The 123,856-nt window shown below is 36.7% G+C and overlaps 4 protein-coding genes across 5 annotated transcripts; 1 reads left to right on the top strand and 3 right to left on the bottom strand.

Annotated features, from left to right (window-relative positions):
* Positions 1 to 11,411: 11,411 nt before the first annotated feature.
* Positions 11,412 to 62,195, bottom strand: LOC149954470 (ATP-binding cassette sub-family C member 1-like). 2 transcript variants are annotated; one of them, XM_090169078.1, is made up of 19 exons: positions 62,079 to 62,195; positions 58,603 to 58,777; positions 54,496 to 54,750; positions 53,980 to 54,183; positions 43,184 to 43,330; positions 43,027 to 43,123; positions 40,606 to 40,793; positions 39,701 to 39,877; positions 38,609 to 38,776; positions 37,938 to 38,164; positions 31,537 to 31,615; positions 29,266 to 29,799; positions 23,818 to 24,017; positions 22,785 to 22,911; positions 19,065 to 19,166; positions 17,282 to 17,428; positions 16,448 to 16,773; positions 13,284 to 13,478; positions 11,412 to 11,774 (listed from the first exon to the last, which is right to left on the bottom strand). In XM_090169078.1, the coding sequence occupies exons 1-19, from the start codon at positions 62,120 to 62,122 to the stop codon at positions 11,654 to 11,656; spliced, it is 3,513 nt and encodes a 1,170-aa protein (XP_090025204.1). In that variant the 5' UTR covers positions 62,123 to 62,195; the 3' UTR covers positions 11,412 to 11,653. The 2 variants fall into 2 exon arrangements, with proteins under 2 accessions (XP_090025204.1, XP_090025205.1); XM_090169079.1 differs by lacking the exon at positions 43,184 to 43,330 and having other exon boundaries at positions 11,414 to 11,774.
* LOC149954468 (ATP-binding cassette sub-family C member 3-like) lies at positions 62,149 to 97,303 on the bottom strand. Its single transcript, XM_090169080.1, has 8 exons — positions 97,236 to 97,303; positions 92,483 to 92,659; positions 90,311 to 90,424; positions 80,695 to 80,832; positions 72,440 to 72,580; positions 71,605 to 71,666; positions 71,032 to 71,172; positions 62,149 to 62,225 (listed from the first exon to the last, which is right to left on the bottom strand). Exons 1-8 carry the CDS (start codon positions 97,281 to 97,283, stop codon positions 62,204 to 62,206), a joined length of 843 nt encoding a protein of 280 aa, XP_090025206.1. The 5' UTR covers positions 97,284 to 97,303; the 3' UTR covers positions 62,149 to 62,203.
* On the top strand, positions 94,075 to 94,834 carry LOC149954469 (uncharacterized). The gene is made up of 2 exons (XM_090170347.1): positions 94,075 to 94,307; positions 94,368 to 94,834. The coding sequence occupies exons 1-2, from the start codon at positions 94,119 to 94,121 to the stop codon at positions 94,536 to 94,538; spliced, it is 360 nt and encodes a 119-aa protein (XP_090026473.1). The 5' UTR covers positions 94,075 to 94,118; the 3' UTR covers positions 94,539 to 94,834.
* A 16,925-nt stretch (positions 97,304 to 114,228) lies between the features above and the next one.
* LOC149954467 (uncharacterized) lies at positions 114,229 to 115,691 on the bottom strand. Its single transcript, XM_090169915.1, has 2 exons — positions 114,601 to 115,691; positions 114,229 to 114,445 (listed from the first exon to the last, which is right to left on the bottom strand). Exons 1-2 carry the CDS (start codon positions 115,689 to 115,691, stop codon positions 114,229 to 114,231), a joined length of 1,308 nt encoding a protein of 435 aa, XP_090026041.1.
* Positions 115,692 to 123,856: the final 8,165 nt, after the last annotated feature.

Genomic DNA, 123,856 nt, shown 5'->3' with positions numbered 1-123,856 from the left:
ATTGAATAACGATCAAATAATTATTTCGGTTCAACTGCAGAGATTCTGCGAAGCAAAGACTTCTCGTTAGAAGAAATTTTTATATCCTTAGCGTTAGCGCTATATACCATAAAGCAAATCTACAGTGAACTCCCTAATATCTATATAATTATATAGTGGATGAATGGTTTTAATTTAGCAAAGCATTCCTAACTAAATTTATATCCACCACTGATTGCCAAACAGTTTTATTCTTGGTAGGCAGCCCATTCACTATAATAAATAATTGATGATCAGTAGGTAAATGTTTAGGAGTCATTTCCACATTTTCAGTTAAGGGAAGAGGAATCCAGAATGGTTAACAATATTTTCCCCCAATAGTGTATGTAGTATAAAATAATAGTTTGTAACATTTTTAATTTCTGTATAAGCATTTTTTCAATAAAAATTAATTTAGAAATATCATTTGGCACGGGATCTACTTGAGGGCCATTAAGAAAACATTGCGGCGGTGTTTTACCCGATTTAAGATATTGCGTACATAACACGCATAATCGCTTTTCGTCAAACATAAAACGAACTCTGCAATATTAACCTTCAAAATATCTGCCGCTGTAATTTGAGGCTCTTTGAATTGCCAGGCAGAAATTAAAAGCATTAAGCCTTCATTGCTATCTAAATTATGTGTGTAAAACAATTTCCCACAGATTTGAGCTTATTATTATTATTAAAGCTTTTCACAACTATCGCAAGGCGAATCATGAAACTCGTACATCTCTTTATAGAAACTTACTAGCGGCTTGCCATACTTAGATAGCAGATCAGAATCGTCTAATGAAGGTTGCACTACGTCAGAGTCAGATTCAATATTCGCTTTCCGTAAACTTACCTTGAACGCCGCAATGTACACTCTGTTCAAAAAGTCTTTGCCCGTGGGAGATTTCGAATATTTTCGCCCGTCATTTCTTGTATAGTTGCATCAAGTCGAAGCGGACATCGGTAATAGATAAATAAAATGTTTAGCTACAAATTGGCCAAAATCATTTTCTCTATAGACTTATAATTTGGCCTATTTCGGCCTAAAAGAGGGGGTGTCATTTTTTTTAATTTTGATCTCAGGTCATTTTAAACCCAATTGTCGTGTTCTCCGGGGTTGATTTATATTTAGAAAGTGTTGGAATTATTCAAATCGACGCATTGGTTCAAAAGATATTCACCAAAGAAAATTTCACATAAATTAAGAAATATCTAAACATCTCACCAAGCCATTTAAAATAATAAATGTTGACGGGTTTTGTCGCCATCTATAGTTCCTAGAAGTAATCTTTTTGTTTAATTCTAAATATGTAACAAATTGAAGGTTAACATAAATATTTTCATGTGCTCATTTGAGAAACGAACAGGGGCGACGCCAGAAAATATTTAGGTGTAGGCAAAGATTTTTTAAAAGTGTGCTCCTTGTTAATCAAAAACTTAAAAATTAAATTTTTAGAAGTTTTTTTTATTTATGGAAAATAGTTAAATTTATTTTACAAGTGTTAACTAACTTTAAAATATAAATTTTAAATATAGTGTTTATTTTAGTTACAAATTTGAAAAGTCGGGAAATTTTATAATTTTTTTTATAATGTTGCGGTTTTTAAACTTTTACAATTTTAATTTTAACTAATGTCACAGCAGCGCGTGAAAGCATCTTAAGACGACGAAAACAAATCTCCGCGCTACACCCTGAAAAGTGAGAGGCGCTTAAGGTTATAGGTTAAAATCGAAATAGATAATTGAAGGTAGTATCGTCTGCTATGCAATTTCGTCGCCCTAGTCATTTTATGCGTAGGCGTAAGTCCGATTAACGAAAACTGAATTTGGTGCCACGTTGGAATAAGGCTATGGGCATTTACACGAAGTTAACTAGAGATCGCCACGGGCGGCTCCAGACTAATTTTATGGGGGAGGGGGCACAGTATTGGTTGAAGCTGAGATCGCGTTACACTGGTTATTTTAAAAGTCAATTGAAGGTCCACACCGAGTAGCGACTTTCGATAGCTCCTTTAAATCCATACACATTCACCCTGCTTGAAATAATATGCCACGATCCTAGCTCTTCTAAATGCATATACCCTGGTCGTAATGTTTCGGTATAAAATGATTTCGATTCAGCTGAATCACTTACTTAAACTTCAAGGTTCGCGCTGAATCGAAATCATTTTATACCGGAAAATTACGAAGAGCTAGGATCGTGGCATAATAATTCAAGCAGGGTAAATGTGTATGGATTTAAAGGAGCTATTGAAAGTCGCTACTCGGTGTGGACCTTTCATTGACTTTTAAAATTACAGTCTAACGCGATCTTAGCTTCAGCCTAGCAAATATCTATACGGTCCTATATTAGTACTAACGATAACGTATACGTATTAAACACATATAAAGTTAAGTGTTTACTAACATACGTAAATAAACTTTTCAAGTCGTCCGTAGGCCTCGTTAGGCGTAATTTTCAGATTTTTGTAATTGGTGTTTGCTACATTTTGCTGATTTCTCGGGGTGGCATCGGGGGGGGGGGGGGGCAAATAATTAATATATACCACACGGGATTCTAGGTTTTTATTTCTTTACTTTTTTCAATAAAAAACCAATACGGTGCCCCCCCCCCCCCCCCCATAAAATTAGTCTGGAGCCGCCCGTGGCGATCTCTAGTTAACTTCGTGTAAATGCCCATAGCCTTATTCCAACGTGGCACCAAATTCAGTTTGCGTTAATCGGACTTACGCCTACGCATAAAATTACTAGGGCGACGAAATTGCATAGCAGACGATACTACCTTCAATTATCTATTTCGATTTTAACCTGTTACCTTAAGCGCCTCTCACTTTTCAGGGTGTAGCGCGGAGATTTGTTTTCGTCGTCTTAAGATGCTTTCACGCGCTGCTGTGACATTAGTTAAAATTGTAAAAGTTTAAAAACCGCAACATTATAAAACAAATTGTAAAATTTCCGACTTTTCAAATTTGTAACTAAAATAAACACTATATTTAAAATTTATATTTTAAAGTTAGTTAACACATATTTAGAATTTAACAAAAAAGATTACTTCTAGGAACTATAGTTGGCGACAAAACCCGTCAACATTTATTATTTTAAATGGCTTGGTGAGATGTTTAGATATTTCTCAATTTCTGTGAAAACATCTTTGGTGAATATCTTTTGAACAAATGCGTCGATTTGAATATGTCCAACACTTTCTAAATATAAATCAACCCCAGGGAACACGAAAATCGTGTTTAAAATGACCTGATATCAAAATTAAAAAAGTTGACACCCCCTCTTTTAGGCCAAAATAGGCCAAATTATAAGACTATCCAGAAAATGATTTTGGCCAATTTGTAGCTAAACATTTTATTAATCTATTACCGATGTCCGCTTCGACTTGATGCAACTATACAAGAAATGACGGGCGAAAATATTCGAAATCTCCCACGGGCAAAGACTTTTTGAACAGAGTGTACTTTATTCGACACGGTAGATTATCAAAATTACCTATTTTAAAGGTCAGACCAAGCTTTAACCTTGTAAATATGTTTTAGAAGAATACGGCGCGCACTAAAATGTGGGGCTAATTCCCTCAGAGTTCTCAAATAACTCGTACATTTCTTAGAATCAAGGCAGTGACCCATTCTAACTTGGTGAGAACCAGCACACTTGTCAATAGTGCTAAATATTTAAAGCCAAACATCCTTTTTGGAATTACCTATTGTCTTGAAAATTTCTACAATTCTTTCAACAGACATAAGCCTAATATAACTAAAAGCGCCACAATTCCAAGAACGTTTGTTCTCTTTTAGTTTTTCACCATTCACTTCATCAGCATGCATTTACAATAAGAGGACACTGACCACACTAAATCGATAATTAATTTTCTAAAGTCAGTTTCTTTTTTTAAGGTATGGAAGGTTAATTTTTACCTCTCCGAGGGGACAAAGTCCCCTAGGAGGGGTTATACAACCACCGTGTCTGTCCGTGGGTCCGTGGGTCTGTGGGTCTGTCAGGCCTGCGAACGCGTTCGCATTTTCGGTGCAAAGTGTAATCACTGCGTACGCAGTTTCTCGAGATCTCTGCGTTCACAGTTTCTCGAAGGGTTGGCAAAACCACCGTGTGACGGTGAGCGTTAACGGATTCATTTGCGGTTTGGTTTGGATGGTGTTTTTTCGCTCACCGTCGTGACGGTTTGGTGTATTACGTTTTTGTAATGTTTATGCGTTGTGAGTGTTGAATTTGTTGTGTTTGTGTTCTGATGGTTGTGCATGTTGAGTCTGTTGTGTTTATATGGGCGTTTTCTCTCGAACTTCTTCTTAATGACTTTAGGACGGACCGAGTGCTGAGTGTAATGCTACCTCTCAACGTCCAATGGCAGGGTTTCCACCAGTTGTACACGGTATTCGTCTTAGTATCAATTTGCGATCGCATCGGGTGGGATTTGAACCCGAGACCTCCTGCTTGACAGGCGGACGTTCTACCACAGAACCACCGACACTTATTACGCCTTATTGAAAATTAGACCTTCAGCTTTATCGGAAGCGTATTTAATAGAGTACGAAATTTTGGTTTAATTGAAATAGAATTGAAATTGAAATTATTACATCGAAGAAATTCTAATTTAGCGTTTCTCTATTGATTAAAAACAAATGCGCCACCCAGGTTTCGAACCCAGACCATTCGGCTTAGCAATCGAGCGCTCTACCACAGAACCACCGATAGCTGCTTAGTTTCACTGAAATTAAGACACGCATCGTAAGCATAATAGGTAATAAAGTCTTTTTTATTAATGCATTTATGAAGGCCTAATCTGGTTTTTTTACGAATGAAATTTTAAAGGTTAAATCTTGATTTAGCGCAGTCAGCCGAGATAAGAGGGTTAAAGGGTAGACCCTGTGGGTGGTCCACTTTGTTAGTTTTTTTATTATTTATTTACGGGTATTCTTAACGACCTATATATAGTTGTGTTAATTCAAAGGAGTTAATTTAACGTTAATTGCTTTAAGAGCTGGCGGTTAGTCAAGTGGCTCTCTGTGCTTTGTTGATGGTAAGGTTTTTGCTTCTTGTAAATATATTTGGTGTGGATATTTGGATATCTACGATTTCTAACGCAGTCAATGATTTCCTGGGTGTGCGAGTCATTATATGATATTGGAAATTGGACGGCATTGGTCTTTTTCATGCGGTATGTGTCACAACGTCAACTGGAAGTCTACGAGCGTTGAAATAAAATGAGCGTTAAAGATGCGGCAAGTATTTCGTAAGCGAGAAAAATACAAATACCATCTGTAGATATTTCTTTCATTAAAATTTGCTTAGTATTATATTCAGCTGATAAACATGTACTGTAAAAAAGGTTAAATTCAATTGTGCATTGTTTTAGTAAGTCTTACTCGCTGTTGTAACTACTTAATTTGTAATATTCTGAATAAATTAAACTCGATTGTTTCGTCTCAATTATTTAAATTAAAATTAAAATTTTATACCGGGCAGGGTTTGAACCGAGAATACGTTTGTCGTAAATAACTCTGAATTGCGGAGATATCTTTGGGGGTCGTGTCGAGAAATTAATACCACTAGGGACCATTCTTCCGAGGAGAGGTATATTTTGGCTTGCCAACTTGTTTATGTATGTTTTCTTTTCATTAGTTAAATTTGTTGCTGAACAAATTAACGTCATTGGTTCATTGTATTACCACTAGAATTCCCATTATTATTATAATAATCAGAATTTAAACTACTGAGGTCATTCCTCGTATGACTATCAATATTATATCTCTGACCACCAGTGTGGTTATTTCTTTTACCACCAGTGTGGTTATTTATCGTACCACCAGTGTTATTTTCAAAACTATCATTTTCAAAAATATTTAAATCTAAATATTTAAAAACTAAGTGGCAAATTATTGAATTTAGGGTTTTAACGCTATAAAAGATGTCGCTATACCGTAACTACTACTAAATTAGGCGGATACTAAAAAAAAACATTATATTTTCAATAGGGAATGTATCATAGGTACAGGGATGACATTCGGGTGGGGCAAGGAGGGCATTGGTACCTCTGATTTTTACCAGTTAAAAAAATTAATAAATATGCATTTAACTGCATTAGAAATGCTCCTGGCCCATTCAACAGAATTCCATTCAATCGATTCCCGTGGGATCGAAAAACTCGCCAAATTGGCCAGATTTCATTTTATACTTTGTGTTACGTAAACAATAAAATTGGGCGAAGTAAAACTGACGAAGAGCTATTATATTAGTTCAATATGTACTTATAAAAAATTTCGTAGGAGGGATAAAAACCGGGGCTTTGGGTGGAGAACAAAAGCAGTCTATAACCAGGAACCCCCTGTCACCTTACCTAACCTAACCTAACCTAACCTTAGGGTTCGGCAAACGGGTAAGAGTTATTTAACGTATTAAAATTTTTTAATTTTTCGAAATTAATTTATTCAATACCACAATGTAGTATCGTTAATTTATGGACTGTTAATTTTTTACACCCGTTAATCGGTTAACGGCTAATTTTAACAACATGTTGTTACACTGTGTTTAAATAAATTTATAATACAACAATGGATTAACGTTAACATTTTAAACTCTACCCTAAAAAATGAAATCAAAATAACCAATTATTTTGTTATCATAATTCTATAATTTAAGGGAAGCAAAATAATATCAGAAAAAAAACTACCAAATATATTTTAGATAAAAAACATCCCAGTTTCTTTATAATCGTTAAAATGTACAGATGTATAGGTAGGTAAATAATTTATTTATCGGTTATTTTTATTTTTTTGTGATATACAAATTTAGACTTTGAGTAATGGTATATTACATCGATTAATTACTAAAATTTTAAACAAGTTAATGTTAACCGAATCTATCGCGTACATTAGTCGGTTGTCGAAGAGGTTTTCATTTACAAGCTAGCGTTGATAGTTCATAAATTTAAAGAGTAATATGATGGCGCAAGGTCCAGCTCCAGGACTCGTGGAGAAAACAACCCGTAGCTTTGTGTGGGACCATTTCAAGATTGATTTGCAATTATTGTGAAAAGTAGCTAAACCCAATTCCATTATGATTGTCATTACAGACTTTATTGAACCATATAAGGTCGATATTCCCTATGGACATTTTCCCGCGTTACGTCGTTGTTCATGCTAGCCTACGTTCTGTTTTCGTCCTTTACCAACTCGCCGCTCAGTGGCATTAGCTAAGCGAATAAATTGCGCTTTTTACTTAACGTGTATATTTGGGTTTATGTCTATATGCAAGCTTGCTTTTATACCAATTACGAAAATCCTCGCGACCTCAGTGTGCTTTCATCCTTTTTGATAAACAAGTAGACCAAAAAAAAAAGGTAAAAGGTAGTTTGGAAATGTTGGTTTTGTTTAAGCGAATATTTATAGTTTTCGACATGCGCAGTAAAATGTTACGTATTTTCTAACTTTGATAGATTTTAAAGTCACAGAATAGGATCCCTAATCGTGGCACACTCTGGGCCTGTTGCAAAATCCCTAGCCAAAGGGCTAGCCTATTGAATTTAACATGTGCGATTCTAGCAGAGCACACTTTAGCCACGGGCCCTAAAGCCGCATCCACCCTGATACCTTCGGGGACATGACGAGCGATCAGGACTTCAACATTTGGAGCGGTGAGCGTGACCGTTTGAACAGAGCGGGTTGACATCATGGCCTGACGGGCTTACGAGTATCACGTGATCATCATATCACATTCAAAACCAAACGAGTTAACCACGGGATTTTCAATTGGTACATATCCATGTAAAGCTTGTTTCCCACTATCGCGCGTCATAATGTAATTATCTTTACGCGCGTAAATAGCAAGTATCCGTCGTTGATTTTAATTTTAGTTTATACATCGAGACCATGGTCACAAAATTTTATTTATACGATTATAAAGGATGTGGCAAATTTTCTTATCGAAGCCGTCTGTGGTCAGAAGTAATATGTCACTCAAATTCAAGGTTTATCATCAATTTATGATTGTCTGCTAGCTGCTTAAATGAAATACGGGCACGAAATAACATTATCGCCTCTTTAGCGGACTTGTTTTGCCAGTTATCGGAATTCGAAAAACCATTCACTTCAGCGCTGCCAAGTGAGAAGTTTTAGAACGTATGTCTACGGGTGATTAGATAAAACCGAGTAAATCCCGCCAGAGGCCCAGGCTTCAGAATAAAGTTAAAATTTTGCAAGTACTCGGTCAACTTCTAGGCTATGAGACTTGCTCTCAGAAAATATTTTGAAGGACGCAAAGCTAGAATTGACACACTTTTGGCCCCGTTACGTCTGATTGCATTACCGTTTCTTTGATTCTTTAAATGGTTGAACATCAAAACGCTAAAAAACGTTTACAATTTATTATCAATATGGCGGCTGAATAAAATCTTCTGCAATAAAGACTAAACCGTTTAAAACGTATCGGAAAAATGTCGTCGATTAAGTTAATTCAAACGCCACACCTCGAACAACTGCTGTACAATTGGAAAAAAAAAGAGATCCCTCACGAATTAGTCGTTTCAGTAGGGGCCAGGGTGAGAAGCCCATGAACTGCTGGTTTTTTTTTTTCAAATTTCTTCTTTAAAATCTGTGGTTGGGACTATTAAGTCCCTTCCGTCCAGTGTTGTCAGAATATGTAGAATAAAGTATTACGTCCACTTTTAAAAACTCTACCCTTTTTGCGAAAACTAAAGACGGATTAGCGAACGATTGATAGGCTTATTTTCATGGCCGCCCAAAGCTTTTCTGAGGCCCGGGGAAAATTGTATAGCCAAGGACCCTTTCAATTTCCACCCCCCCCCCGGTCAAGGCCTTTTCTTGGATGGAAAATATGACAACGGCTACAATAGAGTAGTAACAAAAGAGCAAACCACAGACATGATATCCAGGCTTAAGGTCTGATAACCTAGTCAGTTATTTCATCTTTGGTTTTTTTTTCGCGAAGGCAACCATTCTGGGGGTAAATTTCGCCTACAATGAACCGTAAACATCGCGGTGTTACGTGAATAATTGTATAGGGAACAGATAAGGTAAAAAACAGCAGATGGTTTTTTCGGGTTCCAGCCGTTATTAAAAATCAGGGGTAAAATTGAGGAAATATCATTCTTTAGGCGGCAGCAATGTATTCTAAAGCTAAGGCTTAGTGACGAAGTGCCAGATAAAACTAGAGTATGTGTTGTATAAATAGTAGACAAAACGATAAAAATTATATATACATTACTTGGTTTCTAGGCAAACCTTCTAAGCTCCTTGATAAAACTAATCCTGATTGGTTACCCCATGAAAGTGTCAATGACACTGTCGGTGATGATAGTGTTCTTAAACGTTATGAAAGAAGAGAAAAGCGTTCAAAACAGAAACCTTTAGCTACATATACCGCTTCTGGTAAACCAAGAGCGCTGCTAAATAGCTTGAATGATTCGGCACTTGGAATGTCTTCAGAGTTAGATAACAGTGTCCTACAAGTAAACGAGCAATGGTCGTTTAACGATACACCATCATCGATAGAAGAATATTGCTCAACAGAAAATTCACGGGTGATTAAGATAATTGAATGTAACATCCAAATTGAGCCGTATTTCAACAGTTCTTCCATAGAGACTCAAACTAGTTTTGAAATATCGAACGCTTGCGTACAAACTGAATTTCAATCACAAGGTTTCGGTTTTCAGACTGGCCTGCATTGAAAGATTTAACAGTATTTTCCGCACTAACAATTCTAAGAGTTTGCGCTACATCTGAACTAGAAGCAATTGAGAAGATACAAATATCAAGATAAATAATTATGTGGAGGAAATCAACAAGCTAAAGATAGAACTAGAAAAAAAGATGAAGAGTTGAACAATTTTAAATTCTGTAATTCATACTTTCGTGATGACTGCGAAAAAGTTTGGTTTTTTACGGGGTTGACCTCTTTTGAGTATCTAGAAGATCTTGTAGAGGAAATACAGGCATACATCTTTTAAAATTCGAAGTTAAGTCCCTTTCAACTATTTATTTTAACTGTTACAAAACTGAGACTGGCTTCATCCAACCAGGCCCGTACACGGGGGGGGGGGGGCGCCAGGGGATGCTTAGCGCCCCCAAATGAGTACTTTAGCATCCCCAATCCGACTGACCCAAAAAAATCGATTGCTCAATTACCGAAAGATATGATCTAAAATATTTGTATATTAATCAAAAAGGAAAATTACTTTTACTAGCGAGCTAGTATCAGTAGATATTTGAAACCATTTTACTATAGTTCATGAAAATTGCTTTCGCACTTCTCACTGCAACAGAAAAACTTTTCAATTGTAGAAATATTAAACCAGCTTATCAAAAATGTTTCGACGGATATTTTAGGGCTACAACCGGATTAGTATATTTATTAATTCCATAGGTGGGGAGATAAAAATTACTCAAGGTATTGGCACCCCCAAAAAGAATTTGAGCACCCCCGAGTTTTGGCGGCTGTGTACGGGCCTGCATCCAACAAAGAATTAAGTTATCGATTCAGAATATCAAAAATCATCCGTTGGTCGCATTTTTTATCACTGTCTAAATGCATTATATCAGAGGTTGCATTTTTTCATAAAATGGCCAGAGAGGGACGAACTACAGGCGACTATGCCATTATGTTTTCGTGAACAGTTTGGTAAAAAATGCTCTGTGATTATTGATTGTTTCGAAATATTTTCTGACAAACCATTTAGCATGAAATTGCGAGCTGAAACCTGGTCCAGATACAAACACAACAACACTGTTAATTTTCTTATTGGTGTCACACCACAGGGTTCAATTAGTTTTATTTCAAAACTAACTGAATGTTTTTACTTATATTGTATTTTTAATTCACTAGTGTAAGGTGTTTTTAACTTATTTCATGTGTAAAGTGTTCAGGATTTTTTGATAAGTCCAAGGTTCGAGCTTTCTCTGTTTCTCGGTCAGATCGAAATACATATTGATAATCTGATATTTTTAAGCGCATGAGTTAAGTCAATTAAAAATAATGTATCAAACATTTTGGGCAATAAACGACATTAATGAAATTGGTTGGTATGGTTTTAGAATCTCCTTTTTTAGAATTGGGAGAATAACAGTGTTTTTTAGCTTTTCTGGGTACTTCCAATTATGGATCACTACTATTTCATACATCGATCTCTCCAAGTTGGAGACAACAAAATAACAGATTTTCAAATGAAGTATGATCTTAGAACGCTCATTTCTTGACAAAGACTTAGTAAAAGAACAGTACTAATAAAATCTTCTTACAGAATTTCCAATGTATTTCATTCCCACAGTTTTAGAATAAAATGTCCGCTACTTATAATTTTAATTGGTTTTAAAAATGAGTACATAAGCATGCTACATGATTCTCAAAGGAATATTATCCGTTAGAATCTAAGGCAGTTGTTAAGAATACTTTAGAAGGTATCTTGGATGAATATTTAATAAAAACAACTCAAATGATATTCTAAATTGATTCTTAAGATGATACATATTTCGAGGAATATTTTATTGAGGTTTCGATAATTAGATTTAATTAGACAAATAACATTATCTATAACACCCAATTATTATAGCGCTGGATATTAAAAATAGCTTTAGTGATACAGTTTTCTAGACTTTTCCATTTAGCTGTTGCTTTGAAGTTCCGCATATTTATATAGTTCAGAAAACCTGGACTTGCTGTCTCTTTTAAGATCATGAGGAGCGCCAAATTCGGCGATTTTCCCTTGAGAGAGAACTAACACCCTGAAAGTAAATTCATATTTCATTCAAAGTTTAAAATATAAATAGAGAACATACAAATGTCTGAAAAGCCGAGTTGACCCTTTTTTTTTTATAGAGAACGTAGTGGTTTCAGTTTTTGGAATAATTTTTATTCCCCCAACTCTACCTCCAACAGAAAGTAACAACTGAATATTTTTTTTATTATTTTACTCTAAAAATGCAAGATTTAACTGTAAAATGAATTTCTAACAATTAAATAGTCGGATATTATAACAAAATAACACTCTGATTTGGATTTCTAATTTTAATTAATATTGGCCTACGATTCACGGATGGAGCGGGTGAAATTATTTCATTTGTTTTATTATTCATTTTTTATTCATTTTGTATGGTACAAATATTTATTTTGGCCTTTAATTAGTGAAATTGAAAATTACTTAAACGTGTATGGTTTCAAAACATTGCCTATGTGTCTTGCAGTTCATGTGATTAATATGTTCGAATCGTTAATTTTTCAGATAACGGAGCGACAGTCTAAAAATCTAAAAATTAAATTTTCAATATTTATTTATCGAATCATGCCTGATCGTTTTTCGATTATATAATTTCTAACAAATTCAAACCTTATATTTTAAATTTCATAGATTGTAAAAGTACTTTAAAAGACGTGTTAAAACATATTTATATTTCTCTGAAATATCACAAATTTGAACCATAAAATTTGGATATACTTAATATTTGAACCCCTCAAAAATGAAATGAGCCCTTTTGGGGTAAGTAACCAGCACTTAGCCAGATGATGCAAAACTAAATAGCTATCGGTTGCAAGGGATAGTCGCAGTTAAAACCATTATATCGTCTTATGCGCTGGAGGAAAGCTCATTCCTAATAGTTTTATTTACCAAGGTGGTAATTTATTTGTCAAAGAATGTCTCCAAGTTACTACAGAAAATGGATTTGAGCAGATTGTGTAAATACTAAAAGCGCGTTGCCCTGTGGTAAGACTTTTGCCTTCTCGCAAAATGCGGGTGAACTGCAGGTTTTGGAAATACATTATATCATTACGAAGTGGGTTCCTCAAACCGCTGGAGAATCTTCGCCCTAGTATCAGTATTGCCAGCACCCGACACATTTGGCTATAGCCGTGCTTTAACTGGAGCCGCTTGACCATGGCGTGCATTCAGCGAACCAATATCAGCATTTAGTCAACCCGACCAACTGCGATTAAGGCAATAAACGTTGCTGGGTGAGTTTGGCCTAGGGTGGTGCCTTGAGTAGTAACAAAGCTGATGATGATTATTATTAGTTAGGGTAGATGGTTTGGCGATATGATAATTTTAATTCCTTCATATAGGCGGAGAGGGAACTCGTTGTTATGAGATGCTGTGAAATCCCTATTGCTAATTCAAGGTGCCGAGCGGCAATATGTATTAGAAATCTTTGAGATTGTAATTCTTGAAATAAATGGTCTGTCTTTGTTTTTAGGTTATTCGAAGACGATAAAAATAAGTCAGTTGCGAGTATTTTTACCTGTCGTAGTCCATGATGGTTTTTATTCTATGCGCAATTGTGATTATTGTACAAGATTCAAATTGGTCGCGTATTGTGGCTTGAATCAGATCGTCCGTTTCCATGTCCACCGAAGCCGTCGCTTCATCCATCACCAGAATCTTCGTCTTCCTTAAAAGCGCTCTTGCCAAACAGACCAGTTGACGCTGGCCAACGCTAAACAAATAAATACAACTATCTTTATAAATTGTTCTAATTTCGTTATTCCCAATATAGCTTACCAATCATTCATACAAGAAATTATAATTTCATGACGTTATGCATCATGTAACAAAAAAATTTCATTAAATGAGAGAGACAGAAGACTTTATTACGATTTTTATAAAATAAAATTTAAATCAACTGTGTATAATAGCCACACCAACTAAGCCTTAAGAGCCAAATTTTATTTCTATAATTTTCTTAAAATTAAGATCAAATACATTGAGTGTTCTGTAAAAACTCTTAGTATTTGAAATAAAATTATTCTTATAAAGTATTTGAAATAAAATTATTCTTATAAAGTATTTGAAATAAAATTATTCTTATAAAGTATTTGAAATAAAATAATTCTAATAAACTAAAATATTTAAAAAACTAATATATTATTTTGAAAATTAATAATAATAGGAATATTAAGTTCACCAACACCAACTTTGCATAGCCTGTACAGTGTGTATATTCTAGGTAAAAAATAACGTATTTAGATAATTTAGTAGTACCAGAAAGAATTTTGTGGAAAGTGAAATTTAGTTTAAAGTTAATTTAGTTTTATCTCTTCCATACGTTTTTTTAACAAGCTGATTTAAAAAATGAATAATTAAATTTTAATTTAGGTGTATCCATCTAGCATTGTGTAAACAATTTTGGGAATTTTAATTACAGTAATGAAGTATGGTAAATATTTGAATAACTTTTCATAACAATGAGCATTCTGGGCATTCAAACTTAATTCTCTATGTAAAGGCGTCTTAATTATTCAGAAGCTTAACAAGTGATTAGACTGAAATTATTGTTATTTGAGGATCAGTTATCATCAGTAGTGTACGAGCCATACCGTTGTAAGGTAGTACAGCCAGAACAGGACTGGAGACTCACCAAGTACTGTTTGCCTTTGTGAATATAAATTACACTTTGCCTCGGTGAATATAAATTACACATGGTTGGTTTTTAATTTGAAAGCTCGGCAGTGTTGGAAACTCTTGATACATGATTGAGATAAAAGTAAACGATTAAAAGCTCTTCACAAATCAGGCTATGCTATCCATAAACACTATCTCATCAAAGGTCTGTTTTTATTGAAAGTTTTACCAAAATTAGCATATGGCACTTGCTTACTAGAACCAGTTATACACCTATTTTCTTGTAATCATCATTATTTCCCAATATTAAGTAAAATATTTAAAATAATATTCAATATATTAAATTACATTCAATAATATTAAATTTCTGTTCAAAATATATTTAAAATTAAACCTATTTATTTTCGAACTTATGTCTTTTATTTTAAATTATTAATTTTAGGAAAAATATGCCCACAGGCAGAGCAAAGAGACAGATATTAAATAAAAAATGCTTTAATCAAAGCAGTTGGAAGGTTGATTTAAGGGGTAGTTGGGATCTATGAAGGCACAGATATTGGAAATGTTTTAGAATTAAAGAGTTATTTTTGGGAATTATTTTAAAAAGCCAAATATATTTCTAAAATGATTTCCGTCGATTTTCCTCACCTTTTATAGATTTTAAAACCCTTTCCATAAATTTGAGACTTGAAACTGTAACAGTAAACTGAGAAAATTTTAAATTGTAAATGATTACGTGTAAAATTACAACATTTAAATTGCTGAAACTCATTATAGAAACTAAACTAGTAAAAAAAGTCATCAATAAAAGGGATTTGCAATAAATTTAATCAAGACTGTTCAAGTTAACAGAGGAAATTTGGATGTAATTATAGCTTCTATTTTCACGAACAACAGATGATAGTCTCTTCCTATAGAGAGAGCATGCAAGTGCAAGGAGAGCCATGTGTCTTGTCCTTTAGCTTAGAAAAGATAAGTCATGAATTTTCTTTTATTAAAAAGACTTCCAAGAGACCCTCTAGTCAATTTTAAATTCGTAATTCAGTTTCCGTACATTGTAAACCCCAAGTTACGACTGAATGACTTATTTCAATTCGACTTGGTCTTTCTTGAAAGTTCCTTTAACATTTCAAAAAGGCTACTGCAGTATAACTGCACACATTTTATCAGTCCTTTCTAGAAATAAATGTGGTCATTTTAATGTAACTCTAAATGCTACTCTTTTTTACTTCCAGCGGGTACTTGACTTGTGAGGATCTTCAGATTTTCATGATGCATGCCAAATTTAAATACTGATGTATAATTCTACTTTAAACTAGAAGTTTAATAATAATAATAAGTGCAGACTTGAATTGATATAATTTAGTACATGTCTGTTTTATAAATTCATTAAGAGAATTAGCTAACATAGAAAGTTGCAAACTCCTTTAGCCGTTTAATTTCTTATGTATTTATCTAAAATTTTAATTTAACATATAAAACAGCATGTTAATTAAGGTTATAATATTTTCCGAGTAGTAGCATGGTAGTAGTTTGAAACACAAAACTGCAGAATCCAGTTACGACAGCATAGCAGACGTCTATACAGGGCTTTTTTGTTTTTTTTTGTTTGAGACTCACACACATCGGTGTCGACCCTAGGCCTTAGACACCAGTACACACACAATAACTGATTAAACAGAGTGAGATATGTGTAACAGCCACGCCACGGCGGGATACGTGGCGATAGGGGTGGGGTAGTTTAATTCTGAACTAAACACGCGTACTCCTTTAAAATTTAAAATTTTCTCAGTTTACTGTTACAGTTTCAAGGCTCAAATTTAAGGAAAGGGTTTTAAAATCTATAAAAGGTGAGGAAAATCGATGGAAATTATTTTAGAAATATATTTTGCTTTTTAAAATAATTCCAAAAAATAACTCTTTAATTCTAAAACATTTCCAATATCTGTGCCTTCATAGATCCCAACTACCCCTTAAATCAAACTTCCAACTGATTTGATTAAGGCATTTTTTATTTAATGGAAATCGGTGTTCACACCATTTTAAATTCTAATAAAATCTGACCTTAAATTTTGTCCACCTTCCATCATTTCGTGATTTAAGCCATTTTTGTACGTCTTCACGAGAGTTTTTAAATGCGCTAATTCTAGAGCTGTCCAGAGTTCGTCGTCACTGTTTAAGTTGAAAGGGTCTAAGTTGAATCTCAGGGTTCCAGAGTAGAGAACTGGATCCTGCGGAATGATGGTGATTCTGGATCTCAGATCGTGTAGACCCAGTTGACTGATATCTTGTCCGTCGATAATGATTTCTCCGTTCGCTGGCTCAATCATCCGAAACAGAGCCAACGCCAAAGAAGATTTTCCAGCGCCTGTTCTTCCTACCACACCAACCTATTTAATTAAAGTATAAATTACTTTGACTATATTGCAAAATACTTACAATCTTCGTAATTTTGATAACAAAGGCCACAACAAAGTAAAAAAAATGTGAAATTATATAGCAAAATATACCATTTATATTTCAATATTATTTTGGGTTAACTTCAATTTTATGTTAATAGTTGCATTTGGTTATAATTAGCAACTACTTATAAAAAGGACCAAAGACAGTTATTTTTTAATGTTTTTAGAATGTTGACGGAAAGTGTTTGTTTCAACAAATATTAATTCAATTATTTCCGGTTTTCAGTGGTTCTGTAGACCATGATGCGCGAGGGGCTGATCACTCCGCGTAATCGGTGTACAGAGCCGTACCTTTGACTGTACAAATGGGATTACGCGTAATCCTTAAAGTCCCTGCCTTTGGCAGTGCTAATCTAAGCGTAATCCGGCGTAATCGGTTAGCCCCTCGATGAATCTTATTTCTGATTAATATTTTTAAAACTACATGATTTCTTACTTTTTCCATAGGATTAATAACGAAAGAGATGTTATTTAAAACCAGGTCCAATCCTTCACGGTAGCGAGTTGAATAATTGCGAAATTTAATTTGACCTTGCTCAGGCCATTTCTTCGGTATATGCACTTCTGGTTTATTCCAATCTGCCTGTTTGGGACAAAGACGTTCATAAAATGATACAGCCATTAATACACTTTGTGACCAGACTAATTCTTTGTTGAGTTCTAAACCTTTCTAACATACATCTTTTTCGACGTTCATGAAATGATACAGCCATTAATACACTTTGTAACGAGACTAACTCTTTGTTGAGTTCTAAGCTTTTCTAACATACACATTTTTCTTTCAATATCACGCGCATTTTAAACATTTATTTTATTTACTAGTACTTTATCTGGATAAAAGTCGATAAATTTATTGAAGACGATGACCGCCTTTTATAATTCAGAATAATATAGAGGAAAATTTCCCGTATAAATTTATCTATTGTCTGTATTAATTTTATGGAATGAAAATAAATGATTAAGAGATCCAAATTGCTATTATCAATCAGTTGGCTAATTTAGTTAAATAACAATTTCCTTCGTTGCAAACACTAGTCTAAATTAAGCATCATTACAGACCCTAGACTTCATTCAGTGTTTTTAGTCGTTCTATTCGTTATATAGCATCATTACGAGCACTAGATATCTAATTTCGTTGCGGGCCTGAGTAATCATCTAATTTGGTCTCGGGCTCTAGAAATGCCATATAATATTGTTAAGGACCCTGCATAAAACTTAGCCTATAATCAGCTAGGCTATTCAAATTGTGGGTCCTAAACATCATATAATTTTGTTACTCTCATGTGTTCTAGATAACATTTAACTCGGAACGTCTCAGGTGTCTAAGCCATCGTGAAGTCTAGTTTGTCATTCTTGTTCATCACAAGGTAATAAAAAATTTGGGGTCAATCAAAAGTGCGAATAGTTCGACTTCTCACAGTACGAGCACCAAAAAAGTTTGCCTTGAAGCAAAGTCTCTTTTCTGGAGGTTCAATTAATTTTCAATTAATAAGACTGAATGTTTTAATGAAACAAAACCTACTAGATTTATATATTAAAATCGTTTTTTCAAAAAAAAATGTTCAAAATAGGCTAGTTCATTAAATGATTAACTTCGGCTCTCTAAACTAAACCTTTTATCACATTTGAAAAAATTTTAGCCGCATAGCTTAATTTACTGCTAATTTCAGAAACTACTTAATTTTGAGATATTTTTCAGAGTCCTGGAATTTTTTAGGAACGTTTTTGAAGTATAAATAAACGTGCTAAATTTGAAATATATACAAAATATCAGAAGAAAATAGGGGGAAGTACGCTTCTATTCAGCTTTGGAAAGGCGTCAAAGGCGGGAAATCGCGGATGAATACATCGTTTAAAATATCAATTTTTAATAAAATTGAACAATTGTAACATATTGTCCTTCACATTCTCTGCTAATTGAGCGTATTTACTTTCGTCGTTTATAGCCGTGTTGAATCCAAACAAAAGTGGAACTACTTTTTCAGTTTGGTTATTTTGCGTAAAAAGGCGTTTTCGTGGGTCACACGACGACTTCTATGGTTCAAAGCTACAGATACGTACTTCCCCTATTTTCTTCTGAAAATATGTAAACCGTACAATAATAACAAAGCGTTATAATTCATATAACATTCGTTTTAGTATAGGAGTAAAAATAACTAAGTACCCTTGGATTATAATTTTACAAAAATTATAATAGTTTCGATATAAATTTCGCTCACTTCAGGATTTAATTTGAAATATTCAAATATCCTCTCCAGATTCACAAAAGAAGCCTCAACAAATGTTCCGTATAATAATATGAGCCACACAAAAGGTGCAATCTGCAAAAGTTGGAAAATTTAACGATTATCAAAAATAACAATGGGAGCTTTACATTAATAGTCTTTCGAAACTTAAATTACAGGATGATCGACATCCAGCTCGCGAAAAGGCAGAAAAAAACAGATAATTATAATTGTGATACTTAATTATAATCGTCATATTTAATTATAATTGTGGTATTTTGAATAGCACTTTTTCAGTTTTCTTTAAGAAATTGAATAGTGCAAGTATAAATCTATTTAGTACATTTATTTCAGAACTGCCTTCTGAAAAATTTGTGAAACGGCTACAAAATCCTATGTGATAAAATGTTTATTTGAGTAATATTAACAAGTGTCCCAGCTGTAATATTTGTTCCACATCGGTCAAATGTATGGGCCTCCAAATGGGCATCAATATCTTGAAAATTGTTTACCTCATGAATCGACGTATCATTCACAAAGGTATGTAGGGAATAGAGCGCTTGACTGAAATAGCGTTAGTTAAAATAGCGTTTTCAAAACCGCGTTTTTCAAAACCGCATTTTGTTGCAACGGCGCTTTGTTAAAATAGCGGTTGTTGAAATAGCGTTTCTCAATACCGCGGTTTGTCGAAAGAGCGTTTTGTTTAGTCAGCGTTTTTTGGTTAAGAGTTTCTCAGTAGAGTGGTTTGTCAAAACAGCTTTTTCCATAAACAGCGTTTCTGAATATACCGTTTCTCAAATTAGCGATTTTGAAACAGCGGTTTTGGTCAAGACAGCGGTTTCTTAAAATTTATATGAATTGACGATGGGAAATGTATAACATATATATGAACTTCAGGGGTTAGGTTAGGTTGGTTAGATTAGGTTAGGTTAGGATGGGTAAGTTTGCAGTACTAACTATCGGCAGAAACCATTAGGTAATGAATTTTTCCGAAATTCCAGGAAAATATGTATTACAATAGGCCTATATTATTAGTGCTTTAGAAAGCAACGCCGTTTTGACAAACGCTGTTTCGAGAAAATACGTTTTTGAGAACCGCCGCTATGACAAAGCGCCGTTTGAACAATTTGATGTTTTGGGAAACGCTGTATAAAGATACGCTGTTATGACAAAGCGCTATTTTGACAAAACCTTGATTTGAAAAACGCTGTTTTGGAAAATGCTGATTAAACAAATGCTGTTTAGGAAAGCGCTGTAGTCCGTAAAAATCATTTACAAATGTGGTCTCAGCGGTTTCCAAGAAATCAATTTCCCAAAATTCATGGCCCCCGAGGGACCCAATTCGTATCGCGATCGAGAATAAATTTAATCACCCATAAATGTACGTACAGTTAACATTTGTAAACTCAGCGGTTTCCGAGAAATCAAAGGCCCAAAATAACGAGCCTCCGAGGGCTCAAACGGGTATCACGTCTCTGAGAGTTTTTCCTTGCCCTTTTCATAGACGTATCTTTAAATTTAAATTAATATTATAATAATAATTATTAACTGGATGGTTTTACATTTAGGGTTTTGGAAACAATTTAGCAAAACGCGAATGCGTTAATTATAATAATTTTTTACTTAAACTGAATTTTTTGAGATACCTGGTTTTTGAAAAAAGGTAGCAATGGCGACCGACACCACCGACACTAACTCGCCGGGGAAGAGGTGCAGTCATTTATAAATGCGTACTTATGGATATTGATTGACCTTGCGCGTTACGTTTCCGGCTATGATAGAGTCGCTGAACATCTTGAAATATAATTTCCAAAAATGTGTTCAAAGTTATCGACAGCGACGATAGTTTTCGATATACCACAGGAGATAAGAAGTGAACCAGACACCAGAGGGAGTTCCAAATCTAAAATAAATATCTATCCGTGACTGTGAGCGTTAGCGTTCCGTCTCGCGCGCGGAGAAACCTGCTGGGGCCCGTTTAAGTTAAAAATATATCCAGTCGGCACTCGCGCCATCTCTAATGTGAAGATAAGAAACGTTATCGGCTTTTTCCCGTTTGGTTTTTTAACAGGTTAAAATGTTAAATGTAAATAAGATATTCTTTTTAATTATTGCTAATCTCGTTTATTATTTTTTAACCTAATATATATATATATATATATATCCGCTCAACTGCGTTTATAGCGGCATTATATTATGTCATACCATCTTGTACAGTATTCACTCTTAATATGATTTAATTAATAAACGTTTGTTATTTTAATTAATGTATTATGACTCGTTACTAGTTTCGTCAGCTTAGTGTAGTGTAGGCTTATCTGTTAACATTGGTGTTTAGAAACTCCAATAATAAGACTACTACTACATTTCAGTCAAAGCAATAGTGCTACTCGATTTATAAAAATATATATCCATTCGAAACTAAAAACTGGCGGTTTTTTTTAAATGGATTCCAAAATAAATTGTATTATAATTATGCAAAAAATGAGTATTGTTTTAAATTATCCCGGCCAGACTTCGGTAGAACTAGACGAGGAAACCTGAAAACCAAATAGATAACAATGTGAACCTGCAAGATGAAAAACCCAAACTCGACCGGGTAAATCAATGGCTGCTCTGTGTTTCATGTGAAATCTTACTCTTTAAATTTGTTTCAATGTATAAGAACAAAGCTTTTGGAAATCAGATAAACTTATAAATTAGATGACCGGGGCCTAAGTTGGTGCTTTGTATATTAGCTTTGTTGATTATTACTTTTATTATTAACTAACTCGCAAAAAATAAAATACTTTAAATGCCCTTGGTTCTTATGCTAAAATATGGCAAATATTCAATTAAGCTCATTGCGCTAACTTGAAATTTTGTTCAATTTACCCCCAAATTTCTAATGAATTATATTTTCATACATAGGAACAAATTAAGCCGGTACGACATCAACATTTAAGAAATTATTAAATAGGGACCCCCTTAATAATTGTAGTCGAAATGTGTTAGGATTTATTTTCACATACTGATTGACGTCACATTTAAGATACTAAAATAATAAAACCAAATATCTGTATATCAAATATCGGGCTTTCTCGGGCAGCCGTAATACCCACCGAGCCTAAAGAACATATTTGCCCAAGAAACCCCTAAAACCTACTTTAGATTTTTACTAGCATCCATTACTCCGTACTGTTACTTAAATAAAAACAACTGTTGTACTTTTGTCGAATTATTCGCGTAGTATCTTAACTTAAAAGCGATTACTTGGCGAAGCCTAGTCCAAACATATAAGGTAATTTACAAAACGTTTAAGTATTCAGAAAATGTTAGGAAATTTTGGTCTTATCAGAAATATTTTACATAAAGTTCAGACAATCTGCAAAAATATCACTTTGGAAAATACTACTTGGATTAATATGCATTTTTTCATATTCCTTAAATAACTATTTTTATTTCTCCCGTTTTGAACATATCTGTAATTGGTATGTCTGAACTAAAGATTTTCCGGCGAATAAGCAATAGGTTTCACCGAAAAATAATTTTACTATAGTAAGCTCGAGTGATGTCCAAAAATGTATTTCAAGTACTTAGGCCTTTTCTTTGAGGTCATGTTCATAAATGTTTTCAATACTTTTTCATTTGACTAGCGAAATAAATTTCCTGAAGGCACCAGGTGAGAAATGAACTGAATACGTTTAACCGAGGTGATGATTAAATAACACAAACCATGTTCAAGTTGTTAAGAATATATCCAACTATTCCAGGTGAGAGGGATTCTTTTGACAGTATTACCCATAGATAAGCAACGAGTAACAGCACACTTAGTAACAAATTTACCCGGAAGGACATCCATCTGAAAATTAAGTTATTGTAGTTTTGGACTTGTTATAAAACAGAGTAATCATAATCTCTAAAACGTATTTGGGATACTTGTGGAAATGTAAACGTAGAATTATGGTGTACGATATGATATCCTAAAAGAGGGCTGGCTTTATATGTAAACCATTCCAGACCCATTAATTCGTTTGGTGTGAATGATGAATTATATATAAAAGGGATATTGCAAAATATAGGCCAAAGATATGGATAAAGTAAGCTTTATTTAGGAAACTAACTTTATATCTAACTAATGTAATTGGACATATGGATAGTTCAAATTTTTGCAATCATTAAACATAAACGGATTTCAAATTAAATACGAAATATCTTTGAGGAATTAAGAAAAAAATTATACATTATTATTATTATTATTATTAGCGTATTAAAAAGAGGAAAAAGATATTTAAAAGATCACTAGTACGTTCACGCAAAATCGCCTGGAAAATAAGTATATCATGGTTTTAAAATGTACCGGATTTTAAAAACCATGACATCTTACTATAATATCAACCAGGATATATCGTGCTGAAAACCATTTCCTATTTGTGTTTCTTTGTTGCGTAAGTGTAGAAATGAATATCAATATTATCGGCAACATTACAAAAGAAATTGAAACGCAAGATCTTTAAACCAGCATTCATGAGCGACTTCGCTGGGCATTACGCAAAACACGAAATTAATTTGAATAATATACTTAACTCTATTGTTGTCCAATTTCAAGCGCCAATAATATAATATTAAATTTATTCAACAAACCAAGAAGATTTATAATAAAAATACCGTAAGTTAAATAAAAATTCTATAAGTAAAATAAATAAAGCAAATTGTACACTAAACGTGATAGCATTTTGTTAAATTTAAATTTATGAAAGTTTCTAACCTCACACTCATTGTACATGAATAATATTTGGCTTCGTTATCCTCAATGAGAGAAAATGCTTTCTCAGTGAATATGTCTGTAGCTTTCAGAGATCTGATGACGCTGGCACCGCCCAAAGTATCGGAAAAATGAGTGAACAGCGGAGAATTTGAGTTGACGAATAGCTTCTTCAACTCTCCATGAGCTTTCGAGTAATACACCTAAAAGCATTAAGTTTCCTCGAAGTTTAGTTATAAAATAAAAAATATTTTAAAACCAGAATATTTATATCCGTTATAATTCTACTATGTATCAAGAATAAAATAATAATTAGCTAGGCTTATACCCAAGGCACCACCAAGTCATCTAGCAATCTTTAATACCTTTATCCCAAGTGACCGGGAGGGTGAAGGCAACGTACGTACCGCTTAGCTTGTTGTAACGTTTTTCATAATTTCGTTTTTTGACATGTTTAGAAGCTATAACTTTTATCCCAAATATAATTTTTTGAAGTATATTCTTTATACGTTATGATACGCAACATTAATATCATATAAAATACACTGAACTAGCCATTTTTGATTCAGGCTTTCAGTACTTAAACTGGAATAACATTGTATTCTGGAATTGGTTAAAGTATATCGTAGGTTTTATCATTACTATAAATTTGTTAGGTCTAAGCTTTTTTGCCCATTTTTATTATGTAATTTTCTAATCGTATATGTTTAATAATTTTGCCATAGTTAATAACTAATTAAATAATAAAAATTTTCCATCGACAGACACTTCATGGTACTATTTTTATTTTTAAAAACGTTTAAAAACTTTTACGCAAGCTTTCGGGCCTTAGCCCCATTTCAAGCGTTTTGTCAATACAAAATTATTTGTATAAATGATTGTTATTATGTAATACATTTTTTCAGGTTTCATTCCTCTTTCCAATATAATATTTTTTTAAAAAACCTTTTTTAGAACATAATTCTTAATTAACAGTTTTTTAAAAGAAATACTACAGTTTTCATTTACAGTTTTTTTTAATTTTTAACTCCCCAAATTTTTTATCGACTAGACGCTTGAAAAGGGACTTAGGCCCGAAAGCTTGTTTAAAAGTTTTTAAATGTTTTTAAAAATAAAAATAGTACCATAAAGTGTCTGTCGATGGAAAAATGTTATTATTAAATTATGTAATTATCTACCTTTCCGCGTAAGGGGTTTATTTAATTTACCGCCTGAATACAAGAAACAAGTAACTTGAACTTTTTGTGGCTTTAAACATATAATTAAATTCCCCAAAGAATTCTGATATCAGTGGTGGAAACAGTAGTCTTTTATCAAAAATATTCGGAAATATATCAATTTTCTATAATGCAAGTGCCTAAACTATCCTAAACTCTTTTAAAAATTTAAAACAATATTTCTCAATATAGCCATAATTTTTTTTACGGTTTTTGTTCGTGGACGATATCGAATAGGTGTTCCTAAAAAATAAAACAATAAAATATAAGAAGTATAAAGTGCTCTTATTCGAGTCAGGAGCACCAATCATTTAAGTGCTATACTTGCATGTTAGTTTTGCACGCGGGTTTCAGAGACCGAAGGGTCTCGCGACTGCAGCACGTGCTCTCTACCTTCAAGAGCTACAGCTTCATGACGTCGACAAAACATTGTCACATGACCTCCCGTATTATTAACAAAAGTTTCGTTTAATAGCAGTTTAAATCAGACTTTCCTTGGTTTGGACTTAACTAAATTAAGTAGTCTGCAGTTCCTTGACGAATTTCTGGCTATACGCTATACTGATTAAGTTGATTAATTTTTTTATCGAAGTTGAAGGATAAATGAACTTCGTAGGTGGTACGAAAATGAAATAGACTCGTTTCTACCTTAAACTCTTTTCAGAGGATGCCCATCAAGATGGTTTAGAAAAGCAAGTTTATTTTACACATATAGCTTATTAGAAAAATTTATGGTTGAATATAAATGGGGTTTGGGTAACAACGATGAAGAAATGACAGTACAGTTATTTGACCACTCCATCAATTTAAATAAGTGTCAACCATAATTACAATCGTATAGAAGTGTGTATTTAAGTGTAAATGGTAAAATAGTCAATTTTTAATAAAACTTAAATTTTTGTTTCCTCATCAACTCCCAAACGGAAAAATAATCTTCATTTAGTATTCTAAAAATCAATGATACCTTAGAAAAAGACCACTCGGGGTGTTTCTCATCCATTTGATTTCAACTCATGTATAATCCACTGCATTTAAGTAACTGCGAATTTATACATTAAATTGAGTAAACTGGTTAAAGTTAAAAACTTAGGTAAAACGAATGAGTAAATTTAAGTTATTTGAAAACTTTAAATTAAGATATACGAATTCATTGAAGTTTCTTTATAGTGAAACCGAAAAAATTCATTTGATTAAAAGTTTGAATCTAAATTTTGGTTTCTGTGAAACGACACACATGCTAAAAGCTCAACTGATTAATTACCATGGCTATAATATGAATATAAAAATGAAAGTGGAGAAACTATCATGGTATAATTTTTTTTAATTGGAGACGTTTCGAGCCGTGGCCCTTTATCAGCCCAATATTTTATTTATTGAGTAAAATTAATAACTTTCATAACTTTAAGGGTCACCAGATTATATATTTCACTGCTTAGCTCAAATTAAACTTAATTCTTTCGATCGTAACCTAAAGTTACTCCTGAAATTGGATAAATTTTTAACAAAGGGTGTCAAGATCTTGTGTCTTCATCAGGATAACCGTCTTCCAGTCTCACCAGGAAGTCACGGAACAACTATGGGAAGTCTCACAAAGACTAAGGGAAGTCTCACAAAAACCATGGGGGTTTTAAGCACACGCGCATGCGTCGTTTCAAAAAACAATTTCACGCACGTGTAAGCGAAGCTTTTGCAAAATTAGACTTTTTTTTTCAAATTTCGCGTCACCTCGCTCGTTCCGCGTCTCAGGTGTGCAGCCGGCTAAAGGCGATTCAAAGATTTACAATTTAAGTTTCAAATGTTTTCGTAAATAAAGTTATCCTGTTTAACTGGACACAAAATATTTATTAAAGTCACCCTTGCATACTTTTATTTACTTAAACTTAAAATAACTAAAATTTATTAATTTTTCTCAAATAAAACACTATTTTATAAATTAACCTTATTTTATTTTATTAATCTTTACTTTTAAACACGCGTTAGCCCAATTTATTTAACTTTTCGCAACTTATTCACCAAACGGAATATACTTAACTCTAACTAGATTACGAAATTTTAAACTATTTAAATTAACAGTAACTTAAATGCAATGCATTAAATTAAAATACATTTGCAATAACCAAATTAACTTGTTGTAACTAATTTCACTTCTATTAACTAAACTTTATTTGATATTTCCTTAGTGTTCTCGAATTTATTTCCATCAACTCTTTTTTTATCTTACATTGCTCGTATTTCCACATCCACAAAGTTAGTCTAAATCATTTGCATCCACGCAGCATTTTTCAACTTACGGTATTTTAATCCCATATATTCCGTGTATTCATATTTGCCTTAAATTAGGTGGTTTCAATTTTCCGAATTCTGGCCAATTTAATTGACATTTAATGTTCAATTTAGTCGCAATTACCTAACTTTACTTGATCGTACAGCATTTCACACGCATTTATCCTAACTAATTCGTATTCACCCGATTAAAGTTAATATAATGGCCTTCTTCCAATTTATACAAATTAAATACCATTTACTGAACTTTACTTATCTTTTCATAATACACTCGCAATAATCTAAATTTATTTATATTTACCGAAAATTAAGCAATTTTACCCGTTTTATTTAACTTAGTCCAATATAATACAATTTACCTCAATGAACTTATACATGTATGTATTTAATTTAATCTTTGCACATTTACTTGAACTTACCTTAATTTATTGTCATTTGCCCAAGTTTGCTCGCAATTAACAAATATTTGAGGAATTATTTTTAAATATAGTTTTTTCAATTTTTATTTTCGTTGAAGTCGCTGATTTCGCATGTTTAATCACAAAGAGAAAGGTTTTTGTGTTTAAAAAATATTGTCCGTTTCACTGGCAAAAAAGGGCCAATTTGAGAATTTTCATTTGAGCTTTTTGTAATTATATTAAAATCTACTGATTAATTGAGTTTTTATCAAATCGGTGAGAAACATCTCGGCTCGTCACATTGTTTGCGTTTGCCTTTTAGCATTAAAGAAACGTTCACCAAAATTCAGTCTTTGGTCAGGAGATGTCGTTACGTTGTACTAACTGCCCTTTGATTGCAAGTTCTCTTCCCACTGGTTAAAAGGGGTTCTCCTTTTCATAAAAGCTTTAAGCGGTTAAAGGTAATAGTGAGTGTAGGGAGCTTTTGGCTCTCATGGCATGAAGGGCTTGTCACCACTCTCCTACGCATTGTAACCCGACCACCTGTTTAAGGCCTTGAGGGTCGCTAGATGACTTGGGCGTAAGGTGTTAACTTGGGCATTAGCCCACGGACTTTTAATCTAAGAGAACCAGAGAGAGGGCGCGTTTTTATCCCCGGGGAAGTGATAAGGGTTCTGTAGGAGATTAAGAGTGGGCCAAGGTCATTGAAGAAAAAAATATGGCACGCGTATATCAGCCAGGAAAAAATGTTGTTGACACTATAGAGAAGATGAAGAAAGATGTTCACAGCGATTATTTTGACGTCGTAAGGTTAATTTTCGATTCTTTTAATGTTTTATAATTAATATGAATAGTTTACTAGATTTAAGAATATTAAATATTTCTAAAATTATTACTAATAAGTTAGGCCTTTGTTCATGTAAATAGTCCGAGGCTTGGCTAACTAGGTGGTATGCCTTTCGGCATTTTAGGAGGCTAAGACTTGCTACGCATTAACTGTAAGGTAAATGTACGTAAAACTTAAAGCTTTAATGAATTTAAATACCTTTAAAGAGTGAAAACTGACAGATAATAGAAATTCCGCCTTATTGCATCGCCGTTTTGAAAACTAATAGACCTTCGCAGACTCCAAAATAACCTCTCGGGCAGATCGAAGTGCGGGGAGAGATAATGTATACAGTGAAAGGCTAGCCCTCGCTTAGATCGATAGTCCGTGATTAGCCTAGCTGTTTATTATTATTAGTATAACTAAGAAGTAACATTGATGTTGATTTTACATTAATTCTTTTCACAAGAGCTGTTGAGCTAAATTAGGTAAGCATCATATTACATTCAACATCAACTTTTACTACAATTAATCCTTTAATTCAGTAAACGCAACCTGATTATAACCAAAGAACTGGTTTACAATATTTACTAATATTCATCGAAACTACATAAAAAACATTAATCAGCTAGGCTAATATACCCAAGGCACCAACAACTACTCTTTTAATGAGGTGAAGGTTACTAATTAAATGTTTTGTACTAATTAGAATAAAATTTGTTCTTACTTTAATAAATATGAAAGGCACAAGGCAAACCACAATCGCCAACCCAAAAATAGGAATTTCAGCCATTACAGATATTAATAAAGAGGTTGTCTGAAATGCATACGCGCTACTCATCAGCAAATTATAGTTCATTCCTTGATCAACTTCCTGGATGTCAGATGTAAAGCGATTAAGTATACGTCCAACTGGAGTGGTGTCGAAGAAGGCTAACGGTGATCGAAGAACTGACTCTAGTAGTTTTCGATTCATTTTAATCGCGGCGTTTAACATAGAAATCAGTAAAAATATTCCTGATAATAAGATAATAGTAATATGTGCCACAATAATGGCTCCAAATATTGAGAGTCCCTTAATGTTTGACATAGTGGCATTGCTCTGATCCGCATATGATGACTGAATATCTGCAGTCCAAAGCACCAACCAGTAATTGGAAACCACAGATAAAGCATAAGCGCATGAAAATCCAAAGAAAATGGCCAAACAGCTCTTTAAACCAATTAGGTTGATATATTTCCATGCCACGGGAACAACTCCCTGAAAAACAAATGGAAAATATAGTTTTTACCTGAAAACGTTGAGATAAAGTTAATATTTTTGTCGTTTTAAACATAAGACAAATTTGATATCTGTAAGATGAAAATAAAAAGCACATTTGCAAAGTTAAAAACTTTATTAATAACGCTAATTACGTTTTCACAGATCACTCGTTTGAGTTGAAACGTTCAAAGCTTTGTTAATAACGATTTAACTTTGCAACGGTGGTCTTACTTTCATCTTATTTATGTATATGAAAAAACTTCGGGAAAATTTTATTTATGGATATATTAAATTTTCTAATAATATAATATATTTTTAATGGTTGTTAAACAACGAAAGGCGAGTATAGGAAAGGTTGAAATATCTTACAAAGTAACTTTAAACTGTAAGATATTCAAAAACAAATGAATAAAATTTTGGAAGGTCCGTTGCGACCAGAACATATAGTGAGTTTTGCCGTTATTTCACTTCGTTAAGTTGGTTTCCAAAGCAACCAGCTACGTACCTCAAACTTCAATAGTTTTCGTTGTAAAAAATGTGCATATGCTAGTTTCAACGTGATATTCACAACCCCAAAATCAATAATATATATTCTTGCGCAACGTCAAACCTCATTAACGTCAAATCTTGTGTAGTATACGATACATTTTATCGATGACCGTATCAATGAGAGTTTACTTAATATCAGTACTTGATAAATCAAAACATTTTTTTGATTAAATGGAGTGACATTTCTAAAAATCATCGACATAGATTCACAGCCAGAAATTTGCTTACACCATTTCAAGTCGATTGTTGATACTGTGTTTCTAATTTATGTATAAGCCAAACAACGTTTATAGATATTCCTTTAACTCCATTATCACGCTCGATAATTGCAATGAAAAACGTCCACATCTTTTGTTGCTACTTACGAGCATGGAAATATTATTTCCAACTAGAACTGTCGAAATGAATCTCGAATTTAGCGTGTATACCAAGAGGATTCTTAAAATATCTGTTTAAAACAAATCGACAGAGAAAATAACAACTTTGGCAACAAAAGCGGAATATAATTATTTTTAACAAGTTATCAGTTCGGTAGAAATAATAAATAAACTCTCGTCCATCCTAAATAAAAAATGTATTTATTTTTGTATTTATCTAAGTTAGGCATCGCCTTTAGGGGACACAGATACATAAACTCGATCAATTATTAATTTCTACTCCTAAGCTCTGAAGTTGTGCCATAAATCAAAGGTAATATAGGCATTGTACCCTAAATTCGAAATTACTGTCATGAGCGAAGTCAACAGCATTTACCCACTTCAGGTCACAATTCCGAAAACTTTAGGTCCATAGTTACCATTGTAAAAAAAATTGAAAGCGCATTACAGCAACCGATGGAGCCCGGTTTTTCGGAGGTCTCAAGCCGGATGTGGATAATCGCTTTGTAAGACAACTCTGTTTTGAATCTAGCGGAACAGTTCTTTTATCTTTGCAGAAATGGAAGATTGACGAATTAGTCTGCGCAATAAGAAGTCTATCAAGTTTATTGTTTCAATAGAGGCTTAACGATTGGCTTCCAGCAAAAATACCTACTAACTAATTAAATTGATTCGTCTACATTAGTCACGCATTCTGCTCAAATATGTTTCAAGATTATTTAAATGTAGCAGAGAACTTCTGAAGTGACGGAAATAAAAAATGTTTAAGATATAAATGATGAGTGAATAATGTTTACAAAATACTTACCCTACTTAGAAAAATTTTTTCCTCTGAAATTATCTTTTTTCCAACGATTTCATCACTATTTTTTTCAAAAGTGGCTTCTCTGAATTTGCAAATAAATTTAATTTTTTTAAAATCAGGTTAGTATAAAATAAATATAAAGCAATTAAAATTATACGTCAGAGCGTATTGTGGTCTACGGATCAAAGTCCTTAATAAATTATCTTTAGTACCCTACCAGTTACCATATGTGCTAATAGTGTTTTCATACCTACGGCGACTAATAAGCTAGTGCATATGAATACAAATGGAAATTATTGTTAACAAAATGGTCTTTTAACACAAGATATTATCAAATATCCCAAAGGTTGGGATACATAACAACAATTGTACTCTATTAAAAGTTCCGTAACAAAAACAGCGACAGTAGGGTCTTCGTGCCGGTTCCACCCAGTGAAAATGGTATTAACCAATTGGAGAACTTAACACCACCATTTGGTATTGGACGGTGATTTGTCAAGGCTGAAGAACCGGGTAGCGAACGAGTAGCCGGTCCCAGCCAGCGCAGTGGAAAGTCACCCCCGGTGGTGAACTACCAAGGCTACACCACAGGGAGGTGCTAGGTGGTGATTACTCAAAGCTTGCAAGCGCGTGGTGCGGAAGCGAATGCGGCACGGGGAGTACCGCGACTGTCTCTAGTCAACTAACGGTCGCGGACGTGAAAATTATTGTCAGTAATAAACATATTGGGTAAACTGTTTAGAAGACTGGGAAATTCGTGCGGCTTTGATAAAAAATCTGGACTACATTTAGAATTAAAAATCTTTACTTTAAAAACCTTTTTAAGTGATGAATTTTGTGAACTCATATTCGCCAGAATAGTCTGTAACGCTAAACATCTTTGGTGAATAAAAACTTGTTAATTTGGGAAAAATGTGTTATTCTTTAAAATGGTTTTCAGATTGCAACATCCTTTTAACGGTCTGATCGCAGGTGCGACTCAGTCTGGGAAATCTTTTTTCCTGGTTAGTCTTATCACCCCACCAGAGATACTTATATGGTTTTATACGGAATATGAACCAAAACTATTTAATTCGGTATTAGATGATAAACCCACAGATAAATTTCACGAAGGATAAGTAGACGTTAAAATTTTGCACCTAAATGTCAAGAATATTGTTATTCTTGATGCCTTTTGCTGTGTTAAATATCAAATAACATGGACGTCACGAATTTGTTTCTAAGAGGTTCCCATCATAAAAACACCTCGGTTTTGGTACCTATGCAAAATTTGTATTTTCCCGTGAAGGAAATGAGAACATTAAATTTAAACGCGCACTATCTGATAATTTTCAAGACACCATGTGACAAATCAGCGAAATTTCATTTGGCTAGACAGATTTCCCCAACTAACAGTAAATACGTCATCGACGCCTTTCACCAAGCAATTCTTAGGGACTTTGGTTATATATGGGTGGATTTGAAATCAAATATGTCGAAGACTACGAACCGAAATATCTAACTACGTGTAATTGGTGTCTGAGAAATTCCGCCCTCGAATATGCGAATAACGACGCGAATAAAGCAATTGTGGGATGTAAATGATCAGAAGAAGCGATTTAAGCGACATTTTAAAAATTTGCGGAAGATATCTAAACCCAATACCGTTGAAAAACGGAAAAAGATTCTTGTACAGAAGGGCGGGTTTTTACTGTTACTCCACTTCTTTCAGTACGTGCGGTTAGAAGTAGAGCTATCAAAAACGGCTAGAAAGATGATCCTAGTTCTTGAAGACGTTTATCGACAACTCAATTTGCAACCGAAACTTGATAAAAACTTGAATACGAAAATGGTTTTATATAATCAGAATCTTAATCAGTCACAAAAAGTGGAGTTGCACCACCATTTATTGCAACGTAACAAAAGGATTAAGTAGGAAAAAAACGTTGAAAAACCAAAAATTGTTATTCGGAAATAGCTATAGCAACCCCAGATTCCTATCTTAAACCCGTCATTGCTTTGTACAAGTGGATTAAAAGAAACAGCCCAATTAAATGGTCTACCAGTGCTCAACTTATTTATAAAGAATGCCCTATAGTTAGATCTAATATCATGGGCATCTTGCACGAAGCAGTTAAAGGATACAGAACCGAAACACGAAATTGTTATATTTGATTATAATTATGAATTCCTTACAAAGAGGAAATACAGAAAATTGGGAACGACCTCGACAACTGTTTGCTTAAAATAGATAAAGTTTTAAGAAAGTGAACTAAACCCGACGGAACGAAAGATCTTCTCGTACGTTAGCGTGGTTAACGTTCAGATTTTGACTCTTATGTGCAAGAAAACCGAGGCGCTATCTACTTCCTCAAATTATGTACACCGATTACAGGGAGTACATCCTTTGGTAGTGAAAAATTTGTATTTGATTACGTAATCACTTTAGTTCAGTCAAAGCTACAGGCTTGTTCACCGATTACGAACAGTGATCAGCCCTCGAAGAAAGCGTAGTACAATCAGTTTCTATATAACGTTACCCTTGGACTTTTCTAAAGGCTATTTCAAGAAAAAAAATAAGAGCAAGTTCAGGAAGTATTTACGAGAACGATTTTAACTTAAGAGAACGTACGAAATTGTACTTGCTGAACGTGGACTAACGTTAACGAAAAATGTTTAGTTCGAATTTGGAACGCTGTAGAAGAACTACATTTGTACACGATACTTTACAGGTGTCCGTTGAAGAACCTATATCCAAGAAGCCTAAAAAAGTACCTAAACAGACAATCAAGAAGACGACAATGAAATTAAACGCGAAACAGGAAAATAAAATATTGATAAAATGGATCTCAAAGATGAAATGCATGATTTAAGCATACTTATACCTCCTGGATATTACGACTCTACCCAAGAATTACTAGAGATTGTGTCACTCGATGATGATGTTCAAAAATTAACTCAAGGGTCAAGTTGTATTACAACAAACCAAGTATACATTCCGTATGAAATCTCCATTATATTAGGATTCACGAGAATTCCAGGCAAAGATGTCACTGTGGTTACTTCCATGACAACACCATTTAGCTGTGATATGGACGCTGGGTTAGATTATATTTTCATTTGATCTGATATATTACAAAGCCGATCGGTTGGAGATTGAGATGTTCCATTATTTCGTATTCTAAATAATAAAGGAAAAGACGGAGACACTGTTGAGAAGGAGTTTTCTAGAGCCCATTATATGCCTATTGCGAATCACAATTTTCAAACTATTGAAATTAATATTATGAGGTAAATGGGTGAGCATGTACATTTTGAAATGGATAAAGTTCACTTCACTATTCATTTTAGACCCCGAAGAACATAGACTTCTCTATAAAATCAGGCGTAAAATCTTTATTCTGCTCATTTGTGGCTAGCGAGTCAAAGGAGAAACATGTATCCACGTAATTTAGATCATGTTTTTGTAAACGAGTGTAAGAACTATTACTTAAATCAAATCGTACACGGATAAATTTCGGTATACCGTGGAGTAGCCGTGCAAAGAGGATATGGTCTTGGAAATATATTGGCCTTGCCATTTCGGTCTGCCTTTTCTCAAAAAGGGAGCTAAAAATTGCTTTTGACGTCTCGAGTGGTGCGGGGGAAGAAACCTTAAGTAGAGCCGTGGAAGCAGTGACTTAGCTGACTGGAAACGGTTGTAAAAGGAAACGTAAAACGTCTCCCATCATTCGGTTCGAACCAGGCAGAAGAAAAATCATTCTATGCTTGAGTCTGATAAGTTATCGTAGTCACCATTGAACAATGTCGCTTGCCCACCCCAGTTCGCGGAACAGCATTAGCTTGGAACTGGATTTATTTCACGTACCTTATACTCAAACTTTTATAATAGGAAGTCAATGGGTTGAATATATTCCAACATCGAACGTAAATTAAAACCAAGCAATTATCTGCAATTTCGCCGGAAACTCAGAGACGTACATTTATCTGAAAAACACCCTACTTCAAATTCAAGTGATAATTGTGAAAGTAGATGGCACTTTACCAAAACCTTTATATTCATAACGATATATCAAAAAATACGCCTGTGGACAAAGTTGGTCCAGAAAATTTGTTTTTATAAAGTCTCTTTGGCGAAGTTCACGATTTGGGTGACAGACAAGCTACGTTATGCCATCAACAGTACCTTTACAAGAGCATGATTCAAACTCTTGAAATTCGGTGGTCCAACCAAGGAAAGTTTCTTAACTGCGTTTCTATTCTATAGAGACAAAGCTGGAAAATTTTCTCGAGAATTTGTCATTGACATGATAGGAGTTGTACGAGCCGATATTTGTCAACAAACACAGTTTATTCCTAACCTGATAGACGTAAATTTCAATACGAATTAATATTCGGAGAACCATTTCCACCTACAGTTATCGTGATTTATTGACAAGAACAGAGCAGTTTTATTCGATCAAAGCTCATAATGGACTCACAACAACTTGTAAAACTACTCAAGAATGCCCATTCACCAGAGATATTTGTACAGAGAAGTTTATCCTCAGGGAAAACTCAGAATAGTTTTCCCTGAGTGAGGAGGAACTTCCCAAGAATGTGAAAACTGAAACGTCCAAAGGGGTAGGAGCACATCGGTGTATCTCTCAAAGTAACTCAATTGTACATTTGGGCTGTTTTTGAACTGGGAAAATGAAATGAATTAGAATAGCAACTCATGTAAGACACATCCTTGAACTTTGTACGCAAACGTTATTTAACTATTTCTTTTGGATAAAAAAAAACGAAAAAATACTGTACATTTCAGTTTCGGAATTTATTTTAAACATTTTATTTTTCCCGCCCAAAAACCGCCCAAATCTTTGCTAGATTTGGGCTATATTAAAGAAATTGTTTTATCATAAATAAACGTCAACGGTGGCCGAACGATTTTTCACCGTATATTACACAGTACTGATGAGCCCCAATAGGTCGAAACCGGTCTTCTGTTGGAATCTCTGGCTAAAATAATTTTGAATTTTGATATAAATATCTTAACGTTGGAATTCAACGGAAGCCCGAGCGTAAAAGATGTCTGCGGAATAGCGACCGCCATGCAATAATTGGTGAAATATTTCACTATAAATTGCAATGGACTGCTCACATATAGGGCACTCTGAATGTTTATTAAATGACTTCTTGTCTAGCCATACTGAAAAGATCTATGAAATTGGCTCGCAACGTTTGCAGTTAAAGCCAGTCAAAGATGGCTACTTTAGTGCATTTTGATATGATTGTCGATTCGTATCTTTATTTTTTTTTAATCGTTCATGAAATTTGAATCATTTATATGTTAAACCTTAACTTTAGTGACAGTATATTTTTTATACATTTAAATAGAAGTATATCGGTGATTTAATTTCTAGGATTAGTTTCATCTAAGACCATTTACACCTGGACTACAATGCCAACGTTATAACTCCGATTTCACAAAACACCATCAAGTGGAGAAAATCCGCGAATGCAATCCACAAACATGCCATCTTTAAGAGGCTAAAGGTTTGCGCTCTCTAACTCTGTCTCGGACTCGGGGCTCGTCTTCATTTCTAGCGGGTGGACGAGTATCTAACACCATGGTAAAAATGATTAAAAACAATTCCTTAAAAAAATTTGAAAATTCATAATTAAACATAACTTCAACAAGTTCTCAAACGTTTTAGGTGGAATTTCAATAAACTTTGATTTGTGGTTTCCACTTAAGCCTTGACGCCGTAAATAACGGGCGAAAATTGGTCATGACTCGCGGGGCGACCGAGTAAAATGTCGGGAGAGGAGGGCGACGCCATTGTCGATGGCGACGCTATGAACGAAAGGAGCCCGAATTCCCTTGTGGACGAGAGTTGCCTCTAAATAACGATGGTGGCGTTGGGGTAGCGGCAACACTAGCCTAACAACAACGCCAACCTTTATTGCAGTCCAGATGTAAATGGTTTTAGGTTTGCAAGTTAAATTTAGTGTCAACATATTTAAACATTAAATATCATTAACATTTCATTCGTTAGTTTTTATCTAAATAATATTAAAATATTTTACTTTGAATAGGACTGATCAGCTACTAATCAAAAAATATATAACAAGTTTAAATGCTTTGTCTAGTTATCTTATAATATGTAAGAATTAAAAATCTTCTTACTTACTAGCATTAAAGCCTTTAAACGAGGTTAAACAATGTGTTGTAGTTTCTTTGCTATAGCGTAGTATTTCATACCCATTGATATATGGTCTGTGCGTTTCTTGATCATCTTCGCTTTGTTTAGTGTTTCTTACAGCATAGAAGCAAATAATTCCGTGAAAAATGTAGCAGAACGCCTACTTATAAGGGAGTTGCTGGAGAACGTTGAAGATCACCGTAGTCTTTTAACTAAAGAATAGAACATTGGAATTACCTTTTTGAAGTATATTTCGTGATGTCTGCTTTCGATTTTTCTTTCTGAACTATCCCTTTGCTTTCAATTCCTTCTTTGCTTAACTCATTTAAGAGATCTTTGAACGGACCCTCTTTCTGTAGCAATTCCTCGTACGTCCCTTTGCCTTCAATTCTACCATTACCCATCACGTAAACAACATCGAAACGCGGAAGAAGAGACAAATTGTGGGTAACCACTATTCTCGTCTAAAACATGTTTTAAAATTGAGTTATTACATGGAAGTTTAAACACTCTTGTTATCATTGAGAAACTAATCATAATTACATTTTACGCAAACATGTTTTGTTTTATTTAGGTGCTGATTAACTTTTTTTGGTATTTTGAAAATACCCCTCTCGTTTGAGGTCGTCGACTATAGTCTTTATTCTGAGCTATAAGAAATTTCATGGGCTAGGGCTAATTTAATGAAAATAACAGTTGCAACAGTTGATTTTCCCTTGAGAAAAAGAGTAAGCATCGACACCCCTGGGAAAAGTAATTTTTTTAGAGCTTACAAAGTTTAATCATGCGGAAAAGTATCACATTATTTCCCCTGAGGTGTATCCGCGTTCCAAAGAAATTCCATGTGTGAACGGTGTCTGCCATATAAGCCTAAACGTTGCGTAAAAACTGAAAAATGTGACACTTACTTTATTTTTAAGTAATCCATTGGATCCAATCACCATCTCGAATAAATGGTTCGCGGTGTGAGTGTCTACCGCGCCTAAAGGATCGTCCAACAAGTAGATGTCTCGGTCCAAGTAAACAGCTCTGGCTAAACTCACTCGTTGCTTTTGACCCCCACTAAGGTTAATTCCCTGCAGAAATATTTAAAGATTAACAATCATTTCAAGCGATTTCTGTAGAGTTAAGCTGTAAGGTTTTGAACATAGTTATTTTACTTGTCAGATATTACCAAAATTCATATACGTAAATTAAAGATATTTTGCCGATATTCTTAGTAAAGTTAGTTATATAATTGATTTTGATAAGCTACAAATTTTGCATTTATATTGAAAAAATATTTCGAAATTCAACACAAAATTTACATTTCATGTTTCTGCACTTAATTTTAAATGATTTGACGGTCGCTGTGAATTAAAAGGTAATACAATATTAAACTAAATGGATTCATTTTTGTTTCAAAGATATAAATTTATACATATACGATTCCTACCAACTCTAAATTCACACCCTATAATGATTGAAATTCGCAAATTTCATCTACAATATTTGAGAAAAATTAATTGATATCCGTGGCGTATATTCAAAGTTTAATTACGCAATGATATAACAAAATTAACTTGATTTTTGCGAATAGTTGGTTAGCTTATTCAACGTTGTATTGTTGGACAAAAAACTTTCTGTAAATTATGATATTAAATTTGAAAGTTGGTAGGCATAACAATGTTATATTTCCACAAATATGTGCGGTATTTTGACAGATAAAATTAGTCTATTATTAATTTGACTAGCCGTCAACTGTCGAGTTAACGTCATCAATATAATTAAATGGAGCACACATATAGAATATATACAAATTATTTATGTTATATGTTCTATTCAAAGGCCGTGGTCAAATTGTTTTGCACAGAAACTCACAGATATGATTGAACGTTATTTCAACTATATCTAAATTTTGATATCGGAAATGATTATTTATTTCGTAATTTTAGTTGATACTTGTCGCTCAACGCAATTTTGAAAAGAATTGTTATAGAACCGAAAAGGAATGAAATTACTTTTTCGCCTATTTCTGTTTCGTCGAAAGCTGGTAGAATGTTGATGTCTTCTTCTAAAGCACACGCCTCGAGAACTCTCTCGTACTTTTCTCGGTCCATTTCGCGGTGGAACAAAATGTTGTTCTTCAAAGATGCATTCTGAATCCAAGCTTGTTGAGGACAATAAGCCACAGTTCCCTTCGGTGATTCAATTCAACCAGTAAATATAAAATCGAAAGGGAAACCCATTATGATCACAAATTTTTACTATTTTAAAGTATTTATCTACTCTAATATATATAAATAGGGTGACAGAGAACTCTTCATGATGATTTAAATGACTGAATTAAAATGTCATATGGATTAACCATTTAAATGTTTCCTTACGGGAGCTCCAAACTAAGTGGTTTAACTTAAATAGCTCAATAACTTAAGCCTTCGTCATGGTAAACCGGCATAGAAACCTTAATTTCATTTTACTCGAGTTCAGTTCTATTTCATATTGCAAATATTTAAATGGTTATTATTTAAAATTTAAAAAAATGTTTTTTAGTTATCTCGTGTTTGCCCCCTAGTAGACTTTGTTTAATTCCATTAAAGGTAAATCACCTTGTGGCTGGGCAAATTAAGAAGCTCTTTTTGCGAGCTTTCCAAGGAAAACGAATCGTAGGAATGTGGCGTTAGTTATGTGCTGAACCCGTACTTAGTATATACCGTTTAACTGACATCAGACTACTTTGGGGCACAATGAAGCAGCTTGTCTATAACCGAAAAACAGGTTATCGCGATCAAATTGCGCCATTGATTGAGGCAGGTAAAATAGAAAGGGCAAGTCATATAATAAAATAACTCTGAATAAAATTTTAAGAGATTGGGTGACACTGTGCATGGCCATGAACCAAATAAGAATCGAATTTTTATCTTACGTTAACTCTGATCTCTCCGCGGCATTTTTCCGTTTCACCAAGAACAGACGACAACAGAGAGGTTTTGCCAGATCCGACCTTTCCCACAACAGCAGCCAAAATTCCTTTTTCAAATTCCAGATTTATTCCAAGGACAACGGGCTCGTCGGAAGAATGCCAAGTGAAATATCCGTCAGTAAATTCAATTGCTTCAAAAGAAAACCGTAAATAGCGCGTAAACATTTCATATTAAATAAAACCCATATACCCAGTAGCACCCTAATAAAAGGAAAATTTGTACAGTAAAAAAAGCTTTTAAATAATAGGCATGCAGTTCCTTTTATATCCTCGAATTAAGGTTAAACGAACAGTTTAATTGATAATAACGATTTTGCAACTAATCAACTTCGAAATAGGGCAAATAGGCAGTGACCAATTTCTTTTAAATATTCTGAAATAAATTTGGTTATAAGTTAACTTAAAGCTTAGGACTAATTTCACTTCATGAGAAACAATTTCATGTCCTTTAAATGCGAGCATATAAATTTCAGAATTTCACTTATTTTTGTATGAACCGTAAAAAAATTCAATCTCTGTGGGAAAAACTGTGTAACCAAGACGGTAATTTCATATATTATTTTTGGTTTTGGCATAATTTTGTATGGAGCCATAATATCATTTAGTTTCTTCTACGAATCGCATCCTCGTTTTGGATGAAGAAGTCGATACTTTTGACTTGGGGCTTTCCTGCTCTATCTTAAGGATATACATCCCCGACTAATAAAAGAAACTGTAGTACCACTTGCTAGTGCCCTTCTTATTATCAACAAACCAATACATTTGTAGTAAATTATGACATACATTTGGAAAACGGTCAATTTCATACCCTTAAGATAAAATCTAACGCCTATCAAGTAGACGAATTAAAACGAAACCGATAAGACTTACTTGCGCAATATGAAAATTTATACATTTTTTATATTCTGAACAATAAAATTATACTATATAATTATAACGTTTGTCCCATTTAATAGCTTTCCCCATAGAATTTTGCTTATTTTTAAGAATAAATCTTTATTATTGCCGTGTAATTGGTTTCGCCGTTTAACTATTGATTTTTTCTTTTTATCAAAACAATGAAATAACCACGTTAAGTTTTAATAAGAAATAATGATGGTATGATTTTTGTTTTTAACCACTTCCTGATTACAAATTATTGTATGTTTTCAAAAGAGCAATCTCTTTGCTTTTTCAAATATTATTCGTACATATTTACATGTACGACTTGAATTACTTTAATCAATAAATTTATTAATTTAGACAAACCTCAAATTTTCATTTTTGGTATTCTTAAAGTTTTGCCTTATAACAGCTGTAGGTAGCTAAAACATTTGTAACTTTACATACTAGAGCGTCACAAAACCCCAACGGGTATTTTTGACAAAAACCTGAGCGGAACGAGCTAGCGACAATATAAATAATTCAACTATGGAACACACATTTAAAGAAATTAAGGTAATAACTTTTATTTTTATGACATACATATCATAGTAGTTTCAGCCTCTCCAGTTATTTTTTTTTGAAAGCTAGCCCGGTCTTACTATTGACTTTCAAAAGTCGTTCTACGTTAAATCCGGGATCGAAAATTATGCCGTCCAATGTTTTTACGCGAATTCGTTGGGTCCGAGATCAACAACTGCTTGCTCAAGTGTAAAGCCCTGGGAACGATGAAAGCTGATTGCGTAAGCAACTTGCAAGTTGCAGTGGGAATTGCTTACGAGTACAACGGTGACTGGTGGGATCGGTATCAGATTGTTGTATAACGACGGACCTGAGTATGTTGGAAAGTTAACAAACATACAAAGTGGCAACTCGTTTAAATACTCGCGAGTATCGGTTGAAATATAGATAATGTCAATGACTTTGCCTATAGTACCAATGCCAGTTTCCCTATCTCTCAATAAAAAAACCCTCGAAGGGATTCCCCTCATCAATTACTGTTTTCGAGATATTGCGAAATTTCTGCGAATTATCAGAGCCCCCATCCCCCTCCACTTCTCTGCAAAATGTTCCCGTACAACTCGCTCCTATCCCCACCGAGCGCCCCCCCCCGTCTACCCTCTCGCGCTCTCTCTCTCTCGCAACCCGTGGCTCATACCATTCCTCTTTCTCTTCCGCCCCCCCCTCCTTTGAAACTTACTAACGGACGACCGTTCCTATCCCCGTCTAGCACCCCCCGTGGCTCATACCATGCCTCTTTATCTTGCGCCCCCCCTCCTTTGAAACATACTAGCGGACGGACGGACGGACAAAACTTTCCCATTGAACTCGCTGCTAAGAGAGCTACGCTCGCTTCGCTCGATTATCTTACTATTATCTGCAACCATGCTAGAATCTCCTGATAGAAAAGCAATTGTTAGTGAAAAATAACAATTATTTTACCAATGTCATTGTTATGTTTTGAATGGCCAGTTTGAACGTATAATTTTATTTCCCTTCCGTTAAGAATTCCGTTAATCCGTTTGAATGAGACCCTTAACTAAAAAAAACCAAATTAATATTTTTAACATAATAATAAGTACTCTAGAATGAGATTTACCATTGATAGTTCATTTATAAAATTTGGCAAACTGAAAGAATTTGCAGTGACTGCCGCTAATATTTGCAAAGTTGTAAACGCGATTGAAGGTGACAAGACATTATCATTATCCAACAAAACGAACATCGCGAAAGATAGAAACGCTCCCTGCAAAATATGTTGTTTACAATTAGACAAAAACAAAACTTTGTAAATAGTTAGATCGTTTTCATTCCAAGTTGCTTAGTTACACCGATAAACATTTATTAACGAATTTTTAGTTTAAACTCCAGTTTTAAATTAAACTATATTACAAAACAAAAGCCCAACCGGGGTTTTCTCTTACAAAAAAGCTGTCCTCAAATATTTATCTAAAATAAGCAATATTAACTAAACCAATAATTAAGAAAGCTCACCGAATTAAATAATGTTGCTAACTCTGTGGGTTACGACCTTAAAAACCGATGAACTCATTAATTTCTGATAATACGGATTCATAACATATTAAAAATGAACTTTAAGTTTTATGTTTTTCAAATATTGTGTTATGATCTTATCTTAACTTTGATCGATCTCGTTTTTCAAACATTATACATGTTTGTGTTTAAGGAGAGATTCATTTATCTTTACGATAGTTTGTGTTTATTCAAGGTGGTCTAATTCATACCTATTTCGATGCTTCCATAGCTAAATTTGTATTAAACTTTCTGTCAATTTTTACTGGAATTGCGGCTAAACTCGAACACTTATGAGTTATATTATATATATAACCAAGAATGTATTTATTTATACTCAGGGAGAATGAATATGTCGAGACTATCGATGGATACGTTGAGGCTCTAACCCCGTCACGCTTAAGGGGGGGGGAGGAGGCGGTCTTTTTTTTTGCGTCCTCGCAGCAGCGTTAATCGCGTCGAAAAACGTAATTTTTAAGAACCAATTAGATTGCAGTATTATTTGATTTTATTAAAGCCGAGGAGCATACCGGGGGTTCCAACGGGTGGAATTGGAGAAACGCTAAAAATAATGTCGACATATTCATTCTCCTTGAGTATAAATAAATAAATACATTCTTGATATAACCTGAAGCTTAAAATTCGCGAGGTCTTCCGCATTAAATGAGTCGTCCACCCAATAGCTACGTCAAAATGTTTTAGCCTATGAACGCCAAGAAATCAAATTATGGGCCAGGTCTTAATTTTTCCACCAGTATACATGTACGTTGTCAGATCAGAAATATGGACAAGTACTACTTGGGACTGTCCATAAATATTGTTAAACAAAGCCCGCTTATCACGCTACTTTACATCAAATATGCTAAACTTTCTGAAGCTGGATTCATAAATGGTTTGTTTAAGACCCATATAAAACTTGACCATATTTATGACTAGACAACGTATACTGGCGGAAAAATTGAGACTTTGCCCAAAATTTGATTTCACGGCGCTCATGCGCTGAAACATGAAGACGAAACATTTCTGTTTTAATGCGGTGGACTTTGCGTATTTTAACTCTAAAGTGATTATGTAAGTCGATTCGAAATACGGCATTCGGTCGTCACTCATTTGAAATGCCAAAACAAAGTTTAAAGATAGATATAATAATTTTTTTAAACGCAATTAAGAAATTGGGTGTTAGAAATGTTTTTTTTTTGTGTTTTGTTATTATCACTTTTTTTTTTAACTTATAACGCAATTTGTGTGTTTTGACGTGGTGGGGAAAAAGAGTTTCTTTATTAAGTAAACGATGATTAGATACTGAGGCTTATCGGATAAGTAATGTTTTGCTCTAGAGCGGTCGGCAAGAACAAGTAAGTAAAAAGAAGATGAAATTGTTTTATTTTTGACAATTTGGCTATCTTTGACTACTGCCCATTATTAGCACATTGATGACAGAGAGATAGTTTCAATAAATGTTTGTCGTGTGCGTGTGGCTTTTCCAGTGGTATCTCACGTGTCTCACTACTATTAGTGAAAACTAGTCACTTTCCCAGCCCTTGCTATGTGGACTATCGTACTCTTTGATATTCATTTGAATCTTCAGAGTCTAAACTACAAACGAATAGACGGTTAAGTAAGATTGGAAGGTTGTTTTAGTGACATCAAATACACGAATCTGTTTACGTCCAGTTAAAATTTCCAATCACTTTTTTTTATTAGGTAGACATACTTATAAGTATCAAACAGAGACATCAACTCAATGGTGTTTTAATTTTGAGCCAAAGCCGTTCTTGAAAGCACGAAATTATTTGGATATATGCTATATAAGCGAAAATTTTTATAAGAAATGTCACGGTGTAAAGAGTAACTTTTTTTTGTGAGAAAACAAGTAAGGCGTTGGATCGTACGCAATCCTTAGACGCCCTGCACCTTGAATAAAGCTTATAGAAGTAAGAGAGAGGACTAGAGAAGGCCTACAGAAATGAGGTGAGAGAGGAACACTGAAAGGGCCCGCAGCAATGCTGGAAGATGCACGTGGGTAAGAGCTTGAGCTAAATGAGAGCCGCTAGGATGAACCGGAAGACAAGTAAGGCAGCGTACTAAAGGGCCGCGGTGAGCCGCAAAGCGGGGACAAGAAAAAATAAAATGTTCCAGGTCGTCGTGTAGTGCACATGCTGAGCAGGATGGGGAAGGCGCACGATCGAAGCGATAAAGCACGGCAGGAGTAGGGAAGCGATCTAACAAGGCCAAGAAGAACGGACGCTCTAAAGAACGCCGCAAGCGGAAGCGCCAAATGGCTGGGTACTGCGGCGTCGGTTGGACCGAATACAGAAAACGTCCGGTAGGTAGCGCAGAGAAATGAAGTGTCCAGGAGGTCATCAATACATCAGAAAGAGTCCTACGGCATTGTAAGGTGTCAGCAGGTGAGAAAATATAAGGTGATACCAGGGAAGCAGTGGCGCCTTTAGCAGCTCTGTCGGCAAACTCGTTACCGGAAATCCCTACGTGCGCTGGAACCCACAGAAGAGAGAAACGGGCAGTAGGACAATCTCGAAGCCGAGAAGCAATTGGGAGTAATAAGGGATCGGTGCCGTCTGTGCGGCTAAGTATCGCAAGAGCAGAGCGGGAGTCCGAGCTAATCGTCGCGTCATCAATGTGATGATCCAGTAGCCAGAGGGCAGCCTGGACAATTGCCGCCAGTTCGACGCGGCAGATGGACAACTTGGAGATGTGCGGAAAGAGCAGGTGCCATCCAGGCTAGGAATATGAAAAGCCAGCCCAGAGTACATATTATTAGGACGACGTGAACCATCGGTAAACACTACACAGTGATCTAATGGATAGAGAGACAATCGGCAAGAAAATTTATCAGCCAACACCATTGGGAGGGAGGATGCTTTCGTCCCCTCAATCCAATCCCCGTCTGGGAAATGGTCCATGGGGCAAAATACGACGCAAGGGGGGCACGAAGGATAGAGCGGTACAGAATGTCGACCTTGTGAATAAGAAAAAGGTGAGCTAGAGCCCCACGAAAGGAAGCTGAAGTGGGATTAGTTGGGGACATCCATTCAGCAAGAAAGTGGGAAAGAGGACAGGTGAAGCAGTGAATCCCGTACCTCAAAAGTTGAATATCGCGATGTAAAGACAGAGGAGGGACAAAGCTTACAACTTCCAGCGCCCCTATAGACGCAGACTTCGGTGCTCCAAGTATCACCCGTAGGCAGGCGAACTGGACGCGATCTAACAGAGCAAGGGAAGTTGCAGTTGCAGTGCGGTAGGCCATCGCTGAGTAATCTATACGAGACCGAATAAGACCCAGGTAAAGCGTGCGGAGATATTTGCTGGGGAGACCCCAGCGAGCCCCGGCCATTGAATGGAGCAAGCCGACTAACCGGAGGCAGCGAGTTCGCAGAGCAACAAGGTGTGAACGCCAGATAAGACGGGTGTCAAAGAGCACTCCAAGGTAACGGGCAGTGCGGGATATTGGAAGGGGGTGACCATCCAAATGGAGGTGAAAAAATGAAGATACATCACGCTTCCTCGAAAAACACATTGCTACACATTTCGCTGGGGAAATGGGAAGGCCACGACAAGAGATGTAACGGGACGCCGCGTCCAGCGCATCTTGCATATGGAGGTTGAGGAGGCTCAAAGAGTGGCCAGTGAGGAAGATATCAATGTCGTCCGCAAACATCGCAAGCTGAACACCGCTGGGAAGAACCGCGGGCAGATCATCTAGGAGGAGACTGAAGAGCAGCGGGCTGAGAACAGCCCCTTGAGGCACACCACGAAGCAGCGGGAAAGAAAAAGAGAGCGAGTTGCACACCCGCACACGAGCGACACGGTCCGTGAGGTAAGACCGGAAGAAGGTTAGGCTAGTACCGAAGCGTCAAATCCCAGCGCTGTTAGTTTGCGAAGGACAAAATCATGATTGGCGTTTCCAAATGCATCCTTGATGTCGAGAAAAACGCCCACACAAGAATTTTGTGTGGAAAGGGCATGCTTAGCAGTCTCGCTGAGATAGACAACATTATCCATACTGCGGCGGGCATGACGGAAAGCCGTCTGAAAAGGCGAGCGAGTACCCAGAGATTCGAGCCACCAATGAATGAGGCGCTCGAAAAGCTTCCCGAGAACAGATAAAAGTGTAATGGGCCTATAAGAAGCTGGATCGTTAGGATCCTTTCCGGGCTTAAGAAAAGCCACAATGATGCCGGATTTCCAGGCGGTAGGCATATAATGCGCTGACCAGCACGCGTTAAAGATCCCAAGAAGAATGTAGAGGGCAGTCATAGGAAGATTTCGGATCAATAGAAGAGAAACCCGATCAGCTCCAGGTGCAGGATTCCTGGTACGGGATAAACCGTAAAAAAGCTCATCCAACGTGAAAGGACGCGAAAGAGCGGAGGGTGCAAAGACAGAGGCCAGGGGACCATGTCTAGTACCCGCCACTGCCGCAGAAGAGAAATGTGAGGCCAAAACGTCAGCGGCCGCTGCAGCCGAGGACACGGGGCCAGAGGCCGATTTCTAAGGGGGAATCGGAGAAGTGGGAGGAGTACCGTCAAACCAGCGAACCTTCCGCCACAGAGAAGGAAGGGGAGCCGCATCAGATAGATGTGAACAAAAAGTACGCCAAGAAGAGGTACGGGACTGTCGGACAAGACACTTAGCACGCGCCGTGAGCCGGCGAGCAGTTTGAAGATCATCAGGGCGTTTAGTCTGATGCGCCCTGCGTCGAACCGCAGCAGCGGCTCCAAGGGCAATGGCAATACGAGTGGACCACCACGGAATAGTACGCAGAGAGGGAGATCCAGGACTAGAGCCATGGACAGGGATGGTAGAATGGGCTGCAGTGACAACATGGGAAGTAAAGGCCTCTACATCGGTATCTACTGAGGGGGAGGAAGTCCAACCTGTAAACAAATGGCCAGCAAGGGAGTGATAGCGATTCCAGTTGGCACGAGCGTAATCCCAATGAGGAGGGGCATCATGTACAGTAGCACCACCTTCGGAGCAGCGAATAAACAAAGGGAAATGGTCACTGCCGGAATCCGGCAGCACAGACCACTGACAAGTAAGAGCCAAGTCAGAGCTGACGAAAGTAAGGTCAATCGAAGAGTCATTCTGAACAGCGTTACCCTTGCGAGTAAACGACCCGTCGTTGAGCAACGTGAATCTGTCCAGGGACTCGTACCAATCGGCCAATAAAACGCCCTGGGCATTAGTGGAAGGTGAACCCCATAAAGGATGATGGGCATTAAAATCACCCATAATTACAAAGGAGTCTCCGAGGCAGCCAGAAAGAAGATCCAAGTCGACACGCGATGCGCAGCCATGAGGGTCATAAACGCTAGCAACCGCCACCCAGCGGTTAGCAATAAAGCAGGTAACTGCAACAACTTCAAGTGTGACAAACTTGGGGAGAGGAGTACGAAACTGGGGAACAGAGGAGGAGACCAGCAGGGCCACACCCCCTCCAGGGCGGCCAGAGCGATCACTACGACCGAAACGTAGATTGAGAGTTGAAGATACCGAAAGACAAGTCTCTTTGAGACCAACAACTGTGGGATAAGTTTGGATTAACAGCTGAGACAGGAAATCTAGGTGGGCCCGAACTCCACAAATATTCCACTGAAGGAAACTATAATCAAGACTCATTGGAAGGATCGGCGACGTCCATAGCGGAAGACTTAGATCGCCTACCAAACTTTCCAAGGTTAGCTAGTTGGGCATTCACGGTATCAGATATATTGCTGAAGTGTGACACAGCCACACTGGTGATCGTGGAAACCAGGCGAGGATCCTGAAGAGAGGAAGTCAGTTCAAGAAGAAAAGGCATAATAATCTCCGCCACAACAGCAGAGACCACAGCGGTACGAGAAGCAGTGGCTGGGGGTCAACGAAGACTTCAGATGAGGCATCCGAGGTGCAGATAAGAGGAGATGGGTGTAAACCCAATGACGGAAGGTAGAGTGGGAACCGGGGGAAAATCCATTACGCCAGCGGTGAAAGGAGGGGTCACAGGGGCAGCTCTGGCCGCGGCAGCATAATTTGCAGTGACTGTGATCCGAGCTTCCGAGAAAGTAATTCCTTTCTCCGCCTGGAATTTCTTAATTTCAACTTCTTTCCCAAAAATAGGACAGAGTCGAGAAAAGCTAGGGTCAGTCTCGGGATGCGTCTCACTACAACGGGAGCAGCGCCACTTGTTTTCAGGTTGACGACATCGCTTTTCAGTGTGCCCGTAGTGCCGACACTGGCGGCAACGCATAGGACGATCTTCAAAAGGTAAGACGTAAGAAAGCTCACCATAAATTTGGACCCTTTCCGGAACGTATGTGGAGAACCCAAGAAGGACTACGCTACTACTAGGACCTAGACGACGGCATTCTACGAGGGAATTGGAGCTGGCCGAGATTTCGACCTTTATTTCAGCATCGGAGTATCCAGTACCTGAATGAACACGAATGATTTTACGGCGGTGGAGAGGTTGGAGATTCGGAGCGTCGACCATTTTGACCGGAATGGAATGGAATTGTTTAATGACTCGAAGCTTGCCAGCAGCGATAGCGTTAATAGGAGTAATGGAAATCCGTCCATTCAGCAATAGGCGAATATCGGAGATATCGGCGCGATCAATATCAGGGGAGGTTATCACGTCCCTGGCCAATAGAGCCAGGGGAGTGTCAGAGTCGGAAGCGACGAAGATTAGTGGAGGAGGATTCGGGACCAATCCTACCTTAGAAGGGGGGTGGATTGGACCGGACGCGCCAGAGTCTGCGGTATGAAACCGTTTACCCATGACGACCGAAGCTGAGACCCACAGAGGGTTAGAAAAAGAGAAACCCGCAAGCGCTAAAAGAATAAATAACGGGAACACAGTGAAAATGGAATTAAAACCAACAAATACCAGTTATCTTCTTGCACCGGCCGTGACTCGATGCAGGGAATAGATAATAAGAACGGCCTAAGCCTAAAGAGAAAAACTTGCCCTAATTGGGAAGGGAAACACACAACTGCGCAAAAGGCTAAGCGAACCCGAAAAGGGGGCGAACCGAAAACACGCAGCGAAAGAAAAAGAACCGACTCGGATGAAAGTTCGAGGCGGACTCCAAAGAGTTAGTTTACTAATAGTTATGCAGTAAGAGTTAATATCCGTAAAATGTGTTTCTTTGACCGTGTTTCTTCTCCGAAATAAATATGCCGGGTACATGAACGCATCTTGTTAATGGTATAAGCAAGAACTAATTTATGTATAAGAACGATCTAGCCATGTTTTCTAGTCGTCAAGTACTAGTTGTTTTTATTTTATCGGCGGAGTTTCGTATTTGGTCTTTCGACATCGCCATCTACTGAGGAGTTATGGCCGCCTTCCACACAGGCATTCTTTACTGAACACGCGATTCTGGCAATCTGAAGATCGTGAGTTCGCGCCCGACTCCGGACGGAACGGTTTTTTACTATAGAGTTTTAAAATTAAATTTTACAAAACTGAAATTTAACTCTTCTAAATAATTCATTTTTATAATTCTCTAAAGTATATAATGTTTAACAATGGTAAATTTGTTTTATAAAATATAAATTAATAAAACTCTATAGTAAAAACTGTTCGGTCGGGAGCCGGGCACCAGCCTACGAAGTAAAAATGGCACCGATCAGTTGTTGTTATTATTATCGCAAAACTCTTTGGAATTTCACTTTTGAGAATTATCTCAACATTACATATATCACCTTTTATAAAAAGAAACGATACAGCCGGAGTTAACAGAATAAAGGATCTACGGATCCCTCCATGTTAAATCTTGTTAAATAGTTTCACAGTGGCTCGGCAGATGGCGGTCTGTACTTAAAATTAAAAAAAGGGATGGAGCTACAACGTACATGAGTGCAGCAGGCTTCAAAGCTACAGTAGATCGTTCTTATACATAAATCAGTTCTTGGTATTAGCTACAATAGGGATATGTGGGATCGCGTGGAATGAATGGCTTGCCACCACCCTCCTACGCATTGTAACTCTGCCACCTGATTTAAGCGCAATAAAAGTCGCTAGGTGACTTGAGTCTAAGATGCATTTCTAAGAGCCCAAATTTTGAAAAAATAATAAATATTCCGTCACAAATAAAATGTACATTTTTATATAAAGGAAATAATGGAGAGTGACGCAGCACCAAAAGGTTGTAGCTGCGACCCCTAGCGTTAAATTACTTTCCCCGAATGGTTTTCGTTGGTGTCATTTGGCAGATGTTAGCGAATTTAGAACGTGGAAAAACATTAACAGTTATAAGTTATTTCAAAGAATAGTTTAAGGGTTGGAAAAAGCCATTTTGGAGCATGTTAACACGCGATTTATTCCGAGAGACGCATGTGGATAACTATATTTTTTTCAAAGTTTATTAGTTAACCTTACAATTAGTCCCTTTAATTATTTTTAAGCCTACCTTCGCAACCTTTGGAGAAAATTGGGATTTAAAATTTGGAGAATATTATCGAAATGGTAGGCTAAAATCGCCATATTTGGCTATAAAATGTATAATCCGGCAATGAAAGGAATGTTTAATAAATTGGGTAAAGCTTATTTACAGATGGAAATTAAAAGTAAATAGAGTTCTCTTTTTTAGAGTAACTTTTTTGGAAAAAGGTTTCAATATGTTTTAACTTAATTAATCTTTTTAATGAATTACTTTTCCTAAAAAAAGAGCGGAAATAAAATAATTTAATTTAGTTTTATAATTTTAAATGTTAAAATTTTATCTTCATCGATAAATATTGGTTTTCGTTCGAAAGGTTTTAAATCAAGTGTCGACTCGACGTGATGTCACTCTTTTTTCAATGGATGTCGCTAGCGTGGAGATCAAAACTTTTAAAAGGCGTTACTTATAAGTACCCCTCGCATTCATTCGATCGTTTGTAAATTGGTCAATAACATAAATAAAATTATTTCTAAATATTCGATTTTACATTTGATAAACATATAATTTAGGTTAAAGTTAATTAAATTAAGTATTGGAAATTAATCTAAAATAGCTCTCTTACGACGTTATGATTTGGCTACTTTGAATTTTAACTTCCTTTGCCACTAATAGATGGCACCACACTCTTCAATAAAAACGCATATAAAAAAATCGGCTAGATTCATGGCCATCTTTAATAACTGAGGCATTTTCATAATACAGGTGGCCACGATGGGGTCGAGAGTTTCTATTATTCACGGTTTTTTAACTGGTATCAGTATTTTGGAGGTGCTAACCAATTCTTTAAATTATGTACACCGATTAGCAAAAGTAAATGAACCGAAGTCATCAGACTTCTATGCTCCCCATGTTGGAGGCGTTTTCCTAATGAAGTTACATTTTGACCTCGAATTTGAAATTTTGCCCGCTCCTAGATTGGAAAAAAATGTTTTTGATTTTATGAAACCATTTTTTATACATAGAAATACCTATACCCACAATTCCCAAGTGCAATTTATCGAGCCAAAATACGGGGAAGGATATTAGCTTTTATTTCACTCGAAGTTATCATCATTTTCGTAAGGAAAACGCCCTCCGATTCTCAGAGCTATTTCGATAACTTCGGTTCATTTACTTCTGCGATTACACAATGCTAATGCTGTAGTCAGTTACGTCATCACTTTAGAACAATCAAAAGCTACAAGTTTGTACACCTATTGCGGGGTGTTATCAGCCTCTCGGTATTTATCTGATACTTAATTTTTTATGTGTTCTAGCGATGACCATACGTTTATGCGATTACTGATAAAAATTTAATAGGATAAAGTTAAAATTGTTCCTTATATAAAAATGTATGCAAATTAGTTTTATCAAGTGGTAACACTAATTTGCGCAATGGTAGGACTATTCTGCTACAAATATTTCTAGCTAAATTTTCGCTTGGAATTTATTCATTTTTAAATTTTAAATCCCAAATTTCTCCAACGGTTGCAAAGGGAAACAAAAAAAATTAATAAAGGGACTAATTGTAACGTTTACTTATAAACTTTGAAAAAAAGTATAGTTATCTACACGCGTCTCTCTGAATAAATCGCGGGTTAACATGTTCCAAAATGTCTTTTTCCAACCCTTAAACTAGTGGTAACTATTGTTTGAAATAACTTATAACTGTATATTGTTTTCCACTTTTCGAATTAGCTAAAATTTATCGAATAACACCAATGAAAACTCTGTGTCCTTTCAAGTAAAGTAACTGTACCGCTAGAGGTCGCAGCTACAAACTTCTGGTGCTGCGTCACTCTCCATTATTTCCTTAATATAAAAATGTACATATTATTTGTGACGAACCATTTTTAATTCTTTGCCAAAATTTGGGCTCTTTGTAACACTGTGAGATGGTGCTTTAGGTATTATGTCCAAATCTACTTACCAAGTAGGGAGTTATAAGAATAACGCGTACACTTATAGCTTCTAAAATGGCTTTTTTCTTCATTAGGATCACTTCTTGATCCCTGAGCTCATCAACTTTTGCCTGAAACGACTTCTCCCAAGCGTACATCTTCAGAACACGAGCTCCGTTCAAAATCTCGCTCATCAGTTTTATTCGTTTGTCTTTGCAATTTATTACATGGCGCTAAATATAGAATAACAAAGATTATTAGTAACTTTATTTATAACGTTCTTTTCTAAGCCGTTCTAATAATTTCCTTATATCATATCTGCTTATTTTTAGCTTTAATAACTGCTTATTTTTTGCTCTCAATTCTCTCACAATAGCTCACTCATAGTTTTAACTCGTCTTACGAAGGTATCACAATTCGTTATACATAAAATAATTGCATACATTTGGCCATTAAAACAAATTAATTGGTAAACTTTGGAAGTTTAACAGCAATTTCAACCGCTGATCTGAGTATTGTAGTGAAATTCAAGCACATTTGATTACCTGGTATTCTTTGGAAGTATTCGCTAGTAGTTGAAGGATTGGCACAGATAACATGACACTAATGATCCCAACTAACGCTGATACTCCCAATAACGACCACATAAGGTAGGTTGCGATTACAATTGTAACGGGAAAACAGATTATTAGATGGTAAGAAACAGCCACAAACCGAAATCGTCCTGAGTCGACTGACATGCAGTTTAGTATAGTACCACTGGCAAAATCATTTCGACTTTTATGAGACAGTCGCAGACACTATAAATAAAAAAATTATAATAACATTTCAATAGCACTCCATTTTATTTAAATTGAATTGAATTATACCAACGTAATTGAAACTATCCCGAAATCTAGTAATTACTTTCCGTATAAAAAAACCTGAATTTGCTGCAGGCGTAGAGGAATTATAAGTCAAGCGGGACGCTTTGCCGATTTCTCAAAATTCGCGTTGATAAACATCGCAAGCAAATGAAGTTTTAACTTAAGAAGTTTTTTGTTGCTTAGTTCAATTGACTAGAGTCATTTATGAAACAACTAAAAATCGTTTTCCGACTCGTAAGAGCTAAAACAACATGGTTTTAACAATGAAGTTGAAATACCGCTAATGCGCCAGGCCAAATTATATTCCATGAAAATAGCAAAGCATAAGATAAAGTGGAAAAGTGTGGAAGAAGCGTAATCGAAATCCACTTGAAGTTTCTGGTTTGCGTTTAGGCCAATCGTTTCCCCGGAAAATCGCCCATGAAATCGATGCGTAAGAAAACGTATCTATCAAAACGCCAGTTGGTTGGTAGAGACTAAAATTTCAAAGCTGTTGGAAACCTTTTCCACGTTGAACGCAGTTGGGTTGGTGTAGTGACTGTTAGTCCGACGTCGTTGAGGAGTTGCCTTAACCAAATCGCTTCCTGCGCTGCATGAGATGCTGCAATACACTCGGCCTCTGTCGATGATTAAGCGACTGTCGATTGTTTTGCACTCGACCAAGATTATGTCCCTTGTGGATTTTCAGTCTTGATGGTCACCAGCGCAGTCTGCATCAAAGTAAGCGACTACCTCTGGTTTCTGAGTAGCTTTTAATTAGATAAGAACATCAATCATGTTTTTAAGGTAATGCATATCGCGTTTTACGGCCGTTAAGTCCTTTACTCTTGGCGCTGCTACTCTTCTGCATAGACATTCGATGCTTGCAGCTATATCGGGTCTGGATATGGTAGCTATGTGAAGTAGTGATCCGATGGCTTTACGGTAATGATTGTTGTTCGGTAGAACATATTCCTCCCTAAGTGATTTCAAGTAACCGAGTTCCATTGGAGTTTAAGCTGGTCTTGCTTCTTTCATGAACTTCCAGTATGAAATTTATCAAAACCACCGTTTGATGATCGTTCGATTTGGATGCCGAGAAAATATGAAACATCACCGACGTCTTTCAATTCGAAATGGTGGTTAAGTCTTCTGTAGATATTATTGATGGTGGTCTCGTTTTGGTTATTACCAGCATGTCATCTACTTAAAGCTAGATATAAGTCCAAGTTTCGTCCTTCTCCAGTTTACTGTAGGGTCCAGGATCTGCTTTACTTCGAGTGAATCCTTCGGCTAGTAGTATCTGGTTAACTTTGATGTCCCATGCCCTTGCGGATTGCTTCAGTCCATAAAGGCTTCGTGCTTTGTATTTGCTGATTTCCCCATGTTGGTCGTGCTTCAATTCAGTGGCGTAGCCAGGGCGGTGTTTGGGGGTGGTCCGCCCATGGTGTCACCCGTTTGGGCGTGATTGGGGGCGACACTCGACTGTGAAAAAAACTTACACAAACTAGAGGCTAATAACTAGCATACCATGATATCAGCCCCAGATGTCACCCATGCTAGCTACGTCACTGCTTCATTTTAAAAATCCAATGACAGCCAATAGCGTTTCTATTCGGTGGGAAATCTGTCAATTCCCAAGTTCCTCTGTCAAGTAAAGACGTAACTTCTTCATTTCTGACAACAATCCATTTCTTTTTTTCTCTAGAATGTAAATCTTCTAATTGCGCCCATGAACTATGTTGTCGAGGATATTCGACTGTGGCCTTGTTAGTCAATTTTGGTGGTGGGACGCCTTGGTTTTCTCTTTCAGACCGCCTGGGAACTAATTTTTCTATCTCCACTTCTTCGATTGACGTCGTCTCTAGAGTGATTAGGCTGTCTGTCGACTCAAATTGATCCTCCCCTTCTGGCTTTGATGATTCGCTGTCTTTGTGGACTTCATCGCCATTTCCTTCATCGAACGTTACGGACCGACTGAAATTAACTAGGTCAGTTTTGCAATTCAAAATCCTATAGCCGTTCGTTGCTAGCCTCTATCTGACTAGGAGTCCTTCTACGGCCTTGTAATCCCACTTCACTCGTTTATCCTAGTGAATGTAAGAATAGACCTTCCTTCCAAATACTCGGATGTCTCCAATACGAGGCTTTGACCCAGTTCACAGTTGATAAGGCATTTTCTCTATGGCTTTACTGGGCAGGCCGTTTTGGATGTAATTAGATGTCATGACTGCTTCACCCCAGTAGCGATTCTCCATCTTTGCGTCCAGCAGCATGCACTTCGCCATATCTGCCAGAATACGGTTTTTGCACTCTGCGACCCCCTTTTTTTTAGGATGATATGGTATTGTTAGGTGATTATCAATGCCAAGTCCCTTTAGTTAGTCTTCTACAGCATGATTGATGTACTCTATACCATTATTGGATCGAATCTTTTTCGGGCGTCTCTCGAACATTTTGCTCGTGACTGCTTTTGATGCCTGGACAACTTTAATGACTGCGTCCTTTGTTTTCACCAGGTAGGTTTGGGTAAACTTTGAATGATCATCGATAAACGTTACCATATAGCGATTTCCACTCGGTGTAGGTGTTGGCATAAGACCACATACATCAGTGTGGATTATATCCAAAGGCCGTTTGCTCTTCAGTGTTGAAGCCTGGTATGGTTTCGCTGCCATCTTGCCTTTGAGACAACGCTCGCCAATTATTTTCCGCTTGCAGCCGGATAGCTTGATACCATCGGCGAGGTCTTTCGAGGAAAGTGTCTTGACGACGTCTACGTCCCTATGTCCAAATCGTCTGTGCCAAAATTCAAGGCAGTCTTTGGAATGGGCGTTGTTGGCAGCATTAGCAATCTGTTTGGTTTTTCTTAGCCATAGCCACAATTTAACGATCTTCCATGATCTTGAAATCATCGTTCTCGAATACGACTCTGTGTCCGATCTTCAGTCTTCGTTAGACGGTGTACTGATAGTAAGCTCCCTCACAATTTCGGTACGTAGATCCACCTCTGGCCTCACTTCAAGGGATGTAACCCGATTTTTGAATGACTCTGGTAAACTGCAGAGAATCATAGCACCAACGTTTGAATCCTTCATAGTTTCACCGATTCCTCCAACTTCTCCACTATCTCCAGCACAGACGTAATCAACTGGATTCTTCTTAATAAGAAAAGCTAACTGGTAAGGTTGGGCTGCTCGTGTAGCTTTTAAAGCGATGTACACATTGATCTGGTGGTGCTTTGATTCACGATATGTACCAACTGATCGTCTTGTAAAGATAACAGCTGATTGAGCCTGCTTGTCTTTATCGTCCCAGTGCTCAGGAATGTTTGCTGTCGTTTTATCGTTATCCACAACTTCCCATAGGTGGCCCCTGGTAAGCAACATCTTCATTTTGAACTTCCATATATGATAGTTAGAGTGGTCGAGCCGGGTGATCAGGAACTTGGAGTCGCTTGAAGCCAACTTTGTTCGTTTGAAACGAGTTACTGATCCTTTTTAAGCAAATTTTGAACTCCACTATTAAAAGACGCTGTTATACGTAACTGAGCCCATAACCTGATAGAATCTTAAACTTAATCATAGCTGTTGATAGATGAAGACGAGCGATATAAATACGTGAATAGTTAATTTAGATCGAATGACGGTGAATGGGTAACTTAAATTGTTAAAACAAACTATATAAAGTGTAATATTAAAAAAAAAACAAGCAAACAATTTATTCTTTACAAACAACTGAAGGTCATCGTCTCAGTGGGTTAGTAGAGTAGACGTAAAATGAGGAGGTACGCATCGTATTACTTACCTTTTTATATAAAGAACTGACAGTTGAAGATCGTAATGCGGATGATAATGTAAGAGCAAGTTTATATCTATATTCGGAGATGATATTTCTTATAACAGATATAATAGTTAGAAGAATGACGAATAGTATCCCATGCCACATCGGCGAATCAGATGAGGCGAATTCAATGAGCCACCTAGAACGTAAAACAGACTTATCATTTTCTTAACATTTGTTATTAAAATATGTTCATCAATATGTCTACGCCACCCATTTAAAAAATACCACAACCAGTAAAATTGTACCATGGTAGTTAGGGTCAGAATATTTATCTTGTTCTTTGTTACGGCAAAGAAAAACATTTGCATTATCTCGATATTCATCATCCATTGTAGTTTTAATATTATTTCATTCCATTACATTTTTCGAAATGGTTTTTAAATAACTATTGAATACAGAAATGAGAGTGACAGAAAATATTCCACTTAAATTATCGGTAGTTTACTATAGATATACAGGGTGTTTCAGAGAAGTCTGCCACAAATTTGCAGGCGTGTTCTTTGGGTAACAAGGAGTGAAAAAGGTCCTGCGAAACGTGTTCCTAAATTGAACTGTATCCGAGTAATTCGCAGTCAAAAATCGGCCTCAAAAACATCGAAAAACGCGCAAATGTGCAGTTTCTATTATTCCTTGGACCCAATTGTTTCCTTTTACTAAGCATTGGTTTCTTATCTTTATCGATAAAAAACAAAACTTGTATCAAAAGTGCGTTATTAAAATGAAAGAAGTAAGCTAAGTGTAGAAATACGTTTTAACAATAACGAAGGGTTTCTAAGTGGATACGCCTATTAAAAAAACGTAATTATTGAAATTCATTATTTTTTCTTCTAATAAAATAAGTTAGTACGAATTAACGTAACTAGCTTATCTCCGTGGGTTTTTTTTCGAATGGTAGTACACTTAATGTAGATGGCCTGCGTAATTAATGGTCTCGTTAATCAGTCACCCACAAAAAATGTTTTTAGTCTAAAGGTGTAGTTTAGAACACATGTTCTGATAGTTGTTTGAACGAGTAAGAGGCTCAAATTTGCAAAAAAAACTGAGGGGCTTCAATAATTAAATTCAAATTTCGCATCTTAAACCTGCTACGCTATGGCGTACTTCAGGGATGCAGAGTATGCCGATATGCATCTCAAGGAAATGCGATGGAAGCGAAGCGTTTGTACCAGGAGCACTTTCCTCGAAGACAAACACCCTAAAGGTTTATATATACCAGTACAGTAAGAAAATACAGAACATCTTCCAAATCGACAAACGTTCACGGCGGTTGACAGACGCTTAAGATAAAATGGATAGGTCGAGGCGGAACTGTTGCATGGCCATTGGCCAGCCAGATCTCCAGATTTGAACCAATGATATCTTTGGGGCCATATCAAGGACTTGCTATACCAGAGTGAATTTTGAGACGTTGAAGACCTACGTCAACGCATAATTGACACCTGCGACACAATCCGAAACACCCCAAAAATCTTTTGTCGTGTTCGAGAATCTTTCCCAAGACGCGTCCAATCGGGCCATTTCGAACAGCTTTTGTAAATACAATGATCAATGTAATGTTGTTAGGTAACAGAACATGTTACTTCTGAGAAACCATAAAACAAAGAAATGAATGTGTCTATTGTTAATTTAAGTCATATTGTCATTACTTTAAATCGAAACGATAGCATATTTCCAGATGCGAACGATTTATAAATTTTTGGTTCCAGAAATTTTCATTCACCTATCTCATAAGACGTTTTTACTTCTTCTTACTCAAAGAACACGAATTTTTACCCATACCCAACTCTTAGTTCTGTGGACACATTGGAAAATTGGTACATAACTTTACTTTACATTGCTGTAAGTTTTCCTCAAAATAGCTCAGAATTTTCGCAAACCCTTTTCAATTAAGTTCAGATTTTAATTACCTTTTTTCTTAAATGTTAAAACTTGATATTAGCTGGCAAATTAAAATAAATTGTACTAACTAAAATTCCATCTTTCAGTTCAATGCAATTTATAATGAAATTGTTACATGGTGATTGAAAATTTAACAAATTACTATTATTTATGTACTTTTGACTTTGGAATATACCGGGTGTTTTTATTTGCTCGAAACAGTGATTTATTTGTTCAAAAACTATGTTTTCTAGAAAGTTGAAATTTGTACTGTACATTATACGTGCCGAGGGACACTTTCTACCAAAATTGCATCTAAATCGAAAAATATTTTCACGTCTTTTGAAAATTAAAATTTTAACCGCTAGGTGCTATAAGAAAATTGTCAATGAGAAAATTGTAGAGCGTCACCGAAAACGTACAATTAGCGTTGGCGCGAAAAAAATAGACGTATTTTTCACTGAAAAAATACGACTTGAAAAAGTGACAAGTTGGGCAAGCTATAATAATGTACAGAACAACTTTCAACTTTCTAGGAAACACAGTTTTCGAGAAAAAAAACACCCTTGAAGAAACGCCATGCCGTTATAACATTTGAAGTAACATAATAAATTGCTTTGAAATGCTGGAACATACAGTGCGGAAAAGATAAGACCAACACTTAATTTTACTAGAAATCTCAAAATTGTGTATCTCAAAACTGGCGACGGAATAAATCGGTATACGAAACTACAGACATATGTAACTGGGTGTAAAATTAGAAATAAGCAAAACGCCTTTTGAGTTCACTAATACTCATTAAGTATCATCTAATTGGATAAAGAGTAATTAGAGATAAGACGAAAGTATCAATAAGGGGACAACACTTTATACTTACAAAATTTGTGTGGCTCGGAACGTAGGCTTTATGAAAATAAACAACCTTCGGTTAGAATAAATATCAGCGTAAATTATCGATGCGTCTACCATCTTCGTGTCGGTGCGGTTCAAAATTTGTGTAGGCACTCTTTAATACGACTTTATTTTTCTTTGCTTACAGTTTGAAGCATTCGAGGAGCTTTTCTGGTCACGGTGGTTCGAATTCTGTCCTTCAAGTCATCAAAATGTATCAGTTCCATCTCTTAAACCACGCCCTTCACATAGCTCCGTAGGAAAAAATCGAGTGCGGTAAGATCAGCAGACCTTGGCAGCTACGGAATTGGTCGGCCACTACCGATCCAGCGCTTAGGATATTGATGGTTCCGAGTCACACAAATTTTGTAACGATAAAGTTTTGCCCCCTTATTGATACTTATTGTCTTATCTCTGATTACTCATTTTCCAATTAGATGATACTTAATAAGTATTAGTGAAATCAAAATGCGTCTTGCGTATTTCTAATTTTACACCCAGTTACATGTCTGTAGTTTCGTATACCGATTTATTCCATCGCCAGTTTTGAGATACACACTTTTGAGATATTAGTAAAATTAAGTGTTGGTCTGATCTTTTCCATCCTGTATAATGTTAGTAATTTTATATAATAAAATATCATGCAATTTAATAAAACAAAAACCTACTGGATAATTAATGGTAAGATCAAAGTAAGAATATCAGCACCCATTTGAACCAAAGCTGTAAATAGCAAGGATGGCCCAAACGCCTTCAATAGAGCTCTTTCTATATTGAAAATTGATGTTTTTTTTTATTCTTCTCTTTCATCTGCACTGTTAATATAAAAAAACATTATTAGTCAAGCGTTGCTCTTCCATGTAAGCTTCTACTCTATTAAGCACGATGAGATTTTAAATCAGTTGTTGGTGTTGGGGTACTTATGTTTAGTTGTGTCAGGGTTAGCCCCAAACCTTCTACGATGTTTCAATTCCCCTATCCAGCTGTGGAAAAGGCCTCCTTCGGTTTGCAATTGCAGGTTTTAAAATAAATTATTACGTTTCAATGTATATATCATATGCATTTGACTGTGACCATATTAAACGCGTTATCAAAATTTGGTTATTCTATTATTATTATTAGTAAGAGTTGGGGTGGTTTGGTTAGACCCAGCCTAGCACTTCGACCAGAGGTCCATTGTGCAGCCCCAGCCAATTAAACATGGAAAAGCCCCGTCAGTGAAACGAAGCTCAAGATTTGCTCCACCGGGATGTTGGAAAGATCGCTCGTTTCCAGCCTATGCATACCAAGATACTCAAACCTTTGAGCCGCATAAGATTCACATACACAAAAGACACGAGAGGAAGTTTCCTCCTCTGCAAGGCATGACCTGCACATAGGACTCTCGCTGATACCAATAAGATGCAGATGTCTATTAAGCTGGCAGTGACCTACAAGTAGGCCCGTACCACCCTTATACTACTCTTAGAGGGCGAGAGCAACTCAGTTGCTCTTTTCTTAGAAGGCCCAGGAATAAACTCCGTGGCCTGCCTCTGACCATCCGTCTCAAGCCAAAGCCTGACCTGCCTCTCAGCTATAGCGCTATGCACATGGCTGCGAACCAGGCCATTGGGTATTGGAATTGCAGGCTCAGCACCTAAGAACCTAGCCTCCGCACCCTCATTGGCGAAAGTGTCGGCCATCTCATAACCTTGGTGCCACTTATGACCAGGCACCGAATATGCTTGAGCCCTATTTAGGGTGCCCAGTTCCGTAAGGATATCCCAAGGGGCTAACCACTCTTAGAAAATCTGTACACCAGATTACGCTTAGATTAGCACTGCCAAAGGCAGGGACTTCAAAAATTACGCGTATTCCCATTAGTACAGTCAAAGGTACGGATCTGTACACCGATTACGCAGAGTGATCAGCCCCTCGGGATATCCAGACAGATAAAAACGAGCTTAGAAGTAATACTTAACTGATTAAGAGCCGTAAGGGCAGCCTGACTGTCCGTGAAAATCTGAATAGTCCCGATACTTCTTCTTAAGACAGAAGTCTACACAGAAGCAGATGGCTGAAATCTCAGCCTGAAAAGCCGTAGCAAAAATGCCAAGACTCTCAGAGAACCCAAACTTCTTAGTCTGAAAATAAACTCCATCTCCCACCCCTGAGTGAGTCTTGGAGCCATCCGTGAACCAAAACATTTCTCCCTTGGTTCCAAAGACTGTGTCACCAGACCAGTCTAGACGACTTGGAAAGTAGACACTAAACTGATTTTCAAAGTGTAACTTTTCAGCCGTGTTGTCAGAACCCATCAATAAGATCGGTAAGTGACCAGAATATTGCCAAAACAATTTGGTGTGGCTGCACTCGCAATTACCAGACCTCCACCAACCATTATGTAGAAACCGATAGGCACTCATAATTTGAAACTCCTCTATATAAAGATGAAGTGGTAGAATATTCAGGAGCACCTCCAGAGAAAAGCAGGGGGCTGTTCTCATAGCTCCTGTAATGCTGACACAGGCCAGCCTTTGCACAGTGCGTAGTTCACCCTGAAATGACTTAAGCACTACCCTCAGCCAACAAACCACTTCTGTTTACTTTAGCATAGGTCTGATTATCATTGTATAGATCCAATACAAAACCTTTGGGCTGAAACCCCAAGACTTGCTTATGCTACCCCTTACTCTCCAGAATAACATTTTTGCTTTCCATATACTGAGATCAAGATGTGGCTTCCATGTTAGTTTACTGTCGAGAATAACACCGAGGTATTTTACGTCAGTTAATTTGACCAAAATGGTCCCAAAGAAAGAACTATCATTGAACAATTCCTGCACCTTCCTTCGAATGAAAAGAATCAGACTCGTCTTGTCGGGATTGACGGTGAGGCCAACATCCCTACACCAACATTCCACGGAGATGAGAGCTTTTCTCATTATAGCCGAAATGGTTCTTGGGAACTTCCCAGTAATGATCATTGAGACATCGTCAGCGTAACCAAAGCCGCGACAGCCATCCCTATTTAGCCTCACCAAAAGTTCGTCCAAAACGTTTAGCAGCCTTAATAATGACGGCCTTAGAGACTTTATCAAACGCCCCCTCGATGTCCAGAAAAACAGATAACGCTATGTCTTTTAAACTCAATTGCACGTTCAAGGCAATTAATTAGGCAGTAGATTTGCCCATTTGATAGCAATACTGAGCATCAGAGAGGGGTGTAAAACTAAGAGCCTACTCTCTACTGTATATATGCATTTGACTGTGTCCATATTATACGCGTTATCATAATTAAGTTATTCTAAGTTCCATAGAAATGGTAGTCAGATGTTGCGCAATTGATTTATTTCCATTTAGGTGTTGCACAATAATCTGATTGCAACAGCCATTAGATTATACGATAAATATACCAAGGAATAGGCATGGCGTCCAGGGGATGAAATACTTTTTTTCTATTTTTACACTCTTTTTAATTTGGTATTTCAATTGGATGGGTAAATCGTATTAAACAGTGTTACGCTAACTGATCGGCACGCAGGGCCGGCTCAAGAAACATTTTTCACCCAGGAAAGGGAGATTTTTGGTGCCCTCTTACTTTGAAACTAAATTAAACTACCCCCCCCCCGTAAAAAACATTATGTCTATGTTATAAATTTGCCGTTTTCATAACAATAAATAATCAATTTGATCACTTTTTAAATACTTTGCGCAAACATATTTAATAACTTTTTTATGGTACATGGTCATTTGTAATGGAGCTTGAAACACTACGTAAGGTGGCAAGACTAGTAAACCGTAAGTACATTAATTATAATGTCCATACTGAATAGTATCACGGTAAATATATGTGAAATAAAAGAATTAAGTTTCCAAAGAACCCTTGAGTTAAAATTTTTAACTCAAGGGTTATTCTTAGTAAACTTAATTCTTTTATTCGTTACATTAATTGCCTTAACAACTTAATTAAAATCCTATTTTCGGGATTTTTCAAGGCCTACACTTATGACCATTTTAAAAGCTATCGCCTGCTTTTCTACTTCAACGACTTCTCTTCATTTCCTTTTTTTTTATAAAAAGAACCAGAATGCTTCTTTTTCTCGGACATCTTAATTCTATTCAACGTGACTCTAATTAATATCTATCTAAAAAAAATATTTAGCCAAAACTAATAAATGCCTTTCTGCGCGTGCGCGTAAAATGGAAGAGACTAACTGTAACCACAGACACACGAGAGATGAAATAGTACCGATAGACTGCTTTGGAACTAGCCATCGAAAACGATTAAAATCATTTAAGACCATTGAATGCAGGTTCACAAGAACCTAAAAAAACAAATAGAAGATGGCCTGCTGGTTTATTTATCATAAAGCTGGATAAACGACCACGAAATAGCAAGCAAGAACAATGGGGCACCAACCCACCGGCTGCTGTCGACTCCGGGCTAGCGGCCAAGACTGCCAAAGCTCTCCGCGCCGCCCAGGTGCATACCTCTGTTACGTCAGCTCAGATTAAGGGCCGCCTCGTCGACTTGGGTCTTCATCCCATTTCTGTCCTGACTGAAACTCAAGCTGATCTCGGGAACTATTCTTCGTTCATCGTCTCCCTTCCTGCGCAAGAAGCTCCCCTTGCTATTGCGCGAGAATCACCGTGGATTTCTATCGTTCCCCTGCTCAACAACATCGATCATCCTGTGCGACAGAGCAGCGGGATACTCCACCACCGACGGAATGACTAGATAGAACACGGCTCTCTTCTGTATACCAACATCGACTCGCTTAAGACGAAGCACTACGCACTCTGTGCCTTTATTGATACACATCGTCCTCTCTTCATGGCGCTCACCGAAATCAAACTAGATGCTACCATGTCGTATTTGGAGCTTTTTGGTCCTGACTTCGAGGTCTACCGAAAAGACAGGAAGTTACACGGAGGTGGTATTTGCCTGGCCATCCACAAGGACCTCAAGTCCTACCCATTGGACCTAAAGACTGAAGTATCTGCTACATTTATCGGCCACCGTCCGCCACCCTCACGTACATTAAGAGACTTAATTCCCTACTTGGATGTCTTGCCGGGGGGAAGTCTAATCTCATCAACACCGGCGACTCTAACTTTCCCAGTATTGACTGGGTTATGCAGACAAGTTCCTCGTCAGTGGCAACGAGCTTTCTACATACTCTCCTGGCCTCTCACCTCAGCCAACGTGTCACTGAGCCCCTCAGGGTACGTGATTCAGCTGCCAACATCCTTGACCTGGTTCTGGTTTCCGATGACAACATTCTTGAACCTGTCTCCCATCATCCGGGCATCAGTGACCATGATTTTCTCCTGCTCAATATTCGTGGGGTCTTCCCCTACCCAGGAATCCTCCTAGATCGTTTCCTGACTTCAACAAGGCCGACTTCGCGTCTATGGCATGCTTGCTCTCTGATATCCACCTCTCCGATGCCATTTCTATTGCAGCGCTTTCACCTCGGCCGTCAGGCAAGTGCTGACGGATCATGTTCCCAGAAAGCATCTATCCTCCAGGCATAATCTCCCATGAGTAGGCTCTTCCCTCAGACGTCTGATGCGCATCACAAAGCGTAGGTACAACCGTTCCCGGAAGTACCCTTCTGCTGCCAATGTACAAACCTTTAGTCGGCATCGTGCTATTGTCAAATTTGCACTCCGAGCTGCGCGCACCCATCATGTTGACAAAGTTGCGTCGGATATCACAACCCACTGGAAAAAGTTCTAGTCTCCAAGAAGGCGAAGTCAGCGGGAGTTCCCGATCTGTCCAGTTCACCACAGCACTAGACAAAGCTAATCTCCTGGCGTCTACCTTCCGACGTACTTTTCCGGCGTATGATGTGGCCGTAGTTCCGCTCTTGCACATCATCTTCCCAGTCAAAGAAATACACCAGCTGTTGACTTAAGTCAAACCGCATAAAGCCCCTGGCCCTGACGGCATCCAGTCAATAGTATTGAGCCAGTGCGCCGATGCATTAGCGGCTCCGCTTACGACCATCTTCCAGCTGTCTTATGACGCTGGTGCTATTCCGTGTGATTGGAGTCGGACTAACGTCACGCTGATACACAAGGGTGGAGATAAATCCGATCCTACTGAGTACCACCCAATTGCTCTCCTGTCCCAAGTTCTGAAAGCCGATGAGCTTGTCAGTGTGTCTGTCACTTCTACGCATTTCATCCAGCACAATCGGCTGAACCTGTTCCAGCACGGCTTCAGAAGTGACTTCAGCACCGAAACCCAGCTCCTATGCTGCGTCAACGATTGAACCTCTGACGTTGAGCAAGCTGGCCGTGTCCTTGAATTCCGCAAAGCATTTGATTCGGTCCTCCACGAGCTTTTCAAGGCCAAGCTCCACTCTTATGGGGTCCGGGGTCGCACGCTAAAATGGCTCTCTGTTTACCTTGAAAATAGGGATTTTTCGGTTGTTCTGCCCGGTGCCACTTCCGATTGGCTCCAAGCATCGTCTGGGGTCCCACAGGGCTCGGTCCAGGGACCTCTCCTCTTCGTCATCAACATTAATGACATTGGAGACAACGTCGTCTCTAAGATGTGCTATCCACTGCAATTTTATGGTTTATTTACTATTGTTAGTAAATAATAGCGAAAAAACGTTCATCGACGATGGTAGACATTTTTGTTGGGAAAACGATTTGTATTTCTAATTAGCTAAAAGTTTTTTCAATTATATTATGCTTTCATTAAAATTTTTATAAACAAATCCAATTGTTGGTAAACCAAAAAGGCGCGCACCTCAATTTCGGCACCCCGGGCAGTTGCCCGGGTCGCCCGGCCCTTCAGCCACCCCTGTCGGCATGAAGGTTTTGGCTTATATGTTGGCCAACAGTTGGCCTGTAGTCGGAGTATTTGGCTGACCCTGGGCCAACCAATAATTGGAAAACAAATTTTGTCTATACCATAGAGATTTTCCATCTCATGTGGGTTCGACAGATTTTGCCTACTACATTTTTGGGTTTTGGCCGACGGTGACGTCCTGATGACTTGACGGATGCGGAGTCATGTTTGCGCAGCTCTTCGCTGCTGAAGAAAGGAGCGGTCGACGTACTCACGGCTGCTTTGTATCTAGTAGTTTTATCGGCACTTTGTCGTATCGTTCTTCGCGTCGGCAGCCATGATTGTTTTCGGCGCCATGCGCACACGCTTAGCCTAGTTTGATAACAGAATTCGGATATTTATTTTGATTGTTTTACCGTTTCTGTCGTATTGTGGTTACGTTGTTGATTTCATCAATGTACAATCCAGTTTCAACTTTCAAACATCAAATGCAAATTAAGCCTTTCATAATATAAAACGGATGAAAGTGACTGTGAGAGGCAAATATATAGAAGGAAAAGGGCATATTAAGATGATGTCGTAAAACTACTAGCAAACGATTTGGCAAATTCATCAAGTTCTTTTGTAATTAAATCTAAAGCCCTATTTGCTTCTACATTTAAAGATGTTACTATAGGTGTACCAATAATTAAGTCTCGCCCAAAAGCAATTACTAGCCGTGAGAACCTAAGGTTAAATCTTGTCAATGAAGAAAATATACCCACATGTTATTTAGGTGATGAAAGTGAAGACTTAGGGGAAATTGAATCAAACGTTTCTGACGTAAGTGTATTTATCTCCGAGTTCTCTCAAGAAAGTGATCAGGAATGTCTTAACCTTCAATCTGATATAAGAAAATGTGCTCTTGATCCCAATGTAACTTTCTCTTGTTTGAAGGATATATTAGGAATATTTACCAATCATGGTATGGATTCTGTTATACTTTGCGTGAACTATAAGACTATTTTAAAAGTAACTTTTTAAGGTTTCATACTGTTATGGTATTATACCTAGTCTATATATTTTATTTTAAAAGACATTATTAAACTGGCCAAGTTCCTTTTAAGTGCTCACAATTTTATTACTATTTTTCATTAGTCTAATACAAGTGAAAATTGTTAATTGTAAATTATAAATAGTTTAAAGTAAAATATTAACCTTTATTATGGTAAAGTTTTTTAGATCTATGAATATACGCAATAAGTGTACTACTAACATTTTTAGAAATCTTACTCATTAATGTTTCAAACGTTTGAATTTAGGATTTTAGGGTTAAGGCTGGTTTACACTAAGGCAAAACCACCGTGACGGCGGGCGCTAACTTTTGAAATCCTCGTTAGGCCTAATAGAAAATTTTTGCGTTTACGCCCGCCGTCACGACGGTTTTGCGCTAGTGAAAACCAACCCTTACTTTTCTTAGATCTCAGAAGTGTACGCAAGAAGTGAAATACTAAAACTGTGATAACTCTTGCTCTTTTATTGTCCAACGCGTTCGAATTTAACTAGCGTTAAATTAAAATGACCTAAACTGACTTAATACGTTTATTTTTATGATACTAGGCCTACCTTATAATGAGGCGTATAACTACAGCGAATCCAACCCCCAGGCCAACTCAATATATGTTTAAACCGACTGCAGCTGTGCCAACGGAAAAAAACGTCGGTGATTTTGGTGGTGAGCCAACTGATTTACCGACGTCGGCCATTTATAAAACCTTTACTAGCGGGCCCGACTACCTTTCGAAACAGTAGGTGGTTTCTGACATGGGCAACGCGAAAAATAAATATTTTCGAACTGTCGGAACCAACTGTTGCCGTGCTGATCGGGTAGGTTTACTAAACCCAAGAAAAAATTTTAACCTGCGATTATAACTGTTTAGTTTCAAGGCTTAATGTAAACTAAAATCACGTATTTTATGACCATAAAATTGCATGCAATAGCTGAACCCCTTATTTTTTTTCGTCAAACAAGTTAAAACCAGTATCAGTATCCTCAAAAAAGCAATGAAACTGGAGAAGATCACACGGTATAAATTTATTATTTGGTGTGATCTTCTCCAGTTTCATTGTTTTTTTAGTATACTTTCCCATGGTAATTAATAAGTTCAATATTTATCAGTATCCTCTATGCGAAACAAACATATTCAATAAAAGTTCGTTTGTAAAAATGCTTGATGTCAACGCTGAACTTCCAAGGCACAAAGAGATTTCTTTGTAAGCAACACGCGAGACCGTTTTTTTCCACGTTTAGTCTGAAACAGATATAGTTCCAAAAAAAGTTGTGCTAGAGAAAATGAGGAGAATCGGGAGAATTATCATACTATACGCGAAAAAAAGACAAACGTATCATTCGTTTAGTATTTCAAAATCCTTTTGCGGCAATAACATCGCCAGCATTGTTTTTAGAAATTAAAATATTCGGTTTATCTAAAACAGTGGGTTAATTCGCTTTTCTGTCGGAGCATTAGAAACAAACAAGATCAACTTGCTGTAACTTTGGATTAAAAATCGAAAAAATGTCTAGATTCTATATCCACTTTGAATTGTTACATTGTAAATTTCTGCTTCATTATCAAACAAGAAAATTAAAATTTTATTACGTCACAAAACTAGATTTCTGTTAAACTTATAGAAATTTCTATTATCAATGGCAAACCGTTAGGCCTATACGATGAATAGGCCAATCGTAATCGTTCAAAAAGTTTTAATCTCAGATATGCATAAATATGTAGTATAAACAAGGAAAACGTTTGCGCATAAAACAATTGGAAAATGACAGTAGTTGCTCTTACTTTTTTGTTTCTTTGGAAATTAGCGAATGATTGGGCATATATTTCTCCAGTTGAAAATTTGTCTTCTTCACGTTTAGATTTCGTTGCAATTTGGGTATGTCGGAGCTTTTTATTTCTCTTCTATATCCGATATATATTAACCTAGATGTAAAAGGATAATTAACTGATTAAGGGCAATATCTCCTATTATTTCAAAATTGAAAATTTCGATTGATGTGCGATAAAATCGTATATCATGAATTTCGTTGAAAAAATTAATTATTTTATGGTAGGGTTTAAAACGTTTTGCGCTTGCTACGCAGATTTATTCATTACCAAGTTAAGAAATACAATTAGTTTATCAATTCTTATTAAAAATCAAGATTCTTCCTAAAGATATGTCATTTTATAGAACAATTTGATGATTTTAAAAATTGACCCGGCTTATCAGCGTTAAACAACTTTCCATGTATATAATTATGTCTTAATTATCACTACAAGTGGTCGTCTCAAGCTCCTAATAAAAGTTTTAATCTGGCTGTTGGTACAAGAAAGCCTACTTGGTCTCTGCTAACTCAAAAACGGTACACGTACTTGCTCATCCATGAAAAAGAACACTTTGAAATGAATGAAGCGTGCTCTTCGGGAGATTCACTCTGTTTCAAATAAATGGACTATTTTTATGACCGTGCTTACTTTAAGTCATTAATAAATAGAAACAAAACCACTAATTTATATCGAAAAAACCGTTAATAGGTCTATCACGAAGGTTTGCTTGTACAGCCTTTGTTTATTCAATTAAATATACGGCGTTTCTTACGGAAACTAATGCGTAATCTAAGTTTATCAAATCGCTTCGAACTTATACGGATCGAAACTCTTAAGAGGTTTCTTCGTTTTGGACTCTGAAGGCTTGGCCTAAATAATATAACCTCAGGAATGGAAAAAGGAATATATGTGCTCTTGGGTGGTAACAAGAAATGGGGGTCAGAAAATAGAATCAACACTAATCTGCTTTGAAGGCAAACCCATAACAAACGAGAAAACAATAGATTCTACCTTTGGATGTTTTTGGTACAAGGGGTTAGAAATCAACTGCAGAAATGAAATAGACGCTTAGGCATGGGCTTAACTAAAAAAAATATTACTTTTTATATAAATGAGATATGTGATGTGTTTTCATAACGAAAATTTAAGATTAGATGTTCAATGAAGTTACTGTTAACGCTTCCATAATGAAGACAAATGCCTCATAGGGCACCAAATTTCATTGTGACCAGGGTCCACGAAGTTCACATGACAGCTCGTAGAGCATTTCAATAAGTGAAAAGCTACAATTTTAATACGCATTTGGAGTAAAACGATGGCAGGAATTGGTAATTGGAACCCAACACAACATAAATTTATTACAAAGATTATTATAACGTACCTCATCAGGAAGAAAGTCGGTGTTGGGCGCTTTTTCGTTTTTAGGTTTTGCATCTAACAATGAAGACAGAAAAAATAGAAACGCTACTGACGAAAATTCGGCAATACATAATGAAAATGTAATCACATTTCCTATGTGCCCCTAAAAATAATCCAAATTCAATATTAGTTTAGGGTGTAATTTACTTAGATATACATGAAATAAATAAAAAAATTATATACCTTTAAATGAAATAAAATTCTATTAGAAATTTAATTACAGTAATGTTTCTCCTTGCTAATTTAATTTTAGTTACTGTTAAATCTCGATTGTATAAAGTGGTTTTTAATTTTAATTAATTAATTAAATATAAACTTATAATTTTAATGTATATAGGTAAATTAGTGTATTGTTATGTTGAATTTAATTTTGTAATATTTGTAATTTCGTAGTGTATTGTTATGTTGAATTTAATTTTGTAATATTTGTAATTTCGTAGTGTATTGTATGTATGTTTTTGTGAATTTAGTTATCGGTATTTCCCCACGTATTTTGTAGGCGCCATTTGGGCCAATACCTTTTGTCAAATAAATAGCTAATAGACCCCCTAGGAAGGGAAGCGAAAAAAGTGAAGTGTGGAAATTCCCCAAGTAGCTCGAGGAAGTTGTTTCCTCATGTTGAGAAATAAAAGGGAATGTGGACAAAGTGTCGACGTGTTGAAAAAATCCCCAAAAGAGGATTTACTGGCCGTTAGGGGCAGTCTTATGAAAGGGAAAATGTTTTTATTCAAAAAGAAAACCGTTAGAGAAGCAGAAGAGTCGCAGTCTAGAAAGGAGCGGCTGCGGCCGTTTCCTAGTTAAGCGCCCCTTGTGTTAAGGCATTAAGTAAAATAATTTAGTTAAATCAGTTAAAATAAAGTAGTGGTTTTGTTTTAAAGAATTTTGGTTTAAATTCATTTTAATTCTCACGTAACCCATCGTGTCAGGTCAAGAAATCAGCGATAGGAGTGTTTCAGTCCGCTTTAATCGCCAGTTAATTTAAGCTCTCCCTACAAGTGCGTTTTGGTTTTTAGTTTTCAACAGTAACTTCTTTTCTGGTGCACTTTTTTAAATCGTTGTCTTGTTTTCTTTTAATTGGTGTATAAGCGCAAGTTAGCTAACAAAGTTAAATTCTTTATATATAATTAAAACACCTATTTTTGGGAAATATTATCAAATTTAGTAATTTTGAAAGTTTCATGAAGATTATCCAAAAAATTGAAAAGTATAAATGGGCTGTTTCAGTATTTCCGAATGATGAAATAATAATAATCGTAATTATAATCAGCTAAGTTAATATCTAAGCAACCGCAACGGTTTAGAGACGAAAAAGTCCTGTTTAATAACGAGAAAGTGGCCGTTCGTGTGGAATAACGACACTTTCAAAAACGCGTGCCAGAGACAATTTAACAAGACCAAATGTCTATTATTTTCTAATAGAGCTCTGGTCGTAAACGCGATCAGAAGCTAAAATGATAATTTCTTGGGGAAAATGGCGCTGGAGTTTCTTCGATCTAACGTGATAGATCAAGGTGTAAACAATATCGAAACAGATGTACCGCTGAAAAGAATGTATCGTGAGTGAACCAATACAATGAATTGACTACCAATCTAACATTTACCCGAAATCGCGTTTTATGTGCTACAAATGAAAATGGCCAAGGCCCGTATTGAAGGGCGGACAATAGGTTTTTTTACCCGGTTAACAATTCCTTTAGAATTATTATTACCTATTAATTAAACGAAAAGAAGAACGATAGGAGAACGATCTTTTCGTTTTGATATCTTTTAAATGTCACTATTGGAGCAATTGTTTTATGAAGTAATGTTAATTCAGATTCGCATAATCATATACCGTATTTATTTTGGAGAGACGGCGAATAATTATCAACACAAAACTGTCAAGTTCAGTCAAATTATTATTTATATTAGGTCTTGATTTTTTACTTTAGCTCCACTTTCATAAATTTTATTTCAATTCTAAAATATAAATAGTTATTTAATTATACAGCTTTAATTTTTGGAAAAAGGAATACATCTCACATTTGACCTGATACCCAATAATTAAAAACTCCCAAATATACTTAATAAAATGTGTATTAAACCCCAAACTGCTTTTTGGGTAAAAAATTACAGGCAGACTATAACCAAAAATATCCAATATATATTAAAATCTAGCGCCAACCTGATATTAAGATAAAAACCAGTATGAAGATGGAGACAGCTCCGTTGGAAAATAACAAAAACTTTGGCCAGCTGATAATAGTAAAGAAATAGTTTCACTGTTGTCTGAAAACTAGGGAAAAGGTAAATAGAAATATTCTTATGTTTCAGGGTTATTAATTCAGTGACCTTTTTAGCCAGAATAAGAGAGCCCACCAGAATTTTATTGGTATTGTCCAAATGACTCGAAAAAGCTAGTAAAAATGCGGATTTTGTTCCCTTTGAGCTACCATTTCGTTTAGGATCATTTCCAAAAGCCAATTGAATCGTTCTTGATTATTTACTACAGACATAGCAACGTGTACTTATGTTTTGGCACTGAAAGTTTTTAATGGCTTCTTTTATCAACAAATTATTACTTATATCATATGTAACATAATCACATAACATAAGTATGCCACGAGCTCTATTTCTTCATTAACGGTTTGTTTCACAGATATTGCGGCATCCGTACCCTAAGTAATATTTGACGTCATCGAATCCCAAATGCCGATAATGCCGTCGTATAATTAGCTCTACGTCTGATAAACCTTTATTTTAGTAAAGAAACCGGTTTGAACAAACAAGGCTAATGACCTAAAATAAACTACAATATACTGTCTGCTGTTAATGCAATTAATATGCAAATTGATGAAGTTCTCGGAGACTCAGGTTCTTTAATAAATTAACATTGTCAAATAAAAGAAGCAGGTTTATTGGAAAAAAATAGTGGAAATTCAGGTTGAGCTTTTCTGGGGCATCAACAACGTTGGAGTGGTTGCAGATTCTTTTGAGGCTAGGCCTTACTCTTCCAGGCTTGATATGGGTTTTAATAACGCTGGTGGAATATCCTACTTTGACGACTTGTTCCATTTTCGGAAAGCTATCACTTAACAGAACCGTACTGGTCAATGTCCCCATACCTTTTCTTTTTCTAAACTACTCATTATTTAACTTCAACCGCACAACCCGAGCGAGTTTATGAATTTCAATAAAGCTAAAGGGCTGACTTAAATTCCGTAACCAAAAATTTCATTTAATTTAGAGGTTTTCCATTGGCTTAAATTCATATGTAAGAAGCCAATAGTGTGACTCCCAGCATAAAAAGGTTAAAGTCTGGCGTAGTCCACCTTTTTACTGGTTCGAGGTGAAACAAACCGTTCGTGAAGATTCTTGAATGGAATAAAGGTACAGTGACATACTTATGAGTAATTATGTTGCATATGCTTATATGAAAATTTATGTAAATCTGTTTTTGGGGGAATCTAGGAAAAGAGCAACCTTAACAATACTGCTTTTGAATTTTTCAGCCCTTCTGTCGATTTAAAAAATGTAACTGAGCTATATCGGCTAGTAAGTAGTATATCTAAACCAAGTGTTACTAATATTCTAATTTAATTGGCAATATATTGCATTGACAATATCTTGCACTGTCAATCTTTGTTTTTTACGTTATGGGTTGTCATCAATTAGGGAAGCTAAATTAAATTTCAATTAAATAATGGTATATTATCTTTCTAGAAATAATTTTCCATTTATTTTTATTAGCAAAATTAAGGGGAGCACTAGCACTCACGCTCGGTGGGGTACTAATATGATAACGTTAAATTGCCCCGCAGTTGGCATACCAATAAAAACAGCATTTGTTTTGGCTGGTGTTGCGTGCAAACTGGTGGCGCTTGTAGAAGGTACGCGGTTTTGTTTATATTGTGTTATAATGTATATTTAACAAATAAAATTTTATTTTTTAAGTAAATGAAGTACAGTTTGATGTACTTGTTTCTTCATTGCTGTATTATCAATGCGATTGTCAACACCTGCTAAACCCAAAACCGCAGTTTCGCCACCCAACCCGCAAGTGGTGTCAGCTCATCCTAAGTAACTAAGCTTTCGTTACGTCTTCGTTGCTCTTATATTATTAATATTTATATTAATTTATATCCCCATTTCCCTGTTTACTAACCCTAATCTGGCCTCTAGTCCCGCTACAAGAGGTCAATAGCTTCTACTTCCCTACCTCTGAATTGCTCACTTTCTTGCTCAGCTTTACTTTTATTTTCATCCATTGTAAATAAGTCAAGAGTAAAAATAATAAAAAAGTATTATATAATAAATTATATTATATAAAATAATATAATGTAATATATTATAATATAAAATATCAAAAAAAGATTTTTAAAGCTAACATTTTCCAAACAACACAAAGCCCACATTTACTTTAAAGCCGATAACCATTATTATCATCAGCTTTAAATACCCAAGAGACGAGTTGGGCCCACTTCTTTTCAGGCCCGACCCAGTGGCGTAGCCAGGGGAGGGGAAAAACAGGGGGCACGTGCCTCCGAAACGTATTGTTTTATGTACTTTTTTTTAATTTTGGTTTTCTTTTTTTTTTCATTGTGTGCCCTCCCCGAAAACAAATCCTGGCTAAGAAAAACGTAAAAATAAATTTTGACCGATCCGACCCGACCGGTAAAAAATGAAAATAATTTTTGCCGACCTGACCCAACCCGACCCGATAAATTAAAAAATCGATTTTGCCCGGCCCGGCCTGGAAACCCGACAGGACCTGAAAAACAAATAATTCCCGAAAACCCGACCCGACCCGGAAACCCGATTAGACCCGAAGAACCGCCGCAACCCATAGCATGAAGCTTTTTTTATTTTATTATATAGTGTAGATGTAGATATGCAATACAAAATATAACAAGAGGCATTTATTTATTTAAACAATTTTTGTGAAGAACAGTTAGTTGCGAAAGAGTTGAACCTTTTAAATTCGTTCTTCGAGGACCAAGTGTCAGTCGCGTGCTGGAAAATACACGTTCGTCACTCGTTTGTTACGCGGGAATATCTAGAATTCTTTTAGCTATATTTTTTCAAAGTACGCCGAGACACGCGACTTGCAAATTTGCATTTTAACGCCGTGAAATCAAAAGTAAAACCAAAACTAAACCTAAGAGAAGTTATGGCGAATCGGACGACTGAGACGACATTGAAATGATTCATTACGTCTATCTCTCTCCCACCCCCTCTCTCTTCCTCTATCTCTCTTCGTACAACACCCGAAGGGCCGAAACATTTCACACGACCAAAGCAGTACGCAGTCGCGGGTAAGGGTCGGGTCGGGCCGGGCCTTTTTTAAAAGCCCGGCCCTTTTGAAAATTGGCCCGGCCCCACGCGGTCCATTTAATTTTAAAATAAAATAACCCGGCCCGACCCGGACCAGATTGAAAATTAGCCCGACCCGGCCCGACCGGAAATTTTCAAAAATTAAATTTGCCCGATCCGACCCGACCCGAAAAAATTAAAATTTATTTCTGCCCTACCCAACCCGAAGCGGGCTCGGGCCGCGTCGGGCATAAAAAGCCCGACTCAATCGGGGGCCTGACTCGTCTCTACTTATTCCCAAGTAATGGAGCTACTCTTAACGCCTTTATCCTAGGTGGGTGGGTTTCAATATGTAGATGACATACCATTCTTGCCAAGCGAGCCAACAGTTCCCTACACTTTCTATTAATCTCAGCCAGTTTTAATGGAAAGAGCGAAACTGAAGAGCTCGATGGAAAACCTCTCTAACGAGCAGTGAGAGAGCTTACAAACTAAATACAGAAGGCGTGTTACGAGTTTTCACCCAGTGGTAAGAGTGCTTTCCACTTCGCCACCCCACTTTTAGCGTTATTGTGTCCGATAGTGGAAAAACACATCCGCAATATAAGAAGCCAAATATATTAACCGCAGCATCGAACCTTTTAACGCACTTGCTTTGCATTTGAAAAGTAAAATATTGAGGTTCTCTCAGCAGAACCTTTGGCGGACTCTGATATTCCAAAACTGGGTTTGTTTTCTTTTGATTCGTGTAATATTATGGGGCGCTAAACCGGAAAAAACTAAATAACATTTCTAGGAATATTTTAACACTTCTATGAATATTTTAACACTTCTATGAATATTTTAACAATTCTAGGAATATTTTCAAACTTCTAGGAATATTTTCAAACTTCTAGGAATATTTTCAAACTCTCTCAAACGCGGGAGAGAAAGCAGCGCTTGTAGTTTCCTATCGAAGAGTTGAGTGTGAACTATGATGGTACCGTTGATGGAGTGGTACTTGTACCGTTGACCCTATTCGAGTTCAATTAGGTATTAGGAGACGAGGGTTTCCAGAGGATACCCGTAAATCAGATCGCTTATTGAAGACTGCAGAACCACTCCATCAAAGGTACAAAAACCATCCCATCAACGGTACAAGTACCATCCCATCAATGGTACAAGTACCACCCCATTAACGGTAAAAGTACCATCCCATCAACGGTAAAATACCACCCCATTAACGGTTTAAGTACCATCCCATCAACGGTACAAGTCCCATCCCATCAACGGTACAAGTACCATTACATTAACGGTACAAGAACCATCCCATCAACGGTACAAGAACCATCCCATCAACGGTACAAGAACCATCCCATCAACGGTACAAGAACCATCCCATCAACGGTACAAGAACCATCCCATCAACGGTACAAAAACCATCCCACCAACGGTACAAGAACCATCAGAGTTCGCCTTTACAGTGTTTCATCATCAGCTAGGCTAATACCCAAGGCACTACCTTAGGCCTAAGTCGTCGAGCGACTTTTGAAGCCATTAATTCAACTCTCCGATTGGAAACTACAAGCGCTGCTTTATCTCCCGCGTTTTGCCGAAAGATATTATATGTCCGTAAAATATATAGGAAACGTCTCTCTTTAAATAACTAGGAAACGCTTTAAAAAATATATAGGATTCTTAAAATTGATAGGTAATTTTATAATATTTCTAGAGTTTGAAAATATTCCTAGAGTTTGAAAATATTCCTAGAGTTTGAAAATATTCCTAGAGTTTGAAAATATTCCTAGAATTGTTAAAATATTCCTAGAATTGTTAAAATATTCCAAGAAGTGTTAAAATATTCCTAGAAATGTTAAAATATTTCTAGAAATGTTATTTCGTTTTTTCCGGTTTGGCGCCCCATATATTATTCTTAACTTGGCCATATTTTACCGGTGTAAACGAGTTTCATCTAAAATCTATTTGGTTATTTAAAAATGTCCCCTTAACTACGTCCTCTGGCAATAAGCCAGAGATACGTAGGAGTTCAGTTCAGTTTTGAAGGTTAGATCTTTATAAAAAGGGCGACTCGTTGAATTTTAATTCATGTCTTATTCAACTTGTTAAAAATGTTCCACGCGCTCGTTAACATTTTAGCGTTAAAGGCTCGCGAATTGTTTAGGGAGCACGTGCGAAATCGCTCGAGCCCATTTACGCTAAAATATCAAGAAGCGCGTGGAAATTCTTAACAAGTTGAATAACACATAAATAGAGTTTATGCCAGCGTCTATAGGCTATCATAGTGAATCGTCACTTCTACGTCACGAGTGACGTGCCCAATACATCTAAACAAGAAGGCCAATGTTACTTTATAGAAAGGCCTATTAGGTTGATTCAATTTTATGAGCCATCGAAAATAATTACGTGAATTAATTATTTAAATATCTTTTTTATATAAATTGGCTACCCAATTCAGTTCCTAATTCATCTAAGAGAACTTCTGCTTTGTCGGTGTCGCATCTTCAAAACATTTGATAACTCTTATATGATAAGTGACTACGTATTCGAATTTATATTTTGTCACTGTTTTTTATTTCCTTGGGTCCTTTATTTATTTGAAAATCCGTTGCAGTTATTCGTTGTATTTATCAAAGTTTAAATCTATTGTTGGAGAAATGTGAATTATTAAAGTTAATTTTTCTATTAAATTTTTTAACCTGGAAATAGCTCTGCTCACTGGTGCCGTAATAAATTAATGGTTTTAACAGCTGGTTAACAAAATATTGAATTTGTTTAATTAATATTCACGAATTATAACTGTGTACAAGTGAGTCAGATAAATAATTTAATTTTTTTTAAATTTTGTTTGTTTTTCTGCAAAAACGGTCTAATGGTGCTACCCCATGTAAATGTAGCGTTTTGTAATTAATAAGAAAGTAGCCATACCTCCTTTAACGTTAAGGAAATAATTGATCTGATTGAAATGATTCCGGCCAATGTTGAGAGACACCAATATACAAATAGAAGTCCTGAGCGTCGGATGCCACGTGCACGCCCCGATAAAATGAGAGAAAGTGCTAAACTCTAAAACGAAAAGAAAGTTTTAGTGTTATACAATTGTCTTAGTCGATAGCTACGCCGCAAAATTTTCGTTTTGAAATCGAAAACTTTTGAGAGAGTTGGCCGTTTATCGAAATCTGGCAGCCTTGCCTGCCTTCTGGCCTGTATCTCCATACCGAAAATGGCCGACGATTACGCCGCCGAAAATATTTTACTAAACTGATCGGCGGCGTTTTTGACCGTTATTTTGAATTATCGACTAAGGGCCCGTTCCAGAGACAAATTCTGAACTCTCGTAAGTTAAAAAGTTACGAGAGCAAATCTACGAGACCCGAACTCTCGTATCTTAAACGCGTTCCAGAGACAACTTTTCAAATAAGCTCCGCCCCCCGCCATAGCCAATAGAAACGCCGGAAAATATCGGCGGGAAGCAAGTCACTTCCAAAGATATTTTTGCGTTGTGCGTTAAATCTTACTTGTAAAAAGCGGCAACTTTCCACTTTCGACTTCCTAATATCGGCTACTTATCAGTTATTTTATTATTTATATTTTATTTTATTTATAAAATTAAATAAGTTTTTATATATTTACATTTGTTTTTTATATATTTACATTGGTTTTTATATATTTACATTTTTTTTTATAAATGTGAAATTTCAAAAATGGGGAAAGCCAATAGAAAAGACAGCGAAGGTGAGCACCGGGCGAAAATTGAAGCGAGAATGAGGCTAGTGCAAAGAGAAATGGGCATAGGAAAGAGATATGAAAGTGCGGAAGAAGTAACAAAAGCTTGGGAGGAAATTGCGAAAGAAGTGTCAGCAGTGGGAATGGGCATTGTAAGGAGTGGAAGTCAAATACGAGCAAAGTGGTCCGACTATAAAAGTTCCATAAAGAAAAAGGCCCAAGATATGATAAGGACCAGAAAAGCAACCGGGGGTGGACAAGTCAGTTATGATGAGCTGTCGCCACTTGAGGTTCGGATAATGAAGCTAATTGGTGAAACTGCTCTTCACGGAATAACAGGTGGTGATAATAGAATAGACACGATGGCAATGAAGAAACAGGTACATAAAACTGCTCTTCATTTACTTTAAATATAAAATTTTAATTTTAAATACATTACATTTGCAACGATATAAACCAAAACCCGTACCTTCTGTAGGCACCAGTGGGCTTCACACTCCTCCAACCACAACAAGTGGTGTTTTTTTTAATTCACCAAGTGCCGGGCGTTTTTTCATGTGTCCATTAAATACACCACCGAGCAAGGGTGGTAGTGTTCCCCGAAATTTAACATCGAAGAGAAGTGGTATAATATCTTAAGAAATAAAAGTAGAAGGTATCATTAGTTATTTTGAATTTAATTTAGCTTCCCAAATTAATGACAACAAAATGGCAAAAAAACAAAAATTAAACACGCAAGATATTTTCAATGAAACTGGTATGTTTAGAAATGTGCAGTTTAGATATATTAATAACTAGAGCAATAATTAAATAGTTGCAAGGGCTGAAAACCCACTTCCAAACCCACCTAGGCCAACAGTAGAAGAAAAATCCAATAGTGGTATTGTTAACGTGACTCTTTTTGTACATTCCCTGAAAAACAGATTGGTATAAATTTACATTATAAGTAATAATTTGGTATACATATTGAAGGTGATAAAAGAAGCAATAAGAGGCTGCGTACCATACCAGAGCCCTCCGAACCTACTACTAGCAGTGCTAATGCATTAGATCAGGCTGCCCATTCTGTAGTTAACAATCAGGAACGTTTGAATGAACTTTTGGAAAAGATACTCCAAGAAATGGTCACCCAAATAGAGCAGAATGGCCAACTTTTTAATTCCTTTTCACTTCATTTGGACAATTTAAATAAAATTTTGGTTTTCATTCATAATGCTCATGTTCCAGCTGAAAAGGACAAGATCATATACGAGCAGTATGTCTACTCCTTTAAAATAAAATTAATTATTATTAATAATTACCTTTTCACTAGCTTTCAGATGTAAAAACGTCCTGCAACAGCAAAATTTTATTGTTTAGCAAAAATATATGGTATTATCTATCTTGTGTCTAGTCAAACAGCTGACCAAAGTTTTTATTCCTAGGGAGCTGTCTCCATCTACCTATTTTTTCCTATTTTTGGCGGTAGATTTAAATTTTTTTAAAAGGGGGTTAACACCTACCTGTATTTTTTTACCCATGAGTGAACAATTTTTTCAATAAACAATTAAACATATCTTAAATATATTTCAAGATGTTTTTTTAATAGTAACTGTTGGTATTTGGCCAAAGGGGCTTTTTTCTTAAATTCAAATTACTTAAAAACCAGAGTTACAATATTAAATAAATACTTTATTTTAAGAATGAAAATAATTTTTAGTAAAGTGGAACAAATGTGAAAAATCAAGGTGTAAAACAAGGAATAACCAGATGTAACAATGAGAAAAAATGTATCGGGAGAAAATTACAAGAATTTTTGGCACATAAAGTTTTGGGAATTGCAAGAAGTTGACTTGAGATCACCAAACCCTGGACCCCTGACTACATCATTGAGAATTGTTTAAACATCGTTATAAAGTGAGGAGGAAGCAATTTTAAAAATAAGAAAAATGTGAAAGTTATATTTAAATTAAGTTAAAGTTAAGTAATAATTAATTAGAACATGAAAATTCCATTTCAATCCAATTGGTCTAGTGATTCCTGCGATGTTCTAGGTTTTCGACCAATTGGTTTAAATGTTATTGGCACGAGCTTGCAAGCGTGGGTTGTGGGGCTCGCGAGAACACTTGCATCATCTTGTCCATCTTCTACCATTGGGTCAGGCAAGGTAGAAGTTGTACAAAATGGCGCAAGCGAGAACCAATTGACAAACATTTTGAGGTTTATACAACAAATTCCCTCCGTAGTCACTCAACACGCGCCATAGAGATTTGAAGAGACCATTGCATCTTTCGATGCAACTGCGGGCTCTTCTAAGACGACGGTTGAATCTCTCCTGCGGCTGAGTTCCCGGATGGAGAATGGGACGCATCAGCCAAGGTTCCAGAGGGTAGCCACTGTCTCCAATTAGCCATGATCTCTCTGTATCCATCGAGGAGAGATGAGTCCTGAGGTCACAATTTGTCCATTTGCTTGAATCGTGAGTACTCCCAGGCCAGTCCGCCACAACGTCCAGGATTCTAGTGGTGGAATCGCAAACATAATTGAAATAAATGTAAAAAAAATAGTGTAAAAATTAGAAATTGAAAAGTATTGTTAACTACACAATTGTAATATACAAAGATATGGCTTACCAACTGGACGTTGATGGAGTACTAGTACGGGTAAAAGAGGGTAGCTCACCGGCAAAATTCGTCCCAACTTGCAATGTGGTCTAAAAATTCTATTTTGATGTCTACTTTGAGGATCCGATGAGTCCGCAGCGATGCGGGGTGGACAACACAGTTTTTTGGGGGGGGGGGCAAGGGGGGTAGTAGGGGGGCAGTTGCCCCCTAAATTTGCTTTCACCGAATTGAGCCGTGTTTGGTTTTGTTCCGGATGGTACATTTTACCCTGAGTCGAATGCCTCCAACCACATGCGCGTAAGATGACCCGTTTCCGAGTTATGGCCGAACTTGTACCGAATCGCGTGGTTTTTTCTCAAATATGAAAAGAAAATCCCCAAATGTTAAATTTAGCAATCCGGTCAAGTTGGGTATCGTTTCTGTAGTATGTTTTAACGTTGAGTCGAAGGAGACATGCCACGGATCGCTGGGACTAATAGTTGTGGAGGTATGACCAAAAGTACACTAAACAAAGGTTTTTTTTCGGAATTTCACTAAATGTTGAAAAGGTATATCAGACATTTGGCCAGGACCAACCATTTTTTCGGATCGTACGTATTATTTTGTGCCGAATCGAATGAGAACAACCGCAATTCCGCCGGATGAATAGTTTCCGAGCTATAACGAAATATGTGCAAACCATAAATGGTGTTTTTTCAAAAAGTTCGAAAATATTCATTTAAACCAGCACCCGTGTCTACAAATTTCTCCCCGGACGACCACAATGTAATCATCTTACATACTACTAAGTGCTGAATCGAATGAGACCAACCGCAGCGCCGTGGAATGAATAGATAACGAGTGATGACGGAATTTACATTAGATAATTGACATTTAATCCTCAAACAGGTTCTGAAAATGTTTTGATTCTTTTTTTAAGTTAAATTTTAACATCATTGTTGTGTGTTTGCTACAAGAAATGACGAAGATATGTTTTAAAACAGGTACAATCGAACACTTTTTTACTTAGTTAAAATTTGTATCAGACAATACAACTAAATAGAATGAATGAAATATAATAATAATATATCTGAAATTTCTATGGCATTTTTGGGGCAGTAAAAAATTATTTTTTTAAATTTATTTATAATTTATTTTTAAACATCATTGTATTCGATTAATGTTAACTACCAAAAGCATGTGTGACGTTGCAAGACGTCATATTGTTATTTTCTAGTCGCGCCATCTTCGTTTTAAACGTTTTTACTGTTGATAGCCGCTGTCACACGACGAATGATGCGGCTCACACTCGACTTGACAGTTCTGTGTCGATAATCATTCGCCGTGACTCACTGAATGCTCTCTGTCGCAAAAAAAAATGCAAACATATGAGGATCTGTAATAAGTTAATTTCATTATACAATTGATCCAATGGCGACTTTTGAAATATATCAAAACGAAAAGACTACTATTCAATCGATCTTCTTTTCGTTTTACATTGTATGTAAACTTAAATATGAAACGAAACGATTGGTCTTTATTTTCTCTTCGTTTTGTTATTAAGTAATAATGGCAAAGAAATTCTTACCTGCGTAGCAGAATCAATTGGACGACCTCTTTGTGTTTGGTGATCCAAATCAGGCCTTAGCAATTCCCAAAGCTTTATAAATACCATAGACATAATAAAGAAATAGACCCAAGATTCTACGGGGGGTAAATACGGGAGCGATAACTAGCAGACAACCGGTATTTGTTCCGTATTCCTGTGGTACCACGTTTAAGCGACGCCTGTCGATTAGGCGAGAAAATACAAAATCATCACGTGACACGTCACACATGTTCGTGTTTGTAATCTTTTAGGTACTCTGACGTGATTCGCGAATATTTTGGCTGTGATAATTTAAAATAAGGTAAATTTTTATTATAATTTTTAAATAAGTCAATTAATTCTTTCAAAACCCAAATAAAAAGCAGCAGATGATCTTATAATTAAAAACAAAAACATTCTAATTGCGAAATGATATTTTGTCAAAGGCTTAAGTATCTATCCGGTTTGTTGTGGTTATGGCTTGTTATGGGAATATTCTGAGATTCTAAATTGTAAACAAAAGTAAATGGAATTTTGATGAAAAGGATGATTCTACCTTGGATTAATAATGATTCTACTAAAGTTATGTAGCTATTGTCCTTGAAATAAAATTAGCTTTGACAATTTAAGTCTGATGGCTTGACCCTTCATTTCTAGATTTTTGCCCTTCGCTAATTTGTGGAGTCTGAGCTTGCAATATAAATTAATAACTTTCTTAATGATGATGTTCGATTCCAACTTCAGCATCAAACATGTTCGTGGTGATCTGGTAAGATGTCCATGCCAACAATATTTCGTAATACAGCAAGTTCTAGTTCTTAGACTACATTTCTTTTATAGAGGGAGGAATATCTCTTCATAACAACTAAACAAAATTGGCTAAAAACCAAGGAGATCTTACTCAAATTTTAATAACATAATTAAACCTACACGAAATGATCCTTGGTCAAAATTTAAAGGTGAGAAGTTAGCATCACCGGTTTTTTCTATTTCACTTTCAACTGGATGTAATTTCTTTAAATTAAATAAAAAAATTATTTTGACTATTTTTACTCATTTTAATTCTATGGAAACCAAACCAGAGTTGGAATGGCTTTTAGTGTGACCCACCTTTTGCCATTTACAATTTGTATATCCCGTTCTAAAAAGTGATCATTACAAATTAAATCATTATTTGAATGTGTCGCGATTTACAGCAATTGTCCATTGAGAAAGTATTGTAGGTTTCGTTATATAAAGATTTTAAATAAGAATAAATATTCATCAAAATAATATGATAATTTAATCCTACTTATGGAATGAAACCTTTTCCGGTATTGTTTTACTTGTTATTGCAATGCATAAAAACACTAAATTAACCTTTTTTACCAAATAAAAACAAGATTTTTAGTAGAAAACACTTTTTCTATAACTTTTTAATAAAAAAATCACCAAAACGAATTATGAAACATGTTAGCTAACATAAAAGTACTACCCGTTTATCAAATTCACCCCTAAAGTTTTTGCATCTGATTTTAAACCGGATAAATATTCCTAAGCGTTAGGTACTACATGGCCTAGGCCAAGCGCTCACTACTCCTCGTAACGTCTCTGTCCTGGCTTCCACAAGCCTAAGCTTCGTAACGGAGACAATGCCTTGTGGAAGGCAGGACGGATACGAAACAGAGAGCCAGTGGGCGCCTAGTCCAAAGCGCCACTTAAGTTTAGTGGCGCTTTATAAGTAGGATTAAACTATCATATTATTTCAATGAATATTCATTCTTATTTAAAATCTTTATATAACTATAGGTTTCCCTTATCTAAACCTACAATACTTTCTCAATGGACAATTGCTGTAAATCGCGACACATTCAAATCATGATTTAATTTGTAATGATCACTTTTTAGAACGGGATATACAAATTGTAAATGGCAAAAGGTGGGCCACACCAAAAGCCATTCCAACTCTGGTTTGGTTTCCATAGAATTAAAATGAGTAAAAATAGTCAAAATAATTTTTTTATTTAATTTAAAGAAATTACATCCAGTTGAAAGTGAAATAGAAAAAACCGGTGATGCTAACTTCTCACCTTTAAATTTTGAACAAGGATCATTTCGTGTAGGTTTAATTATGTTATTATAATTTGAGTAAGATCTCCTTGGTTTTTAGCCAATTTTGTTTAGTTGTTATGAAGATATATTCCTCTCTCTATAAAAGAAATGTAGTCTAAGAACTAGAACTTGCTGTATTACGAAATATTGTTGGCATGGACATCTTACCAGATCACCACGAACATGTTTGATGCTGAAGTTGGAATCGAACATCATCATTAAGAAAGTTATTAATTTATATTGCAAGCTCAGACTCCACAAATTAGCGAAGGACAAAAATCTAAAAATGAAGGGTCAAGCCATCAGACTTAAATTGTCAAAGCTAATTTTATTTCAAGGACAATAGCTACATACCTTTAGTAGAATCATTATTAATCCAAGGTAGAATCATCCTTTTCAACAAAATTCCATTTACTTTTGTATACAATTTAGAATCTCAGAATATTCCCATAACAAGCCATAACCAGTTTAACCACAACAAACCGGATAGTTACTTAAGCCTTTGACAAAATATCATTTCGCAATTAGAATTTTGTGTTTTAAATTATAAGATCATCTGCTGCTTTTTATTTGGGTTTTGAAAGAATTAATTGACTTATTTAAAAATTATAATAAAAATTTACCTTATTTTAAATTCTCACAGCCAAAATATTCGCGAATCACGTCAGAGTACCTAAAAGATTACAAACACGAACATGTGTGATGTGTCACGTGATGATTTTGTATTTTCTCGCCTAATCGACAGGCGTCGCTTAAACGTGGTACCACAGGAATACGGAACAAATACCGGTTGTCTGCTAGTTATCGCTCCCGTATATTTTTGGCAAATCAAACTCCGCGTAAGGTGTCTATTTCTTTATTATGTCTATGATAAATACCGTGTTAGGTAAACGGTAATGTGCCAAAAATTCTTCATTACTCAAATCCACAAGATTGGGTCTCTCTCGATACATTCTTTCTCGCGGTACATCTGGTTCAACATTATTAACACCTTGATTTATCGCATTTGCTCCACGAAGGGCCAAAAGAGCAACGTACTCAGCCATATTTATGCCTCTTTTGACTACCCAACGAAGACGCAAAAATCAGCTGTTATTATTTTCTTTCTTAGCCCCCCCCCCCCCCCCCCCCAGGCTCCATCTACACCCTACTTATTACTCATATTAGATTTGGCGGTTGATTTGATTTTTAACAAACCGGTCAATGTCCTCAAGTGTTTTTTTTGTGTGATTATTTATCGATCGGGAAAGGATAAATTTATCTGTTAATGACAGCTAAATTTAAAAATACCACAGCTACTTCAATAAATATATACGTGTTGGTTAGCAAATTTAAAATATTTTATTACAAGGAGGCAAATGTAATAAAAATCGAGGGGTAATACAAAAATGATTTGACTGTTGATGTTTACACCTGGAATGATTCGACAAACACTCAACTTTAGAGATCGGTGTCGATAATTATTCGCCGTCTTCCTAAAACAAATAATCTATAATAAGATTATTTTATAATACACCAAAATATCAAAACGAAAAGATCGTTCATTCTCCTTTTCGTTTTAATATTAAATAAAAATAGTGGTAAAGGAATTCTTACCTGCGTAGCAGAATCTATAGAACGCCCTTCAATTCGGGCCTCGGCCATTCCCATTTGTAGCCCAATAAACGCGGTTTCAGGTAAATGTTTCATTGGTCACTCGTACAATCATTTTTTAAATCAATTCTTAGTATTGGGACACTCACGATACATTATTTTCAGCGCGATGTCTGTTTCGATGTTGATTACACCTTGCTTTATCACGTTAGCTCGAAGAATCTCCACCGCCATTTTCTAAAAAAATTATTATTTTCGTCCCCAAACGCATTTACGAGAGCTCTACTATAGCTCCTGAGCTCTCGTAGAAATACTAGACTTTTTGTCTCGTTAAAACGTCTCTGGAACGCATTTTGGAAACAGTATCGTATTTCTACTAGACACGCCGCCTTTTTCGTAACTTTACGAGAGTTTTTCGTCTCTGGAACGGGCCCTTAGACTATTCAAAATAATTAAAATATAATTCAACTGAAAGAAAATTGCTGAACCGATTTAAGAATTTTTCTGACCTCACACAGCATCTGTAAGAACTTAAGGGTAAAAGACAAACATGGAAACACGTCAACTACAGAAAGACTCTTTTACTTAAAATTTAAGAAGTCAAAGGTAAATTATTTTTCTCCAATGATGAAAACCGACTTTTTAGCGATTATTTCAATTTATTTCAAAGAGAAATAAATATTGTAAAATATTACGGTTTTGATCACGACACCCCGAGTTTGATAAATATTTTTTGAATCGAATAAAACAAATTTTGAAACATATCACTTGGTATTCCAATTTCAAATAACTATTAATTATTTTCTATAAATGCCAGGAGCTTAAAAATGGGAAATTTCTAAAAAATATTTAAACCAGTTTTTATCCTGCTCCAATAAACCATTGTGTTAATTTTAATTTAATCATAATTGCATGGAATTATACTAAAAATTCTGCTTTTTGGGAACAAAAAAGTGTAACTTACTTCTGTCAAAAGTTTGATTAACGAAGGAAGACTATGTATCAGGAAAGGGTTTTTCTGGTAAACGTCGTAGGCTATTTTCAGGACATTGATGAGTAAAAGTGCAACATTGGCAATCTATATTTAATTAAAAAACATGAAATTACGAGAATTCCAAGACGTTTGTTTAAGAATAACGTTCAACGATTTCTTGTAGATTTTAAATTAATTGTTAATGTGTCATGAATAAACTTCTTATCCACCTAATGAGTGCTAAGTGGTATTTTTCGCCTTAAAGACCGAGAACAGAGCGCATTTTCACCCCTCTTAACCTGTACTTAATTTTTTGACGAGTGAGAACTGATTGACAGCAGTGACAGCTTGAGTGACCGCCTGGACAATTCCATGTATTGTAGCTTACCTCTTTTTTATGCTCAATGTATATATTCTATTCAAAAACAGTCAGAGCCGTCGGTCAAGCTGTCACTTAATTTTGCGGGGGTCAAAATTCGTGCACGAGAAAATGGAATCTCTGTGCTCGGCCTTTAAAGCAATTTGGCTAAGGTACAACCTATAATCTCAAATTCATTCAGTTTGTTTTTTTTTACTAATAGGAAGACCACTTCTTATGGAGCTGCATGTTATTCGCAATGAAGTATATCAAAAGCCAAAATTTAAAAATTAGTGGTCCATTGAGTTGATTAATGCTGGGCTAGCCATACATTATAGTAACGGACCAATGGCACGGTCCATTCGATTGAATTATAAGTGATTGTCAAGTGGCCCATTTGAGCGACACTGTGGTTTCATTTTAGCTTCACGTTTTTTTAAAGAGGACCATTTAATCGACAAAAGTGACAGCATTTTTTTAAGGGGGAAAGGTCATAAGTTTTAGGTTTTAGGGTGTGAGTGTTTTGTGTGTAAAATTAATAGTTTCAGCCAATTTATGTTTATTTCGAAATAGTGGCTGGTCGATATCGGTTTGTCAGCCATCTGATTATGTAAATTTGGATTAGGGGATATTAGGAGGGGTTTGATTGGATTTATTTTACGACTTATCTCTGTCTATTAGATAATTAAAATAAGAAATACACTGAGAAAATTTTTAAAACCGTGACTTGTCGATCATTTGAGCTTTCAATATAAACATTTCGATCAAACAGAAACTGCTTTTCGGTTGTCGATTAAAAGGACACCTTGCGTGGCCCTTTATCTTTAGGGCCAAAATTTTTATGATCGAGGTGTAATTTCCGACCTCCGATGGAAGTTTGTGTTATGCATTTTTTAGTTTTTTAATGGGGCTGCCAAAATGAATAAAATGATTTATCTTTTTTTTCAAAAGAGAGACAAACCCTCTTGTGACTTTAGCTTGATAATTGTGGAAAGGACTTCTATTAAAACTGTGTTTTTTTATTAAATTCAACGGTCCTATCACCTTTGTTTTATTTATTATTACGAATGGCTTATCATAATTGCCACTGATTGGTGAAGGTGTTGCGGAAAGATATTGGTATTAGCTTGGAAGTCTATACTAACTTATTCACCAAAATCATTTTATAAAAGTAAGTAATAAAGTTTCAATTGGTTGTATTCTACATCTTTGAAGGGCTACTTTTAATTTTTTGAGGGGACCTTGGTAAATTTGTTTGATAAGGGGGGGGGGGTGGTATATTCGAAATATGGCCCCACCTAAAATGGGCCTAAAGACGCCACTGGATTTCATCTTCAGACAATTTGCGCTTAGTATTTTTATTTAGCTTTCATGGCTGCAGGTGTTATGACAAGTACAATATAAGGTAGATTGCTGAAAATGTAAGCAACCAATTAAGACAAAACATCTTCTCTATTGAGTTAACCTAAATAGATTGAAAGCTTGAAGCATTATACAAAATATGTCAGTCTTTATCATGGAAAAGCTGATCGGTGGAAATCGCTACCAATCCTTTTTTAGATACGCTCTAAACTCCAAAACGACACTATTTTATCGCGGTACGTACCGTAGATAATTATCGCATTTTTTCTGGTTTATAAGGCAAAAGCGGATGCAGATTTGATTCAAATTTGCAAGTGGTTTCAACGAGTCCTCTGCACCACACAATATTAAGATGTTAAACTCTTAACATAAATCAGTACCTTTAACATCATGAATTATCTGTTAAGCAGTTCCACCACACTTAGGAAAAAGGCACCACTTACCAATTTGGTAATATTCAGAAATGTCCATGGAATATGAGTTCCTTTCGATCTCCTGAACGTTTGAATTTCCAGGAGAAGGAAAATCCACAGAAATGCGCAAGGAACCCAAACCAGAACGGTGTGTTGGAAACATGGCGTGAAATCCGGATTGGAAGTATACCAAGTCAAATTTGAATCCTGAAAAAATTATTTATTTTCAGTTCAGTTCGAACTAGATGAAGCCACATAATAAAATAATTAATAAAACAAATTGTAATGGTGATAAAGCCCAAAAAATTCAAATTCGAAAATAACTACAGATACCAGAATAAATCACAATTTACCAAATAAACGTTATTTTAAGCATAAAATAAAATATTTTTTAACCAAATGAGATGCAAATTGACTTTAATTAAAGTGTGATTTATTTCATGTCTTGACTAAAAAATAATTTTCCCAAATGAAATCAAAAATTATTCAATAGTTTTTTTAATAGAATGAAAATATAATTTGATTAAAAATATTTTTAAATAAAATTGGATTTAAAACAAAACGTTGGTTTTTTCATCACCCTCCCCGTAGACTGTAGGGTAATGGCGGTCGTTTGAGAAGGCGCGTTTAGGATTTTACGCAGGGCCGGACGGGCAAGTAGTTGGCCCCACCGGCTATGCAGTCGTGTTGGCCCCATTTCCCATTAATGCCAAGTTTTTCCTATTTGGCCCCCAATTTGAGTTGGCCCCGATCTGACCGGCGATCGCCGGTTAGCCGCTCGGGCCTGATTTTACGTTGTCCACTCTGTGTATATGTTGTAATAGAATTTAACCAAATAGACCTTGGAAATTTCATCGAAATTCATTGGATAACAGATTTTAGCAGTTGAATTGAAGGATTTTGCCGTATTTTAAAAAAAGGTCTTTTTTAAAAACCGCAATCGAGATACGTAGATATTTTTTTTGAAGGTCGAGATGGCCATTTTTGAGATGGGTATAAAGCGGCGTTCACACTGTAAAATTTTTTTACCCCAATTAGTGGCGCCCAATAATTGGCACCAACTAATTGGGAATGAGTTGTATAGTGTGAACAAAAAAAATGTAACATTTTTTGAGAGACCAACACACATTTTTTTTTCGGGTAGATGACCGATTTTTGGTGATACAATTTTTGTTGGGAGTACTTTTCAACCAATGAAATCAAAGTATTTGTTGACGTCATACCTATAACACGTCTTCTGCAACAGCGTCTGCTTAATTTTTAAAGCGAAACTATTTGGGCGGGACGTAACCTTAAAAAAAGGCTGAGGTGAATTATAAATTAGATGACATAATTATTATTTAATGTAATTCTTTTAATATACATGTATCATTCTTTCCCTAGACGGACAAAACTAGTTTATCATGGACACCACAAGAAATAAACAATTTAATTTCTTTTTATCATGAAAATGAATTTTTATATAATGTTAAACACAGAGATTATAAGAAAAACACTCTGCGTGTTTTGAAATTAAGTGCCTTAGCAAAAGACCTTAGATATTCAGGTATTAATGATTCTTCTTTTGGCATATTTGTAAAATTATACATTGGTATGTTGAATTTTTGCAAAATTATAGTTAATGACATTACATCGAAGTGGGGAAAACTTCGAACCTATTTCTCTAATGAGGCCAAAAAAAGTGAAAAAGTCGAAAGTTAGTGGAATTGGAGCGAAGGACATTTACACGCCTAAATGGCCATATTACTCCGAAATGTTGTTTTTACAATCTTCGTTAAATGTCAGCAGCTCAAAATCATCATTCGACTTGTGTCAAGCAGGGACATCTGAAGAAAGCAATAGGGATATTTTGAAAGTAAACAATTCCTCGTTATTTAAAGCAATATCTACTTTACTAATCACTCTCTCTTTTTAGGAAACATTGGATATGTATGAACCCCAAGACATTACCGGAGAATGCCACGCAAACGAGGCCATCTATGATGAACAAACCATTTGTGAACCCTCTTTAATCCTTCCTGATCAACCAGACGACAAACCAGCTGATAACTCGCAAGAAAAACATCCTTATAAGAAGAAGAATTAAAAAAAATTATTAATAACAATGTCGTTCCTTCTAATACTCAGGAAGAACTTTTAAAAGAGGCAGTAAACTGTTTAAAATCGAAAGAGGATTCAGATCCCGAATATTACTTTGGAATGATGGTGGCATCACAGATGAGAAAAATAGAGCCGCACATTCAAGGCAATGTAAAAATTGAAATTATGCAAATCTTAAATGAAAATTTGTATTCCAAAGGACGCTAACCAGGTTCAACTTAGTTTTTCCCAATCATACTCATTGTTAAACAGATAATTACTTTCATTCATTCATAATTATTACCAAAGATTATTATTTCATTTAATGTAAAAAATACAATTTTATTTATTACAATTTGATTATGAATATACATATTTTGTATATTAATTTTTACGAATTAAACCTCATAATAATCATAATCATAATAATCAGCTAGGCTAATACCCAAGGCACCACCCTAGGCCTAAGTCATCATGCGACTTTTGAAGCCCTTAATTAGGGTGGCCGGGTTACAATGCGTAGGAGGGTGGTGGCCCGCCCTGCATGCCACGAGATCGAGCCAACAGCTCCCTACACTAACTATTACCGTTTACCTCAACAAGTTTTTATGGAAGGGGAAACCGAAGAACTCGGGGGAAAACCCCTTAAACCAGTGGGGAGAGAACTTGCAAACTCAACGCAGAAGGAGTTGTTCCGAGTTTGCACCCAGTGCCACAAGCTGGGATCGAACCCGGCTCCTCTTGCTGCGAGGCGAAAGTGCTAACCACTCCGCCACCCACTGCCAATCTACACTTCCATTATTGAGAAAATAACCCATAAACTCATTTCGCACTGCTTTGGCATAGCTAGAAGCCCTACATCCTTGGTGTGGCAAAGACCCTAAGGTTCTGATTTCTGAGCTTTTACCGGCAATTTCGTCATCATCTAGGCAATTGTAAGAAGCTGGTCCCTTTTCTCGTAGTAAATTGTGAATCACCACTGCAGCCAGAACCATTATTTCTACGTTCTCAGGTAGAGCCTGAATACGTTTCAGAAATATACGAAACCTATGTGCCAGTATGCCGAAGCAGTTTTCCGAAACACGTCTTGCTCTTGAGTGCCTATGTATGCCAAACATCTTATAATATGTTTTAAGTGCAAAAATTATTTCACCAACCTGTAATTATAAATTCGTTTTTCATCATTTAATTCCTTTTGCGAAAAAGGCCTCATTACATTTACGCGTAGCGCAAAAGCCTCATCCGCTACTATCACATAAGGAGATGGAACCATTCTACCATGTAATGGTTCTGGTTTAGGTAAATTAAGTTGGTTGTTTACTAGACGAGTGCCCAAAGACGATTTCGAAAACACAGAACTGTCATGAACTCGACCGTTAGTTCCAACATCCACATAAATAGCCTATAAACCAAAATCTTTTCAGATAGTTTTTCCTAAAAATAGTAAATTCATTGTCTTACCTTTACATTAGCATCAACCAAAGCAAGCAAAATAATGCTGAACGATTCTTTATAGTTGAAGTAAAAAGATCTACTGTTTGGAGGTGCAAACATTTCTATGTGTTTTCCATCCATGGCCCCGATGCAATGGTCATATTGCCAAATGTCATTGAAATCATCGGACACTTTCATCCACTCTTTTGTATTTTGGGGAAACTTTAAATAACTTAAAAACAAATTTATGTCAAAAACTTTAAATATTAAATAAAGCATAAAAACCTACTCGTGCCTTAAAACATCGTAGATAGCTCTACAGGTTTCATACACGATAGAATGTATTGTACTTGTTCCCAGCCGAAACTGTGTATGCAAGGAATACAAACTTTCCCCTGTAGATAACTTTAGTTAGTTATATTTATGTTAAAGGTAATAATTGCTATAATCACACCTGTTGCTAAAAATCTCAACGTAATTGCAAGTCTTTCAGCTGGCACAATCGACTCCCTAAATAAGGTATCCTCTTTCACAATTCTCTGTGCAATGGACTTGTAAATTAATTCAAAAATAGCCACTGGCATTCTTAAATATCGACGATATTCATCTTGGTCTTCAAGTCTCAACTCTGATAGCAAATTCTCAAAAGCTCCTTGTTGTTGTCTCCTCAAAATCCATGGCTTAACCCAACATCACCTTTTTCGTTTCTCCTTTTTTTGTTTACTTAACAATAATACCAGCGAAATCGCAGCAACACCTTTTTGTTTTTGTCTAATCGACATAATCAAAGATTTTCAAATAGCTATCGTACAAAAATTAATATTTTTTCGATTCTTCAAGCGAAATACTTTCAGAGAGAGTTGCAGACGACAAAAAGACCAGAAAGAATCTCATTGGTTGATCAAAATATTATAGCCCTCGTGTGGCCAATTTCGGAAATGTGGTGAGCAACTTAACTTGTGTATGTGACCAGTTTTATGTGGTAAGGTGTGAACACAAAAGTGTAACCAATTAGTTGGTGCCATAAACATCACAAAATAGTTGGCTACAATAAAATTGTACAGTGTGAACGCCGCTTTACTCAAGATATCCCAATTGGGCAACCCTATACTGAACCGTTTAACTCTCTTAATCTATTCCATAATATACTAATTGAGTACCACCTGAACTCTTAAAGATCAAAATCGGTTTAAGAGACGAAATAACATACATTATACTCTAATGAGTGATATACGAATAAAATGGTTTTAGGAAAGCTTTCGGAACTTACCCAGAATACCGTTTCGCACAAACCATAGAAACCATTATCTTCCTCCATTGAAGAAACTAGATTCAAATACTTCCAGACATTTGTTAACTGTATTTAACGAGGCAGTTACTGCAATATAAAGAGAAATATTAGAGTAAGGGCTAAGAATGACCTCTTTTCGAGTTATCTTTGTTGATAAATTTAATATGATCGAGTGAGATTTATACGTTTACACATTTACTACCCCAATGTTCCTGTGCCTCCTTATCTTTGCAATTAAATAGGGACTGAAGTATTTTTTTTAGTTATCAATAACCCTGAAGATGCAGTATTATCTCTAATATTTTATAAACGAAAAAGAGAACGTTTAAATGACAAATATTTAAATTTTGGCAGACAGATAGAATGGTTATAGTGTCTTTGATTTCTTATGAAATAACGCCCATGCTCAGGGCCATTTATCCCTAAGGTCATCTTTGCATGAAGGAACAAATAAATTACAGGTAGACAGACGATATAATTTATGTTTACTATATTTATTTCAAAACACCAACGAAACATTTAACCAAATAGTTTTTACTCACGGTAAATCTAAGTAATTCTAAAGCTTCACTGTAGGCCGTACGCGTAGAAGAGAACGGCTAGAGTGTCGTTTATCTTTTCCAATGCCATATAGAGCTTTATGATCGGTAACACTTGCGACATTAAACACGCTTTAACCAATAGCAGAAGTATGTAGTAGTAATACTTCAAGCTATGACAGTTTTAGTATAAGGCAGACATAATGTAAAGGTAACCAATGTGGATTGGTTTTTCCAATGAAGCACTCTTATCGCTTATTGCTGGGAATATTGAGTGGATAGTAAAATTTCCAAATATTAAATAAGTTCGTCAGTAATTAGTCGTAGCGTGACTAACTAGAACGTAGGGAAGTGTTGTGAGAAAATGCCGGTAGCAGAATTTTCTACTAAAATATTTTATTGCTTGTTCTAAAAAACCCACTTTGCCTTCGAGTTCTTATATATAATGTGATAGATATTGTTTTATTGAAATTACGCTATCAAAATTATGCATTGACTAAATTGCCACTAGGGGGATTTGATTAAATTTCAGTCGTTTATTCTTGATACGCTTCTTTTATATTAGCAAAATACTCCATTAAGTATCCGACTAATTGTAAGCAATAAATTTGTATAGTATTAACAGAAAAATTGGGAACAATAATGTTACAATTTTTTTGTTCACACTATACAAGTAATTCGATACATATAACTGGCCCTATAATTTGTAAAGTGTTCAAATGAACATCCGACTAGTTGACGTATATACTCCACACCATCGCCCACTTAATTGCTTACACAGAATTGTCGGTCACTGTAAAATCTTTTGACCAGTTGTTTTATATCCATCTAAATACTAAGTACGCTCTGGAAACAAAAGCCTTAATTTTTTTTAAATTGGAAAATTTACTATAGCAATTTGTCTATAAAAAGAATTTTAGTCTAAAATCGAGAAATAAAATCCAATTTTTAATTGGTTTTGTTTATTAATACCTATAAGTGTGAGGCCTTCCTGAACGTGACCAGATAAAATGTGTCTTTCTCTATAAATAGGGGGAATAACGATGGATGGCTAGGGATATCTTCCTGTTTTTTTCCCGAAACAAATTTTATTTTACTATATCCCAAAGCCAATCTCAGCATATAACTCGAAGCTCACCGCATCATCGCCTCTACTAATTGCGTTCAATTAGAGGAAAAATAAATAATTTAACCTTTTAGAACAAAATTCGGTTTCCTAAATATCAGGAGGAAAACCTCATTTTTCAAAATACATTATCTTTGAAATACCCAAGATCATATTATCTATGGCTTAAAAAGGTTGCCAACGTAATCGGAAAATTTTCTTTAAATAACTAATTATAGTGGGGGGAGTGGTTTTCCTCAAACCGCGGTTAGTAAATTATTAAATTGTTTTTAAAAATCTGGGTATTTTCCTCTGCTGATAGTTTATAAAAACCAAATCGTACCGTTGCCCCTCATGTGATAATTTAATAACTCCGTTTTCTTTTAAAATTAAATAAATTCTCCAAGGGTGATAATATTATTTTCGTTACCGCCGTTTAAATGCGCAATAAGTTCCGAGTGCTTAAATATGTAATTTCTTGCTATAGTTTATTTCTTCATGTAATTATTTTTTAAATTAATTTAAAAATATAAATAGTGCATTGAATATAGTCGTAAAATTTATATATTACTAAGTAAAAACCAACAAGCCTAGGTAGAGATGGGGCTGATTTGGTTTTGATAGGGGGGACGACTTCTGTTTTCAAAATTTTATGTGGGTTTTTGGGAAACCTTTGGCGGGTTTACTCTACAATCAGCGACTTGGGGTGGCGGAGTGGTTAGCACTTTCGCTCGCAGCAAGAGGAACCGGATTCAATCCCTGCTTGTTGCCTGTTTCAAAAAAACGGTTCAAGGTTCCATAGAGGAGATATGTGGTCAATTCTTCAAAATACCTCTATTTTTATTAAACGCTTTTATTGCAAAATGGTGCGTATTATTGTTGTTAAATCCAAAATATTTTAATTTTCATTATTTGTCGTTTTTAACCGAAATTATTTTCGAAACAAAAAGTTAAGGTTATAGAACTTTGAGGGTTTGAGCTTTCGTTTAGTAAAAGCCCATGCAAATTTAGGACTTATAAGTAGGATAGCGAAGTTTTTAGCAACTTCGCCTCGCAGCAAGTGGAACCAGGTTCGAACCCAGCTTGTAGCACTAGGTGAAAACTCGGAACAACTCCTTCTGCGTTGAGTTTGCAAATTCTATCCCCACTGGTTCAAGGGGTTTCCCTCGAGATCTTCGGTTTCCCCTTCCATAAAAACTTGTTGAGGTTAACGGTAATAGTTAGTGTAGGGAGCTGTTGGCTCGAACGCGTGGCATGCAGGGCTTGTCACCACCCTCCTACGCATTATAACCCGGCCACCTGAATTAAAGGCTTCTGCGTGGAGTTTGAGAGTTATCTCCCCACTGGTTTAAGGGGTTTCCCTTTCCATTAAAAACTTAAGGTTAAGGTTAACGGTAATAGTTAGTGTAGGGAGCTGTTGGCTTGCGTGGCTTGCAGGGCTTGACACCACCCTCCTACGCATTGTAACCCGGCCACCTGATTTTAAAAGTCGCTCGATTACTTAGTTCTAAGATGGTGCATCGGGTATTAGCCTAGCTAATTATTATAATTGATTATTAACCGTGACAACTACACGGGATCGATCACTTATAGAACCAATTCTTTACTAATATATTTTATTTTTATAAATCTCCACTTACGGTTCATAAACACATTAATAGCTTAATAAGAGATGGTAACGTAGCCATTAGATAGATAGATATTTATTAACTCTTTGAAATAACAAATACCTTTTAAATCAGGGGGAATTCACATTAAAGAAAACTCGCTAGTACAATGTAATTAAACGATAAAATTCCAACAGAATGAATTTAAATTATAGAAATAAAATAAAAATTTAAAATAAAATATTGAATCCAAGGAAGGCGTCAGTAGAATAGTGATGAAGAGTTATGAAAGAGGTCTTTGTAATGCATCCCAGCGGACCAAAATTATCTTCGGGACCGTAATGTCCTCCCACATTAATAATAATCGGCTGGGCTAATACCCAAGGCACCACCTTAGGCCTAAGTCATCGAGCGACTTTTAAAGCCTTCAATTCAGGTGGCCGGGTTACAATGCGTAGGAAGGTGGTGGAAAGCTGTTCATGCCACGCGATCCAACAGCTCCCTACACTAACTATTATCGTTAACCTCAACAAGTTTTTATTAATTTAAGTTTCCAGTGTCAAAAAACCTAAGAGTTAAGAAACCCACTCATCCGATCGGTCTAACTCATCAGCGTTAGCATAAGTCGCCCGAACAGAGATGAAACTGGAAAGATCAACCAGAATGTGTGCAATCTCATCTGGCAGTGCACCACATAGAGGCCATTTCGGATCATCACCAAAAATTTCGTTAAAGATTGTCGCTGTTGGAAGGGCAGCTGTTCTTGCTTGAAATAGGAGGTGACTCGGTCTATAGTTGGAGTAAAAAGGCTCGATACCCTGGGTTTCCTTATTAGTATATATCTTGAAACCAGGTAGCAAAAACACGTGTTTAACACGACTAATATGATAGTGCGGTACACGTGCGGAGTTCACGTGGGAAAAACGGTGAGCCTGTCACCCTCAAACACGTGTTTTAGCACGATTTGATAACGTTTTTCGCATCTGTGCATACACCGACCGTTCACGTGTCTATTCATCAATCGCTACATGTGTAAATACGTACCATGCACGTGTTTAAAATCGAACCATGCACGTGCTTACACACCCATTTTTACGTGTTACACACGAATCGTTCACGTGATCATATACTGTTATTTACGTTTAGGGCACCATGCAATAAACGTGTTCGAACACATAATTTGTTACTGTATAACACCTTTAATTGTACGTGTTCAAACACCGTAGTAACATCAAACGAACATCGAACTTCCATTCTTTAACCCTAGTAATTCTCCTACATTCATAAATGAAAATATTGCATTGTTGTTAATTAAAAACACCCACAACTTTTTCATTTTAAATTTTTTTAACATACCCGCCTAAAATTAAATATGATTAATAAATTTCATGTCCAATATTTTTTATAAACTTTCGAATAAAACAATATTTTTTAATGAAATGAGCTTTTCAATAAAAAAGCAAAATTAACAAAAGTCGAAATTATAAGGTCAGAGTTTCCAAAAGTAGACCGGTTCCACCCTTTTGGGGTTCATCAGTGCTGTGAGAGTAACTCTGACTATCCTTGGAAATCTGCCGATATCAGTATAACTAATAAACAATCAGAGTGAGCAGTCCATTGCAACTTATAGTGAAATTCTTCACCAATGATTGCATGGCGGTTACTATTCAGCAGACATCTTTTACGCTCGGGCTTCCGTTGAATTCCAACGTTAAGATATTTATATCAAAGGATAAAAATTTTGGGCCAGAGATTCCAACAGTATAGACAAGAACAAGACGTACGACGTTTTACATATCTGGTTTTGTTCGGCAACTTATTGTAAAAGAAAATTCAAAATACTTTGTCTTCTTGGGAAAAGTAAGTTTTCTTTTCCACGAAATGTATCTAAGTTTAATTTTACCAATATTATAATTTCTAGGTTAAAAATCTAAATTTTTTTATGTAACACAACTTTGGATTTCATCCGATAAACAGAGTACAATGTATCAGGACATTGTACCTGTGTTGCGGGCCCGGGTGAAGTATGCTCTCATGTTAGAGCCATTCTTTTTTTATTGAATACGTTTTCAGACAACGAGAAGGTGGTCAGAATTGCTCTGCCAGTGGAAAGCACCCAGTGACCGAGAGGTGAAATATGCCAGAATTTGAGGGATAGATCTTTCTTCCTCGAAAAGGAAATGTCTCGCTTCAGAAAATAGGCAAACACCAAAAGCAGATAAGAAAAACCGAAAAAAACCAGTTCCATTCGCAGCTGAGAAAGGAGAGATCTACGCTCAGCTTAATTATTTTAATCCGAAACCAGCTGTACTTGATTCCATTACAACATACTCTAGTCATATTATTCCAAAGCATTTTCTGACTAACTGTCTTAAAGCTCTGTTCTCAGAAGGCATTATCAAACTTAACTATAATGATTTTGTAGCACTAAGTCTTTACACAAATGCCAATCCAAACTTTGGTTTGAATTTCGAGCTGCTAGGATCACTGCGTCAAAATTTAAAAGTGCGTGCTATACAAAATCAGCTATTTGTAGTCCAAGCCTTTTAAAATCTATTTGTTACTCTGAAAAGTGCAAATTCAAAAATAAAAGCTACGGAATATGGATGTAGTCACGAAAATGTTGCTTTAAAATCCTACCAGAAAAAAATTAATGTAACAACATAAGACATGCAACCTGACAATAAATAGTGTAGGTTTAATAATAAACCTGAATTACCCGCACAGGGATGTTTCTCCAAATGCCCAAGCGACCTGCGAATGCGATGGAAAATGGTGCGTCGAAATTAAATGCCTTTTTGCATTAAAGGAAAATCTGTCGCAGACCTTTCATAAATAAAATACCTAGTCAAAACAGGCAATGAATTGGTCCTACCAATGTGAAGCAACCTACAGCTGGTGATGAGCCTAGCACCTCGTGCCAGAATCTAAAAACATTGTGCATTTGTAATGGGAAATTTTCTGAGGATAAGAAAATTATATTTTGTGAAGCTCCAGACTGCGTTATTGTGTGGTATAACACAAGATGCTTAAAGCTTAAGATAATTCCGTGAGTATCCTGGATTTGTGCACTCTGTCATACAAAGTAAAGGAATATTAAAAAGTTACTATTTTATTAGAAAATTAAATGTATAAAACGTAAAAAAATACAAAATGTAAACAATTTTAAGTCTTATTTTAATATTAAAGTGCCAAATTTCATGTGAACCTATTAGTCTATTCGTTAATAATCGATGGGCACACATTAAATACTGCACAACAAACATGAGCTATTTTACAATAATAGCGAATACTATCATAGAAATTATTTACCATTTCTAATGGAACTGGCCCTTCGAGGATCGTTAAACTTGTTATTTTACGGGTGTCCTCAATTTGATACAGCGATAGTTGTTTTTTTGACCTTTATGAATGCTGGTAATTTCACTTCGGTACAATGAAACCCAACAGAATCTGCTATATTAAATCCTCTTTCTGCTAATATCTATCCCCAGGCAATTGTTTATCTAACAACCCACAATTCTCCGAATTATGATTATTATTATTTTTAATATCATATCTATCTTCGTTAAATCTTTTATAGAAATTACGTTTACATTGGTTTATGTAACTTTTACCGCAAGAACATTCAAGTTCATAGATGCCAAATCTATCCAACAACGGGGTTTTATCCTTAAGGGGGTTTAAATAATTTTCAATTTTATTAGGGGGTTTAAAAACAGGTTTAAAGTTATTATTACTAAAGATGTTACCTAGTGAATGGCTAATATCATTAGAGAATGGTAAAACAACAATATGGGGTTTTTTATTTTTTATTGATTCAAGTTGGGTATTACGATTAATTTTATCCCGGTGAATAATTCTACTAAAGCCTCTATTTAGGTAGGACACAGGGAGCTTCCTGTCTTCAGCTATTACTTTAATCATATTCGTTACTAAAGCTAAGGTATTTGCATCAGATCAAATATTGACTGCTCGCGTTAAGAAAGTATAGAAAGCTGAAATAATATTGAATAACTTGAAATTATTAAAAAACAAAATGCAAATAACTGTCTTAATCGAGATAATGGTCCGGGATGTTTTTTTAAGCTGAACTTTGGTTTGCTGATTACTGTTGTGACGCCCACTTGACACGTGACTAGCTGTGCATTTTTATAATTTTTAATTTTATATTAAAAAGTTTTTACTGTGTAATTAAAGTAGTTTGACTTCGTTTTTATTAATATAATATAAATATTGAGATTTATAAAAAAAATACTTACAATTTAGTTTTATTCTTCAAACGCTGTCCTACGAAGCCACTACCTTTCGGCAAATGCACTACCAGCCGTAGCCTAGAGATACAATCACCATGGCATATATTATAGACCAGGCCTGTACATCCTAGAGGGAATTTACGGCGAATTGAAAAGACTTAACATTGTATTTTTATTCCGAGCATGCATCAGCCCTGATTTATTACGTAGGTAGTGAGTAGACTACATAAAAGTCAAAACCAGATGCGAGAGTGGCGGCGATAGCGGAACCACCACCAACGGAATAGTTGCAATGAATTTGGCGGGACAGACACCTCTAATGATATAAGTGTATAGAATTTCAAAGGTGTTCAGAGAGATGGCAGTATGAGGGAGACGATAAGCCTCGAGGCGGAAATCGGCGGTTAGTCATTGATTGGATGATGGAGGTCATCTGGCACCTGACGAAGAGTGCCAGGTGGTGATGGGTAGCAGCCATATGTGGTGAGGCTGCAACAGTGGATGCGAGACAGAAATATTTGTGTTGAGCGTGGGAGGTAAGTGGAAAGACACAGTCAACGGGGAAGTCCTGCCCTGGGATTGTTGAGCATCTGAGGACTGACGCTACAGCTGATGGTGCAAAGCCCAAACGTGATTTGCGTAATGGTGATGAAGTGAGTGAGGCGATGTTCAGATGGGTGTTGAGGAGCAGTCGCGTGTTTAGCGAGGGCATCTGCCTTATCATTACCCAGGATTCCGCTATGAGCGGGACACCAGAGAAGGTCAATAAGAATGTCATGTTATAATGTTCGTGCAAAGCGTTAGTATCGTGACGACTAATGGCTCAGAGTTGCGAGTCTCCAGAACCATCAAGTTGGTGAGAGTCCGTGCATAAAAAGAACGTGGCCATTAGCAGAGTCCGTGCATAAGAGAACATGGCCATTAGGAAAGTCCGTGCATAAGATAATGTGGTCATAAGGGAAGTCCGTGCATAAGCGAACGTGGCCATTAGGAAAGTCCGAGGCCAGTCCGAGGCCAGTCAGAGGCCAGTCCGAAGCAAGGTCGAGGCCAGTCCGAGGCAAGGTCGAGTGCTTGAGTATGGCGCTGATTTCACTACGGGAGATGTCGTGGCCCCCACTCAGTGTGATCGAGTTGTCCAGGTTAAGGTTAGCTAGTCGTATTCCGAGGCGAAGAGGTTGGTTGCGTCCGTAAAGAGTACCAGGGAGGAAGGACGGGCGAGCGTGGAAAATTTCTGGAAGAAGTATTGAGTAAGTTCAGTAGTGAACAGCGAGGACTCGGCCCACCGGACAAACCACGTCCAAATCTTGACGGAGGAGCTGTTCAATGGCAGTAGTGGCGAGTCGCTGAGATGTTATAAGATAGCGTCCGGAAGCAGGGGCTGAAGCCAATCGACCAGGCAAAGAGAGTAGGTGTGAAGGCAAGATTGGAGAGGATGCTTCCACCTTGGGGGAAGAATCCGGGAAGGAGGATCGTGCATGGTAGCCAGAAACAGAGGAGCGTGCTTTAAGAGGTTCATACGAGACTTACATCTTGACACGATAGAGTAGATATGGAAATGTCATTTTAGTTTGGCAGTGTTCTAGGTCATGGACCATTGTTCGATAAAGTATCCCACCAAATTAAGGCTGTCTTGGAGCGATCTCGCAGAAGCCCCAAACGTAAAAGCCTCAATTCACAAGGCCAGGTCATCCGCTTTCAGTCCTTGATCAATTTCGCGCGGGAGATCTAGGCCGACATCATTGGTTGCCAGTAAGAAGAATGTGGTGTTAAGGGACCCCCCTTTTTGACCGAGTGAGAGGCGGACAAAAAGTTATCCTGTTGAACCCTGAGGTTACGATCGGAAAGGAAGTTCCACAGCCAAAGGTACATAAACCAGACAATCCGATCTGGGCAAGCAATAAATATAATTTTGGGGACTCCATGGAAGATTGTAAAAGGCAATTTAAAGCTTTGAAAACAAGTTTGTTAATGAGATGATAGCAAAGCGCGCTTATTTAAAATAAGCTTTTATTTTGTGCTCTTTTGACATTCTGAATTTAATTACGCATTTCCACCAGAAGATGGAGAACGATTCGTTTTTACTGAGTCAGTTATCGTAATTTACCCCAACTGAGATGAACAGAGCCTGTGGTCAACTGAGAAATTCAGCGGGTAATGATTTATAGCTTTGCCCAAATTGTACTCTAATTTTCTTTTTCTACGGCTGCAACTGTCAAGAAAGACTACTTGAGGTTAGTGGGTGACTATCGCCGATTTTGTTTACACTCGAGTTTTTGTAAACTTTATTACACTTTAAATATTCACAAAGGAAAAACTTCGACACGCATTATAGTTTCGCAGAGTCGGATTTCTTATTTACGAAATATTTCGTTAGTTATATTGGAATTTTATTTTGTATAGGGCTTTCTGGAATTTTTTGGTGGTCATGTCAAGCATCACAACAGAACTTTGATAAAATGATAAATCCCAAATGAGACTGCTTACCATTTTTTTGAACAGTAAATAAACCATTAGTGCGCCAATAAAGAGTACGTCACGCTCTGGAGAGAGAACCCCACCAAACCCCAGGTAGCGACGAAAAAACCTTCCCGAGCCACACTCGAATTCATGATATTTACTGTGATGAAAGAGGCATTTCGACCAGTCTCAAACGACTGCCATCACAACCAACACATATAGAATCACGGCTGGTCAAACAGGAGGTGCATCTTGTAACTAGGCAGTGCGAGTACTCGATCATCATCGAGTACCCGTCATATTTTTAGGTCGAGTACCAGAACTCGTAACTCGATTAAGCAAAATGCTATACTCGTCCATTATCGAGCATCGAAATTTTTCATATTCTGGTACTCGAATACTCGGATAAGCGGCCTTGATGAATTCGTCGTGTTATTATTTTTCCGATAATGTTCGGGTACTCTTTTATTCGCCGAGTATTTTACAAAATTTTGTGTTTCCACCGCAATAATTTCAACGCTATGTTCTTACATTACTATATGGCTTTTCTTCTCCTTGAGTTCGGATGGCGCCGATAGGCTTAGGTTACTTAGGTATCAATTTAGTAGTTTAAAGGTTCAATACAGTTAATCAGTCAACTTATTTAGGAATTTTTAAGTTTGAAATCATTAATTCGTTATCAATTATCATATATCAAGTTTAATACAATTATACATAATCGAAAATACCATTATGAATAATTACCCAAAAAACTCAATCGAGTGCCCGAACGTTTTTCTTAACTACTCAACTACTCGAATAAAGTATTTTTTGACCTAATCGAATATTCGATTACCCGACTCGACAAAAATATTAACCGACTCGATACTCGACGAAAAATTTTCTGATACTTGTTACCCGACTCGATTGCCTAAAACCACTACTCGCACAGCCCTTCTTGTAAGGTGCTATCGAATTATTACGAAAAATTGACTGTCTATCCCCCCTCTTATCTTTATTAAACTGTGAACTATTTTGGTATAAGTATATAAATATTAAAAGTAAATAATTATAATAATTAACGATGATAAATTCCGGCCACGGGAAATTTCAAATGTATTCTTCATTTACCTTTAGCAGTGTTGTCATGCGGCAGCGCAATTAGAATGGATCCTTTACTTATCAACGATAAAATATATAGGAAAAAGCTCAGCTGTGCCGAGTAAAGAAGATGATATATAGGTAGACCTGAGACATTCGTTGCGGCCCAGAAGGGACAAGTGGATAATAAATAGTTTTAAATGTAAATTAATTCCGGGTACTTGTGCTGGGGTCATCATCGAAAATTGCACCTGAAGCCGGAAATAACTCGGAAGGGTTATCAGTGGGATGGAAGGGGTGGAGGTGGAAAATTCGTACACTCAAAGCTACGCCAAGAAAGAGGGTTTTGTGAATACATCTACAAATTATTTTTTAATGAACACGTTCAATCGTAAAGGATGCTCTAGTGATGTTGCAATTTTCGGTATAAAACGACGTGTTAATTTGGAAATGTACTTACTTCGACCCCGGACTTCAGGTACTGACAATTTTCGATGATGACCCCAGCACAAGTACCCGTCAAGCTGGATGACAGCTCGGTGTAAATCACGTGATGGTCTGGCAAATTCTTCATGGTCATCGTTATCACCCTTACCACTTACAGAAAGTTCAAGCCTTGAGCGAAGCCGAATATCCACACCGCCGCAACTTCTGTCAGTGGATTGTGGACAGAGTGAAAGAAGATCCGCAGTTTCCAAGTGTCATCTTAGCATTCGATGAGGCCTTTTTCTCGCGAGATGGTATTCTCAACTTACACAATACCCATCAGTGGAGCCAAAACCACCCTCACGGAACTGTGGTAGCAGCTCACCAAGAAAAATTCAGCCCAAACGTCTGGTGTGGCATTGTTGAAGACAACTTAGTGGGACCCTATTTCCTTCCGCCAAGATTGAATGGAGAGTCGTACCTGGAATTTCTGCAACGAGCCCTACCAGAGCTTCTGGAAGTTGTATCTTATTAATTGTTAATTCATAAAATTTTAAACACTGACGAAATAAATTAATTCCACCAACCGACCGAAGAGACCATTGAAATTCGCATTACACGCAAGGAATCGATACTTAATTTACAAAATTTTGCTGCTCTACAGCCTTGAACCGCCAAGATCAGCAAACGATCCAGAGTAACCCCGCCTATGTTATGAGCAGCCAAACCGGTAGGAGCTGCCAATCCAACATCCTCAAGTGGGTCCTCAAAGTGGCTACATAGAACTACTCTGAGAGTTTTTCTCAAGAAACTCTTTTCAGCCTCCGAATCCGTTGACAAATACGAATAAATCTTTTTTTAGGGGGGATTTGAGCCGCAGAAACGTTTTGCAATATTCTCCAGTCCTTTGATTTGGAAACAAAGGTATAAGTTGATTAACAAGGCTTTCGGAAATTAGTATATTATCATCCTTCGGGCATGAAGTTTAAATAGAATATTAGCAGGTCACACAGTTTGCTAAACCAAAATCTTGCTGAAAGTGTTAATTCTATTCCACCAATTACGAATACAACAAAAACAGAAAATTCCAGCACCATATTTCAGACAGTAGGTGCCTCTGTGTTGAACTAAACCACAATTGCTATTAGACATACTTATAACTATGTTATTTATAGTAAAAGAAAAAAAGTACTTAAAAACTCAATCACACAGCCCTTTCAATAAACTCACTTTAATTGTCCCTCCTTTTTTGGCTTGCGTTCTACCTAGATTGCTTTTATAATCCAATACTGCTATAATATTTCTTACAATATAGCCTTTCCACCTATGAAGAAACAAATTAAAAAGATAAGTGAAATGGGATTATGGATGCAACAGCCGAATAAAGGAGGTCAACGTCTTGCGGTGGAACTGTTTCATTTATGCGGAGGGCAAGTGTAACGCAAAATGAGTAAAGCTATTTTTCAAGCTGCCATCAAAGTGCAACCAAGAAATACGTATCGGAAATTTAATCTCTTCGGAGCGTATTTCAGCATCAAGCTATAGAAAGATTCCAATGGCCCTGTGTGCCTATTATAACACGTTAATTAAACCATAAATTTATTATTTTAATTTTAAAATTACAATACCTAAATTTGACGTAATCATCCAAGTCTTTAACGAAATTCTTATCACGCACAATTGAGTCGAGTTTCTCAAATGCTACAGACTCGTTTAACAACCAGGGCTTATCACGTTCATCATTGGAGAGATCCTCGTGAAAACAATTGCCAGTGGGCCATTCATGTTCATTTTGAACGTGGTTCAATAGAGAAAGCCACAAAGACTGAAATTAAAATGTAAGAAGTAAAAAACTAATTATGGTTGAAGCATTCAGCTGATTACTCGTAATAGATATTCATCACCACCACAATTTTCTGTGCACCACCAAAAATTATTTATAACATCATCAATCCAGAATGTTAAGTCAGTGCAGTGCTTTTCTTATGAAATCTGAAATTAAGAAAATAAACAAATGTACTCAAGCACTTCTTCAATTTAGTATTTTCTCTCCATTGTCACCTTTAAAAGTTTTTTTACGGATATTTTTTGTCACGTGCCATAAATCATGCGAATGCTTGATATGGGGAAACTTTTTCTGAAGCACTATTATTTAATTTTAATTATAATAGATTTTCACGAAAATAGTAACTTATAATCTTACACTCATTATAGACTTGATTAGTCCATCTGTTACAACCTCAGCTGCAGTACAGTGTTCCTCTAGTTTTGCAATGAGTCGCTTGAACGAGAACTGTCACCACCCTAAAATTGGTTAAAAACCATTTAAATGGATAGAGGACGTCCGAAAATGGTTATTCAAAATATTTCATGTTAATATTTCCAGTATTTGATTTATTATTAGCAACCAAATTTCGAGTTTTATCCCCCCGACTCGAGAATCTCAGAACCGCTTGGTTGAACCTACCTGCAGCGCCATCTTGTGAAAGAAATATTTTTTCCCCGGTTTTATCGTTTTTCGGTCGGAACTGCCGTCTTCTACGACATTCTCCTTGGCTTTTTAACCTTATTATATTGGTAGATTGTAGTTAATTGTGTTTTTAATATGCCTTACTATTGGAGTTTTAAATCCAATGTTAATCAGCAGAGCTACCCTACACTAACTAATGAAACTAGTAAGAAATCATAACGTAGTAATTTAAAAAAAACAAACGTTTATTAAGAATGAGTACTTTACAAGATGAACGACATATTAGGAGTTACGATAATAATAAACGCTGTAAGCGAATATATAATAATAATAATAATAATAATAATCAGCTAGGCTAATACCCAAGGCACCACCCTAGGCCTAAGTCATCAAGCGACTTTTGAAGCCTTTTAATTCAGGTGGCCGGGTTACACTGCGTAGGAGGGTGGTGGCAAGCCCTGCATGCCACGTGATCGAGCCAACAGCTCCCTACACTAACTATTACCGTTAACCTCAACAAGTTTTTATATATACACATAAGGTTAAAAAATAGTAAGATAAGATTAGTGATTAAAAATATATCTTATTTACAATAAACATTTTTTAACCTATTAAAAAAAACTAAACGAGAAAAGCCGATAACGCTTTTTATATTCAACACTCGCCCTCGTTGACGACTTTCTCGTACTGTCGTAAACTGAGATTCTGACGGTGGCGGGTGAAGACTTCTTTAGGTAGTGGCTTAGTGAAAATGTCGGCCAGCTGTTCTTCACTCGGGACATACATAACGTCGATGACGCCCTCTTCGACCAGTTCACGAATGTAGTACTGACGAATACTGATATGTTTCGTTCGGCGATGGAACTCAGGATTTCTGATGAGTTTAATGGCCCCTGCATTGTCGACTCGGAGTACGGGTACATCATCGTTTACGTTGAGACCCAGGAAAGACTTGATTCGTTCAATCCAGACGACATCTTTCGCCGCTTCAGTGGCAGCTACCAGTTCAGCCTCTGTGGTTGATAGGGCAGTGGATTGTTGCTTTCTACTCGCCCATGTGACTGGAGTGGTACCAATTAAGCATACGATTCCAGATGTTGAACGTCTCGTTTTTTCACAGCCGGCGTAGTCAGAGTCGCTGTAAGGATTTGTTGTCATAGAATCGCCTGCCTTTAATAGGAGACCAAGTGTAGAGGTCCCTCTAAGATATCGAAAGATCCTTTTCACCCAGTTCCAGTCGGCGACTGTGGGGTTGTCCATAGCTTGTGACGCTCGATTAACAGCGTACTCTATATCAGGTCGTGTTCCTGTGGCTGCGAATCTGAGACTTCCGATGGCTGAGGCATATACGGTCGTTGACTCGAAAAACTCTCTGCTCTGATCGGTAGTGTCTGGACTGCTGGTGGGAGTTTTTACTGGTTTGCAGTTCTGCATGTTAAACCTCTCCAGGATTTTTTCGACATAGGCGCTCTGGTGTAGAAATATAGACCCGTCTTTCAACGTATCAATTTTCAGCCCAAGATAGGTTGACGCTCTTCCTGTGATGATTTCAAATTCATCACTGAAGTTGGAAAGGAACTCGTCTACAGCTTCGGTATTATTTCCAGCAATAAGACCATCATCGACGTAGAGGACGAGAACCAAGAAAATGGCGTTGGTGGACAGCATGTACAGGCATCGGTCTCCATCAGCGTTTTTGAAACCATGGTCACGTAGGACTTGTCGACTCGTTCATTCCAACACCGTGGGGATTGCTTGAGACCATAACGACTTTTCCGTAACTTCCAGACTTGTCCGCTTCCATCGTTGAAACCTTCGGGTTCACGTAGGTATATTTCTTCAGATAGCTTGCCATGCAGAAAAGCCGTCTTCACGTCGAATTACTGTAGATGAAGTTTTTTCTGGGCGACTAGGCTGAAGAATATTCGTAGAGTCTCGAATCGAGCGACCGGAGCGAAAGTCTCATCGTAATCGACACCCTCTCGTTGCGTAAAGCCTTTAGCTACGAGTCTAGCTTTGTACTTGATAACTGTACCATCTTCATCATGCTTCGTACGAAAAATCCAACGGTTTCCAATGATTTTTCGACCAAGTGGAGGATCGACCCTTTCGTAGACGTTGTGTTTCTTCATTGCTGTAAGCTCGTCTGCCATTGCCTCCTGCCATTCTGCGGACTCGTTACTGGAACGTGCTTCGCTGGCAGTCTGTGGTAATGTGTCGCAGATCAGGAAGGCTTTATTTGTTGGATGACAGGTATGACACGACTGAACTTTCTTGAGAGTTGAGCGATCTCTGAGTACCGGACCACTCTTCTCAGAGCGGTTGTCTGACATTTCGTCAGAGATTGTTGCCTCATTGTGTCCGGTAGCCACGTCTTCCGACGCTTCGACGGATTTGGATGTCTCGTCGTTTGAGTAGTCGGCAGCTCTGGATGGCATGCCCGATGGTACATTAGTGGCTCTGGTTGGTCCGTCTTTTGATGAGTTGGTGGCTCTGGTAGGCCAGTTTCCGCAAACGAAATCGTCGGTCAATTGCTCGCCCTGGCTGGAGGACTCCCCAGAGACAGGAATCCAGGAATCAGGAACGCACGTCTCGGGATTGAATTTGACATCTCGAGATCTTAGTACGTCGTCCAGCTCTGGAACATAAACTCGATATCCGTCTGCATTGTCTTCATAGCCAACCAGGAAACCTTTATACGCCTTCCGAGACAGCTTCTTTCGCTTCTCTTTTGGTATGTGGACAAAGCATTCAGTGCCAAAGACACGCAGATGCTGGATCGATGGGTTTGTCTTCCCTGTCCACAATTCAAACGGCGTCTTCCCAGCAATGCATGTTGGTGCTGTTCGGTTCAGGACATAGACGGCTGTGTTCACCGCTTCAGCCCAGAGTTTCGGTGGCAAGCCCGATCTGGAATGCAACATGGCCCTTACAGACTCCATGATCGTACGATTTTCTCGTTCAGCGACCCCGTTCTGTTCAGGCGTGTATGGCATGGACTTGTGGTGATGTAACCCTTCTTGAGACGTCCATTAACGGAACTCTTCGTTGACATATTCAGTTCCACTATCCGTGACCAGCTCTTGTACTGTGTGATCGCGGGTTCGGCAAGGAAATCTTTGAAACAATTGACGACTTCGGATTTCTTCGTTAGGAAATATACGGCTCGAACACTGGAATACTCGTCTTTGAATAGGAGGTAGTATTTCTTCCCTTTCATGGACGGTGTTGGTGATGGTCCCCAGAGATCTGAATGGATCCTTTCACCTGGTTTCGTAGCCTTCTCCAAACGAGTGCCGAAACTGTGCCTAGTCATCTTGCCGTAGATGCACCCTTGACAGAGCTTGTCAGACGTCTGATTTAGAACTTCGTATCCGAGTCTCCGTAACGTCGCTGCTACATGCCGTTTATCCTGATGACCCATGCGTTCATGCCAGACTTGGAGATCTGCTTTCCGGTCATTTCTCGGATCTGCTGCGATGTGAGCGGAGCATGATGGCTGCATGACTTTAATATCCAGACGATACAGACTCTCGACCTTGCCAGGTACACAAAGGTTCCTTTTGCCTCCGACAACTTCATAGAGACCGCAAGAACTTGCTGTGACTTTGAACTCCAGATTCTTGTTTCTCTTCATGGCGCTTTTTAATGAGAAAACGTTGCAGGCGAAATCGGGAATGTGCCAGACATTGTGGACGACATCTTGATATAGTTTCTTTCCGATGCGGAACTGAAACTTGATGTCTCCTTCACCATCCGCTGTCATCTGCATTTTGTTTCTGATCTGAAGAGTTGCTGGTGTAGCAAACCTTCGGAAATGCAGGAACTCCGTGGCGTCGTTCGTAATATGCTGTGTAGCACCCGAATCAAAGTACCAGGCTTCTTCAGATGATGAACGTGCCACGAGACCGTCAGCAGCAATCAGACCCCCAATGCTTGCGTGGTTGCTGTCGTCATTACACGTCTTTCTAGAGGCTCGTTTCTGTCCCCGACAGTCTTCAGCCATGTGACCAAGCTTCCGGCAATTAGTACATTTTTGCTTACGTCTTACGGTTTTCTTCTCATTTGAGGTGCCAGAGTAACTTCCGTTACTGCGTTTTACCATAAGACCAGAGGAATCTCCAAACGCGTCGCCCTCTCGAGTTGCACGGCCGATTAACAGACGTTCTAATTCTGCGACAGTCTGTTTCTCTGTAGGCATCGTATCCCAAAGCATACCAAATTCACGGTATTCGTCCTGCGGTAGGGACTCGAAAATACATGCAATAAGGATGCAATCGTCGAACGTTACGTCCTTTTCTGTCTTTGCCGTTGACAAGATATCTGTCCAGAGAGAACACATCTGGGCAATGTGGGTGGCCATGTCGACGTCCGGTGACTTCGTAGTTCGCATGAGCTGCGCCAGAAGCTTTCGAAGACGATTTGAAGACTTCTGCTCGAAGATTTCGAGCAGCTTGTCCCACATTTCCTTTGGTGTCTCGCAATTGGTAATCATGTTTTGGACCTTCTTGGATAAGGTTGACCAGAGGATACCACGGACCGTGCTGAACGCCACTCAGTACTTCTTCTTGTTTGAAGTGTATTCAGACTTCTCTGCTGCTGTTGCTCCAGGTACCGGTTCCGTAGGTTCAATCCATTCGCCAGTAAGAATCTCGTATACGTCTCGAACGGTGAGGATGTCGACTATTTGTCTTTTCCAACTCCTCCAATTCTCTGGACCTGAAAGTTTTTCGACGTCTTGACGAAAAAGACTATCCATGGTTACTAACGGGAACTGCTGACAGGATACGGATTATGGTGATGGTAACTGAAACCGGGATACAGCAGACTAGATCATCAGCATAGTAGTGGCGCAGTGGGAGCGTGCTGGGCCCATAACCTATTGGAGTTTTAAATCCAATGTTAATCAGCAAAGCTACACTACACTAACTAACTAATGAAACTAGTGAGAAATCATAACGTAGTGATTTAAAAAAAACAAACGTTTATTAAGAATGAATACTTTACAAGATGAACGACATATTAGGAGTGACGGTAATAATAAACGCTGTAAGCGAATATATATACACATAAGGTTAAAAAATAGTAAGATAAGATTAGTGATTAAAAAAATATCTTATTTACAATACACATTTTTTAACCTATTAAAAAAAACTAAACGAGAAAAGCCGATAACGCTTTTTATCTTCAACACTTACACGCCGCCCTTTCTCAAATTTTAACCGCTTCAGTCTTTTGGCGCTGCAAGAAATTTTTGAAGCCATTTGATGTCGGTTGCGGAAAAAGTAGCGTAACATTTTAAATACTTTACCAATAACTATAAAAATTTCAGGGACATAATGTTTAATACATTTTCTATCTGTTTGTTAAAAAACCTCGTAAATGTTTTGGTAAGGCTCCATTTTCACACTTTTATTGTCAGTGTGACGTGTATCAGCAAATTCAATTGCAATAATTTTTCGCGTAGCCATATCTACAGCAGAGCACGAGCACTGCTTTGAAGATAATCCTAGAATATGGTAAAATATCCAGGTTAGAATTGAACCAATATAGTTAAAAACTAGGTCTGGGATGAAATTTAGGGTACAATTGAGGTGAGTCGAGTCTTGCATCTACAAGTATCATCAAAGGATCTTTTTGCTTAGCCAAGTACGATATCTAGTTAAAAAATCATAAATGTTTTTATACAGGGGGAATAAAAAAAAATAAAAGTAATGACCCAGCACCCACGAGTTAGCTGATTTACCTGTTCCGAGTCCCAATACTTCATGACAGCAGGGTAGCAATTTTTTTGGTATTTGTGCAAAGCTGTAGAACTATCACACTGTAGGTTAAGCAATTCAAAAGGTGTTTCAAGCTAGAAATTAAAGAAACACACACTTTATAATTTTTTCACCATAATATAAATAAGTACTTATTACCATGCTGAATGAAGTTCCAGAATATAAAATACTGGAAGATAACAATTCATAGAAATTTTCATCTCTCTTTCCATTTTCCAAAGTGAGGTTTACGGTTCATACATTTCCAGGATATTACAAATTTTATTCCTATGAAATAGGATTTGTATTACAGCCAGCTGATTTAAAAATTCCTACAGAGTTATGTTAAAACACTTCCCAATTACTCCCTGAGTTACTCTTCATAAATCTCAAACTTTTACAACTAAAAATATAAACAAAAATACATGGTGTTACGGGTAAGAGTACCGAAACTTTCTATATGCATGCTATGGGTCTCTATGAGTAAAAAAAGTCAAATACACATGGGTCCTAAAGTGGTTCTTTTCAGAGATATGGGCTCCCAAAAAACGGGACACAGCCTTAAATCTGGCAAACAATATTATTCCTTGAACCAAATTGTTTTCATTATATTATCAACTGTTTTTATCCGTGAGACGAGAAACTTTAATAACAAGTGGCAAAAGTTCATTAATGTCCTTTTAGAAGTAAAATGAGTTTGAAAAAAAATACAAGCCATTCTAATTTATTGATACGATTTTAATTATTAATTTTAAAGATACAAATGTCATAAAAATTCTAAAGGAATGGTTTTAAAAATGTCTAATTCGTTCTGTAGCTAATATGGCACATTGGTCCAAGAACGCTTATTGCATGGACGGCCTAAAAAATGGGTTAGAAGCTCAAAGATTCAACCAGCAGTAGATTCCTAAAAGACTGGTGTCAGATCGACTGGCGTCTGAGTCTGTAGATAGACGGCTAAGAGAAATACAAGATCTCAAATGAACGTCCTTGATACGTCACGATTAAGCTGATATTTAACGATAGTAAATACTTTAGGCTTAACGTACACTCATGCAGTCATGCTCGGGATGTACACTAAAAATCCGACGGATGTCTTAGTACTTGTGCACGGGACGTACTTAAGCTCTGAAAAAATCAGACATTTGCTCGTCTTTAAACCTCCGAGTCACGTCAATATCTCTATCTCCATCCGGTTTTCGGGACAACATACGGACAAATGCAATACACCGGCGAACTGTCCATATGACACTGGAGGGATGATGTTGGGTTTGCTGGGGCACGAAATGGTTCCTCTTCGTCCTATCCACCCAAAAGGATATGTTGCATCAAGGTGATCTCGCACTACGCGGCTGAAATGTGGTGTCGCTCCATCGTGCAAGAACCACATTCGAACTCTAGTTCCAATAGCTCTGGTAACGATTCCTGAAGAAATCGTAGGTATGACTCTCCATATAACCTAGGCGGAATAAAATATGGTCCCACTAGATAATCTCCGAAAATGCCACACCAAACGTTGAGGCTAAAGCGATCTTGGTGAGTTGTGACTATAGTTCCATGTGGGTTATTTTGGCTCCATTGATGATTATTGTGCAAATTGACTATGCCGTTCCGGGAAAAATTGGCCTCATCGGCTGTTAGGATAATACTGTGGGTCATTCATAACTCTGTCCCAAAACCACTGAGATAAGTTGGTACGTCTAGGATAGTCGGCGTCGTTCAAGTCATCCAGACCTTGGTGGGTACTTGTTCCAGGATCAACATCGAAAATTGTAAGTACCTAACATTTTATCAGAAAATGTTAAAAAGCATAACCAAAAAGTAATTGTAAACCGAGGTAGTTACCTGTTCTTCCACGTCAAGTGGAATGTTCTGCACTCTCTCCTGACACGGCTGAAGTTGCCCGCTCTCTCGTAGGCTCTGGTTTACAGCTTTAAAAGTTCGCCTGTTCGGTACCCTTCTTAGTGGGTAGTGTTGTCGATACAAATTCCTGGTTTTACCAAATAGACGAACGATTGAATCTTTGAACTTCTAACCCAATAAGCGTTCTTACACGTGAAATATTAACCACAGAACGAATTAGACAAACTTAAAAGCATTCTTTTTAAATCTTATGATATTTGTATCTTTAATTATGATAAATTAGGGCCCGGTGCAGAGACGTGTTTCGAAAGGCAGCAAATCAATTTCTGAAGAATGAGAGGTTTTCCAAAATATTTTTAAAGCAATGAAATAGTGCATGAAAATTAGTTTCTTCTGATTATATAATTTTCTTACTCTTATTATTTATTAAATTGGTTGCATTTATTACACAGTTTAATGGTTTTCTTATTTTAAAAATATATTTTTATAATATGGTGTGCACACCAATAAAATAACGAATGAAAATAAGATTCATTACTATTATAAGCCAACATTTTCCGAAAATGATTCTCTATTAGAAAATGAGCCTATCATTTGGTTTTTGGGAAAATATTTATTTCAAAACGTAGCTGATAGCAATTAAAATAAATCTAGTTATAAAATAAATAAATAAATAAATAAATAAATAAATTAAACAGCAATTTCACGAGTGTACAAAAATTGGTAATTGTTTAAAGCAATTTCTAGCTAAATATCCTATATTGATCACACGTAAAACAATGGTCCTGCTTTTTGATATAAGTTGTTGTTCTACCTAATTATCTGGCATTTACATAGCCCAGTCAAGGTATAAATTGTAGAAAATGATATAATGTACAATTCACTGACAAACACTTTTAAGGTAATACATCAAATTGGCTCGGTACGCTCTTGATGCATGCCAAATAAACTTAAATATTCTAATACATCTCTTATCGCAACTCCTAGTCTACCTGAGGAAAGGTTTCTTCTCAGTAGATGAATTGGTATAAACGCAGGTTGATAGCTAAAGATCTTTGATACACTGAACAAATTCACCATGTCATTACTGACTTATTAGTTAAAAAAACTTAAAACCCACAGGCCTCTGCATATGCTACCAGCAAATAAGGACCTATAAATAAACCAAGGCTTAGAATACACCCTAAGTAGATATGTATAAGATTCCCTATTATAATTTATTCTTACCTGTAAAATTGCTAAGAGTGGTGGGGTTATTTTAGTGTGTCGTAAATCGTGATTGTGGATAGGCCTTGGCTCTGACAATAATTCCACAAAAACATTTTTCGGAAAGCGATAATGAGCTAGAAACTCAATTTTAATAATTTAAAAGATTCTGACCTACCGTGTTGTATTATTTATCTTATTAAAGTAGGTAAAAAGCGTTCCCGAACTCTTTGCGTACCACAATGCGCCCATGTTTTAGCGAACTTTTCAGCGGCTAGCGACTGCCGTAGACCTCTCGCAAAATAAACAGAACGTACTCCTGTTTATTTTAAGATTGCGATTTCTCTGCACACCGATTTTTCGTGAAGCTCACGATTTTACGAAACCACGCCCCCTTTTTGTTAATTTAGCGAGGAATCGCTATTTTGCGATTCTTAAAAACGTCTCTGCACCGGGCCCTAAAATCGTTCGTAACGACAATATGTTTTTATTTTATTTGGAACCATGTCAATAAAATTAAAATGGCTTTGTCTTCAGACTCATTTTACTTCTAAAAGGACATTAATGAACTTTTCCCCTTGTTATTAAAGTTTCTCACCTCACGGATAAAAAACAATTGATAGTTTAATGAAAACCATTTGGCTCAAGGAAGAATATTGTTTGCCTGATTTAAGGCTGTGTCCGAATCTTTGGGGTAGTTTTTTGGGTTGAATATAATACGAAGCAAATTTTAATGAAAGAAATATCTACAGAGGGTATTTGAATTTTTATCGCTTACCAAATACTTGCCGCATCATTAACGCTCATTTTATTTCAACAGTCGCCCTTGATGAAGATACCGTAGAATAACTATATTCGACATCTGGTAATGGACGACTCGTTGACTTCCAGATGACGTTGTGACACATACCGCATGGAAAAGACCAATGCCGTCCAATTTCCAATATCATATTATGACTCACACACCCAGGAAATCAATGACTGCATTAGGAATCGTAGATATCCAAATATCCACACTAAATTTATTCACAAGCAAAAACATTACCATCAACAAAGCACATAGAGCCCCTTGACTAAACAACAGCTCATATATCAATAAACGTTAAATAAACGCCTTTGCATTATTACAACTATATTTAAAACGATAATAAAACCCGTAAATTAATAACACAAACTAACAAAGTGGATCACCCACAGGTTCTACCCTTTAACCCTCATATCTCTGCTGACTGCGCTAAAACAAGATTTGACCATTAAAATTTCATACGTACCAAATGTAGACTTTAAAAACCATTAATATACTCTTCCGCTAAGCTGAGTTTATAATTTTCATGGAAACGTAACATGTATCGGTGGTTCTGTGGTAGAACTTTGGCCTGTCATGTAGGAGGGCTCGGGTTCGAAACCTGGGCGGCGCATTGTTTTTAATCAACAGAGAAGACGCTACATTAGAATATCTTCAATGCAATTACTTAAATGGAACACAAAATTTAATTATATTTTAATAAAAACCTAAATTTAATACTCTGTTAATTTGTAATAAACGCTTCCGATAAAGCTGAATGTCTAATTTTCGATGAAGCGTAATAAGTGTCGGTGGTTCTTTGGCAGAACGTCCGCCTGTCATATAGGAGGATCCCACCCGATGCGATCGCAAATTGATACTAAGACGAATACCGTAAACATTTATCTTGGAATTAAGTTAGCCCCCCACTTACGATAGCGATTATCTTGTTAACTAAGATGTCGCATTCGAAATTAATGGTGTCGCATGACTTCGCATTGAGGTCGCAGTCGAATAAGGGTGTTTCGAAGCCTTGACTGATATAGGGAGGGTGGCGGCGTTAAGTTAGCTTCCCCACATTCGATCGTGATAATCTTGTTAACTAAGATGTCGCATTCGAAATTAATGGTGTCGCATGACGTCGCATTGAGGTCGCATTCTATTGGTAGTATTTCCGCGTTGATAGTTGAAAGGGGGGCTATCATTAAGTTAGCCCCCCCTTTGGTTTTAATTATTCGAACTTAACAGTTATGTCGCTACCCATTTTGTTGATTTCGCATATTGCCGCATCAAGGTCGCATTCGATCGCGAATGAAAATTCTAAGATTTATTGAGAGGGGGGCTAACTTATTGGGGCCACTCTGGCCCACAAATAAACATCTTTATTGCCCGGACGTGAGAAAGTCCGTTAGGAACCAAAGTTCGAGACCCAGGCAGCAATAGCACGTGTAGATTTGGTGGATATACTCTCAGAACTAACTGTACATTTTACTGATTTAGAGCCGTTTAAACAAGTTGGCAAGCCAAAATATACCTCTCCTCGGAAGAATTGTCCCTAGTGGTATTAATTTATCGAGATAACCCTTAAAGATATATCTCCGCAATTTAGAGTTATTTGTTAAAAATATTAACCCATTTCTATGCCGCCCGGTATAAAATTTTAATTATAATTAAAATAATTGAGACGAAACGACCAATTTTAATTTATTCAGAATATCATAAGTTAAGTAGTTACAACAGTAAGTTAGACGTACTATAACAATGCACAATTGAATTAAACCCTTTTACAGAACAAGTTTATCAGTTAAATATAATACGAAGCAAATTTTAATGAAAGAAATATCTACAGAGGCTTTTTGGAATTACTCTCTTACGAAATACTTGCCGCATCTTTAACGCTCATTTTATTTCAACACTCGCCCTTGATGAAGATACCGTAGATATCTGGTAGTGGACGACTCGTTCACTTCCTGTTGACGTTGTGACGCATACCACATGAAAAAGACCAATGCCGTCCAATTTCCAATATCATATAATGACTCGCACACCCAAGAAATCATTGACTGCGTTAGAAATCGTAGATATCCAAATATCCACACCAAATGTATTTACAAGAAGCAAAAACCTTACCATCAACAAAGCACAGAGAGCCACTTGACGAACCGCCAGCTCTTAAAGCAATTAACGTTAAATTATCTCCTTTGAATTAACAGAACTATATATAGGTCGTTAAAAAAGTGGACCACCCACAGGGTCTACCCTTTAACCCTCTAATCTCGGCTGACTGCGCTAAAACAAGATTTAACCTTTAAAAAATACCAGATTAGGCCTTCATAAATTCATTAATAAAAAAAGACTTTATTACCTATTATGCTTACGATGCCTGTCTTAATTTCAGTGAATCTAAGGAGCTATCGGTGGTTCTGTGGTAGAGCGCTCGACTGCCAAGCCGAATGGTCTGGGTTCGAAACCTGGGTGGCGCATTTATTTTTAATCAATAGAGAAACGCTAAAGTAGAATTTCTTCGATGCAATAATTTCAATTTCAATTCTATTTCAATTAAACCAAAATTTCGTACTCTATTAAATACGCTTCCGATAAAGCTGAAGGTCTAATTTTCAATAAGGCGTAACAAGTGTCGGTGGTTCTGTGGTAGAACGTCCGCCTGTCAATCAGGAGGTCTCGGGTTCAAATCCCGCCCGATGCGATCGCAAATTGATACTAAGACGAATACCGTGTACAACTGGTGGAAACCCTGCCATTGAACGTTGAGAGGTAGCATTACACTCAGCACTCGGTCCGTCCCAAAGTCATTAAGAAGAAGTTGGAGAGAAAACGCCCATATAAACACAACAGACTCAACATGCACATCCATCAGAACACAAACACAACAAATTCAACACTCACAACCTACGCATAAACATTACAAAAACGTAATACACCAAACCGTCACGACGGTGAGCGAAAAAACACCATCCAAACCAAACCGCAAATGCATCCGTTAACGCTCACCGTCGCACGGTGGTTTTGCCAACCCTTTGAGAA

This window comes from Leiobunum rupestre, chromosome 3 (genome assembly GCF_980474605.1).
Source record: "Leiobunum rupestre chromosome 3, qqLeiRupe1.1.hap1, whole genome shotgun sequence".
NCBI lineage: Eukaryota > Metazoa > Arthropoda > Arachnida > Opiliones > Sclerosomatidae > Leiobunum > Leiobunum rupestre.
Note: the sequence above shows the minus strand (reverse complement) of the source record. Positions and strands in the feature narration are given on the sequence as shown.

Excerpts from the sequence above, each read along its gene's own strand:
- LOC149954467 (XM_090169915.1), bottom strand. The coding sequence starts at position 115,691 with ATGATTACCAATTGCGAGACACCAAAGGAAATGTGGGACAAGCTGCTC. Across the intron at positions 114,446-114,600 it reads ATGGGTCATCAGGATAAACG|ATCTCTGGGGACCATCACCA; the intron begins GCATGTAGCAGC and ends GGATCCATTCAG.
- LOC149954468 (XM_090169080.1), bottom strand. The coding sequence starts at position 97,283 with ATGGAGGAAGATAATGGTTTCTATGGTTTGTGCGAAACGGTATTCTGG. Across the intron at positions 92,660-97,235 it reads TGTGCGAAACGGTATTCTGG|GATTCAAATTTGACTTGGTA; the intron begins GTAAGTTCCGAA and ends TAATTTTTTCAG. Across the intron at positions 71,667-72,439 it reads CCGACTTTCTTCCTGATGAG|AGTGAATCTCCCGAAGAGCA; the intron begins GTACGTTATAAT and ends TATTTGAAACAG.
- LOC149954470 (XM_090169078.1), bottom strand. The coding sequence starts at position 62,122 with ATGGGTGCTGATATTCTTACTTTGATCTTACCATTAATTATCCA. Across the intron at positions 43,331-53,979 it reads TTCTTATAACTCCCTACTTG|GGAGCGTTTCTATCTTTCGC; the intron begins GTAAGTAGATTT and ends CATATTTTGCAG. Across the intron at positions 19,167-22,784 it reads TTCTTAACAACTTGAACATG|ATTGCACCTTTTGTGTGGCT; the intron begins GTTTGTGTTATT and ends CAACTTTTGCAG.
- LOC149954469 (XM_090170347.1), top strand. The coding sequence starts at position 94,119 with ATGAGGCCAAAAAAAGTGAAAAAGTCGAAAGTTAGTGGAATTGGAGCG. Across the intron at positions 94,308-94,367 it reads GCAATAGGGATATTTTGAAA|GAAACATTGGATATGTATGA; the intron begins GTAAACAATTCC and ends CTCTCTTTTTAG.